The sequence below is a fragment of the Pipistrellus hanaki genome, assembly GCF_964339955.1.
Source record: "Pipistrellus hanaki genome assembly, chromosome: 16".
Taxonomy (NCBI): Eukaryota; Metazoa; Chordata; class Mammalia; order Chiroptera; family Vespertilionidae; genus Pipistrellus; species Pipistrellus hanaki.
The window spans coordinates 11,134,293-11,242,510 of NC_140518.1; the positions used below are offsets into that span (position 1 = coordinate 11,134,293).

General features: G+C 39.3%; 1 protein-coding gene and 1 pseudogene across 6 annotated transcripts; one reads left to right on the forward strand and one right to left on the reverse strand.

Moving 5' to 3' along the window:
* Positions 1-3,760: 3,760 nt before the first annotated feature.
* On the reverse strand, positions 3,761-98,959 carry SPAG9 (sperm associated antigen 9). 5 transcript variants are annotated; one of them, XM_084863389.1, is made up of 30 exons: positions 98,468-98,958; positions 76,470-76,590; positions 62,510-62,580; positions 55,298-55,392; positions 49,452-49,602; positions 42,416-42,617; positions 41,388-41,487; positions 39,706-39,827; positions 33,808-33,865; positions 32,854-33,006; positions 32,075-32,126; positions 30,906-31,036; positions 30,094-30,150; positions 28,877-29,050; positions 27,022-27,151; positions 26,314-26,403; positions 25,905-26,072; positions 25,309-25,480; positions 23,459-23,677; positions 22,990-23,185; positions 21,249-21,374; positions 20,013-20,093; positions 19,274-19,341; positions 16,826-16,974; positions 15,475-15,646; positions 13,576-13,689; positions 11,364-11,402; positions 10,282-10,458; positions 7,413-7,562; positions 3,761-6,767 (listed from the first exon to the last, which is right to left on the reverse strand). In XM_084863389.1, the coding sequence occupies exons 1-30, from the start codon at positions 98,768-98,770 to the stop codon at positions 6,652-6,654; spliced, it is 3,957 nt and encodes a 1,318-aa protein (XP_084719515.1). In that variant the 5' UTR covers positions 98,771-98,958; the 3' UTR covers positions 3,761-6,651. The 5 variants fall into 5 exon arrangements, with proteins under 5 accessions (XP_084719515.1, XP_084719514.1, XP_084719518.1 ...); XM_084863388.1 differs by lacking the exon at positions 11,364-11,402 and having other exon boundaries at positions 98,468-98,959; XM_084863392.1 differs by lacking the exons at positions 76,470-76,590; positions 98,468-98,958 and adding an exon at positions 69,147-69,222.
* On the forward strand, positions 94,937-95,599 carry LOC311611422 (large ribosomal subunit protein uL13-like; annotated as a pseudogene). Its single transcript has one exon. The product of its transcript is annotated as a large ribosomal subunit protein uL13-like (transcript).
* Positions 98,960-108,218: the final 9,259 nt, after the last annotated feature.

The window sequence follows — 108,218 nt, forward strand, 5'->3', positions numbered from 1 at the left end:
TTTGAAATGCTGACTTCGGGCTCATCACAGGGTCCTTGGAAGAAAGGACAGTCCCGCGGAGGCCCCGGAAACAGCCTTACCGTGGGCTCAGGAGGGCGTGACAAACACCAGCTGGTAGAGCCCAGGGAGCCTAAGACATGGCCCGAGGTCTGCTCCTCCCAGCCAGGCTCCTCCAGGAAGGACAAGGCTTGAGATGCCTCCCAGGGTCAACACTGGAATCTTTCTGGGGAAGAACAAGCCCTACATTTGCACCTCGTTTCTAACTTGCGGCTCCAGGTAAGCTCTCCAAGACAGGCTGCCTGCAAAGGCCTGTTCCCACAGCAGCCCAACAGGCTAGAATGCCAGCAGCTGAAACTCACTCCAGGAGCTGTCACTTGGCTGGGCTGGCTGAAGGCAAGGGAAAGCAAGCTGGATGAAAAAGGGCAATAAGAGAAGAAATTGAGGCCCTAGCTGGTGTGGCTCAGTGGATAGAGTGAAGCCTGGGGACTGACGGGTCCTGGGTTCGATTCTGATCAAAGGACACATACCGGGTTGCAGGCTTGGTCTCCAGTAGGGGCGTTCAGGAGGCAGCCGATCAGTGATTCTCATCATTGATGTTTCTCTCTCTCTTCTGCTCCCTTCCTCTCTGAAATCAATAAAAAAAAAAAAAAAAAAAAAAAAAAAGAAAAGAAAAAAGAAAAGAAAGAAGAGAGAGGCCTCACTGGGGGAGGAAACAAACCTGTTACTGTGAATAAGATGCCGTTATCACAAGTCTCCCCTCAGGGTGTCGGCACCTGGGCGGCCCTGCCTCGATCTAACAGGGGGGCGTGCACTCCTGCGTGGGCAGAGCAATGCCGAGTTTCTTAATCTTGTAGGAAGCCCATAACCTCCTTGCTACCATGCCACACCTTGCTGTGCATCTATGTTAATATTTTACTTAGTTCTGCATGTCTGTTCTGTTTGTAAGCAGTGACTAGGAGGGTATTTGTCATACATTTAGTATTATGAGCCACAGATACTGAATGAATATGTTTTGATGGCACCTAAACATGCTGACCTCATATTTTCATGCTTCGGTTCATCCCTCTGTGCCTGCACAGGAATAAAGTGAATGCGGTCCCCTTCTATGTGTAATTTCCACGGGACACTTCTTGTTCTTAAGTTAGGCTGTGGGGCAACAGAGAAAGGTATTACCTGAGAGGTCTGAGGGGCGCGACACCCCTGCTTCCTACGCAGGCTTTTTCTGCTTTCACCCCGTTACAAAACAGCCAAAACAGACGCCGTCCCACTCTCAGGGGTTCGGCTGCTGCTTCCGTGCACAGCCGTGCACCTGACTGCAGCTCACATTCCTGGGTCGCCTTCCCTGTCCCACTGAGGGTCTTACTCATCCTCACACCGGGCTCCTGGGAGCCTCTGCTGCTGCGGAGGGCCTATGAGGGGCAGGCGGCGTGCTCAGCCACCACAGGAACCAGGCCAGGGGCTCACTCCTGTCACAGCGAGGAAACAACAGTCTGAGGGACCAGTGAAGGGCCACAAAATCAGACACAGCAGACCCAGGATTGAAACCAGGTCTCCTGACGTGAGATCTAGTAGTAACTGGTTCTTCTCCCCAGTGAGGACCTTGGGCCTTGACTCATCTCAGCTGGACCTGTTTGCCCATGGGCGGGGCCCTCCTGTGCCCAGGCCTCCGGATCCCTGAGGATGGGCACACACTCCAAAGGGCAGCTCTGCAAATCACCTTTGAGTTTATGGAGTAAATACTTTGAGAAAAAGCATTAGATGTTATGTAAATGCAAGCTAGTCATGGTAACAACTAAAGGGTTATGGCTTTCTTATATGAATGGGAGAGGGAATATTCTCTTTTAAGCTTTTAACGCAGCAATAAGTTCAAAGTACCAGAAGCTTCAATTATCCATGAATCAAAAAGGACACTGGCTGAGCGTGGGGAGAGCCTGCTGGCAGGTCACCATGGGCTGGCCATGGCAGCTAAGAATGAATGAGGACCGTCTCCTGCAGAAACAGATGTTTGTGAATCCATTTGGGCTGCTCTTCAGTCCCCAGTGCAAGAATCAGAATTACCTGGGTAATTTATTCCAAACACACATCTGACAGTCCTCCGAGGAGAGAAAGGAGGAAATAATTTCATTCTGGAACTAGCTCTGGGTGCTGCAGGCCATACCCCCCTCTCCTGGCCAGGCTGAGAACTGAGGCAGCCTCTCCCCTCCCCCTCTGCCTGGGACCTGGGGCTGGTTGGTCCACCTCTCCTTTGAAGCCTCAAATAAAATCATAATTCCTTCCCCCCTCCCCCCTGTGGGTGGGAGCCAATGTTCCGCTTGGCCATAAAAGAAAGGAGCTAAACCACCTGGCTCCTTTGCACAGTCATCCTGATAAATTGGAAATTCTAAGTAATCAAATCCCACCCACCCGATACCTGGGCCTCCTAGGGGACTGGGCAACCTGAATCTGCAAGCAGGTGTGGGTGGCAACTGAGTACACAACACCCGAGGCAAATCAGAGCCAGAAAGGACTAGAGCTAGGATGAATTTAGAACATCTGGATGAGCCACCTACCTTAACTAATGGGAAGCTAAGGTCCAAAGATGTTCAACAGTATCCTCCACCTTAGCACACTTCCCTCTGACTCTCCCGAGAGAATCCCATCAGTAAGCAGGTCTGGGTGGGGTCTGATGACTTTCTGGGTGACTCTGGGGTGCTGTTAGTGACTTGTCTAGGGTCACTGCAGGGGCAGAGCCGGGACAGGCTTACTGCCTTCTTTGCCTCCATTCCACTGTGTCTGCACAGGAACTGACTTTAACACTGAACAGCAGTCATTACCAAATATGACTAAAAGTTCCGTAACTGCAAAGCCTTTTCTAACTAGCTGGCCACTGCAGAAAGTTATGGTCCATGCCTTCTGTGACGGTCAGGGCTCTCAAGCCTTCACGGACCAGGAGGCCTGGGTGGACCGGGAGAGCTTGGGGGCCTGGGCAGAATCTGCGTGAAAGACAACTGCGCCCCCAGGTGGGCCTGCAGGCAGCCGTTCCGGGGGTGAGGACAGCACTGGTCCTGTTACACCAAACCAGAATGAGCATTTCCTGTCCTGCGATGCCCCCCTAGCTGCCCCCGGACACTGGCTGGATCAGGGCGATGACTGAACGAGGCTGAGAAGAATTCCCGTCTCCAAACAACTCAGCAGGCCCCAGAGGACTGACGGGCAGGTAGGTAAGGTCAGGAACGAGCCAGGCTATTAATTATATCAGCATCCAACCTCACTGGACAGATGGCTGTGATTTGTCTAGAGAGTGTCCTCTTCACATGCCCATCAGGGCTACTTCTACTGTCACGTCAGAAACTCCCATTTCTCATACACAAGTGCACTGATCACTCCCAACACCACTGCACCGAACAGGGAGTCACGGTGCGCTGCCACGCGATTCGTTTTATAATCATCCTCCTTCCAGAATAAGCACACCGCTCACTGCACCTGCTCATTACTACTGAGTGATCCGGCAAATGGCAGGCCATAGCATCACGTGTGGGTGTTACTCAGCACACCCACATTTCTAGAAAGCCCTAGTGTCTATTACTCACGTCTCATGTGAGCACGTGAGCCAGCAGGCGTGTCCTTCATGTATTCCCCATGGCTCACTCCACCTAGTGCCAAATGGCGGCAGTCCCCCAGAAAGGACACGTTTAGGGAAGATTATCAGACTTTCAAATAAAAACCGAGTTCAGTCTCCTATGAAAGGCAAAAACCAACAAAATACACTGGACCGCATACATGTTTCATATACATATTTATATATTTTTCATGTACAAAGTTACATTCCGAACCCCAGGGATTCCATAATAGAAATAAATACTGAAATAACTACATTGCTAAGCGAGCTTTTTGCTCATAGAAATGAAGCCTCAGCCTCCAGAGACAGAAAGCAGGACAATCTAGAACCCAATTTTCAGATGATAGAGGCAAGTAAAATTGTGGATAAAATATCTAGGACAAAAAACAAATTGAGAACATAAAATGGTTAAAATATATCTTCAAATATTGAGAAATGTATGACATTGATAATAACAACTTAATTTTTTAAAGAGAAAAAAAAGACATTTTGTGTTATAAAACAGCATAACCCTGTTAGAAAAGCATTTATGATTTCCACATTTCATTCTCTCTGCTCTTCCCATGTTACAAACATGATCAGTGACGAAGAGCCCTAAATCTGGTTGAGTCCTTTGGTAACGGTCATAATACTCACAAGGAAATAAATATTCAATTCCACAGCATTTGCAAGACACGCGCTCTTTAGTAGAGTCAATATCCTATGACAACTGTTTTGCTTTGTTGTGTTTCTAAGGCAGCCATTGCACAGGGCCTGTTCTCGATGCAGGAAGCCCTTTACAAGAAAGGAACCGAGCAACCGAGAGAGACGTTAGCCTCTTCTATGCAAACGCACATCACTGGAACAGTGATGTGCTGCATGTGTTGTGCTCAAAACCTTGTACACTCTCAGTAAGCCGCAGCTATTCAGATATTCATTCCTATTTTAAATTTTTAGATCCACAGGAATTCGAGGAAAATGCTCTCAAAACTAAGTTCCTAGAGAATGTCCTCCCTCAGCCTCAGGGAGTTGGGCCTGCCTTTGCAGTAATGAAGTGCCAGGCTGGTGGGTGTGATACGGCCATTCTTGCAGATCAGCAAGGGGCGATGACCTCACATGTAACCGAAGTTCATGAAGTTCAGCCTCATATATAACTGAAGCGTAATAGCATGAGGAAATTCTCGGAATCCCTTATTTCTTCCAACGGGTAATTTCTCTTTTTTTACACAGAGACTAACCCCAGGTGCTCAAGCTTTTCTGCCCTTGACATGCAAGCTACAGGCAGTTCACACCAACTGCTTTGCTGCTTGTAAGAAGCTTACTTGTTAGCATTTTCTCCCCCAGTTACCACCTTGACCAAAGTGAACGCTACAAGAATATAAACCTGTTATTAGGGAGAGGGGGAGTCTTGGGAAAGTGGCCTAAGTCTCGGGGCCCTGAAGAGAAGTATGTAACTTAAGCAAGAACATGATCCTTTTAATACTGTTTTTACCAAGTTTTTCCTAGTCACATACAGTAGCCACAACCTTACTGTGTACACCAAGTGCTCACAGACACATGTGGCCAATGGGCCCAAAGGCCTCCTCCAGATCACTAGATGTCTGTATTTTACACTCCACCCTAATCATGTAGCAGACACTGGCATCCTTTTACAACCGCCTTTACATGTCAGTTCAGAAAACAGTCCCTGGTGACGAGACGGGCCTGTGTCCGCTTTCTTCTCTTCGATAGTCCTGGTCAGAGGTCGTTACCCAACAGGTTTATGTTTTAGAAATAGCACTTACATTCATATTTAGCTTTGCTTAAAATAATGAGTAAAAAATAGTAAATCACACATTTTCAAGAAGCTTGAGAGGAAAAAAACTGCAGCATAATCGTTCTTAAAAAAACGTATTTAACAGGGTAGACTCTGCTTTTTAAGTGGGCATCAAGGGCGAAAAGATGTGTCAACGTTCACTCCACAGGATCTTGGTTTGTCGTCTTGCCTTTTATCGTTTTCCTCTTTGACGATGGCCTTCTAATCTTGCAAGGGCATACAAGCTCAGGTGTGTCATTTACACACAAATATCAAGTGCAAGCGGTTCTGTAGTTTTATACAGAACAGAGAAACGATGTTTCTAATCAAGTGCCTCTCTCAGTCCGTTAGGCCATGTTCCATCACAACACAGCTTTACTCCTAGTAACTGTCAGGGCAGCCGAGAACAATCAGTAAACAGGTTCATTTTTTACATGAAAAAAAACTCAACCAGCTACCACCATCCTCTGATATAAGGAATCCAAAACAATTTCCTTTTTAAAAAATCCTCTCACTGCTGATGCCTATCTTCTAAGCTTTCTTTCTAAATACAAACTTTCAGACATATTATTAGTATGAAATGAGTGAAACTAGCCTCAAAAAAATTAGCATATTCAGAGAAGCAGGCCTCATAAACTTTAGAGCTCTAGTAAGTCAGAAATAGGAAACATTTATTTAAATAGTGTAGTCTTAATTTCTTTAATATAAAACCCCCCCATCTGATGAAAACAAAGTTTTTATATATCATATAAACAAGATTTTTCAGACTTGAAAGTGAAAGTTAAGTAATGTACAGTTAGCTTTTAGCCCTCGTGGGACTTTTAGATAAATCCTGATAATCCACCCGATATTAATTTGTGTCAGTTTTATAATACATTGGGGGAAAACTTTACCACTGTACTCAATGGTACAGTTTCACTTATCAAGTGTTTCCATTAATTCCATTATTAGTGACAGCTAAAAAGTGACCCCATCAATTAAAGTGAGTGACATTCGCTGTGGCAGAATAAGCCACATCTGGATTGCTTTCTAGAATTCACCAGTTTGTAGAAAGTAAACACTCTTTGATTTGTTCATAACATACTGACACTGCCTATAACACTGGCGCAGTAACACAGCTAGTTCCTGTGTTCTTACAGGAAGAGGTTTATAATGCGAAGTAACGGGGAGATGCTCACACGTCGTGTGGCGAACCTTTCTCACAAAGAGCGCAGGAAGGAAGAGGAGGGAAGAACCATGCAGAGGAGACGGCGTGTCCGTCTCCCCGTGGCCCACGGGCTCACTCGCTGCCATACATCACTTGCCATACTATCAAGTGACTCCTTTCTGCTCTGGCGACAGAAGGTTCAAGTGGAAGATCCTCTCCCAGAAGCTCTGATTCTCCACCTTCATCACCTGGTGGGTGGAGGATACAGAGACTCGAGTTAGGTGAGCATGGCGTGTGCAGGCCGCTGTCCATCAGACATGCTGCTGTGTCAGGTGACCAGATTTTAACATTGGTAAAGCGGACACCATTGACCGGGGGGAGGGGAGGTTCTTGATTAAAAATTTGGTCTATATGGAGCTGTTCCCTAGCTTGTCGCGCATGCTTTCAAAAAATCGGGACTTCTTTAAAACGCCGCAGGACATGGGACAAATAATTAAAAATTGGGACTGTCCCGCCAAAAGCGGGACGTCTGGTCACCTTATACTAAGTGGCCAGATTATTATGAGTTCAGAGATCATAATAATCTGATCATTTAGTGTATATATATATATATATATATATATATATATATATATATATATATAAAAAAAAGACACAATCCAATTTCTGAATATAATTAGGTTGTTCAAAGCAAATATACTTTAGTATTAAAAAAAAAAGTACAAAAAGGAAGGAAGGAAGAGTGAATGGAAGGAAAGATATAAGGAAGTGCTTTTCCAAGTAAAAAATTCAAAGAAAAGCTCTTAGAAACAATTTAAAGTGGTTTCTGGTTTACCATGAAAAGCCAAGTCCCAGGGCCCAGTGGGATGTGAGCACCCAGAACACGGACTTACCCATTCGAAAGTCGATGTAGCCCTCTCCGCCACTGATGACAAGCATGGACTTCAAGGGCGTCTGGCTGCCAGGCTCCTGTGCAGAGGGCCCTGCTTTGTCACCTGCCAGATCTGTGCCACTACCGCCACTCTGTGGGCCGACAACCTGACCTGTGTGTATATATATATATATATATATATATGAAACAGTGAATATTACCACAGGGTGGAGTGGGGAACATTTTTTCTGAATATTTTCAGAAACTTGAACCAAAAAAGCAAGTATATCGTAATACAACCAAAGTACTGCGGATGCTAGAAGCCTCTGCATGATCAGAAAACATCTGGAGAGGTCTTAAGAGCCCAATTTGAAAATCTAAATGAAGCCATCATGCACCAAACCAGACATAGGCCCAAAATTCAGCATTAAGTCTGTATATAGCCAGGCTGGTCTTATGTTTCAGACTTTTACAATCTACATCTCTTGATCTGAGAGACAGTGGGAAGGCCTCTCTCCTGAGAGGGCACATGTGTGCTTGTGTAAAAGACTAAAGAAAGTCTTCACCTTAAGCCTTGTGAGTTTGGGTATTCCTAATTAATATTTACATCTATTTCAAATCCTCAGTTTTCCTTTCATGCTTAAGAAAGTATCTCTTATATTTTAGATTATGCAAATAAAATTATTGGTAAATGTGTCATTTGCTGTAAAGTTTAAGTTCTAAGGAAGAATCCTGGAGCATGCAATGTATAGAGAGAAACCTTAAAAAATTATTCACACTATAATCTCTCTGACATCCTCTTAGAAAGCTCTGACTTCGGGGCATGTTGTTTTCTTGGAGAATCAGCTGTCCTTTGTTCCAAACTGCACAGACCATGCCTCTAGAACACAGCAGGACACAATCCTATGGAGCAACACACTTTTAAAAAGAAATATATGGTGAAGGTGGAGAGGATAGTTTGCTTTATTCCAACAGTGTCTCATTCATGCATTACTCCATGATGCTCTGGAAGAAATCAGGCCTGCTAGAGAAAACTACCACAGACTGGTTAGTTCTGACACAGAAGCAAGAGCACAGAGGTATGATACCAGGGCCAACCTGAAGGTTTAATCATTAGGGCCAACTAGTCAACAATGTTGCCAATTCTATAATACTTCCAGATTTATACCCAGCAGGAATAGGGGGGGAGAGGCAGAAAAGATCTAGAGGCCCATCAATAGAAGAATGGAGCACATTTATTCAGATATCAGAACCATAGTTAATTGAATAAACTAGATTTTTATGTATAAACATAACAAATCTCAAAATGAGAAGTTGCGAAAAGCATATATTAACATAATATTTAAGTTAATTTCAAAACCACAAAAATACTATATATTGTTTATAGATATGTCAAATACAGTAAAAGTCTAAAAACATGGGCGGGATAATGGTTACAGATGAAGAAAAAAGGGAAAGGGAATGGGGCTAGAGGAATATAAAAGAGACTCGAAGGGGACTCTAAGGCATATTTTTCTTTCTTTTAGAAAGCAAGAAAACACTATTTCCAGCAGTTCCATTTCTAGGAACTTATCCTAAGGAAATAACTATACAAATACGAGATGCTGCAGGAAGCTCATTACTATGTTGCTAAGGACACTGAGTAACCAGAGTCCCATGTGCCAGCCCTGCACTATGTACGCTAATCACCTAATCGTTGGAACACCTTGGGGGGGAAAGTGTGATGGTTAATTTTATGTGCCAACCTGGCTATGCTATGGTGCCAAGATATTTGGTCAAACTCCGGTCTAGATAATGCTGTGAAGGTATAGTTAACATTTAAGACAGTGACCTCTGAGTAAAGAGATTACTCTCCACAAGGTTGGTGAGCTTCCTCTTTAAATTGTTGATCTTAAGAGAAAAAGATAGTACCCCAAGGAAGAGGGAATTCTGTCTCCAGAATGCTTTGTACTCAAGCTGTAACATTAACGCTTTTCTGGGTCTCCAATATGCCAGCTGCCCTGCAGATTTCAAATATATCCGCCTTCATAATCACGAGCCAATTTCTTAAAATAAATAAAAATATCTACACTTCTCCTCTCTCCCCCCCTTCCTCTTCTTTCTCTCACACCCCCTGTTGGTTCTGTTTCTCTGAAGAACCCTAGTTAATACACTAAAGCATTATGTCCAACGTGACTCAGTGAGTTGGTGTGGTCAAGTCATATTTAAAATCTGTCTAACTCTTAAACTAGCCTCTGAAGGGGGGAAATTCAAAACATGGACCCTGGTTACAGGTGGCAGAACGCTTTCCACTGGGCATCACACTTTCACCTTTCCTATTCAGGTGCACTTTACCATTCCCAAGCACTTTCATTGGTTTTCACAGTAAATGAGGCCAGCAAGGAGCAGATACTAAAATCATGTCTGTGTAAGATGAGGAAGCGAGTCTCAGAGGGTAAGCAACTTGCTCAAAGTGACAGGCGAGTGGCGAGGCGGAGGGCCCAGACTCCAAGCTCCTAGTCCACTGCTCTTGGCCGCAGCACTGATAAAGGTGCCGGAGGCCCTCCTCCCCGTCTTCCTGCACCACGCCTGGTGACAGGGGCCTCTTTCCAGCCATCTCCTTTATTAGGCCAAGGCCACTTTTGGTATTCTGTGCTGATAAAATAATACAACTGCTTTAAAGAGTAAGCAGGTTCATTGCTTAAATAAAAACCAAGTAGTCTTTTTTGGGGGGGTGGAGGAAATTCCAAAACAATTTCATTAAATAGCCCTGCAGTGCTTTCTTCTTACCTCCACTGTAGAACATTAGTGAAATGATCTGTGATTCTGATACTTAGCGTTTGGTCAGGTAGTGGGACGAAGGGACAAAGGGGACACTGACACACACCCTCTCAGCAGGATGCCGGCCTCACCTGGGACTGCCACGAAGAATTTCACGGCGTCCCGATGCCCGTGGAAGCACAGCTGAGCGTGCGCCATGGAGCAGTACGGGATGAACGTCCCTGGGGTCACTTTATCGCTGTTCTCATCACCGTACACGCGGATCACACTTCCAGGGCGATTTCCTGGTGCTCCTGAGGTTTTATTTGCTGCAACAGAAAAGCCAAATACCAACTATTTTCCCTAGAAAACCGTAATGGTGCAAAAGGTTACTGGTTAATCCTTGTGACAGATATTATCTAAAAGCTACAGCCAGCTGAGGTAAAACAAAGGCAGCAATGCCAAATCAAGAGAAGCTGGAAGAGGAGAGAGAGCATGCCAGTTATTTTTAAGAACCTCAGTAAATGGAGCAGGGGATTTTGCCAGTCTAGCAATAACTAAGCTCACTTTTTCAACACATCTAGTAATTTTTAAAAAATCATTTTAGTTAACAAAAGAAAACATATTTGAATCTTAGGGATATGTTTTGTTTTGTTTTTATCCTCATTTTAGAAAACTAACCAGTACATAGTTAAAAGTAAATGGGCATATTTTAAAATAAAATTTTCATAGTTTATCTTCTAATTTTTCTCCTCTGTGGTAAGAACATCTCCCTTGAGGGAGTGGTAAAAAGCTGTGCTTAGAGGACCCACCCACTACCACAGTCACTTTTGCTGACACCAGACCAGATCTGCTGGATTGCTTTAGAATGACCAGACTCACAAAACATCCCCATTCCATGGCCAGTCAGTGAATGAAAGAAACGTAACTGGTAACAAGAGTAAACAATGTAGATTAATGACAGATTTAAGAGATGTTTTGTGTTTTTATTGGAAAGGAAAAAGTCTAAAAAGAAAGTTCAGCTGCAACAAAAGATGGTAACAGACTAAGCTGCTGAGCAGTTTGGTGGCCATGTGACAGACGTCAAAAACAAAAACAAAACCTGCCGCGATGCAGTGACTGCAGTGGGTGACATTGAGAACATTCAGGAGGCATCTAGAGGGTGAGAGGCCTCACAGTGGCTATGGGGAGCCAGGAGGGAGAGTGGGGGGAGGGGGTCAGGATCCGCACTTACCCCTCAGCCCCAGTAAACGTCCCTGGTGGAGGATTACAGCTACAGCGAGAGGAGGAACGGGGACATGGAGAGGTGCATGACAGGGGAGAAGAGTTACTATAAGCCACCACTCTCGGCATCTCCTATCTGGTAACTTGGTGCCCGAAGCGCCAACCAAATCCAACTTGGTATTATACCAAGTAACACTCAAAAGTTCTTAACCAAAGCTTCGCTCTACAATTTCTCTGCCCAAAAAATACAATTTGATTCACTGTGATTTTGTTTTTCTAAATCATAAAGCAATTGCAGTGATTCATAAGAACTTAATTAATGGGGAACATTTCCTAAATGCTATTATTTCCCCTTTCTCATCAAGAAAGCCTATTCAAAATAACAGTGCTAAAATGGAACTCTCTTTTATAAGAGCTGAAATGAAGAAATATCCTAGGATCTCTTAGGATATAAGTGGTCTAAGCATGTAGATTTTATAAGTAACTGATTAAGAACTTAGGTTCTGCCGAAACCGGTTTGGCTCAGTGGTAGAGTGTCGGTCTGGGGACTGAAGGGTCCCGGGTTCGATTCCAGTCAAGGGCATGTACCTTGGTTGCGGGCACATCCCCAGTAGGGGGTGTGCAAGAGGCAGCTGGTCGATGTTTCTCTCTCATCGACATTTCTAGCTCTCTATCTCTCTCCCTTCCTCTCTGTAAAAAAAAAAAAAAAAAAAAAATCAATAAAAAAAAAAAAAGAACTTAGGTTCTGCTGAAACTGGTTTGGCTCGGTCTGCGGAGTGAAAGGTCCCGGGTTCGATTCGGGTCAAGGCATGTACGTTGGTTGCGGGCACATCCCCGGTAGGGGGTGTGCAAGAGGCAGCTGGTCGATGTTTCTCTCTCATCGACGTTTCTAACTCTCTCTCTCCCTTCCTCCCTGTAAAAAAATCAATAAAATATGTTATATATATATATTATTGATTTATTGATTTCAAAAAAATCAATAAAATATATTTGATATATATATTTTTTTTAATTGATTCTTTTATTGATTTTTTAGAGGGAGGAAGGGAGAGAGATAGAGAGTTAGAAATGTCGATGAGAGAGAAACATCGACCAGCTGCCTCTTGCACACTCCCTACCGGGGATGTGCCCGCAACCAACGTACAAGCCCTTGACCGGAATCGAACCCGGGACCTTTCAGTCCACAGACCGATGCTCTACCGCTGAGCCAAACCGGTTTCGGCTCAATAAAATATATTAAAAAAAAAAGAAAAAAAGAAAAGAACTTAGGTTCTTTAAGGCTACAGATATACCACCTTCCAGCCCTCCTTTCTTTCCCTGAAAAAAGATAGGACCATTCTGAAGTGTTTCCTTATTAATTTATCTTATGGACTTATGGCACGTGTTTCCAAACCATTCCCTGCCTGTGAATTTTGCAACAAAAAAACACTTATTTAATGAATGATCAATGTAATGGGACATAATGAGAGAAACACACAAGGTACATTTTGTTCACAAAAATAATGGAACATAATATAAGAAAAACATACAATGTACATTTTGTTCACATTCTTTTCAAATACAGGACAGATGACTGTCTCCAACATAAGGAAGGGCTTGCTGACCTCCTGAGAAACTTCCCCCATTACTTTTTCTAAATCAAACAGAATCTCCTAAAGCAACTGCCAGGGAGACATGAAAAACTAGAATGAATACTAGTAGTGTTTCTGGATACTAGTATAAAAAGCAGAAAGAAAAATGGACCCTGTCCTTTATTTAAGAGGAAACAAGCGCTGGCTAGTGTGGTTCAGTGGTTGGAGCGTCAGCTCACACACCAAAGGGTCGCGGGTTCGATTCCCAGTCAAGGGCATTTACCTGGATTGCAGGTTTGATGCCTGTCCCCAGTCAGCGCTCGTGAAGGAGGCAGCTAATTAATGTGTCTCACATCTATGTTTCTGTCTCTCCCCCTTTCTCTGTCTCTCTCTCTAAAGAAGAAACAGGACTGTTTTTCCTGAATTGAGAAAAAGTGCCTCTCAGAATGAATTGTCACTTGCTACAGTTCATAAGTTTCCATGGATAGAGTGAAGGAACAATAGTTAGATCTTTGCCACCAGCCGATTTTCTGAATTACCCCCGAGCTGCCAATACCAGAGCAATTCCTTCTGCCTGAATTCTGGACAGGACCATTCCCTGCAGCTCTCCGATCTGCCCTGTGACAGTGTGGGGAGTGACAATATACTTACTTTCTGTCAGCGGGATGGAGATAATGACACCGTTCCCTGTGCCCACCCACAAGCGATTGCAGGACACCATGAGAGCTGTGATCCTCACGAAGGAGAAGCCCAGTTTTCCGGTACCTGCACAGAGCGGGGACACTTCATTAAGAAGCTGGAGCAGATGATGTCTGAGATGCTGGACCCTCAGCATGGTGGGTGAATAGGAGAGAAAACTCTCTTTTGGCTTTACCACCTCTCTCACAGCTCATGCCTAACAGGACAGAAAACTCTAAACGTGGCTGCCATCACGTTGTCGTTTAGAAGGAAGATACCGTGGGGCAGGAAATATGACACAGGATTTAATGAGGGAGCTGCAAAACCAAACCAAAACAAAAACCCTCAATAAAAACAGTGTTTACTAAATTGGGAAATTAAATGTCCTTCAAATTTATAAGCCGAAAGAGTTCTGGTTTATAAGCCTTACATTTCTTTGTGTAAATGAAAACAATTTTTGCGAACAAAACCTACACTCTTCTCATTCAATGGCAGTTTAGAAACTTTAGGAAACCACAGCATATAATTTAGGGAGAATCAATGCACTTTGTTATTTCAAGAGAGTTTTTACAACTGACTTTATTTTCTGGGACTTGAGGGGCAAAATTATTAAACAGATAATGCATTTAAAACAAACAGCATTTAGTCACTCATATTCTACTTGTCAGAACTGAAGAGTATGATCACAGAATCATGTTGGGAATCTTAACTTTACTCAGAAATAGTCTTAGAATCTTCACAGTCTAACGCTATTGTCAAAGTCCACCCCTGAAATTAGTCTGTGTCTCTGTGGACATGGGCCTGGTAGCATCAGGCTTTCTGAGGGCAAAGGCCCTAAAAAGGTTAAAAACCACTGGTGCAGCTCAGCCTCTCTTCACAAAGGAATCCTTATGAACGACATCTCTAACAGTCACCCTGCTCTGCATTAGGAGCTGAGGGTGCAGCAGGGAGCCCGCCAGAGTGGTCCCTGCCCTTCATGGCAGTTAGGGTCTGTGGGAGAGAGAGAGGCAGGGGACAGGAATTACCTAATACCAGTGCATCCACAATAATGAGGAGCCCACGAAGAAAAAGTATAAGATGACCTAAACCCATGGTGGGCAAACTGCGGCTCGAGAGCCACATGCGGCTCTTTGGCCCCTTGATTGTGGCTCTTCCACAAAATACCACGACCTGGGCGAGTCTATTTGAAGAAGTGGCGTTAGAAGAAGTTTAAGTTTAAAAAATGTGCTCTCAAAAGGAATTTCAATCGTTGTGCTGTTGATATTTGGCTCCGTTGACTAATGAGTTTGCCGACCACTGGCTTAAGCCAAAGTGGGAGACAAGAAAAGGTCTCTTCTGAGTGTGATACCTAAGCTATGGTCTGAAGACCAATAAAAAGGGACCAAGAAGGACTTCTCAGTCAGACAATACAGTGCATGTGAGGCCTTGTTGAGTTTGAGTCATTGTGGTAGAACAGAGTGAGTGAGGAGAGTGGTCCAGGCCACTTAAATTCCTCTGCTCATGCACTTCACCTAAAGGCAGTAATATTCTAAAAGCACGTGGGAGTGGGGATAATGCGTCCTGGTTGCTATGCAGGGCACAGACTGGAGTGGGAAGAGGGAGCCCAGTGAGGAGGCTCAGGTGATCCAGGCAGGGAAGGATGGCCCTGGCCCACAGGGACAGGAGTAGAGATTCGAAGTAATTGCTTGAAGATATTTTGGGGGCAGACTTGACAGCTCCCACAGGGTAGATGGAGTGTCTGCCTGACACCTTCAGTAATAAGAGCTCACTAACCTCAGGCAACTTATTCACTGGTTCTACCCAGCATAGGAGAACATTTAAAAATAAAACACTTTATTTAACTGACAGAAATAAAACACTTTGGAGGCTTACCTAACATTTTGCTGACATAAGGCTCAATGTCCACATCCTGTAGATGTTGGTAAGTGTGTGCATGGTAGAGACGGAGTGTGGAATCCAAACGGATGGAGACCCACACACCGTCACCTACCCACGCGAGCTGCCGCACCTGGCTCTCCTTCCTGGGGTGAGCATCAAATGATTTCTAGGAAAGATTGTGCAATCACATGTTACTTTTAATATGTAGGAGTGTGTGTTTAAAAACTGTGCTAATTTGCACAAAATTTGGAAGAATATATATTAAAAGAGGAGCCTAAATAATGTTCATGAAACATGATCTGAGCTTTTATCCCAGACTTCAAAAGAAAAAGAAAAACCAAGAACTAAAGGACGCTGGATTTTAACACTGTACAGGTCATCGGCTTAGGGAAGTGATACTGGCACATCCACGTTATGTGTCAGTGTTCAACAATAAGACTGAATTTGATCTCAAGATTTTGTTGGATTGCAGAGAAATTACATGAAGATCCTATTTATATAACTAAACAAAAAGGAGCCTGCATTGCTGTGTGTGTATATATACGCACACATATACACATATCTGCATGTAAGAAACAGATCTGAAAAATCAAACCAAATAGTTAACTTTAGGACTTTTAGGTAAAGGACAAAGGGAGAAGGACACCTTCCACCTTAAAATTTTCCAGCTTTAAGTTGTCTTAAAAAAAAAAAAAAAAAAAAAAAAAAAAAAAAAGTTTAGCCAGCACCGGTTTGGCTCAGTGGATAGAGCGTCAGCCTGCGGACTGAAAGGTCCCGGGTTTGATTCCGGTCAAGGGCATGTACCTTGGTTGCGGGCACATCCCCACTAGGGGGTGTGCCAAGAGGCAGCTGGTCGATGATTCTCTCTCATCGACGTTTCTAACTCTCTATCTCTCTCCCTTCCTCTCTGTGAAAAATCAATAAAATATATTAAAAATAAAAATAAAAAAATAAAATCTATAAAAATCTTAAAAAAAAAAAAGTTTATATCTAGTTACAAAACTTTTTTTTTTTTTTTTGGTTGCAAAACTTTTTTAAAGAAAGCAATGCTACAGATCCTCCTTCCCCTCTACCTGTACATAATTAAACAAATCCAGAACCATATATTCAAACACATATGCACTTATGGATACTCAGACACATTATTTCAACATTTGTGTTAATCTTCTTCCTTCAAAAAGAACTCAATACTTCCCATTCTCAGTCAAAAGTGGCAAGATGTCATCAATATATCATCAAAACACACAGATTGAGAAAATAGTTTCTAAAGAAGCTGAAAACAATTAATCTTAGACTCTTTAGGAAATAGAAATTCAGTAAGCAGAGACAACATAGGTTAACTTGCCTCGATTTTCATGGCCTTTGGCTGAACCACATAGATTTTGTTCCGATAGCCACACCAGACTTTGTCATGTACCACAGTCATGCATCGGATGGAATGGTGAGGCCGCCCAAGATCTAACAAGTGATAGTTTGACAAATCCCACTGCCCATCTTTAAAATAAGAAATAGAGTACTAGTTAATATATACCACCTTTTACTAAATTTTAACACAAGAAACATTCTATCAGGGAGTATAATTAATTTTATTCATGAAGCACCCACAAATACCATGTATTCAGTATATCCTTTATTTGCAGAAGCTGGATTCTTTTATTTTATAAACTACAAAGTTGGAAGAGACCTTAAAGCTCATCTGGTTCAACCTGCCACTCAATACCTGGTCCTCCCTCCATGCTCTCAACAATAGTGATATGATAAATCAGTTATAAGTTACCTGTTTATAATAATACCAGAGGCTTGGTGCATGAATTCATGCACGGGTAGGTTTCCTTGGCCTGGCTGGCAATCAGGACCAATCAGGCCAGTCAGCCGGGGAGGACTGCGGAAGGTAGGCTGGCCACAGGAGGTTGGCTGTGGGAATACATTGACCACCAGGGGGCAACTCCTGCGTTGAGCGTCTGCCCCCTGGTGCTCAGTACATGCCATAGCAACCAGTTGACTGGTCATAAGGATCACTTAGGTTTTTATATACAGTATATAGATTTTAAGAATGAGAAAAGATTAAAATTATTAGGGGGACAACATATCTCACTCACTTGCATTCTGATATATTTTCTTGTGTAGAAGTCAAGGGCAACTTTAGGAATCATGTGTCCTATAATTTTAGTGATGACAGAATACAAATGAGAGCCAATGCTGGAAGCTTGCTCTGCTTGAACAGTTTCAGTGAAAGAAAACACTGCCTCACAAAGCAGCTGTTCCATTTTCAGAAAGCTGTAACTGTCAGCAAAATACTTCCCATACCTGGCTAAAGTCTGCCTCCTCATATGTAATCTCCCATTAGTCTAGTTTTGCCCAATGGAAACAGAATAAATCCAGTGCAGCTTCTGTTACTGATCCATGTCTTCTCCTTTCAAAACCAAGCCTTCTTGGCATATGTCTTTGGACCCTTCAGCCTAATTCCTCTTTGTCCATCCATGTCCATTTCATACTGTCTAACTACCAGAGTGGAACCCTATTCTAATGTATATGAGATTTATGACGTTAACTCATATTGAATTTGTAGTCAACCTTTAAGGAATTCCCACTCTACAGACAGGCCTCCTCCATCTTACTCTTACAAATACAGAACTTGTCATTTCTTTCTTTCTTTTTTTTTTTTTTTTTTTTTCATTTATTAAATGTACTTTGCTTGTGATGCTCTGTCAATATAATTTTGTATTCAGTACACTAAAGCATTTAGGTTTTTTCCATAGGCTCTTCCACTTACTGAGTGACAAACACTCTGCCTCAGTTTCCTCATCTATAAAATGAGGATGACAACAGAATCTTCCTCATAAGCTCTGGTGACGATTGCACTCAAAATCTGTAAAGAGCCCGAACAAGGTAAAATAGAGGCCTTTCCTTCTTTTTGTTATGGAGTCATTAACCAGCTATCTCTAGGTGCCACCTAAGTACTCCCATAGACCTCACATTTCTCCAAGAGATAGTGGAAGCACTGTTCTAAAGGGGAAGAATATAAGTAACGTAACATGAAAATCACTAAACCTTATACAATTGAAAATTATTTTAAACTAGACACCGGTACACAAAATTTGTGCACTGGAGGGGGGGCGGCGGTAGGAGGAGACTCTCCTCAGCCTGGCCTGCGCCCTCTCACAGTCCAGGACCCCTCGCTCCTTACTGCCCGCCTGCTCACTGCTCCTTCCTTAGCACTGCCACAGAGGTGGAGAGGCTCCCGCCATTGCCACTATGACTACGCTCACCAGCTGTGAGCCTGGCTTCCCCTATGGGAGCACACTGACCACCAGGAGGCAGCTCCTGCATTGAGTGTCTGCCCCCTGGTGGTCAGTGCGCATCACAGTGACTGGTCGTTCCGTGTAATGGTCACTTAGACTTTTACTATATAGATACTTACCAACTGTAAGTAGATGCAAGTTATTTTTTAAATACTGGACAAAGGAAAATTATCCTCTCACTAAATTTCTCCCAATTGATTAAGTACATGAATGAAAAACCAGCACCTCTGTATCACACTGTATAAGAGGACCATAAAATGTTAAACTGCTTGCTCAGTATAGTAAATATATTTCCACTGAGGTATACTATAAATGTATACCTCCAACAAGGCACTACATATTTACTGCTGTCACACATTGTTAGTATTTGGTTTAAACCTTTATTCTTTCTCCTATTAAGCAACACTTCTTTAAAGCATAAAAAACCAATCTGTTCAAAAATGCTCTTGCAATGCAATGAGTGCACTTATTATCTATTCATAACAACTCACCAACTCCTCTGTGAAAGATAGCAAGGGTGCCATCAGCCAGGGCCACTAACACAATTCCTTTCACGTGTCTGCAAACAGGAAAGAGGATTTCAGAGCTCTCCATGAGGGATACAGAAGGGACCACACAATACTGAACTAGTTCAGAGGCTCTCAGAGGGCCAGTACATGATAAATGAGGAGCTCACATCAGAAGCTAAATGAACACCCCCTCTTCTTCATTGAAAGAACTGTGCTCTAAAAATGTCACTGAACTAGATACACAGCATATGTGGTGACCCAGATGTTCACGGGGGCACAAACGCCTCTTCTCATCACAGACTGTGGACAAAATGTCCAGACCAGAAACACACCTCGAGTAGAACAAACAGAGGCAGCTCTGTCACTAGAGACAAACTGATTTTTTATAGTCAACACATAGAAAGGACTAGTAAAAGCCTTATTCAACATATTCACAGAGTATAAACAATATTCTAAAACAAATATATAATTCACAGGTATTAACTGGTTTCTCCCACAGAGCACCAGAGAACTCATAGCATGGTGAGGTATCAACCTGGCATGTTTTTCTATTTTACTTTCTAGTTTCATCTCACTCAACTTCTCTAATTCTATAAAGAAGGTAAAAATAATCTGGATATTGATTAGTCATGAAATACATGTTAGCTTTAATAGCCTTATAATCTAGTTTAAACCAAGATACAATATTTTTTAAAGAAAGAATTTCTAAAATAAAACTTACACAATACTGAGAATCGAATCTTTAAGTTTAATAGAATGGAGACATTTCCTCCACTGGGCTACAGATGAATGGACATACAAACTGCAAGAACAAAATCAAGACTGGTAAGGCATAGAGAACATCAAGTCATTGCTTACGTCTAATAATGACCACAGAGTTGCTTCAGGAGGAAAGAGGAGTAACATACACATTTTAGGAAAAAAATGAGAGAACGGGTAAGTCTAAGGCAGAGAAATAAGTTGCCTAAGCAAACAGAAACATATGAAGAATAAAAGCCAGAACTAGAATGCAGTGTCAGTTTCAGGCTACCCCACACTTCAGAATCCTTGGCAAAATCTTTTTTAAAAAAACGATCATCCTTTTCTACGAGACTGAACTACAACTTGGTGACGACAGTGGTTTACATCCGGCAGAGGCACTCCAGAGCCTGCAGGACACACCAGCCCTCCATTTTACAAGGTTGGGAAAAATCAAAGAGTATTTCATAAGATTTATATATGTGCAACTCACACTCTGTGTCCATAAGTTTTATTGGATCACAGTCCCACTAACCCACTTACATGTTGTCAAAGTAATGGCTGCTTTTGCACCACAAAGCAGAGCTGTGAAGTTGCAACAGAGATCATATGGCTACAAAGCCTAACATATTTTTTATCTAACCCGTCCTTCATCTTATAGTATCAGACCACTATGGAAAAGATGCACTAGTGACCTTGCTTAACCTTAGGAAAGTATAATTTTGTAAGACCCCCCACACCACTAGAAAGTGAACAGACCATGTAATAATATTTGTTATCACCCGCTAAGCTCTTAGACTGATCTGTCTGGTTTTCCTAGTAACTCTATCGAAAAGTTATGTTTGTATTTGGGTCTTCCTGCAGCCAAATTCATTAGTTTAATCCTAAATAAATCGCCTATATATGCATCAATAATTCTCTATCTCTGTGCTATTCAGGATCTTCTATTTCTGGATCACTCAGATTTTAAAATTTTATTAACCTCTTCTTCCAAGAATATTATATAAAGGGGACACCATGACAGAGAAACATGTGATTTACCAATGCAAGTCCAGTTTATGAGAGTGTTGCAATATAACCTTACAATTTATGTGTATGTAAAATTCTTTAACGTGTACTTTTTGTTTATACTCATGTGTACCACATTTTACATATCTTTAGTTTCTAAAGCAAAGGTAAAAGACTGAAGATACCTGATATTGAAAGAGTTGGCACTTACCAGCCATTCTGAGCGCCTAGCCACATAGTTGGTAAAAGGCTACTCATTTTCTGGGCTTCTTCTCTCGCCAGGTCTTGTTCATTTGGCAACACTGATATTTGATCTTTATATGCATCTGAGTCATTACTGGGAAAGGTGGGGCAAAAGGAAAAAAAGCTGAGTGTGCTCAGTTAGTTTTCAGGGATTGGTCATTTCTATACTTTAGTGTACAGTTAAAAATAAAAATCAAACACTAAAATTCCAGAAAAGCCAAAGTTAAATGCTTACGTTAAATATTTCAACAATTGTACCAGAAGAAAATTAACATATTAGGCCAAGACCGGTTTGGCTCAATGGATAGAGCATCGGCTTGGGGACTGAAAGGTCCCGGGTTCGATTCCGGTCAAGGGCATGTACCTTGGTTGCGAGCATATCCCCAGTAGGGGGTGTGCAAGAAGCAACTGATCGATGTCTATCTCTCATCGATGTTTCTAACTCTCTATCTCTCTCCCTTCCTTGCTGTACAAAATCAATAAAATATTTTTTTTTAAATTAACATATTAGGAGGACCAAGTTGCAAACATGGAGTTAAGAAATGGTAATGAAATATAGCAGTTAATACCCAGACTATAATTATGCCTATTCCTTATAGTTACTTTGAACTTTATCAGTTTCTTCTTAAAGGAGAAAAGAGGAAGGGATGATTTGTTTTAAAAACCACACACATACACAGAAAGGAGGGTAAAATATAAAGAATTTTCTAAAATAAATTAATAAGCTTGCATTTACTCCCAAGCCTTCTTTCTTTTAGATTGCCACATATATAATAAAGAGATATAACTGGATTATAAAATTCAACACAAATAAATGTACTAATTCTAAAAAGATGACTATTCTCTTCTTAAATTGACTTTTAGAGAGGGGGAAGGAGAGAGAGAGAGAGAAAGAAACATTGATGTAAGCATCGATCTGCTGCCTCCCGCATACCCACTACCATGGATCAAGCCCACATCCCAGCATGTGTCCTGCCTGGAAGTCAAACTGGCAACCTTTCAGTGCACAGGTTGATGCCCAACTGAGTCACCAGCCAGGGCATGACTTTATTCTTAAACTGACAATTAAATGTTAAGGTATTTAATTGTTCTATATACTAAGAGGAAAAATATTAAATTGCAAAAAAAACATCCAGTTTAGATAAAACCGTATCTGCAAGACCTAGAGTAGGCAAGAAAGAAAATTAAAGAATTCACGAAATCGACCTAGATTAACCAACCTTTTACAGAAAGAGCCTAAAACAAATTGTCTTTTAATAAAATGTTTGCCAGAGAACTAAATTCAGAAAGGTCATCCAAGCCCACTTGGGAAATTGAAACAATGGCCAATTTCACTGCTGACTAGAGTGGGAGTGAGAATAGGGGTGGGGATGAAAATAGCAAGAATTATTAATAGAATGGAAGACAGTGAATACAATTTTTTAAAAATCATTCTGGAGGAGAAAATGACCAGAAAAAATCTGACTAATATATTTTACAGATAAGATTTTTTTTCATAAACTGGAAGGAAAAGAAAGCAAATGGGGGTTGGGTGAGGTATCCAGAGACAATGAAGAGGAAGGAATAAATGACAGAGTGGGAATAAGTTATAGCACCTAAGTCTGCCACAACAATACCAATTAGTGGGAATATTTTGGCTGTTTGAGTTTCTTTTGGTTCCTTTTGTGTATGCACTGATGTGGTTTCCTGAGTTATTGACGTTGGAATACCTTGACTGACACACTGGTGAGAGGTCTTCCGGGATCTGCACTCCCAGAGGGTCTGTGAAGACGTGCTCTGTGTACACGCCCGTCTGGGAGACGTCCGTGCTGTCTTCAGCGGACCCTGCGTTGCCTTCTGTGGCTTCAGTTGCTTCTTCTGCCGTTGGAACATTTTCATCAGTCTCACTACTTTCCGCTTCCTTTTCTAAAAAATAAATAAAACAGCTAACCATTCTGAGGTAGAACTTTTCTACCAATAACTTCCTTGTACAAACCCTTGCTACAGAATTCCACTCCACCTACCCACTCTGCAAAATATCCTGACATTGAGAATTAATAATTTCATTTAACAATCACTACAGCATCTTCTTCTATGTTCTTTCATTCTTGTTACTTTAAGATCTCCATTAAGTCCCTTGTGAGGCCTCGGGAGCAGGCTCCGGTGCTGTACAGATGGCAGGTGAGGGGGATGCTTTACCTGGCGCTTTTTCTGTCACTGGAGAAGCACTGTTGGTACTGGGGGGAGTGGCACCTGTTGTCACACCTTCTGCAGAACAACCGACCACCGTGATGCCTCCCAGCAGGCTGTCTGTCTCTGCTGAGCTATTGCTTGTCATGCTGCCAGATAAAGACGCTTTGTCTACCTGGCCAGATTCTGAAAGCTCTTCTCCTGCTGGGTAGTCTGTTTCTCGTGCTCCTAAAACACAGGATAAACCTTCTTTTAATGCTAAGTAAACTCATAACTAGCTTTTTCTCCATAAAAGCAACTATGGGTTTTAAATAAGAGTGTATAGGTAAAGACAAATAGGTACTGCCAAGATAGTTTTAACATGTTTTTAAACTAACCTTTAAAAACATGTTAAAACAAAATGGAAAGCAACTTAAAATTTTAAGATAATACTTCTAGTAACGCTAGCAAAAGAAAACATGAACATGTCAGAAATTATGCTTCTGCTCTTAATATGAGCTCCTAGGCAGCCAACTAATGAGGTTAAAACCAATGAAATCTAAATGTATGTAAATTATACTCATTATTTGAAATATGGACTTCTGCCTACCACTATTAAAAATTAATCAACCTAGCCGGGACCGGCTTGGCTCAATGGATAGAGCGTCGGCTTGGGGACTGAAGGGTCCCGGGTTCGATTCCGGTCAAGGGCATGTACCTTGGTTGCAGGCATATCCCCAGTGGGGGGTGTGCAGGAGGCAGCTGATTGATGACTCTCTCTCATCAATGTTTCTAACTCTCTATCTCTCTCCCTTCCTCTCTGTACAAAATCAATAAAATATATTTTAAAAAAAAAAAATTAATCAACCTAAATGTACACAGTGCCTTAAGTATTAGTAACACATTTAAAAACTAAGCATTTGCAATATAAAGATAAACCTCTTTTTTTTAATTTAGAAAGCTGTTTTTATTTGTCTCATTAACATTTTTTATTGTAGTCAAATACACACATATGAATAAAATTTGCCACCTTAAACTTTTAAAAATATTTTTATTGATTTCAGAAAGGAAGGGAAAGAGATAGAAACATCAATGATGAGAGGGAATCATTGGCTGTCTCCTGCACGCCCACCACTGGGGACCGAGCTTGCAACCCAGACATGTGCCCTTGACCGGAATTGAACTGGGGACCCTGGAGTCTGCAGGGCAATGCTCTATCCACTGAGCTAAACCACCTTCAGCATTTTTAAATGTACAATGCAAATGGCATTTATAATACTGTACAGTCATCAAAACTATCCATGTCTAAAACTCTCCCATCACCCCAAACAGAAAATCTGTACTAATTAAATAATAATTTGGTTCCCCAACACCACCCCTGCCTGCCCTTGGTAATCAACTTTGTTTTCTTGAATTTGCCTTGTCCAGATAGCTCACATAAGTGGGATCATATAATATTTCTCCTCTGTGTCCTATTTATTTTACTTAGCTTAATGTTTCTAAGGTTAATCCATGTTGCAGCATGTATGAAAATTTCATTCCTTTTTATGTAATATTCCACTGGGTAGATAGATCACAAACCTATTTCATTTTTAAACCAATGTATTTAACATCATATAAGATTTAATCTAAAACTTTAGAAAGCTTTCCCTTACGAGTAAATCTAAACAATCCCTTGGGTTCTGCCTTCCAGTCATCATCTAATATTAGCACTATTTTATTTTCTTCACACCGTCTGAAAATATCAGGTTTAGTCATTTGTTCCCAGCTTATTTTTGGTCTTCCTAAGTAGAACACAACTCCTTGAAGGGGTGAATGACTATGTCTCCAGTCAAATCAGGGCCTGCAAAGGAGGCAGACGGGGCACAGCTCACTCTTACCTGGCACACTTGCTATACACAGGACGTGCGAGTTGCAAACAGTGAAACTGTCTAAGATGTTGCCTGGTTGAACAGCATCAATAATAATCACTTTTGTAGCTGCATGAGTACTAGTACAGATCCAGACTAGACTAGATAATTCTTCTTGATTTTTTAACTCCTTCTGCTGTTCCTGCAGAAGCAAAGTAAAGAAATTAATATTTAACATTATATATGTGCAGTCAGAAAGCTATGCCCTTGCAAACAGTCAAAAGCAACACTATTTCAAGTTTATTTCCCGATTATTTGGAAGGCTGAAAATACAGCTGTCTTTCCACATTAATCAGCACATAAGAACTAAGAGGTAAAGCAGATTAGTGATAAAATCTCAACTGTCACAGTTATTACATACTTGCGCACATCTGTCCAATCTCTGGACTATAAACATTTCAAGTATATACTTTATTGAGTGTAACATATACCTCAAACTGACTGTGAAGAAGAAGCAAGGGCATGGTAATCCCAACTAGAAGTTAAACCCAGAAGTAAGTTTTGGACCAAAAAGCTAAACTATTAGTCTCAGGCACCAGGAGACAGGTGTTTGTGCACACACTTACCTTCAGTTCCTGATCGAGCTTGTCTAAACTACTCTGAGACGCACTCCGCTGCTGACTGCCTTCTGCATCCAAACCAGCAACATCCTTGTAAAATACACTCGCTCCAACAACAGAACCGCCATCTCTGGTCTTCCCACCAGATAAATTGACTCCAACAGCACACCACAGCTTTTGGAGTTCAAAAATAAAAGGTATTAACTCACTTTTTCTCTAAAAATGTTTAGTATTTTTCACATTTTCTTTAAAATTCTAATGATTATAAATATAGGTCTTTAATATTCAAAGTATCCCAGTCTAAAATTACAAAATAAAAAATCTGATCACCAAAAGTAGGATTTAACAATTTTGTTTAGAAAAAAAAAATCCACCCAGATTTTAAGTAGCTCCTTTAAATTCAAAATTTATTTACCTTCATTGATGTGTCTTTTTCATCTAGAGGCCTGAGGCAGACAGGCACAGGTAAATTTTTCATCTTATTTTCCCCTTGACCATTGGTTACCTAATAATTTGGGAGGGAAGAGAAAGACACGTGAATTAGCCTTATAATTCTTATTTGAAAGACAAAAAAAAAATTAAGTGGCAATTAGGCAAAATAAATAAGATGCTATGAAATATCAGAAGACAGACTGATTCACGTATGTGGGGGATGGAGGGAGAGTGTGTGTGTGTGTGTGTGTGTGTGTGTGTGTGTGTGTGTATGAGCATGTGCTGAGTTTTTGGGGGAATAGGCAATATGGAGTAGACAGGTAAAGTTCCTGAACACCTGAACTGAGTTTTAAGTCAAGTGTTTGAAAGGCTCCATGCCAATGGCTTCTTAAAACGTTTAAACAATAGATGCTATTTTTCAAAAAATAAAATCTTCAAATATTAAAACACAGCTGGGTACGTAAGTTCATGCACTTGGCCACCTCTGTTGACCTGTCTCCCTCCTTAGACTCAGAAACATTTCTTTTGAGCTCTAGGGTGGAAAACAGCCTGGAAACCACTACCTCCAACACTTCTCTCAATGGATGCCAAGTGCACACAGTTTGAAATGAGCGGGTTCGGGGTGTGGTTTTCGGTTCTTTCGTGTCCCCGGCATTTCCCACTAGATGCCCTTACGCCGCTCCCACGTTACCTGTTTGTACTTCTGAGGCAGGCTCCAGCCGAAAGCCTGCACTCTTCCATCCTCCTTCTGAACGTGTGCCTTCACCTGACGATACTGCTCTCTCTTTTGTTCTCTGCGTGAGGCTAAACTAGCTTCAGTTCTAAAAGGAAAGGACATTCCTTTTAAAGTTAAGTGATTATATACAGCTCTCTTGCTAAAAAGAGTAAAAATAACAATACAAAATTTACATGATTTCAGATTGGTTTACTTCAGACTAAGATTTCTCCTTAAAAAGTGTTATACCATAGCTGGTTTTTTCAAGTTATGCAGTGAAAAAATTGTCCAAGTTTAACAGGTTAGTAAGCAGCCTACCGTGTTTCCCCGAAAATAAGACATCCTCCTAAAATAAGACCTAGTGCATGGAAAAATAAGACATCCCCTGAAAATAAGATCTAGCACATCTTTGGGAGAAAAAAATAATATAAGATACTGTCTTATTTTTGGAGAAACGGGGTATTATATTGAACTAGTGGCCCGGTGTACAAAATTCATGCATGGGGGGAGGGGGTTCTCCCTCAGCCCAGCCTGCACCTTCTCCCATCAGGGACCTGTCGGGGGATGTCTGACTGCCAGGTTAGTCCTGATCTCGGGGATTGGGCCTAAATCAGCAGTTGGACATCCCTCTCACAACCTGGGACCACTGGCTCCTAACTGCTCATTTGTCTGCCTGCCTGATTACTGCTAAATGCCCCCCCGCCAGCCTGATCACCCCTAACCACCTCTGCCTGCAGGCCTAATTACCCCTAACTGCCCCCCCCCCCCCCATGCTGGCCTGGTGGTTCCCCAACTGATTTCCCACACCCACGGACTTGATCACCCCCAATTGCACCCCCCTGCTGGCCTGGTCTCCCTTCACTGCCCTCCTCTGCTGGCCTGGTCACCCTTCACTGCCCCTCTCTGCTGGCCTGGCTGCCGCCAACTGCCCCCCTGCTGGCCTAGTTGCCCCATGCAGCCTTTTGTTCAGTGGTTACTGTGAGGGTGTCCTGACCAATTTGCATATTACCCTTTTATTAGTATAGATCATTATTTCTGTCAGGTTTCAGATTTTAGCTATATGAAAGGAAAGATTCTTAAATATTTTTGCTTCCTCATTTTTTTGGTTCATTCAACAAATATATACTGAGAATTTTCTAATGCAGGAAATGTGCTAGATAGGAGTGACTCAAGACCAATAAATCAATATCTTCTTAGGAAGATAACAGGTTAACTTCTGGATTCCATTTACTTGTTCCAGAGGACAAATATGCAAACTGACTTGGTAAGCTTAGAGCTGTGCAGTAAAATACCATGAAAATAATTTATCTTTCTCTGGGCCACTTTAATTTTTGTGAGGAGACTTGCTTGGTTTCTTATAATTAACAAATCTCCCTGTGTATCAGACACTTTACAGATACTACAACCTATATAATTTAATCCTAACATGTCTGAGATAGGTTACCATAGTCATTTCACTGGCAGCGAAACTGGGGCACTAAGAGGTTCGTGTACCAAGTTCACGTACACCTAATGAGAAGCAGAGTCAGGCTGAAAAACCAAGTCCTTCTGACACTAAAGGAAAGTAATATAAGCCTTTAGCATTTCAGTTAGTATTTATCAATGCTGTCATACCAGAAAAAGGAGACATTAAAAATTTCCTTCTCTTTATGAAAACAGACGTAATATTCCTAAAGTGTATTGACTATAAATAACTTACTTACAATAGCCAAGTTTCAGACAAAGTTTATATATAGATTTATCTAAAACTTTACAGCTGAGTGTTAAGTGGTGAGAATATCAGAACTGTTGACTTATTGAGGGCATAACCACTAGTCTGGAAAATACTTACTCTTCACTAAGGAAGTCAAAGGCTTTGGACTTATCCCCAGGGAGCTGAGATAAGGTGCTGCTTCTTTTCTTGACAGAAGGAGTAACGTGAGAGGTGGGTGCGTTATACTTCAGATTAACAGGTGGTTCGGGTTTCTTAGTAGTGTTACTTGAGGAGCTAAAAAGTCGGCTAAAACTAAAAAGAAAAAAGTGAGTATGTGTATGTCTATATATGTATTACATGTATTGTAAAAAAACGATCCATCATTTCCACAAATTCCAGAGTGCCTTTACAAGGCAATGAGTTAAAAACTAGCAAAAAAAAAATGTGGTCACACAGTGCAGCCTTAGCAGTAACTCACAGCCAAATGCAGACATTCAGGAAAGAGAAACTATGCTGAGCCTGGCAGATCCCTGCTCTTTAATTAGCAATTCCCATAATGAAAGGAAGCCGCTCTGAAATACCAGGAACTGCTCATAATAAAGACATAAAAGAAGATGGCCCCTTTAGCCAGCTCCGGCTTGGTGCCACGTGAGAGTGGCTGTTAAAGAGGAAGGTTGTGGCATCATAGCTTAAACAGAAGCCAGTAACCAGTTCTAAAAACAGTCGCAATAAAGACTAGAACATACATTACCATTTTAAACACACATTTTCTTATCACACAACTTAAATAACTATTTTGACACCCACTCAGAAAGACCAATAGTTCTATTAAATAGGAGATTCACCAAAAAGGGTTAAGTATTAAGCTCACTAAACACACAGTACTTCTAGCATGAACATAATTCAAGTCCAAAACCAACATACACTACTCAAACCCCACAAACTCTTAATTTCTAATCTTCGCTTTGCAAAGTTTTGTACAATCACACAACCAGTGAAGCACCAGTGAAGCAGCCATTTATTAATGGAGATCCAGGTAATTATCCACTCTGAATAGTTCTGTTATTGAATTTAACTTAGCAGAGGATTCCATCAAATGCATAACCAAAATGATGTGGCTTACGACAGCAATATTTTTGTCCTCAAGAACAGCCTTACCGAGGTGGCACACTACATATCAAAAAGAAAAAGTCCAGTTTAGCTACATATCCCAAATTTAAGAAATGTAGGCAGAAAGGAAGGGAAGGAGGAACGGAGGAAGGGAGGAGATACCAAATCATTCTTGAAAATAAATTTTGACTGTAATCTTGTCTCAAAGTGCTATCTAATATATTTATGTGTTTTTAGATACTTACAACTGCCAGATGCTTGACCTTTTTTTTTCCTGCATGGCTGGATTTTCTCTTGATGCTCTACATTAAAAAAAAGAGAAAAGAATGTGTTATCAGTAAAGTGTTCTAGCTGTCTAAGAACAAGGACCAAAGAACTACTAAATGCATGATATAATCATAGGACAATAAAAGTTGGAGACAAGAAAATATGTTCATAGACTTTAAAAGAACGTGTATGTGTGTACTATTACTGGTAAATCTGATGTAATAGTCCAAACTCTAAAATGTGGGCAAATTAGGGGATGACTACAACTTTTCATGAGCTCCTCCTAAATTAAAGGAATACTGTAACTGCTAATCTGACCATTAGATGGCAGCATTAGAGGTGAGATTTAAGATCCAACTGACAAAGACATCAATAGAAGTCGAAAAGGGAAATAAAATTCAACAAGACCATTTTACAGGGAGACACTGAGTAAAAATGACCGTTTCTTATTGGCATAAGAAATGCTTGTATTTCCTGACATTACTGCAAAAGTAGTGTCAATTTCTATATTCTCCCGAGAAATGAACCATTCCTAAGAAATAACAATTGTGTGTAAGAGGTTAGGAACATTCTCCAAGAGCCCTTTACTGGCCCAAGAGACGCCCATTTTAATCACATGCTGTTGCCAATTCCAAGTGTTACTTTTGAAAGTTTCTCCTAGTAAAGAGAGCAAGGGGCTTGGATCCCCAAAGGAAGAGTTCTTAATTCTGAATGAAGGAATTTCTAGGAAAAGCTAAAAACAAACAAAAAACAAAACTAGAAAAACACCAGAGATACTTCTCATACAAACCGAATCATCTCTGTCCATCGAACGGCTTCCTGGAGCTCCATCAGCCTCTCTTTATACTGGTTTCTCTCCATGAGAACTCGGGCCATCTCTACTCTAGTAAACCGCTTCCTCTGGGCGGTGGGAATGTCACTCTGGAACGAAAGAAAGACTACGGGTCACTCAGAGCCTGTACCTGTTTTGGTATTACCTCAGACATAAGGAAATCTTCAAGCTTTTAAACATTCCTTAATTTCTAATCTAATGGATCACTTAAAATGACCTTATAAAAATAAAACCAATAAAGAGATATAAATAATTACTTATTAACAAAAAAAAGTAGACAATTTCCAAATATAAATACGGATGTTTGAACATAAAAGAAACAAAAAATAGTGTATTTTAAATTCTAACCAAAAAAGTTAATTGTTGGCCCTGGCTGGGTAGCTCAGTTGGTTAGCATTGGTTGGGTTCATAATGTTAATTATAATGTTAAGTTACTATCCATAACTTATTTATGTTACACATATATTTTATGTATCAAATATTGTATTAAAAAAAACAAATAAGAGATTGAAGGGGCACCAACTAATTATTCTGCCCAGGACACCCATATAGCTCAAGTCTGAAGCTCAAGTAGCAAGCACCTGTTACAGGAATGATAAAATAGCTACCAACAGATAGCCTAGTATGCTAATATTGGGAAGAAGCTCATATTTATATTTTCGTATTGAGATATGTTGATGACATTTTGGGCTAGGGACCTAGTATTAAATGCTAGATTTCATTTTGTCCCCTCATCATTTACCACCCCCATCTCCACCCACTCTCTTCCCTTCATCTTTTTAATGTTTAATGCTATTAAACAATATTTATTATTAATTTTTCATATTTCTAAGTGAAAATTTGTAGCCAAACAAAACCAAAGACTCAAAATGTCCCTGTGGGTCCATGAGCCTCAACATGCAGGTCAGAGCAGAGAGCTGCAGGGGGAGGAGAAGCACGTCACATGCAGCTCTAGGACTGTATATGGACACCGCGTGGGAGCAGAAGCTACCCAACTCCTGACCACAGACATGCCTTCTGGCTTTTTTTAAAACTCTTTATAATACTCTATCCAAAGTTTAATTAGTAAGACTTCCCGCCAATACAAAACTGTGATAAGAAAAAAAGCCCCCAAAATGTAAACCTACATCATCGTCATCTTTTGCTTTTTGCCTTGCATCTTCAGCTTCTGCACGAGCTCTGGCAGGAAAACACAAAACATGTTATGTGAGTTGAGTTCACCTTTTTAAAGATGAAAGAGTAGGCAACAAATTTTAACCACCACTAAATGATTATTTTTTGTTTCCAAACAGCGTCTTTATTTAGCTGCCTTTATTTAGGACAACATGACTAGAGCACTGTGGGGGGGGGGGGGGGGGGGGTGTTGTGGAGAGGGAAATTACGTATTAAAAAAGGTGGGGTGAGCCGAAACCGGTTTGGCTCAATGGATAGAGCGTCGGCTTGGGGACTGAAAGGTCCCGGGTTCGATTCCGGTCAAGGGCATGTACCTTGGTTGCGGGCACATCCCCAGTAGGGGGTGTGCAAGAGGCAGCTGATCGATGACTCTCTCTCATCGATGTTTCTAACTCTCTATCTCTCTCCCTTCCTCTCTGTACAAAATCAATAAAATATATTTAAAAAAAAAGGTGGGGTGAAAGCAAAGGATGTTTCTAATTTCCTTATTAGCAATGTTTGAATAGTTGTTTTAACTTTTTTTCACATCGTGACAAATACAAAAACGCTAATATTCAGTAAGTGGGGGGCCTGCCCACAGCAGAGGCACTCAGTTGGCGCCTGAGCCTCCCAGGCAGCGCCTGGTCCTTCCTGGTTTGAGAAGGTGATGGCATCGGACTCAGGCTATCCTTACAACGGGTGGAGGCTCACTGGCTAAGACTGTTAGGTTTAGAGTAACACAGAGAAAACTTACTTCCTCAGCTCTTCCTCCAGTTCTTTGTTCTTTTCCTCCAGCTTCAATTTGGCTTGTTTCACAGCCTCCAACTCCCCTTGCAGCACATCTTTCTCACAGGTCAGCTCATCCACTTTTGCTATCAAATCATTCTTCACCACATTCAAAGCATTTCTGAGAAACACATTTCAAGTGCATCGTTACAAATAAATATTCTTCCCATCCTTCAGCTTATTCTTTTGCAGACTGAAGTATACACAATTGTAGAGCTGAATAACTGAGTACTTCAAAGGCATTCTACCTGATGTCGTTTGTGGATAAATGTAGCATCCATAAGAGTATTGTTGTTAATAAGTTCTGAAGATATTACCTAGTCAATAAAGTAAAATTAATTCTTATATCTACCTTTAATAATTAATGAGAAAAAAGTATGCACTAGAAAAAAAAAATCTGCGATCTATTTTCCTTTTGGCTTCAGTGGGCGTAGGAGTTCGTTATATATTCCGTCTGTTTTGGATATACACAAATGTTCCAACGTTGCTGACACAACAAATTAACAATGTAGCCCGATGTTTTTCACATGACTCAGGACCCACCCCACTAAACAAGACGCCAATGTGCTTGAGGGCCTAAGACCCACAGACTGTACCTGAGAACCTACAACTATAGTGGAAACTCAAAATAGGTGAGCTGGGTATAGAGCAAAACATTTCTGCAGAAATATTAACAGGAAGCCTGGATAAACTGCATAGTGGAAAAATAAAAATCTCTGCAAACAAACTGAGCTACGAAAACTACCTATCCGTGAAATTAGGTTCCATGACGTGTGTGTATACACACAAACCCATACACAGAGGAGAATAAGATGGGGTAGTAAGACTGCATTAGTGCTATGTTAAAATGGAGAAATGTCATTGCCTTAGACAAGAACAAAATTCAACATCTTTCCCTTATTAAAATTCTATATATACTTACTTGGTTTCCAACAGTTGTGTATTTTCTAATATAAGATTCTCAACTTCACGACCCATTCCTAGGCAAAAAAAAAAAAAAAAAAAAAAAAAAAAAAAAAAAAAAAAAAAAAAAGGATAAAAACTTTGAAAATAAATTTATCAAAAATTATGTAACTATAAGCTATCGTTCCAAATTTTGTAAATTTTATCTTTAGTAATCTCATTTTGCCTATAATTTATATTGATATATCTACTTGAGTGTATTATAAAATTATAATTTTCCATTACAAAATAATGCTAAAGACTTTGCTAGTTAATTCTTTATAAACATTAGTCTGTATTTTCTCAAAATATTTCAAAAGGATCAAGACTCTTCTGCCAAACATTACAAAATGTAGCAGCATTTGGGGGGAGAAAAAGGAATAGCATTAACATGGATCAGAAGTCTTTTCCAAATCATAGGCTGGTATTTTAGGCTTTTGCTGAAAAATTAGACCTTATTCATAGAGAACAGGAAGAAACAAGGCCAAAGAAAGACGAAACCCCAATGCAGATGAAACCTTACCAAAGAAATTATGTTCTTAAAGCCCATGCATTCCATGTAAAGCAAAAACAAAGAACAAGAAACGTTTTGTATAAGAAACAACATGAAAATAGACGGTTATATGTAAAGTTTTATGCATGATATGAAAACCATCTGGAATCACAATGCCATGATTTAATGCATAATGATGTGCAAAAGAACAGAAATTACAATGACTTCCTTCATTCATAAGGATGCTCAGATAGTAGGTTAGAACTAAAAATAAATGCTTTACCAATTCTGTTACATAATAAAATTGAGTATAATTAGATTGAAAACCTCAGATCAATAATATACGTTTGCTTCAAAGTGTTAATGTTAATGAGAACGTTCAGTTGTCACTTTACAGAACCGTGTTTAGTAATTTGGTGAGTCCTCTAAGTAGGCAGGTAGAGAGCACTCAATGCAAGATCCAATGTAGTTATCTTTAAGAAGAAGAAAACTAATTTATTACTCATAAGAAACAGAAGAAATAAAAGAACACAGTAGGGAATGTATCTCAAAGTCACAAAAACAAACAAATTAAAAAAGCAAAGAAAAACCCAAACTCAGTGCTTACTTACCCTAAGCTAACGTTAGAAAATTATATACAATGGGAGAAGCAATACTCATAACACAGCCAAAGAGGAAGAAAATATATCTAAAGAAAACTATGTAAAAGAGTTAACATGTCCCTTTTTTTTTTTTTAAGGTAATACTTCAAATGACTTAAAGATAATTTAATATAAAACCAACCTCGCAATGCTAAAAATTCAATGTTTATATATGGACTCATATTTTGTCCATATTATAATTATCTCAAATATTCTCAAAGACCAAAATACTACCACCATGAAGAATTAAATATCAAAAATAGTGTTTAATTATCTATGTATTTTCCAAAAACTGAAAATAAAGAAAACCTAAAAAAGTTTCTACATTCCAATCCAAAATGAATTTTGGCAAGATATGTGAAAATATTTAAACACTAATATTAACTTTTCAATAAATCTATAGAGTCAGGAGAAATAAAGTTTAGACTTATTTTAAGAAGTTTATATAATGACCTTGTTTGCTATAAACTCTCAAGCCTACAGGGAGATAAGCATAAAAGCTGAAATTATGTGTAGGGCACAAAAAATAGCTGAGCAGAAAAAAAATGATGAGAAAGCATTAAATGAGAACAGCAGCCAAGAACACCTTGCTTAAAAAGCAGTACATTAAAGTATTTAAAAGCATACACACCAGAATATTCTCCTGGGTAAGCAGCCCAAGAGAAAAATGAAAGAGAACTTCAATTAGATTGTTTTTCAGAAAGCAAGATCTCCACTCATTTACTTCAAAATGAGAGGAGACAATAAAATTGAAAAGATGTGTAGAAACCATTGACAAAACACAATAAAGTATAAATATTATAAATATGAAAAATCAAATTATGTATTATATGGGAATCAAGTCCTATAAGGTAGGCCCTAAAGTTTACACATTCCTAATGAAGAATTCTCTTAAAATCTAGTGTATAAATTTAATATAACATCAAAAAAATTGTTCAAGATTTTTATTTTGAAATATATAAATAAACAGTAACTCATAACCAAAAGAAAAATTTAACTCGAAGTGGTTCCATTTCTATTCAAGACTTCAACCAAGCATAAACTTAGGTCTAGGCATATTTGGAAACCTTACCTACTAAAACAAGCAAAAAAACTCCCTGGTAGTTTTCAAAATCACAGACACCTCATTTGATTTTACCTTTGAGTCTCAGGTTGAGTCCATAAATGGGTTTCCAGTTTATCTATTAACCTCTTGAGAAAGTGCACACAATTTTATCCAGTTCTGTACAGGCATTTCCCCAAAAGTACACTGATTTCTTCAGGAAAAGAGTTTTAACTCCAAAAGATGAAGACTCACAGAGTCAGACATGAAACTAAACTGTTAAACATTTAGGAATGCATTCACTTAGCTGCTGTGCAATGTAGGGAAGACTCGACAATGAGCAAAAGACACAGCTGTCTTGGCCACATTGAGCTCATTGTCTACTCAAGAAGAAAGGTACCAGGTACATAAAAAAATTCACAGTAAAATATGAAGAGTGGCATAAAAAATAAAACGCAGTGCTATGAAAATATATTTCAAATTAAATTAAGTATTTAGTTTAAAACATTAAACAACTCTCTCTATATATATATATATAGTTGTTTAATATATATTATATATATATAATTTCAGTGAGGACTAAGATTTAACATAGGATCAAGGTAGAATTCCTAGGGAGGATGTTCCATTTAAGCAGAGCCCAAATAGAGGCAGATAACAGTTGTGTGTTTTTTAAAGAAAGGAAACAATTATTTGCGATTGGTTGTAAGATAGGGAGAGATCTAGAATGGAGACCTGAGTGGATGGTGAGGTGGCTCATTCACTGAGTTAGTACAAGTTGGTACAAGAAGAGCCTTGGGGACAGGACAATAAAGATGATGATGAACTGGGCTGTAGGCATATCAAGTGTAAAGCTCTACAAATCACCTCTGAACAGTCTATGGGCGGTTTGAAAGTAACAGTCTGGGCTCTACAGAAAGATCTTAGATGGAGATGAAAACTTTGGAACAATCAGCCATGAAAGTCAAGAAACAACAGCAATGGGACTTCCCAAACAAAGCAGTAGCCTGGGGCAGGCATACTGGCGGCTGAAAGATGGGCAGAGAAGGAGGGCCTGCAGAGAAGATTGAAGAGAGCGCAGGGCAGCCTGCTATTCCAGAAAGCCAGCAAAGACAGTTTTAAAGACAAATGCTGTATGAGAAGTCATGTGAAATAACGGAGAAGGAACCATTGGACACAGCAAACAAGAGGCTGTCTAGGGCAAGGCAAGGCAAGGGTGGGGAGAAAACCATTCAGACTGCAGCTGACTGAGATGCAAGTGGGACTTCTGCTAAAAGCAGCCACACTTCTAAGAAGCCTTTTTTGTTCACTGATGTAGCATGGCATCCAGAGCTGTCCCAAGCACATAGCAGACACTTCACTGATATCGCTGTATAAAAGTGTGACTAGAAATGGGAGAAGAGTCAGTGGCAGTGGTGGTAGCAACTAAAGCTAGAGAGTCAGAGGAGGGCAGTGTTTTTATCTTTAATAGTCAAGAACTGAACATGTTTCAATAATAGCATAAAGAAGTTAGTAAAGACGGAGAAGTAGAAAATACAGAAAATCCCAAAAGAAGGATGTATGAATGTGTAATTTCCAAGTTCTAGAGGGTGGCTATGGGAAATACGTGACTACAGTGAATGGAGAAACAGGTCAATAAAAATAAAGTCAGGGGATGAGATACCAATCAAGATAAAGGACAAAACGTGAGGGATGGTTCTCTCTTTTAAATTATTAAAATCAGAAAAAAAGTAAATTAAGCACATATATGATTACAAAAAACTTTATAGCTTAAAACTAGAGAGTTTTATAATAATAGGGTAACTAGACAAATGAATAATGAGTTATATAAATGGGCCATGTACTCACTTAACCCTGGGCCATTAACGAACCTTGGGAAACCATTTTTGTTAGTTTAGCTTTATTCCATTTAGCGAGTACTAGGCCTCAGTAGCTGTCACTGAACTGCACAGAAGAGAAGCCATGAACAAATATGTGCCTTGGAAATTTTATTTATCATTATTGATCAAAAAGTGTTCGTGTAGGCACAAGTTGCTACACTTATGATAATATTTTTATTTTTTATTTTATTTTATTAATATATTTTATTGAGTTTTTACAGAGAGGAAGAGAAGGATAGAGAGTTAGAAACATCAATGAGAGAGAAACATAAATCAGCTGCCTCTTGCACACCCCCTACTGGGGATGTGCCCGCAACCAAGGTACATGCCCTTGACCGGAATAGAACCTGGGACCTTTCAATCCACAGGCCGATGCTCTATCCAATGAGCCAAACCAGTTTCGGCTTATGATAATATTTTTAAATCTCCTAATCTGAAGCTTTCTAGAAATATACCAATATCTGCAAAAGAGAGAAGATAGTTTATGGACTATTTCTCCTTTTTGAAGTGGAAAGGAAGCCCCAGTGTCAGGATTTTGCTTTTAATCTATTTATTATGTTTTAATTATCTGACTTAAAGATGAAAGCTTTCAGAAAATATTTGATTTAAAAGACCACAATTATTTCTAAGTATTACGCAGCTTCTTAACTCTTAAAACAATTTTTAAAAAAAGTTCTCATTCTAGTTAAATTCAATGGGGCAGCAGAAGGACATTTTTGGTATGATTTTTATGATTCTGGTAGTCATTACATAAATCTATGCATTTGTCAAAACTAAAAATATTCACCAAAAAGAATGAAATTTACTCTATATAAATTTGAATATAAATTTAAACATTCCAAAATTCTTTCTAGCATTTTTTACACCTTGAATTTTGCCAAGGAATCAGTTTCTTAAACCAATCAAATCTTAAAGAACTTTTCATGCATAATTCAATGTTAACTAAAATTAAACCATAAATTTAAATGTAAAAATGGAGTATTCTTTATGAATTAATCCTTTAGTCCTCCCTTGAGAAATGCAAACTCGTTCAATTACTCCCGTTATTTTCCTTGGATTTTAACAGTGGGAGTCTATGTCTAACACAGAACACTTTTATTTTTATACTTTCAATCTCTCTTACTAGATAGACTGAGAGCTCTGTTTATACAGAACTTATGTTTCCTTCAGAAAATACTTCCAACTCTCAAGGATATAACTGGTAATCAATAATTTAACACAGAGGCATAGATGTTTAATACTATGAGATTTTCAATTTCTGTCAGGTTTGAAGATATACACCAAAACTACTTCACATGGGTTATAATCATGTAATTATTACTGGAAGGGACTTTAAAGATCACCTAGAGCAGGAGTTGGCAAACTTTTCTGTACACGGCCAGATGGTGAATGTTTTAGGCGTTTAAGCCATATGATCTTGGTTGCAGACTACTTAGGTCCCCTATTGTAATGCAAAGGCAACTACAGACAATGAATAAACAAATGAGTGTGAAGGTGTTCCAAGAAAACTTTCTTCATACACATAGGTGAGCTGGATTTGGCCAACCCCTGAAACGGAATCCAACCTTCTCCTTTAATACCCAAAGAAACTAAGCCCCAGAGTGGCTGATCTATTTGGCAAAGGTCACCAATAAATAGTGAAAGAGCCAAAATGCATTATATTCTTTTTCAAACCAGGTGTTCTTCAATGACAAATTCTAAAATGATTACATTTCCCATAGAGCTGAAACAGAAATCTCAGAAAAATCAAGTGTTAAAATTTCTTACTATAAAAAATATATTTTAAAAACAATATGCTACTTCTTCAGATAAGCCATCATACCTAGTAAATCTGCTCCTTCGTCCACATCTCCGATTAGGCCTGAGCCAGCTGAAGACAGTTCTTCAAAGAGCGATTCCGTGTTGCGATCAAAAGCTTTGTTCTCTATGCCTTTGGTGGGAGTGCTATGCAATAAAAACAACAAAACCAAATCAACAAACACCAGAAGGACTTTAATAGTCTAAATGAATACAATAGGCTAAGTTACATAGGATTTTTTTTTTTTTACATCTATAATTTATAAATAATACAAAATGTGATTTTTAAAAAACATTTCTTGCCTGGCTGGTATGGCCCAGTGGTTGAGCATCGACCCATGTACCAAGAGGTTGTTGGATTGTTACCTGGTCATGGCACATGCCCAGGTTTCAGGCTACATCCCCAGTAGGGGGTGTGAAGGAAGCAGCTGATTGATGATTCTCATCAATGTTTTCCTCTCTCCCTTACTCTCTGAAGTCAAAAAAAAAAAAAAATATTTTAAAAGCAAACAGCATAACATTATGTATAATGTAACTCTTTTTTGCAGGAGTGGAGGGAAGAGGGGATATACATGTATGTTTATACATTGATGTTATAGTAATAGGAAAACAAATTTTTGCAGAATTTCCAATTAAATATGATGAACTGAAAATAGTCATTTATCACCTGAACATAGTCATTTAATTCAAAAATCAATTAAAATGACAAGAAAGGAACTAAAAGACCCCACAAGGACATAAGGAATAAAAAAAGTAATTAGGGCAGATGAAATGTGAACAAAATTCTGTAAGATGGAAAACAGACTGGCAAAGAGTAGAAAATGACTTAACTGATAAGAGAAAGCTAACACCTAAGCCAATGGGGTTAGGGAGGGAGTCAGTATGCTGCCAGAACCCTGAAAGGCCCGGGAATGGAAGGAACCAGCAATCTTCGGAGAGGAGCATCCATGGGGGACATATAACAGAAATTGGGCTGAAAAATGCTACAAAAACAGCAAGAGGCCTAGGCCAATCCTCAGACTTCCCTCTTGCAACACAGCTCCCTGAATAATGGAAACCAAGTTTAAATGTTACAGGCAGGACTCCGGAGAATAAGTCATTTACTTCAGTCTGAGCAAAACAGCCACAAAGCAGACATTTCAAGGCCTCTCTACATGAAAGAACCAAAATAAATGGGTTATGACAGAGGCACTCAGAGCAAAAGAAGACAATGCAGGCAGCAGCAGGCACTTGAAAACAAAAAAATTGTTTTTCCAGAATAAATATATTTTTAAAATACTTATTGTTGAAAGTATTACAGATGTCCTCTCTCTTCTTTTCCCCCTGCCACTCCTATTTTAGCCCTGTTAGCCAGCACCTGCACCGAGCCCAAAATAAATATTGAAAACAAAAAACCTTTAGGGGGAAAAATATCAATGAAGGTTAAAAGGTAAGGTTGGAATAAATCATCCAGAAATCAGAACATTAATAGGAGAGAACAGAAAAATGAGGGTCAGTCCCAGATGTTCAGTGTCCACTAACAGGTGTTCCAGAAAGAAAGAGGAAGAGAAAACCGTAAGAAGAAATAGAAAATTTCTCAGAACCAGGAGATATGATTTTTAAAAATATACATATTTTATTGATTTTTTTACAGAGAGGAAGGGAGAGTGATAGAGAATTAGAAGCATTAATGACAGAGCATTAATGTAAATCTGACATTTACAGCACCTTGAGCCTTTATATCCACTAAGATCTTTGTCCATATCCAACTCAGGAGTGGATTCGATGATCGCTTGAACCTCTGACTTCTCTTCATTTTCTGCAGAGCCTTACGGAAGGACAAAATGACTTAATGAATATATTCCTTATATAAAAATCTTGTCGTTTCTATGGTTGTACATACATAATTTGATTATTAAAAAAAAACTTTTAAAGAATGTATTCTAGGAAACATGGGGTTAGACAATATGTCATATATTCAATTAAGAGTTAATATCAGAAACTAATAAATAATAGAAGGAAGTTTTCATCTGTATTTCTTGGGACACAGTGCAATGTCTCCCAGGCCAGAACTCAGACTAACAATTTGACCCTTCAGGCTCTCCAACCCTCCAGTTCCCAACATTTTTCTCTTCAGAACTTTAATCATCACTCTTTAAGTGTACGTATTATTGATTACTATGCATTATCTATCTATTTCAGCGTTGCCTCGTGGACCACCGGTTGATAACCGCTGTTCTATTTTATAAATGCAAAGCATCAACACAATGATGAATTTTCTCATACCCACATCATCTGGATTATTGAAAATGTTGCCAGTAAGTAATGAACTAGGATGGCTCAGTTGATTAGAGCATCGTGTCATACACGAAAAGGTCAGGGCACATACCCAGGTTGCGGATTTGATCCCTAGTCTGGGCGTGTGTGAGAAGAAACCCATTGATGTTTCTCATATCAATGTTTCTTCTCTTTCTCTTTCTTCTACTTTTCCCCTCTTAAAAAAAAAAAAAATGCCGAAACCGGTTTGGCTCAGTGGATAGAGCGTCGGTCTGCGGACTGAAAGGTCCCAAGTTCGATTCTGGTCAAGGGCATGTACCTTGGTTGCGGGCACATCCCCGGTAGGGGGTGTGCAGGAGGCAGCTGGTCGATGTTTCTCTCTCATCAACGTTTCTAGCTCTCTATCTTTCTCCCTTCCTCTCTGTAAAAAATCAATAAAATATATTTTTTTAAAAAAAAGAACAACTAGGGTCACATACCTGTTGATACATTTCTAGTTTCTTGGGCTACTTGAATTTCAATATGCTTGCTTATGTCTGCCTTATCTGGTGCATCTTTCACAAGTCCTTCAGCGTCTTCCTTTAAGGGCGTGTCAGTAGGAAGTACCGCCACATCTGAAGCTGCTGTTGATGCTGGAGTGGTAGCTTTAGATCCTCCTTGGCTAACATCAGAAAGTTCATCCTACAAACAAAAGTAATTGCCAAAAAAATTTTAAATAAGTAATTTAAACCATTGTTTAAGTAGGTTAAGAAATAAACTTCCTGGGAGAAATTCATTCTAATCATCTTTTTTAACGTACTAAATATTCCCGTTTAGCATATATGGAAATGTTTACTGCACCTACCTTTCTCCCCCACATTGTTGCTGGGGGAGAAAGTATTATATTTTTTAAAAATAAAATAAAATCTTTGTCTACTATTGTGGGAAAACAATAATAAAACTTAAAAAAAAAACAAAAAAAAACTCAGCCATTGAGCCACATTGGCTGGGCTCATCAAAGACTTTTTGATAATTCTATCAAAAAGCCATAGATTAAGACATGATTCACTTTACAGAGACCAGATTGCCTCTCCCTTAATGTTTGTTCATGTGATCTTTGATTTTAGATTCTCATCATCCTTAACCCTCTCAATTATTCATATAATGAAAAGCTAGATTGGCTCTCTCTATATAAAAATGAAAAGATTATGAACATTCATTTTTAAATGAAAAAAATGAAATGTAATCTGCAGAAAAATACATAGAAGATAAACTCACCATCTTCCAAAGACATTGTTAATATCATTTTGTGGAGGATACACCAATGACTAGGGAGAAAGGGTAACTTAGGGTTGAAGAAACTTACCATTTTACTTTAGATTCTTCAGTACTATTTAAAATTGTGAAACTGTTAATATAATTTTAAAAATCATTAAACCTGTTTTTATAAACTATTTGAACTCTGGTTACCTTAGCAGCATGTCTAGTATTTGGCATTGTGTCTGACTCAGTGGGTATTAGCAAATATTTTTAAATGCAAAAAGCAAGGTAATTTTTCTTCAACAGGAAATATATAAAGCTATTTTTCCCTATTCTAAAAGCTTGTTTAAACATTAAATGTCAATAAGTATGTAATAAAATTATGTTCCTATTATTTCAAAAGAAGCCACATTCAATATAGACGCTTTAAACTATCATATTTGAATATATTGTTTAGTTTTACCAATTTTCATTCTCAATAAGCAATAGCATCTTTATCAACATATACAACCCAATAAATTCTTGCAAAAAGGCAATACTTACTTATAGACACCCACTAAGAAAGAACTAATTCTATTTCCCCTTCTCTAAGCATGAGCTTAAAGGGAGAAAAAGTATATATCTTACAGTTTTATTTGTCAATTATACTTAAATAAAACTGAATGAATGAGTGAATGGGTGGGTGAGTGAGTGAGTGAGTGAATGAATAGGGAAAAGTACAAAAAAATTAAAAGGAGTAAATCTTCACCTTTTTTTCCTTTCAAAACCTAACAGTCATCTGTGTTTGGTTTCTAAAGTTACCAAATAAAGATATATATGAGGAAAGAAGTTAATATATAAGAATTGGTGTTATAGAAGAAATTTTTATAACAAGCAAAAGCAACATGAGATATTACAGCATATAATCCATTTTTCTTAAAATTGTTATTTCTATTTTACCCTACCTTAAACACTAATGCAAAACTCCAAAAGGAGGTAATGTGTAATATACAAACAAATGAAAAACCAAACGTAGGCATTTTTAAAAAGTGCCTATAAGTAACCACTTTCCAACCAACAAGCACACTTAGTGCCTAGATCTTGATTCCTAAATACCATTCTCCAATAGAAGGAACAAGGGCTCCTTGGAGAAGTGGTTCTTGTGGGGCTGGGACAGAGAAAATATAAGAGCTTAGAGCATCTTATGGTGGAGGTGCAAGGAAGGGGGGACTAACTGGAAAAAAAAAGGGGGGGGGGCATGTCAAAAAGGTACAGGAGTCAATCTGAAAGAGCTCCTGATGCCCAAAGTTGGAACAATTTAGGCAACAAAATAAATGACAGTATTAGCTAACCTACATAATAAAATAAATGCCCATGAGTACAAACAAGAAGGAAGGAACGAACAAAACAAGGAAGGGAGTGTGGGAGGGGGTAGGGAAGGAGCACAGGTCTCCCTTACAGAAGAATTTTGGTTAATAAATGTAGAGGATGGAGAAAATAGAAAAATTGTTGTTGGAACACCACAGTAATGATTGTAGATAAGAGCCACTAATGGATACTAAAATCAGTGGATGCAAAGTTTGACAAACAGGATATTTGCACAGTCCTCGAGTATAGCCACCATGAATATTAATTATAAAAGGAAAAATAGTAACTTTACAATGGAGAGATACAACACACCCCAGATGAAATAAGTGATCAAGGTTAACATCACCCCTAAGGCACAGTGCCTTTGCAGCATTCTTGCCAAAAATGTATAACCTCGATCTAATCATGAAAAAAAAAAAAAAGAAAGAAAGAAAGAAAGAAAGCCCAAATTGAGAGACATTCTGCAATATAATTAACCAGTGCCCTGCAAGCCTTAAGGGCATGAAAGACTGTGGAAATGTCACACAGTGGAAGAGACTGAGGAAACATTAATCCAATGTGGAAGACTGGAATAGGAAAAGGAAAGCCGTGGGAAAACCAACGAACTCCAAATGAAGTGTGTACTTTAGCTAGTGGTATTGTACCAATGTTAATTTCTTAGTGTTGATAACTGTACCATGGTCAGTAAATACGGGTGGGTGCTGGGTGGTGGACAGATGAGAACTCCAGACTATTTCTGCCATTTTGCTCTAAGTCTAAAATATTTCAAAACCTGGAAGCTTTAACTGTTTGACAATTTAAAATTACTGATGCATTTTATAAGAGGAATATTTAATTACAAAATATATAGGAATAAGGTTCAATTGCTATAGAGATTCAAGTTTGGGCAGACTAAAGAAACAGGAACAATTTAAGAACTTAACCTCAAGTGGAGGAGGATGGAAAATTCTTCCCAACAAGAATGCTGGCTCTGCTCAGACATTCCTGTTCTGCATGCCAAGCACATCCCCTGAAGAAGGCAGCGCCCACTGACGACTGGCTTTCCATACCAAACCCTGAGAGCCGAGCTCCTCACAACAGTCCCACTAAAGAACTTCACATCATGTGGTTTAAAAGAATTCTTTAAAATTTTCACAAGTAGGTACCAAATACAATTATTTTTTAGTTAAAATTGCTTTTCTCAGTTCTAAAAGTCACATTCTAGTCTGGCCAGTGTAACTCACTCAGTGTTTGAACACTAACCCCTGCACCAAAAAGTTACTGGTTAGATTTCTGGTCAGAGATAGTCTAGTCTAGTTTCCGTCATGCACAGGAACCAAGACTAGTGGGCACATGCAACACAGTCCACAGGTGAACTCTGAACTGACTCCCAGCCTTTCCCAAAGTGAGAGAAGAAGACATCTGGTTAATAACAGGGTTGGGTAAATAATATAATATGTCCTAATAGACATACTTGTCAAACTAGACTTTATATATATATATATATATATGTATGTATGTATGTATTTTCTGGAGTATAAGACGACTTTTGAAACGAAAAAAAGTCAACCGCAAATCGGGGGCAAAAGACCAAAACTGCACAAAAATTACCTGCAGATCTTGACGGCAAAGTAAGTCTTTTCTTTGAAGTGGGGGGTAGTCTTATACAGCGAATATAGGCCTAAACCTATGTTTTAACTGTAAAATTAGGGGGTCGTCTTATATGCTGGAAAATACAGTATGTATGTACATATACATATATAAATGTTTTTATTAATTATTAGAGAGAGAGGAAGGGAGAGGGAGAGAGATATAAACATCAATAAGAGAGAATCATCACCAACTGCTTCCTGCAAGCCCCTTACTGAGGACTGATCCCACAACTCAGGCATGTGCCCTGACCAGGAATCAAACCAGTGACCTCCTGGTTCAGGGGTTGACATTCAACCACTGAGCCACACCACTCCGGTCCTGGAAATCCCTATCTGTTGAGGCTTTATCTCATTTAGTGGCTCAGAGTACAGTGAGACAGGACTTTAATTTAAAAACTCTCTGAGGAATACTTGCCTTAGTATCTCTGGGAGGACACACAAAGCACATATGCTTAAGTCCATATTAATAATCTGTTAATCAGTTTATAACTTGCCAGTAAAGTTCTGTTATGGCTTGTCACTGGATTAAAACCAGAGAATTATAACAATCCTCTCTTAAGGTGCCATTTTGATAGTAATTAGAAAAATGCTACCATGTGACATACATTTTTTATGTACTAAAAGTATCCCTCCTACTTAATTTTGTTTTAGGAAAGGGACACAGCAAGTAGGCGATGGAGGGATGAGTGTTTGGAAAGATCTATTAATCCTACGCAGGCTAAAAAGCCGGTATGGCCATCGGAGTAAGAATGAGAGTTTCCTGCTGGCATCACTGTGGTCTGGTATCAAACAAGTGGGCTGATAATGAGCAGCTGCCTGATCAGATGCTAATAATATGAACAACAAGCAAAAGAAAAGGGGAAAGATGTGGTCAGTCAATGTTAAAAATAGTTTTCAGGGGAAGAAAAGCTATCAAATATTGATTGGCTGCTTAAGTGTTTTGAGCACATTTCAAAGGTCAATGGTATGATTCTATTGTAAATGCCTTCACCTTCTAGAACTGAGAAACAGGCCATTTGCATTATCCTACAAGTCTTTCTAGCAACTAAAAGAAATAATTCATTCAACAAATGTGCTCTAATTGGTCACTATGGGCCCGGCACTTTTCTAAGTGGTAGGAAGATAGCAATAAATAAAACTGCATGGATTTTATGTTCTTAGTGGAGAGAAACAAAGTCAATAACTAAATGCCAACTTTAAGTACTTAAGAGTATGATATGTAATTTGAAAGAAAAAAAAAGAGAGAAAGCAGGAAAAAGAGATAAGATGTAAATAACTCATATATGTTCGTTGTACGTGGCCTGTTTGCATTATGACAGAATAGATTTTATAATGTAACAATATTCTTTTATAACTAACATTCCATATATATATATATATATATATATATATATATATATAATATAGTCCACGTTATAAGATATAGATTATAGCTTTGATATTTTTAAAAACTAATTATTAGTATATCTCCACTCCTAGTGTACATTATTTGTATATTACACTATATAATATATACCATATATATATGTGTGTGTGTGTGTGTGTGTGTGTGTGTGTGTAACTTATTGATGACAAGTTCTTGGTCAAGAATATAACCTATACCAGGAATGCTCAGGGCCTACTCAAGAAGGAAAATAATCCTTTCCACTAATATTTACACAGTAAAGTAAGATTGTTTTAGAGTAATAAATTTGACAGTAAAATAGTAGACAAGCTTTCAGGCTAATTTAAATTGGCTAATTGAAATAAGCGAATATTCTAGAAAAATTAATTACGCTGGACAAAAAGCTGTTCCTAAAGTGTTAACTAAAATTTTTATTGATAAGTTCATCTCATGATAAAATCTCACCAACAGGAAATGAACCTAAAGCAGTCATATTATAGTGCAAAAAATTAAAATTTAAAGCTATCAAGACTACATTATAAAATTTTCAAAAGCCTCCTAATATTTAAATAAAAAAGGGGGAAAGTAGAAAAATATCCTGTAAGGAAAAATATCCTGTAAGTAAATTACATCTAGAAAATTTGTACTTTAGAAAATTAATTGTAATGCTAACAGCAAGACACCCATGAAAAACACACATGGTGTCAAAACAAGCCAGAGGAAAATCATTTGGGCAAAAAATGAAAAACCATCCCAAGTCAAATTTATAGAAAATATTCCTTTATTAACTTTTGGTTATATTTTCAGAAAACAACTCTGAGACCATATGGATTCTGGCAACAGAGAAGAACTGACCGGACTACTCCAATCATGAAGAGAAGCAGTTCAGAGATGGAAGACGCTGATGACGCCTTGCCATACTAGCAGTCAGCAGCTGTGTATCACTGCAGGTTGCCCAGGACCAAACCAGAGATGGTCGGACCTGCATTACCACCAATTGCCCACCATCCAGAACTGAAATATCATTGCTGACATATACACATAAGGAACTGTTTGACATTGAAATTGGGTCTCAAAAGAACTGTTGGCCCAGAAAGAAACTTACTACAGACTGATTCATATGACTTTTAGCATAACCATTATTGCTTGTCTCATTTTTTATTCTTATATTTCCAGTAGGACATGATCTCACTCATCTAGGGGAAATGGTGAACAATACAGACTGATGAACAAGAACAGACCCAGAGTTAAGGAGCCATGGGTCAGACTGTTGGACTTCAAAGGGAGGGTGGGGATAAAAGAGAAAGATCAACCAAAGGACTTGTGTGCATACATATGAGCCTAACCAATGGTCAAGAACAATAGGGGGGTGGGGGCATGAGTGAGGAGGGATGGGGGATTGAAATGGGGAGTTGACGACAAATATGTGATATCTTAATTAAAAAAAAAAGTTTTTTTTTTTAAAAGTTTTTAAAAAATATAACCTATAATAAATTAACACCAGGCTTTTTAAGTGAAACACAATGTACTTTCGGATATTTCTTTATGAAGGGTTTTGAGGAAGGAGCCGGTTTTAAAAAGTGAAACCACAAGGATTTCAGGTGGCAATGAATTTCAATTCTAAAAAAAACAAAATAAAGTTCACTAGTCCCCCCACCCTAAATTCATATAATGTAGCCTAAATCAAATAGAAATGTTGGTCATTAGTATCATTAACAACTTGAAAAAGAATAATAAAAACTAAAACTCTTTGGGGGAAGAGCTCATTTCAAAAAAGAAAAAAGAAAAGAAAAGACATTAGTTTTACAACTAAAATGTATAAACTATTTAATTTTTTTATGTTTTGCTTGTCTAGTACTTCAATTTTTACTCTCATAGAATATAAACTGAAGTTTTCATCAGAACAAAGCTTACCTTCAGGCTGGTATGAGAACGTGGCTGACTTAATTCCTGGAATTTCCATTGCTCCGATCCAGGGGTCTCTCCACCTTTCTGGGTGTCAGGTGTAAGCAACCCGTCTCCCGCAGGTAGAGGGAAAAGCCCTAGTGATATAGGGCGTTCTTTTCTATATGGAGAGGGGAGAAAAAATTAAGCATTCATTCATTTTTAAAAATTCCTTATTCATCGTGACTATAAGTATTACTTCTGAGCAATTATTTCTTTAGAATCATTACTTTTAAATAGTCTGCCTACCTGAACAAGCAAACTTACTGAGAAATAATATAGGTCCACAGAAGTTTAAATTAGCCCGAAGAAATCAATTAAGAAAAGCAGTAAGAAATGGTTCGGGAAATTTTATAAAGTACTGATGAGTTCCTGGCCCGGAAAGCAGCTTTCACAGAGAGAGCAGCTCATGCTCAGGTTCGCCCGAGAGAAACTTGTAACGTCCTCCTTTGGAAGAGATCCCAACCTCTGCTTCTAGACTTCCCAAGTCCTCACACTAACCCCAAGATGTTTACCCAACCTTCTTCAGGGTGTCCCTTTCCTGCCCAAAGGAAAATCAACATAGGATCTAAAGGAGGGCTACTGATTAAACAGTAAGAAGAGCTCAAGAGTTTTATCCCATAAAGCGAGAACAGAACGAATGTATGAGTTTCTTTCAATCACAGTACATATGAAAAAAACCATTGTCAGTTTTTCCAAACAAGGAGGCCAAAAAATTCTATGAAAGACTGTAGAGTTTCCATTGCTTTGTGGGAAATTTCAATGAACAAGGGTTACAATTTCAATAATAAAAGAATTGCAACAAGAAACCTGTCCTTTGCTGATGCATAGAAGATATGAAATCAAAGGGATTTGGAAAGAACCTTACCACAAGGCTATCCTAGGTCACTAACTCAAAAGTGTGGAAACTGGCAAGAAACGAGACACTAAAAGTTTGGAGCTCTCCCTCTACTACTGAGACTGAATATAACTTAGGATAGAAACACTGAGGTTATAAATAAAAGTGGCAAAATATTTGGTTTTGCTAAATAAGTATTTTATTCTGTAAATACATTTTTATACAACTTAAGCCACTTTTGAAATGTGCCCTCACTTAACACAAAGGGTTTTGTTAATGACAATCAGAAAAAGAGTTATAAAACTGTCAGGAAACTTTAAGAAAGTTTAAAATTTTTTAAGAAAGATTAAGTAAAGCAAAGGGGTCCAGAGACTGCATTTTTAAAATATAAATATATATTTTATTGATTTTTTATAGAGAGGAAGGGAGAGAAATAGAGATCATTGATCAGCTGCCTCCTGCACACCCTCTTACGGGGGATGTACCTGAAACTAAGGTACATGCCCTTGACAGGAATCGAACCTGGGACCCTTCAGTTCGCAGGCTGATGCTCTGCCACTGAACCAAACCGGTTAGGGTCAGATACTGCATTTTATTAAGGTTGTATGCACAAGAAAATAAATTAGAACTTTATCAGTTAGAGTTAATTATTCATCACTTCTTCACACAAGGGCTACTTTTCCTATTTAATTTGGGAGGAAAATTCAAATGCAGGTAGTACACAATGAAGTACTAGATAATAATTAATGCCAAACCCAAGTTTGTGACAATGAGCCACCAAATTAACCAAATGACAAAAATTAAAGTAACTCGCCGAAACCGGTTTGGCTCAGGTTCGATTCCGGCCAAGGGCATGTATGTTGGTTGCGGGCACATCCCCAATAGGGAGTGTGCAAGAGGCAGCTGGTCGATGTTTCTCTCTCATCGGACGTTTCTAGCTCTCTATCTTTCTCCCTTCCTTTCTGTAAAAAATCAATAAAATATGTATTTTTTAAAAATTAAAGTAACTCGTCTACTATTCTGTTTATACCAGTTATTCCCAAATGCTGGTTCAGCAATAAAGTTTTCATAATTTCACTGCAAAAATAGGCATTATTTATATCCTTAATGGATAACATAGTACATCCTTTACACATATCCATTTCCATATATCATAGAATTGGTTCTTTTTTGAGAATGACCTTTTAATACATCTCTGCTTTGATTTTAAAATGCTCTTTCATCAAATGATAATGACAGTAATTGGAAAGTGATTTTTTTTTTTAATGTCCATATTTGGCAAAACAAAAAGTTGTTGGCTTGATGTTTATCCCTCAACATCAAGTTGAGGGATAACTTAAAGTTTTAACAGCTACTAGATGATTTCTTCTTCTTCTTCTTTTTTTTTTTTTAAACATATCTTAATGACATAAACAAAAACCTGACTGGGAATTTAATAGGTGGAATTTAATAGAAAGCTCTCTAACCCAAAATGCAAAGAAAACCAGGAAGATATTACAGACATCTTATAAACCCATCAAACTACTAAAAGAAATCAAAATTATCTTCTATATGAATGACAGCATACTCATTTTCACACACATCAAATGCTACTGAAAAGGTATAAAACTACTGGGGGACGGAGTCTGCTGTGCATACAAATGTTACTTTTCTACTCCTGTTAATTATAACTATTCACACCTCTTTATCTTGATTTTATTAATCATTCAGATACTCTTCTATAGGGAGGGAACTTTCTTCAGAGATCGGTAGCTATCTGTCACTATCTGTCAAAAGGGTCAATGATGCTCTGGGTTACATTGTGCCAACTCTTGAAAAATAATCTTACTACATACATCTTCCCTCCTCCTTTTACTGATACTTTACGTCAGAGTTAGGGGGAGGGAGAAGGCATGTAATTAATTATGCAAGCCAGTTGGAATCCTACTTTAGAGAAGAATCCCCAAAAGGTGAACATTAGTTCTGTACTACATTGGTATGCATGTTTAGTACTCTACGTATTAAATGCTTCAGTAAAATTCACAGAAGAAACTATAGAATGGAACACAGGTGGGAAAGTATCAAAGAGGCAGATTTAAACCTAAGATGTCTCAATGCCATTACTGTCTAAAAACAAAGTTATCATCAACTATCATAAATCCTTGTTACATTCTTTTTAAACTGACTTAGATCAATATATCCATTTTTAGTTGTTTATTGAAATGTTACCCTACATGAATAAATCACAAATATCCATTTATATTAACATTCAAAATAAATAATCATTAATAAAATCTACTATATATATAAAGGGCAGTAAAAAAAAAGATTACATTTGTTCAGTACCATGTGGCAAGCACTGAAATGGATGATTTATTTACGTTATCGATTAATCCTCACAAAGAAATAGGGATTATATTCCCAGTTTCCAGATCAGGGAAAGTGATGCTCAGAACCTTTAGACACTAGTCTTTGGCAGAGATAGGATTCAGAGTTAGACCTGTTTGACTCCAAGGCCCATGTACTTTTCTTGAACTAACTGCTTCTTGACCATTTAGTCTTCATATTGAAGACTGATATTTTTGTTCAGATTAATAGCAGCTTTTGTGTCAAGGAACTTTTCAATTTAATCATGCTATTTGATCATCAAGATGGCTGCAGCTAAAAAAGTTCTGCTAGTAAGGGGGAACATATAAGTATAAATATTATTTACTTGTTTATTATATCTTGCAACTTATGAAGTATAAAATAATTATTTCACCTGATTTTTAAAACCACCCTAATGGGGTAAAAACCTCCAAGGAGGAAACTCTGGAACAAAGAAATTAAGCAATTTGCCAAAGGTCTACCAGCTAACAACACATGACAGAACATGTGTATCCAACTCCAAAGCCTCTTACCCTCCGAACAGCACAGCACTGACTGCTCAGACAGAATGGAAACCAGAGACAGCCTTTAAAATCAATCTCATTTTAATATTCTAATATTCTTGAGTTGAGGTATATTTAAGTTCCTAAAAGCCTATATATACATACACACACATCAAATCTTTTATATACTAAAGCATACACAAGTAATGAGATTGCTTCTGATTTTTATAAAATCAGGAAAGGAAATAAATGACCAACCATAAAATTCAAATTCTGGGTCTTAAACTAATGTTGAATATGAATTGACCTGTGAATTTAAAAAAAAACACATAGAAATAATTTACTACTTTAATTCTTCTTTATTTAAATCTACAATTAGCAGTTAAATGTTTAAACATTTAAATAACAAAAGCTATGCACTATGAACCTTCATTTAAAACCATAGGCAAAGTAGAAAGCTGAATAAGTCAGATAGTTTTAGTTTGATGAGTTAGAAACAAAAGAAATCAAAACCTTACACTTCTAAAACGTAGAAGATGGTTCTTATAAGGTGCAAGTAGAGTGAACAGCAGAAAAGCAAGAGATTAATGACCACCCCCACAAGCAGGCATGAATATTTGTCACCCAAGTCTACAAAGAAAGGGCAACATCTGACTAAACAATAGTGAATAGGCTTTGTAAAGCTTTCACAACTTTGATGTGTAGATAATGGAGGAAAATGCATTTCTTGCCCTAGAAGCTTTATATCCTTTCATTTTAATATACAATTTAGAAGGAAAATTAAATTGTCAGTTCTCACTAGCTGCTATCAAAATTTACAAAAATAATGACTGAACCTCTATCAGTTAAAGGAAAAATTGAAACAAAATAAACAACTACGGCCTGTGTCTAATACACTGCAAGTCCCAGCATGAAAGCTATTTGCCCCTAAATGCTCAGGTGCTAAACCAGAGGTTGTATGAACTTGGACCAGAACTCGACTTCTTATCTCCCCTGGCTCTTTCAACACTGCTTAAAGCAAAACCACATTGACCTTGCACTTGCAGGTTAAGTACAATATGAAAACCTTTTTCCTCTAAGTCCAACGTTTCCAAACACAAAGCAGCATCCTTCAGTGATGGCCTCCCAATGAACACAAATAAAAATAGAAATTCTCGCTTCAGGCCATTTTCCATTGTTTCAATCTGCAGCAGAAATGGTTACAAAGCAGACCCATGAAGCAAAAAAACGGAGAAAAACCAACCCAACAGGGGCTGCTAAGAGAGACTGGAGTACCTGAGTATCCTTGGTAGGTTCTGCGTCAGAGCTGGCACGCCGGTAGAAATAGAAAAGTGCACAAGCAGCAAAACAGAGAGCGATACTAAGATAGCAGAATTAATGACCACCGCCCCGCCAACAAAGCCAAACACAAACAGCAGCATGCATCCAGGACTCATGGCGCTGCGCTGGCATGGTGAAACGCCCGGACCAGGAGGCCTACACGGGGGCCAGAGGAGTATCTCTGTAGTGAGGATCTGTCATTCAGCTGCTGCCACGAAAACAATGCCATCAGCAGCAGCTTTCCACTCCATCCTGCAGCAGCTCCGGAGCGATGACGTCACCGTCCTCCCCGCAAACCCGGAGAGCGGCTGCTCCCGGCGTCTCCGCAGCTCTCCTGGGCGACCGGCCGCCGATTAACGACTCCTCTCCGCCAGTCCTGGCCCAGCTCATTGGCCACAATGCTTGGCGATCTCCATAATTTATTCACACTCCCACATCAAACAGAAGTCGCACTAGCTAACCCTTTCAAACGTGCCTCTCTCTAACAAAAAGGACCTTAATCCCGGAGGATTGGAAATTTTTCAGGGTCCCCACAAATCAGAAAAATTTAAACCTTCTGTAATATACATTATTAGAAAGCAATCAAAATATCTCGACATGCTGCTTATATGGAATGGCTCACAATTTACCTCTGAAATCATGAAAGCTGTTTCTGTTTTTCGATGCTATTCTTTCCTATAGCATTCCAACCACGGTAGAGAGCTTTTGAAACAGCCTAACTATTGTTCCAGGATTAAAGAACAGGGAGAAACAGTCACAGACAGGTTATTTCGCTTTTTTCTCAAGGCAAAACGTATAACACAGCTTACCTAATTCTACTATGAACTGCAGATTCTAGTTGTTCACTCCCTGAGAGCTGATGGAGTTTTGTCCTTTCTAAGTGTTCCATATAATTATGGATCATCTGTTTTGAAGAAAAAAAATGCACAAAAATTTAAAATACCTGGAATAAAACAAAAAGAACACTTTTTTATACATTCCTTATTTATCAGATATCCATAATTCCCTATAAAAGAATATTCGGATGAAAAATTGGGGAGGGGGGCTCATGAAGGAGGTGGAAGAGGGAGGCGGGGAATAAATGGGAGGAAAGAGACTTCACTTTGGCGATGGGCGCACGACGCAGTATGCAGATGTCTGTGCACTTGAAGCCTGTAGGGTGCGGTTAACCAATGTCACCTCTATAAAAATTTTTGAATGGCAAAGGAATATGCAAATTTAAGGTTACTGGCATAAAAGTAGCCAACATATTGCTTAGCAAAAAGCTATTTTTTAAACTGTGGTGTTATTAAATGACATAATTTTGATATAAATAGCAGAAATTAGGATATAGACACTGGGGAGAAGATGATATAAGAGGTAAAATAAATAATAGAGGGCATCTGAGAAGTCCATTCAGCAAAATGGGAAACAACAAAGAAATTAACATAACACTTGAGAAGAAATTGACAAGGAGAAAATGTTAGATGTCCTCAGAAGAGCTTTTTGCTGTGAAAGTTTTTTGTTTAACAAAATCATACCCTTATGTGGTGATTCTCTTTTACACAGGACTCAGAGTATGGATCACTCCATTGAATTAGGTAATTAAATTAAATGCCAATGTTTTTATTTTTTATTTCTACATATTTAGTTGAAAGAATGCTAGTATATTTTCTCCTTTGATTGCTAATTTACTGGTATAATTATCTATAACAGCAGCACATTAAAACAAAAAATCAGAGCACTGATTTTGTGTCTTGGATACATAGGCTGAATATGGAAGTGAAAGCTTCAAGAATATCAAGTATATAAGCTAACAAGAAATGCTATAGTCCTATTTAATTCTTGATAATCTATAGTTCCATCTTTAAGAAATCTAAATTGGAATATGTAAAATGCAACAATTTCAATAAAAAAAATCAAAAAGGCTATTGTAGATACTATCATGACATAAATAAGAAAAATTATTTTTTAAAATAACAAAAGGTATGTCATCAATTTAAAGAAATGTAAATATTAAGAGTAGAGCATTAAAAAAATTGCTATCTTTCTTGGGAATATTCCCCGAATTCTTAAAACTGTAGCATAAAATATCTTTGGAAATCTCTAAACTTTAGTGGTATGAAAGTGGTTTTCAGCCGAAACCGGTTTGGCTCAATGGATAGAGCGTCGGCTTGGGGACTGAAGGGTCCCGGGTTCGATTCCGGTCAAGGGCATGTACCTTGGTTGCGGGCATATCCCCAGTAGGGGGTGTGCAAGAGGCAGCTGATCGATGACTCTCTCTCATCGATGTTTCTAACTCTCTCTCTCCCTTTCTCTCTGTACAAAATCAATAAAATATATTTAAAAAAAAAAAAAAAGAAAGTGGTTTTCAACCTTAGTAATTTAAGTATTCATTGTAATGTATTATAAAGAAAACTATTGAAAAAAAAGTTTTAACAAAATTTGTTTTTTAATTTTAAAACCTGCTTTTTGTTGTAAAAATTTTACTTTGTGTTCATGTACCTTCATTATATATAAATCAATTTGAAAACAGTAAACTCTGATGCATGAATTAAGATGAGTAATTCTATTGAATCAAACATAAAATAATTAATCAAGTTTTCCCCACCAACACTAACCCAAACAAAAAATCAGTCAGGCAAAGAAAATTAATATAAAATTGCATGACTATGGCATGTGAAAGTATTTTTCAACTTTTAAATTTATATATTTATTTAAATTCAGATTTTCTCTTTACCACCACGTAAAGAACAGTTTTACAAAAATACAGTTTTTGTCTTTGTGTCAGCAAGCCAGAAATAATAAGCTGTTTTCTTCTTGTATCTGAAAGAACTTTAAGAAAAAAAATTTAAGTGAGACTAATATAACAAAGTGATGTTTGAAACAAATAGATAACAATTTACATCTTCAAATGATTTTTAAAAGCCTAAGTTGAATTCTTTTATAACTGGATAGTAATCACATAAAATTGATTAGTTCAAATGGAAGAATCTAAGTTTCATTAAGCAATTCAGATGCATTGCTAGCTATGATCAACTATGTTCTAACTGCCATTAGCTGGTTGGCTTTGGGGCCAGAATTCAGGTCCCTCTGACTCAGTCAACTGAGCAGGTAAGCATCATAGGACTCACGCTGTGTCTGGCCTTTTAGTCTACTCTGTAAGCGGGCAATACGCTCATTGTCCTTTTTTCCTCACACCCACAACAACCCCAACCCTTAAGCACTTCCTGACGTCTGAAACAAAATATGCACTAATTCTATAAATGCAGAAGAGTAGAAAAAACAAATTATATAATAAAAAATAAATTTTAATTATAGGGCTTTACAATGTAGCTCTGGTCTTTAAAAATCATGGTGGGAGGGCTAGATCAGTGGTGCTAGATAGAAGAGGTAAGAGGAAAATGGGATATGCGTAGGCAAGCTACTGCTGGGTCCACCAGCCCCATTCCTCCTGATCTCAGGTATGCTCATTTCAATTCCAAAACCCAAAACTAGTCATGAAGAAAGAATCCAAACACACTGTCTGGAAAATTTCAATCCTCCCACCTGGAAAAATCTTCACAGCAGAGGTGAACTATCAGCTTTAAACTAAAATGGAAAAGCAAGGCAACAGTGAGGTTCTGGAAACAGTAGCATGGATCTCTTTCGTCATGTTGACCTTGAATCTTTCCATATGCAGCCTAAGAATTATATATCTATATCTGCAGAGTCACTCTTCTTAAAGTTGTTGAGGTATCATAAAGCAAAGAGTCACAGAAAAATTTCTAGTGCATTTAACATCCATACATTCCACAACCTAAAAATTACTAAAAATTCAGGCAATGGATTCAGACAGCCTAGGTTCAAATCCAGTCACATCCCAGCATGGGGTTTGGGACAAATCATATTCTCTTTCTAAACTTCAACGTGTAAATGGGTTTGGTCAGAGGATAAAATAAGAATGCATTTAAACACTCCCTGATATGCCGAAACCGGTTTGGCTCAGTGGATAGAGCGTCGGTCTGCGGACTGAAAGGTCCCAGGTTTGATTCCGGTCAAGGGCATGTACATTGGTTGCGGGCACATCCCCGGTAGGGGGTGTGCAAAAGGCAGCTGGTCGATGTTTCTAGCTTTCTATCCCTCTCCCTTTCACTCTGTGAAAAATCAATAAAATATATTTTTTAAAATAATAAATAAATAAACAAATAAACAAACAAACACTCCCTGATGTAAGACCAGGGTTCAAGTTTTTGGTGAATAATACTAAGAGTACTAGGTGTACCGGTTAATAATGTGGATTTTATAATCAAAGAAAACATGATGATTTCAAGAGAAACATCAAAAGTGCTTTATTCAAAGTTAATGTCCATTGCTAGCTACACTTTCCCCCCATCTTTCAGGTATTCTTGTTTTGAGGCAAACCATTCAGAGACCCAATTTTCCACTTCTTCATATTTTTGAAGTGCTGCTCAGAAAGTGTGTATGGCATTGATCGGACCAAGTGGTAATCTGAAGGAGCAAGGTCTGGTGAATTCAGTGCGTGGGTTAGTACTTCCCAGGCAAGATCTTTTAACATGTCTTTAACTGGTTTTGAAGTGTGTGATGGTGCGTCATCATGAAGCAAAATTACTTTGCCATGTCTTTTGGTTCATTCTGGTTGTTTCACGATCAAAGCGTTGTTCAAATTGATTATTTGTTGTCGGTAGCGATCAGTATTAACGATTTCACCTGGTTTTAGAAGCTCATAATACACCACACTTTCCTGATTCCACCAAATGCAGAACACTGTCTTCTTCCTGAAGCAATTTGGCCTTGCAGTCGTTGTTGATGGTTGACCTGGATCAACCCATGATTTTGTGCGTTTGGAATTCTCAAAATAAATCATTTTTTATCGCCAGTCACAATTTGATGCAAAAAAGACTTTCTTTTGTGCAGTTGAAGCAACATTTTACTGATTGACTTAGTATTAGTTTTCCATTTGTCTTTCGATTAGTTGATGTGGCATCCATTTTCTTTCAAAATCTTTCCCATTGCTTGTAAACGATCAAAAATTATTTGCTGAGCAATATTTAATCTTTCTGCAAGTTGTTTTTGAGTTTGACATGCATCTTCATCCAACAATGCTTGTAATTGTTGGTCTTCAAACTTTTTCGGTTGACCTGGATGTTCTTTTTCTTTCACATCAAAATTATCACTTTTAAAGTGTTTAAACCAGTTTTCACAAGTATCCTGAGATAAAGCATGTTCACCATAAGCTTCCCAAAATATACGATAACTTTTTCTTCAAAATAAAGTAATGAATTAAAACTTCCCACAAATGCTCTTTTTGGGGCATGAAATCTGACATTTTCAAGCGTAAAAATATGTATGATGTTAACACCTTCATAAAATTTGACAAATGAAGTTTTGAAGCTTGCTGTCGATACAACAAAATAGCATAAATCAAAAATCACATATATATCAACAGATGTGTAACTTCATCTATTGAAAAAAATCCACATTATTACCGGTACAGCTGGTATGTACACATGTGGTCAAGTGCCTCACAATTACCTGATGTTTATATTTCCTACACTGCCCTCTTCATTAAGCATGTGTTCTTTTAAACAAATTCATTAATGTGTACAAAATTTTGGATTTAACTAGAGAACAAGTTATTCACTCACCAAAAAAGCCATACATTTCCCCTAAGCAGCAAAAAAGTGATACTTAAACATTTTTGTGCCTGTTTTGAAAGCTTACCTCAGTTGGTAATAATCATGAAAAAAGGAGGCTAAGTCCTTTCTCTAAAGGTTTCCAGAATGGAAAAGGACACCTGGTTCGATAATATTGGGTAGCTATTTATAATTTTTAATTGGATATTTCTCCTTCAGATGTATCAACACAGAAAAATGGGGACTAGAGTGGAACAAGTCCACATTTCAAAGCAGCTACCTCTGTGTTACATAAAGCTTCCTAGAGGCAGAGTAGAATAAAGAGAGCTACTACAGGGTTTCCCCGAAAATAAGACATCCTCCGAAAATAAGACCTAGCGCATGGACAGATAAGACATCCCCTGAAAATAAGACCTAGCGCAACTTTGGAAGAAAAAATTAATATAAGACTATCTTATTTTCGGGGAAACAGGGTAGTATCAAGGCAGAGGACAGAAGCTTGTGCCAGAGGGAGGGCCAGGGAAAAGAGTTGTCCTGCTTCATGAGAAATCAGCCTTGCTTACTGCCCAGGCCCAGCTCTCTGAATTGGTATTTAAGATTTCTCCTAGACCTTTTTTCTTCCTGGACTGTCCTTCCCTGAAGGAACAGGACAGAAAAATTATTATAGCTTTTTTTTTTTTTTTTTTTTAGCTTTTTATTTCAAGGTGTCAGGTTTTTCTATAGCAACATCACTTTTATTAAATAAATATGTGAGAAAAAATATGAAATTTCACTTTTCAGTGATTTTTCAAGAATGCATGTATTTTAAGCATGCTTCAATTTAACACATCTAATTTAATAATCATCCATTATTACAAAGGTTAGAACTTCAATGAAAAATACCAAAAGGATTATTCATCACTATCAATTACGTCTGGTACATAAACATATCCCTGCTTATAATTATGGCATTGATAAGCACTATGTACAGGCGTTGTTCAGTCACTGAAATGAATGATGTAAAAAGCACCAACAGCCCTAGCCGGTTTGGCTCAGTGATAGAGTGCCAGCCCATGGACTGAGGGGCCCCAGGTTCAATTCAGGTCAAGGGCACATACCTCATGTGTAGGTTCCATCCAGGCCCTAGATGGGGCATGTGGGAAGCAACCAATCCATGTGTGTCTCTCACATCGATGTTTCTCTCTCTCTGTCTCTCCCCTTCCCTTCCACTCTCTCTAAAAATCAATGAAAAAATATTGTCAGGTCATGTTTAACAACATAAAATTTAAAAAGAACCAACAATAGGCCTTTACCAATCATTTATTTAACAGTCTTGATATCCATCAAGTGCCACCTCATGAAAATGTAGACATTTTTTTCAAACTGGGAAGCTGTTCTTGTCTTCCAGGAGCTCTAAGGTTCCAGCCTCCTGTGGCCAGTCTTTTCCCTCTGCCACTGAATTCCAATTCCGTGACACTTCATGCTTTGTGTGTGGCTATATAAGCTAAGGTAGTAATAATCCAACCTTATGTGCCAGGAAGAAATTCAAACTCCAAAGTACATGAAACTGAGTGCAGTGGATTTTATCTTCCTAAACAACAATCTATAGTCTCCACCAGAGGCAGGATTAGAGATTACACAAACTGGTGAAAGAAAAATAGAAGCGGAAGACTGGAACCATCTGTATCATGGGAGAGGTTGGATCAGAAAGGGAAAAAGAGAAATTCTTATTTTTTCCTTAAACAAATATGAAAATTCTATTTGTTTAGATATGTGACCTTCAGAATGATCATGATACACCAGAAATGATTTTCACATTAAGGAGATACAAACAAAAGCAACAAATAAAAGGCTGGCAATCATAAAAAGGTTATTAAAAAAAACAACCTCAAGTACATTTCCTAATTTGCTTTGGAGAGATTATGTGCTGGGGTTGTTACTTTAAAATACTACAAGTTATTAAAATTGTAACTTTAAATATATAAGTGCTATATTTCATGCAGAGTTATTTCCATTTAATGCATTTTAATTTGTGTTTGTTATTTGTTATAAGTTTAATGCAAATAAGTCCTTTGTACTGGATTATAACTGTAAAGACTCCTATACATAATTTACCAATCCATCATTTCTCAACTGTTAACAGAATAAATTAAATCAATTCTCTCATATTAGTAGCGTGTATACTTTTGTTATGCACACAGAAGCTTTTACTTGGTCAGCCAAAGTAAATGAAAAGGTAATTTCAAACTTAAAAAAACGAAAAGTCAACATTTGGTAATTAGGTAAATGTTACATGAAATTTAATGTGTTCTTAAAGTAAATCTCCAAGAAATATACTAATTGATTTTCAAAGAAAAATTCAGACCTAATTTCTAAGGTTATTTTTTTATCCCAATATTAGCATATAAGAAAAACCCAGAAACCCACCTCAGTGTGTCTTTGATGTAATGCATTATATTCCTTCTTCAGTTCTGCTTCTCTTTCTTCAAGTCTGCTAACTGAAATTAAGATACATACACTTAATCAAAACAAAATAGAAGAAATTTACTTGAAAATTCCATCTGAAAATCTTCGTATGGGTTATCTATAACCTTAGCAACTTTAGGGCTCAGTGTTCCATATGAAATTCTTCACAAAGCTAATAACCTCATTTTATCATCCCTAACAAATAAAACTTTCAGAGTGGGATAAATTGGGTTTTAAAAAATTAAACACCAGATTGCTTTTCCTAATATCCATGTTTATCAGGTCATCCCCCTAAATAGGTTTTCAACAACACTTTACAAATCCCTCAAAAAAGTTGTAACCTGGGATCAGGGCCCAAATTGTTAATTTCTAACATTTTTCAAGCTCTTTTCCCTACTGAGCCATATGTGAAAAAGTAATTATTTGTAAGTACTTTTTCTCCTTCAGGTCTTAATTTCCGGGACTTATCTTCTTTTATTTAGCTCCCTCTGCTGATGGAGTTTGTGAGTGGCACTGATTTGTAGTAGTATTCAGAGTACAACTTTTTGATATACATACATACATATGTACAAATGTACATTTTTTACTAGAAAAAGGGTCTTTTTAAAAAGTTTTAGAATATTGGGACAGGATTTAACAGGAAAGAGTGGCAATAGAAAGGACTGATTCTGATAGGAGGTGGAGTTCAAGCAGGACCACAAAGAAACTACAGCACTAAAGACAGATGGTGATGAGAGAATGGGCACTGTCACCACAGACACAGGAACATGAAATCACGCTGGTGGTAAGACAGAGGGGAGACTGGCCAGCCTGGTGGAGCCCATACTGACTAAGAAGCAGGGAGAAACAAAACTGGGGCTAGTGGAGCTTTTAAAGATAGATACTCAGCCCTAGCTGGTTTGGTCAGTAGACAGAACGTCGGCCTGGGGACTGAAGAGTTTAGGATTCGACTCTAGTCAAGGGCACATGCTGGGTTGTGGGCTAGATCCTAAGAAGGGGGCGTGCAGCAGGCAGCCGATCAATGATTCTCTCTCATCACTGATGTTTCTAACTCTCTCTCCCCCTTCCTCTCTGAAAGCAAAAAAAAAAAAAAGTATTTAAAAAAAAATACGATACTCATGTAAGTCTGTTTGAAGGCCTAATATTAATTGGACATGCTCTCTTGGTGTAAGGGTCAGCCACCTGCAAACAGGCAAGACTGGAAGCAGCAGCCTGTGAGCGCATCAGAAGGCTGTAGAATTAACTGCTATGAACCATCACAGCACACACATTTTCATATGCCTAATGCTAACACATCAGAGACCAAACAACACATAGCGTGTGCTGTCACTAAACTTGTGTTGGTTTGTGTAGCTTTACTTGCCACCTTTGTTTGAATATTTTGAAAATATGTCACTAATTTGGAAAAGTGTAGTTCTAACTTTTGTTTCTAACGAAGCCTCTACGTTGGCTCATTAAATTCACACCTGAGAATAAACACACTATAGTTCCCATGGTGCACACTTTATTGTGCCAGGCAAGAGCTGTGAGCAATAAAAAGCAAGCTTGTAATGCAGATGTGCTGTGATAGCACAATATGTACTGAAACCATTATTTTTAGTGCAACTTCTCTGCTTTTTATTTAAAAACAGGAAATCCAACAAATTGAAATATTCAGTAACAATTTCAAAATTAAACATTTTCTACTAACTGTCAATTAAATTGATCTGAAAGCTTAATCCGAAAACTACTGGGGAAATCTATCTATTTTTAATTGAGCATATTTAAGATTTTCTTGGTATTATGCAGAAACCAACAAACAAAAAAGTAACCCTGAAGGCTGAGGCTAAAATAAAACCACAACTATCACCTAAAACCCTCAATTTCAAATTTGTGTCCTACAGTAAACCTTAATTGTTCTTGTCAGTTAACTTCGTATCAAAATAAATTTGTCATCACTAACAGCTAACATTAGTACTCATTATATTATGTACCATGCACTGTTCTATGTATTTTATATAAACTAACTTATTTGAGCCTGACATTAACCTTATGATGAAAGTATTATTACATTCGTTTTAGAAATGAGGTAACTGAAGCAAATAGGAGTTAAGTAACTTGCCTAAAGTCACACAGCTAATAAGTGGAAAAACTCAATTTCCTAATGGAGGAGTCTGGGTCCAGACTATGTTTTTATTTACCAGGCTATATACTGCCTCTCAAGAAATACTCTTTTTCATCTGTTTTATATACTGGAGTATACCTTAAATTTTTACTTGTGAAACAACAAACATGTGTATAGAGTACTTATGAAAAGAACCAGTTACTAGTACTTCAACTCAAACGTATCAAAATGCCAAGTAAAATACGGGCCCAACTTTATTCATAGTGGAAATGCATTTTAAAACCAAGTGCAACACTATTACATACCCATAAGAATAGTTCAAAGGAAAAACACATACATCAGATAGGGTGTGGGGCAATTGGAATGTGAATATACTGCTGGTGTGAGCAAAAAATTGATACACCCAATTTGAAAACTGGCAAGATTTCAAAAAGTTAAATATATGCAAGCCTCTGGCAAAACAAGTTCATTTGCTAAGAAATGCATACATGTGTCCACCAAAGGACATTTAAAACAATGCTCAAAGTAGTACTATTTGTAATAATCCAAACCTGTATTATTCAATAGCAGAATGGATAAATATTCAAGTACCAGAATACACAACAAAGATGAATAAATTATTGCTAAACACAACATCATGAACTAATCTCACAAACAGGACATTAAGGGAAAGAAACAAGCAAACAAAATGTAAATCTAAAACGAATGTATTAGAAGTCAGGATACTGGTTACCTTTGGGGAGGAGTCAGTGACCTGAATGTACTGTGTGCACAATCCCACTCCACCCCAGTCCAAACACAGTGTGTTCCCATTCGCACTTTCCTGGGCTTGAAAACTCATTCTTTATGTCCTCCGGCAACTGCTATAAGTTCAACATATAGCACAGGATTTAATCAGACTACTTAGAACTATTACAAACAACGTGTACGGATTCATTATTAAAATGTATAGGGAAATGAGGGAAAATGTTACTAGATTAGAGATTTAAAATAAGAAAAAAAAGATAAGCATCATGGGAGGATAAATTGATACTCGTTTGAGGGTTATGTTTGTGATATGTTAAAATAATCAATGTATATATCCTTTGACACAATACTACCATTCTTATTTATCCTACAGAAACACACCAATGCCCAAAGATAGGAAAAGGGTGTTCTTATATAGTAACTCCCAAATTGGAACTAGCCCTAAATTTTGTCAATAGTTGGTTGGTGAAGTGAATTATGATAGTCATACAATGGACCACAATACATTGAGTTTGCTACTTCCAAATTATATTACCTCAGGTATATTAACCTCTCTGGGCCTCAGTTATTTATAACTGACAAATAATGGCAGCATATCAGAGATGATGTTAGGATTAAGTGAGTTATTACTTGTGAGGAGTATAAAATAGTGCCTGAACACAGGAATGCTAAAAGGAAATGTATTATATCTATATGTACTGACATGGGATAGTGCCTAGAACTCAATGGAAGAGTGCAGAATATTGCTGTATCTGAAAATACAAAATACAAAACCATTTACAATGTGATGCCACTAACATGTCAACAAAGCCAAAACTGAACTAATTGTCTCTCCCAAACCTGTACTTTCCCATAATCTTCTTATTCAGGCAAAATCTTCAGCTATACTTTAGCTCCTCTCTTTCTCCCACATAACATATCCAGTCTATGAGCAAATTGTGTTTTACCTTCAAAATAAACCTAAAGTCTAACCACTCTTTTCCACCCCCATCACATCCATCTCTTGCCTGAATTATTCCACTTATATCCTGAGCAGTGTCTCTGCTATAGTCTTTGCTCCTTTATATTCTCAAAATAGTAACTGGGTAAAGTCAGATAGTGATTGCACAAAACCTTGTCACATTAAAAAAAAAACAAAAAAAACTATATATATAGAGAGAGAGATCGATCAATTGATCGATCTATAGGCACCATTCCTGGCCTAGCCCAGTAAAACCATCCACACATAATCCTTCCTCCATTTCCTTTGCCCTTTCTTCCAACGTTGCTGTAAGCTGAAAAGAACCTGTGCCTCCAAAAGAACCACTCATCCACGGGAAACATCCATTCTAACCGTCTGAATAAAAAATAACATATAACATTTGAGTCATTATATATGTTTTTGTAGTTTGTGTCTGTTATTCTAGATGACTTTCTGACGATAATTTTTCTCTCCAATCTAACACCTCCAGCAAGTACCTTGTCAAAAAACTGTCTATGTTGTTACATATCTCATGTGTTTTGTTTTTTTGATCTGTACTGTGGCTCTAAATACTAGTATTTAGTCTTTTAAACTGTGATTTACCCATCTAGATCAATTGTGATCTTGTATTTCTGACAATATTTGCATTACTCAGCACAACGACGTTGTCAAAGGACTCCATTTTTTCAAGGCCTAACTCACATGAGATGCTATCCTATCTAATAAAAGTAATATGCAAATTAACCACCACTCTGCTATACCCACACGCCACACCCACTAGCCAATCAGGAGCGAGTATACAAACTAACCCAACCAAGATGGCTGCAGCCACAGAGCGAGCAGGAGGCTTGGGTTTCCCCGGCAATGGAGGAAGCCAAGCTTTCCGCACACTCTGGCCAGCCCAGGCCTCCACTCAAGGCTAGAAAGTTTCAATTATAGATGATAAATAAATTCCAACAAAAATGGCTACAGACACAGAGCTGGAGAGAGCAGGAGGCTTGAGTTGCCCCCCAGCGATGGAGGAAGCCAAGCTTTCTGCACACCCTGGCCTGCACTGGCTGCTCAAGGCTACAAAGTTTCAATTATAGAAGATAAGTAAATCCAGATACCAGGGCCTCTGCTTGGGACTCCAGGGAGTGTGGCCAACCTGCAAACCACCACAGGCCCCTTGCCCAGGCTGCCCCATGCCCCAAGGGAACCTCCACCTGATCCGGTACACCCTTCAGGGCAATCCAACTGGCCCACACCTGCGCAGCAGACCTCTATCCTATCCTAGCTAATAAAAGATTAATATGCAAATTGACCTCCACTCCAACATACAAGATGGTTTCCCCCATGTGGTCAAAGATGGCTGCCCCCATGTGGACACAAGATGGCCGCCACAAGATGGCCAACAGGGGAGAGCAGTTGGGAGGGACCAGGCCTGCAAAGGAGGGCAGTTGGGAGGGACCAGGCCTGCATGGGAGCACAGTTGGGAGCAATTAAGGCTGCAGGGGAGGGCAGTTAGGGGTGATGAGGCTGGCAGAAGAGGGAAGTTGGGGGCAACTGGGCCTGCAGGGAAGGGCAGTTGTAGGGGGATCCAGGCCTGCAGGGGAGAGCAGTTGTGGGGGACCAGGCCTACCCAGGAGTGCAGTTAGGGACAAGCAGGCTGGCAGGGGAGCAGTTAGGCATCAATCTGGCTGGCAGGTGAGAGCCACTAGGGGGTGATCAGGCTGGCAGACAGAAGTGGTTAAGGGCATGCCAAAACCGGTTTGGCTCAGTGGATAGAGCATCGGTCTGCAGACTGAAGGGTCCCAGGTTCGATTCCTGTCGGGGGTATGTACAATACATTGGTTGTGGGCACATCCCCAGTGGGGGGGTGTGCAGGAGGCAGCTGGTCAATGTTTCTCTCTCATCGATGTTTCTAGCTCTCTATCCCCCTCTCCCTTCCTCTCTGTAAAAAATCAATAAAACATATTAAAAAAAAAAAAAAAAAAAAAAAAAAAGAAGTGGTTAGGGGCAATCAGGAAGGCAGGCAGGCGAGCAGTTGGGAGCCAGCAATCCTAGATTGTGAGAGGGATGTCCAATTGCCCATGTAGGCCCAATCCCAGTAGAACCGGACTGGAGAGTGTACAGACTGGGCTGAGGGAATTTCGTGCACTGGGCCTTTAGTAGTGTTATAACGCTATGAGAAGTACTTTTAAATGCTGGAAAGAGCGGTCTCTTTAAAGTCCTGCATGCCACTAAGTAAATGGAAAAGCGAAGGAAAGAAGAAAAGAGGAAAAAACATCCCATCTGAGCAAGAATGGTACACATCCCTAAAAACCTCAAGTACTATAAAATTCACCTATGCCTCGGGTGCATTACATCTGAAGTGCAGTAAAAGACAAGTTTCTTGTTTAATAGTTCCCATGTGAACCCAAACTTCAAAATGATCTCAGGACAAAGCCAAAAAAAAACCTTTATCATTTTACTCATCAAAATAGCTACAACATGAGATTAACTAAAAATAAACAAAATTCTCTTCATCCTTCCTATCCCAAAACAACAGATAACTAATCGGCCATATTTTTAAACTGCAAATATTCTGTGGAGAAAATTTTTAAAAAATCAAGGAATCTTAAAAAGGGGGGAGGGACTAAGAAAAAATAAGAATCAAAAGACTAATAAAAATGTCCCCCTATAATAGCTAATGAAGATACTTCAGCCTCCTTTTAAATGCTCTTTCTCTCTCTTTCCAAAGAGCAAGAGGATATGATTAAGGCAGGTAGAGCTGCCTGCTCTACCTGCTCAAAATCAAAGCTTACCTCCTTAGAATGATGGCCTTTGCCAAGTTTGGAACACCTTCCATCTCTGATGTCTTCTGCCCCATCAGACTGCTGATAGGCCTACGGGGGGAAGAAAGAGAAACAGACCTGCTAGATCGCCATATCCAACTCATTATTTGCCTTCTCAAAAGGAATCTTCAGTTCTTACTAGTCATGGAAGGCAGACAATCCAACTGTTACTTGGCCTCAGGAGACTGACATTGGTCTTTCCTTGAAGCTTTTCCTTGAAGAATTTAGCATCAGAAGTCTCAACAGGTAAGCAAGAATCAAGTGCTGACTTACAAGCAAACATCTCAGACAACCACATCAAAACAGTCATAAAACCCTCTCTTCTGCCAACTAAGTTCTTCCGGTATCTCTAAACTTCAAGAGATTTTCACAGATATTATGTTATTAACCAATGGCACAATGTGAAATTCTATAGTATCCTCATGAATCAAAACAGAGTAGGATATCTTCACAGAATCCCAGTGGTAGGGGTTTCTAGCAATCTGATCTAGTCACTGTCTTGAAGATGCTACCTTGCCATACATGACAAAAAGGTGATTTCTCTCCTCCCAAGCCTCTGTGTAAGGGGAGCACGCAGATTCCTCTGTATCACTTCCATGGTCAAGAAATACTTCCTCGTGATCAACCAAACCAACCATTTTCTCTAAATTAATCTGCCAAGATTACAGAAAAACAACTTGGTATCTTCCTTTATGTATTTGAAGGGGTAGTCAAATCATACTTATTTTATTCTCTAAGTTAAATCAGCATAAATTCTTTAACCTTTACTTATAAAATCACTTTTTATGAAATCTTTTGTTCTAGATAGTATAAATTACAACCTTAAGGTTCTCCATAGATAACACAAGACTACAGAAAAGAGTCTAAATACAGATTATAAAACATAAAGCACATCTGAAGACCACATGGAATATTACCTAATGAAATAGTAATAAAATATTAGGATTTGTATAAATTATCTTATGCCTAATTTTCTTTTTCTCTCATATATAGGCTCTAAAAAAAATTTAAAAAAAGAAAAACACTTAAATGAAGTGTTTTAAATATACAGATATTCTTTATAGTATATTGCAAAGAACTAGATTAAAGTTAAATGGACTAAAGTAATTTTCTATATAATGAATTTTATTTTTATCATTTTTTAAATCAGAAGATATAAATCTAAAACTCCTAAAGCTGCCTTTCAATGAGAATATAATCAGTTATCTACTTTAATCATCCAAAAATAATATAGATTACCTATGAGCAATATAAAATTTTAAATTCTCAAATTCTAAGAATATTAACATGAATTGTCAACTGCAAAGAATAGTAAAAAGGCTGATAAAGCCTTTTACTGGTCTGGAGGTTTCAGGGGTTTTTTTTGTTTTTGTTTTTGTTTTTTAGTGATTTGAAATTAGTGACAAATATTTAGGCCCTTTCAACTATTAACTTTGATATAAAGCAGGGGTCCTCAAACTTTTTAAAGTGGGGGCCAGATCACGGTCCCTCAGAGAGCTGGAGGGCCGGACTATATGAACTACTAATTCCTACTGTAACACCTCGGCTGCGCTCACTGCCCAAAAAACCTGGCGGGCCGGATCAGACTCCTCTGCGGGCCGCATGTGGCCCGCGGGCCGTAGTTTGAAGACCCCGGATATAAAGTATACCTAAAGATGGATTTTCTTCTGTGTTGTGAAAGATCTCAGTGTATCAGTCAGATAGAACTTTGCTTGTAAATAATCCCCAAATGTACGGTCTATTTTAAGCCATTTACTCCTTTAAAATAAAAAACATGTTGATTATATGACTTCCCTATATTTTCCATCTAGTAGTGTTTACGTTCTTATAACCAAGAAATAGTAAGTGTCTCTCTTACAATAATAAGTGTTTCAAGCTAAAGGCTTGAAGTTATCTTATTAGACTGAGATCTAACACCAAATTTAAAAAGCAAATTGATGTTGCATGGGAAAAGTAAAGGGTAGAAAGATCAAAATACAAGGCTCTGCCCCAAATGTCTTCAGCTGTCAAAAACATTCTTCCATTTAATTTTTTTAAGTGGGATTTTTTATTCAAAGGAAGGACAGAATTAGAGAAGAATTTATAAATAGTCCAAAATCACTGCCATCTAAATGTTATCATCTTCTCCCACGATTCAAGGGGAAAGACATCTAGTAGAAACTTAAGAAGCTTGAGGGAAAAATATTTTTAACCAAAGAATCAATAAGTGGTTTTATATCAGCTCTGGGTGCTAATGTTATAAATAATGATTCAAATTCATGTTACAATAAAGAAATAAAATATGCTACTAAATCTTACTTCTCCACTTCTGTTCACGTTAAAAAATGACCATACACTACTAAATACTAAGAATCACTAAACTATTCCATAATTCCTTGACCTACTTCCTTAAATGTATTCTACGAAAATTTTATTGAGAGAGGGAAATCTATGTGTAAAAAATATGATTCATTACACTGGAAAAATGTCCAACCACCAACGGAAGTTTTTTGTATGTTTGTAATTTACCAATATTTATTTTTACTCTGACTCCACAAAGAATTTGAGATAGCTTACAAGAACATATATGAATTCATCATATATATATATATATATATATATATATATATATATATATATATATATAAAATGTGGATCAAGGAAAAAACAATTAAATACACTAATTGGATAAGATCCAAAAAAGGCATTATGATTGCACTTCTAAGTTTGTTCTGAATTGAGTAGCCAAGAACAAAACAAAACAAAGTGGCCATTAAATAATTCTCATTAGAGGAAAGACATAGTCCCTCAGGAAAACAGAATTGTTAATAGATGGCACAGCTTCTGAATGATAGGTATAATCAGACATTTTAAAAGATTAATTATTGACTACATAGTCAATACTGTAATAACTATAAATGGTGTCAGATGGGTACAAGATTTATTGGTGCGATCACTTAAGTTATATAAATGTCTACTATGTTAAACACCTTTAACTAATATAATATTGTAAGTCAACTGTAATTGAAAAATAAATTTAAAAAATAATAGTAATAAAGATTATACAACAAAGAAAATAGGATAATGTTAAGGAAAAGATACAAAATTATATGTACACTCACTCCAACTGCATGGTGATATAAAGCATGGTACATTTGGAAAAAAGACTAGAAGGTCATAAACATCACCCCAGAACCCCCTGCCAAAAACATACACACAAACTATACTTCTTTGACTGCAATGATCATATCCTGTTTCTTCTATACCACAACCATACCTAGGCTGTCAGGCACACAGTAATAGTTTAATATTTTTAACTGTATCAAAATGTCTATATTTATATATTTACTTGATTCATTTTAAAAAGTTGGCTTATAAGAGAGAAATACTCAATATACAACAACAGAACTAATGAACATAAAGTAGTTTCTGATAAAGAACTCATTACTGCCACACTATGAATGGCAAGGCTGAATGTAGACTCCTTACAGAGTTGAAAAGCACCAACAGGTCTTTCTCAATCCACAACTTCCTTCTTCGATTCCATATATAGTTCAGATTCTTCCTCTAGGCTCACAAGATATTAACTACCAAGAAATGTTATTGCTACTTCCAGATAAGAAATAATACAAGCTTTTTTTGTGTGTGCAAAAAACAAAAGTATTTCTTACGTAGTTCAAATTTTGAAAAGACAGAAACCAGAAATCTCCAAAATCAAATGTGACCACAAAAACATCAACTTCTCAACACTGTGAAATCATGACAACCGGATATGACAGATTCCATATTATCAAATGCTATAAAGTGTGTCCTTTAATTCAGTTCCTATTTCTTGACAGTCCCTTGCTTCTCAAATAGCACGAAACTACAAGCAAAATTTCCCCTTTTAACATAGAAGTGGTCTTCAAAGCAGAACTTGGACTTTTACTGTGGCTATTTTCTAAAAGGGATATGTGCCCTACACACATAAGCCAGACTTGATAGTTTCTAAAATTCAAGACTTTTAAATGTTTCTATTATATAAATACTAGAGGCCGTACATGGATTCATGCACCATTGGTGTCTCTCGGCCTAGCCTGCAGGAATCAGCCAAAACTGGCTCTCTGACATCCCCCGAGGGGTCCCGGATTGCGAGAAGGTGGACCCCAGAAGCAAGCTAACTACTGGCTGGAGCATCTGTTCCCTGGTGGTCAATGCGCGTCATAAGCAGCTAGTCGAATGGTCTAACGGTTGGACACTTAACATGGAAAATGGGTAAGATACCATTATATGGTACTAAAAATAAGGCACTAATCAGAAAATCTACCCCTCCTTTACTACAGTTATCATCATCAGTTATTTCTGTGGCCTTAAATAAGTGCTTATTTATTTTTATTTATTTCTTTTTTAAAGAATAATTTTAATTGATTTTTAACAGAGAGGGGGGAGGAGGAGGGAGATACCATGTTGTGAGAGTACACTATGGATCAGCTGCCTCGTGCACGCCCCCTACAAAGGATCGAGCCCAAAACCTGGACACATGCCCTTGACCAGAATTGAACTGACAACCTTAGAGTGCATTGGACAAAGCCTAAGCAACTGAGCCACACAGGCCAGGGCTTATTTAATTAGGGAGGTAATCAACCAAGACCTTGTGAGGGGGGAGGGGTGTTGGCGGGCAGGCTGGAGGAGGTCAATGGGAGGGAAATGGGCTGATGTATAATACTTTCAACAATAAAGAATTTAAAAAATATATGAAAAATAAAAAATAAAACCACGTTAGGCACACTAAAAAAATATTGTACATTTAGCCCTTGCCAGTTTGGCTCAGTGAGTAGTGTTGGCCTCCAGACCAAAAAGTCTTGGGTTCGATTCCGGTCAAGGGTACATACCTTGGTTGCAGGCTCGAACCAGACCCTACCAGGTCAGGATGTGTGCAGACTCCAAGGTATCAATGGAGAAGGGAATAAATCCCAAAGCAGTCATACAAGAAGGCTCCTCATAGCTTCAGCTCATGAACCAAAACATTTAGTGTTGTCAGTTTTGGACAGCTGAAGGGTCTGTTTTTATTAACCACAGTTGTAAGTTCTTTAACTGTTATTTAGACACCAAGATTTACTTCAAAATGAGATATCAGACTCCCAGAGGGATATATTAATAACAAAAATGTTTTCAGAAAAATTTTAGTTCGAGACCATATCCAATACTTGATGAAGAATTTCCTCACCCCTTCCCTAGAAAACTATCAATTAATTTTAAAAGATATCTTACTTTTTAAAATTATTTTGAATTAAAATAGGAAACAGAAATCTGTATTTTAGAGAGAAATGAGAGATTGGATACCATGGAATATGGCAGTTCAAAAAAGGCAGCTGGATTCACTGCAATGGGTAACCAATCTTAATTGAGACTACTACATTTTATTTACATTGACTAAAAAGGAACAGAAAGTAGGTTTTTAAATGTTTAGTAATAAAAAAGATAAAAGTATATGTGAAAAAAATTACTAGCCATTCCATTTGGTTACTTTTGTGAAAAAAGCAGCAGTTCCTTTGAACAGAAGAGAGAGATTTTAACATATTGAATACTTTCACCAAAATCAGAATTTCAAATGCAAAATAATTCTTCCTTTAGTAACTCCCTAATCACAGAACCTGATTAATTAAAGTATAAAAGAATTCTAGATAAGGGGTGCCTTCCTTTCTAATTAAACAGTTCCCTATCCAAAACTTGGTAAACTTCAGAAACCAAGAGGAAAATGTAATAGGTCAAATGAGAGGTTGGTTCTGTTGACTGTGCCAGAAGTGTTTGGTTCTAAAATACATAATTCCTGCTATGAAAATACAATCAAGGTAGGATTAAAATATCTCCAATAGCTAATTATTTTTCTTCTTTGAATTGAAAATGCTCAATTCTTAAAATATCCCAAAAGCTTATAATTGCCACTAGATGAGTGGTACTCACAGTAATGTGACTCCAGGAGTGTATTAGTTAGTGTGTGCACTGTGCAATCCATCATACAGCTCTCTACCACCTCAAATTTCTATAGTAAAACCATAGAAGTCATTCCATGTACTCAGTGTTAACAAAGGAAGGGTACAGCAGTTTAGGTATCTATAAGCCTAAAAATACAAAGACATGGCACATGGCTTATTCTCTGTCACTCTAGTTGGCTTCTGTTACCAAATATCCTTTGGCTCCCTCCTATGACATCTGCTTGACAGCCATGGAGTTCTCCTTCAATTCTAAATGCCTGAACGCCAGATTCTCAGCGATTCTCGGAGTTCCTATTGGGCTCTTCCAGAGTCCTGGAGGGAGCCGTCAGTTATCACACGTTATCCAAGCCTGGTAGCGAGGATTACCATCCTGAATGCCAGTCCCCTAACAGCAGGTGTCACTATGCATCTTTAACGTGAAGTGGGAAGGTAACTGCTGGCCATCTCTTGTTGAGAAGGAAAACTGGAGAGCACTCTGCCTGCCTGAATCAACCTGAAAACAGGCCGTGAAGCCTCTCCCATTTCTTTCTAATTTTGTTTCTATAAGGACCACTTTGATTAGCCAAAAAGGGGAAATCATCCTTGGGATTTGAAACAGTAATTATTTTAAAATCAAGAATAATATATAGCCCTAACTAGTTTGGCTCAGTGGATAGAGCATCGAACTGCGAATTGAACCAGGGTTCGATTCTGGTCAAGGGCACATGCCCAGACTGTAGTCTGGATCCCCAGTAGCAGGTATGCATGAGGCAGCATGAATCATTGATGTTTCTATCTCTCTTTCCCTCTACCTTTCTCTCTGAAAGTCAATAAAAATATATTTTAAAAAATAATAAAATATAAAATTACATTAAAAATAAAGTGATTGTGAGAAATGACAATCTGTTCCTCTAAATGCCCTCAATTTTCCACTACAAAGGAACAAAAAAACAAAAGAATTCAGTAATTTTTTATACATATTCCAAAGCTAGAATTTGTCTTACATTTTTAAATTCTAAAACAATACAGAAAACAATGCAACTTTGTGTAGTTGATCATTAGAAGATCTGCATGCACACGCCACAGAATCCTGGTTAGTGGATCTAGCATAATATTAACTACAACAAAGGCTGAGAGCTAAATTGAAGAAAAGAGTAATATAGGTATTTTTAACTTAGTCATTTCTGCAGATATGGGTGCCACATGAAAATGTGAACAAAAGAAACTAAAATCTAGCTCCCAGCTCTCACTCTTAAGTCTGGGATAACAATCTCAAGCATGTATTTGGAACCTTAATCAAATGTCAGGATGAGTCATTCTCTATTACAATCCACTTATGAAGAGAGGTATTTTTACTTACTCTGGTCAGCATAGTTTTTTGCTTTGAGTTCAAGTTGTCTTGTTTGAGATTCTAAAGATTCCACTCGGGTCTGTAAATCCTTTTTTTCCTGTTCTTGAGAGTCTTCAAATTCAATGAATTTCTAATAAAAGAAATATTTTCATTAGAGAAATGAAAATTTTTTAACATTATCAACTCCTGTGTTTCTTGATATCAAGTAGCACAGTTAGGCATTAACTACTCAAAAAGATACCAGAATCATGAACTTAGGTTGATTTTTTTTTTTTTTTTTTTTAGATTCTCTATTAAAAAAAAAAAAAAAAAGTTTTAAAACCTCCAAATATAGAAAAGCTAACAAAATAATCTGAGTGTTTTCACATCATATAATAGACATTCAAGAGGAAATACATAAATCTTACCCCCCACATATGTAAATGACTTTACTAGTATATTTGCATATTCATCTGAATTCAAGATACAATTTTTACATAATTTTGCACGTAACGTGTACAACAAGTAGAGAACCAAAGGATGATGAAATAGCAATAAATACTTGTTAAATGCTAATTTGATTAATGGACAGTCTTCTAGATTCTTGAACCATAGAATTTATATTTTTTAAATAGAGAAAGAGAGGGAGAGGCAGTTTGTTTCTTGTTTTTATGCTAGGTGTTTTTGTTTTGTTTTAATATATTTTTATTGATTTCAGAGAGGAAGGGAGAGGGAGATAGAAACATCAATGATAAGTGAGAGTTGCTGACTGGCTGCCTCCTGCATGCCCCACATGGGGCATGTGCCCTGACCGGAATCGAAGTGTGAACGCTCAACCACTGAGCCATGCCAGCAGGGTAAGAGAGAGTTTTTTATTGACTTTAGAGAAAGATGAAGGAAGAGGGAGTGGCAGAGAGTAACACTGATTGGCTGTCTCCTACACGCCCCATACTGTGGATGGAGCTGGCAACTCTGGCAGGGAATTGAACTGGAGACCTCTTGGAGCATGGGACAATGTTCAAACAACTGAGCCACACTGGCCAGGGCTGAACCATGGAATTTAAATTTCTAAGAAAAAGAGCATGTTCTAGAAATATCTCTACCAAATTTAATTTACTAAAACTGTTCTCACCAAGGAGATTATCATTCAATATAAGAATCAAATCTCAATCCTCATCTTAAAAACAGCATCATTTGACAGCTCATCACTGATTACTCTTTAAAATACTTTTTTAAAATTTGACTTCCAGGACTTTCCTTTCTTCTCTTCTACTTTACTGGCTGTCATTCTTTTCTTTCTTTTTTTTTTTTTTTTTAATAATTTATTGATTTTTTACAGAGAGGAAGGGAGAGAGATAGAGAGTTAGAAACATCGATGAGAGAGAGTCATCAATCAGCTGCCTCTTGCACACTCCCTACTGGGGATGTGCCCGCAACCAAGGTACATGCCCTTGCCTGGAATCGAACCCGGGACCTTTCAGTCCCCAAGCCGACGCTCTATCCATTGAGCCAAACCGGTTTCGGCTTGACCAACTTTTTCTACGTGCTGTTTACTCTTTGTAGTCAGCTTGACTTTTCTCTTTCTCTAATACCTTATATCCAATCCATCAGCAAATCTACCTTTAGATCCAACCAGTTTCTCTCTCTCACTCCCTCTCCTTTCCTTTCTCTTTAAAGTACACCAGATGGCCCAGCTGTTGTTGCTCAGAGGCTAAGTGTCCATCTATGAACCAGGAGGTCATGGTTCAATTCCCAGCATGCTCAGGTTGCAGATGTGATTCCCAGCAGGGAGCACACAGGAAGCAGCCAATCAATGATTCTCTCTCATCATTAATGATTCATTCTCTCTCTCTCTCTTTCTCACCTTTCCTCCCTCCTTCCCTCCCTCCTCCCTCTTTGAAATCAATAAAAGAAAAAAGGTTATATGAACAGAAAAGTTATTTCAACATTTTTACCTGGGAATATAAGCAAAGATAAAATATTAATAAGAAAATGTAACTATTTCTGGCATGCTTTGAATGAATGCTCCCTTAACTAAACTGCTTCATCTGGGTAACTATAAATTCTTATTTTATGTTTCTTTTGTGCTATTAATAAAATGTTGTTTGAAAGAACATAGAGATATTTACAAGTAACACTTAAAATGCTATGCTATTAAACTCCTGATAAAAAAAAAACTTTACCACTAATAGGGTTAGAAAGTGAGGGTGGGAGAAATGGGTAAATGTGGTCAAAGGGTACAAATTTCCAGTTAGAATATGAGTAGGTCTGGGGATATAGTGTATAGCAGCACCAAGACTATAATTAACAATCCTATATAATAAAAGCCTAATATGCAAATTAACCGAACAGTGGAATGACTGGTTGCTATCATGTGCACTGACCACCAGGGGGCATATGCTCAATGCAAGAGCTGCCCCAGCCCGCAGGCCGCAGGCCCAAGGCCAGCCAAAGCAGGTACCAGCAGGGCCTCCCCCCAGCTCCACCCAATTATCCCACTGGTCACTCTGCAGAGGGAGGCAACTGGCAGTGGGGGGAAGAGCGGGTCTCCCCCGATCGCCCAGCTGGTCACCCCACAGATCGGCCCTGATCGCCAGCCAGGCCTAGCTGTGCATGAATTTCATGCACTGGGCCTCTAGTACTACTATATTGCATATGTTAAAGTTGCTAAGAAAGTAGACATAAAAGATCTCACCACACAAAAAAGTCTGTAACTATGGGAAGTGATGAATGTGTTAACTAACCTTATTGTGGTAACCATTTTACTATATATGTAATCAAATTATTACATTGTACACTGTATACCCTGGCCTAAAGTTATACAATGTTATATGACAATTATTTCTCAAAAAAGCTGGGGGGGAAACAATTTTACCACTCTTCTGCCTAGTCAGACCTTTCTGACAGAGAGAAGAAACATCACTTGGACACAGCTTTGTATCTGCTTTGTTTCTTGGCGACCCAGTTTGGCTACAGAAGGTCATGAATAATCCATAACTGTGAAACAGTCACTACTATACGTTTACTCTACAAGAATTACTTAGACCTATCTAGATGATTCAAGCTTCAAAAATTTTTGCATTTTATTACAACTATTATATATAATATAGATATGTCTCATATCTATATTGACTACCTTAAGTAAATATGGCAAAAGGAAGAGAGATTTTTTTTTTTCCTTCAAAATTGTGAGACAATTCTTGGACAGCAGAGCTATCTATCACCAAATGGAAATCTTTGCTTCTGCGGTTTCCCTTCACAGGAAAGGACTATCAATAACGAAAATACTCCATGGCAAATGCATAATACCAGGACTTTCCTTCCAGCAAATTAAAACAAACTTAGAGACTATAAAACAAATTGCTATTTCTCATAAGGATATGTTTTTCCTTTCTTATTCTAAATAGTGGATTTTCAGTTTTTTGGCATCATAACCTCCTTTGAGAATCATTCTTTTTCCAGGCATGTAAATATATAAAACCCAAATGGAAAACAAAGCATTTCATTTCAATGCATCTTCAAGTTCTACAAGAAATAAAGAATGATTCCCCACATTTATAAAAACTGTAAATTTTGTTTTTTTCCAATATATTCTTAAAATTCTCCCTGCTCTTAAAAAAAATCCCAATTTTAAATGTACACTACATCTTGGTTTAAAATGTACAGCTGAGAGCTAATCACTATTACACAACAAAAATAAATATTCCTCAATTCTGATAAGGTATGTTAATAGATATACAGGGCAATGAAAGCCTAGTTAAACGAACACTCCTTATAGCCTTCAAAGAATAATCAAGAAAAAGTAATGAATATCTGACATTTTCTAAATTGTTATTCAAGAAAAATACCCACCAAAAAGACTACTTTGGGGGCATTGTTTTGAGAAATATCCCTGATAATATAATCACCTTGGGAACAGAAGTTGCTATAGGATGGACCAGCTCAGGAAACAGAAGACTGATAAGTACAAAAAACTTCAGAAAATGGCCTAGCTCTATCTGGTACTTAACAATAATGTGAAAGTTAAAAATGTGATATAAGAATTTAGGAAAAAAATAAAAATAGAAAAGGTGCCATGAAATTCAATCAGACACCAAAATAAGGTTCTCGGCAGGAAAAAGGTTTGGATCCATGGCCCTAACAGGAGAGACCCTTTTCCTGGGTGGGGGACAGACTATAAGGGAGGTAATAAGAACTGTGTTTTGTTTTCTTTCTTTTTTTTTAAATGATCTATTATTTTATTATTGTTCTGAGTCCTGTGCTGTTTCCAATAGTTTGGAATATTTATATTATTATTTTGAGAAGATTTATAGCAGAAGTATCTGTTCATAGGAAATGTAATTAGGCCTTCAGAGTAAATAAATTCATAGTACTATGCTGGTCTTTGTCAAATGATCTTTTATGATAGTACATATGAACCTTGCTTAAGTAAGAATGCAGGTTTATACGTAAGACAGATTAATAGGTTATTTACTTTCTAAATATAATTATTTTTAAAGGAAAGGTTCCTATAAGGTCGATTTGAATGAAAAATTCTTGTGGTGCCTTTAAAGTATGATTAGTATACAAAAATAAGTTTATATGAAACTTTTCAGAGATATATTTATTATACAAATGAAAAAGTTCATTTGCCTCGCTCTTTTTTGTTGTTGGAATGATTTAAAAATGATTTTTTGTTGTTGAATGTTTTAAATTATTATTGATGTTTTTTAGAGAGTGGAAGGGAGAGAGAAACATCGATGTGAAAGAGAAACATAAACATTGATCAGCTGCCTCTCACACGCACCCTGACAAAGGCTTGAACCCCAAACTTAGGTAGTGCCCTGACCAGAAGTCAAACCCACCACCTTTTGGTGTACAGGGCACTCCAACCAACCGTGCCACACCAGACAGGGCTGCTTCTTTTTTCTATGCCTAACTCTCTCATAACTCCAAATAAAATAATTAGACAATAGGTGTCAACAGTTACATAAAAATTTCTCCAACAAGGCTTTCCACTTCTATTGCAGGTGGGTTAGTAGGACATGTGAGTACTGCTGAACCTCATTACTAGCTTTGTAGACTACAAATATGAGTGGCTCTTGTTTGAAAGTCTTCTTAATTTACCTCAAAGAAACGCATCTGCTCCTGCTCTTATAATTTCACCTTAACATACAAACTAACATGACATAAAAATAGAACCATATCCCATTCTGTCACTTTCTAGTCAAAGAAAAAATTGTTGTCACACTTAAATAAAGCCACATACCTATTTACAATGACTGTTCTCCAGATGTCAGCAGAAGTACAGAATAGGCAGTTAGGCAATGTAAAAACATTTATTACAAACTACTAAGGAATATCATTCATAAATTTACTGTTAAGTTAAATAACATATTAAATATAAAACTGAGACTCTTCATCCACCATCTACCTAATCCAAGCACTTATTTCATGATAGCCATTAAAAAAACACAGTAAACAGTCAACAATATACCAGGCTAAAAGTACTACAATGGAAGTATAAGGGGCAATAGAAATAGAATAAGTGACTAAATCTACTTTTAAGAACAGAAGCCAGGCCCTAACCAGTCTGGTTCAGTGGATAGCGTGTTGGCCTGCAGACTGAAAGGTCCCGGGTTTGATTCCCATCAAGGGCACATGCTTCAGTTGCAGGCTCCTCCCTGGCCTAGGCCCAAGTCAGAGTATGTGCAATATTTCTGTCTTTCCCTCTTGCTAAAAATCAATGGAAAAATATCCTCAAATGAGGATTTTTTTAAAAAAAGAAGCCATTTCAGGAAGAAGTAACAGTATAAGCAAAGAGACAGGCATAAAAGTCATGGCATGCAGGGGTACATATAATTCAAGATTAAAATTTTCATAGTTGATGCAAAGGGTAAATTACTAGCTCAAGAATAAGTTGGGAATCTCTCCTCTGATTCACAAAGGGAGTTAAGTGGGGAAATAAGATTCCATTCATCCATCCTTTCTGCACACAATTTAAGTCCCTACTGTTCTAAGTACCCTAAGGTGGTGGGAACGTAGTAAGCTACAAAGATAGCTTTGGTCCTATGCTTCATTGCTTGAAATTTAGCAGAAGAAAACAGACATTAAATACGGGTGATAGATAAAAGATGGATTGCAAAGATCTCAATCAAGTCACCTAATTTGAGATGAATACTAATACAGGATGGCTAGTATTTCTATTATTACCTAAATGACTCCAACCTGGGACAACAGCACAATCTTGGTTTATAACTCAGTCTCAGGCTTGTATATGACACGATTCTTGCAAGGCATTATGAAATAAAGACTTAGCATTTTAAACTCTGAATACAAAATATGATTTTTAAAAACCATGTAGTTGCCTAGCTGGTTTGGCTCAGTGGATAGCGTCAGCCAGCAGACTAAAGGGTCCCAGGTTTGATTCCCACCAAGCGCACATGCCTAGATTGCGGGCTCAATCCGCAGTAGGGAGCATGCAGTAAGCAGCTGATCAATGATTCTCATGATTGATGTTTCCATCTCTCTTTCCCTCTACCTTCCTCTCTGAAATCAATAAAAATATTTTTAATAGGTTCATTTTATAATATATTTTAAAGGTACTTATAAAAGAGTTTCCAATACAAATGAGGTTTCCTTTGGTTACTATAATTTGCATATAACAGTATTTTTGGGCAAAGGCAATAGGATTTTGGAGGCTTTGCCCTAGCCAGAGACATTTTGAAGAAAAAAAAGTAAATGAATACCTATAAGCAGCCTATTCATAATTGATTTAATGTGTTTTAACTTCTTGCTAGTAGCTTAACTTTATTAAGTTGGACACCCTCTATTACACTTGGCAAATGATGAGATTAGTGTACTATAAAAATTGAGGCTGGAAAGGGACAGTTTTTCAAACTTTAAAGCCATCCTTCCCCTGGAAATTTCTGGTTACTGCCCCCAGCATGGGAGTTTGTCAGATCCCTCTGGTGTGTGGGTGTAAGGTGCACATCTCCTCCCAGCCTCCAGCCCTCCGTCTCTCTCTCACACGCACACTTTTAAAAACAGTATTGGGCTGGGAGTGAGCCCATCAATGGACTTATTAGCATGTATGACAAACAGATCTTAACTCGATACCCCTTTTTCCTCTCAATAACTAATCAGCCAGCAACAACAGTGACGTAACTTCAGAGAGAACTCTCCTGGGAGCAACCAGACACTATTTAAAGAAGAAGAAAAAAAAGCAGTAGACAATACAGACTTATGTCAGGATCTAAAAAGAATAAGCTTTGTGATGAAGCAAAATGGTTTCAAGTCCAGATGGCTTATAGGGCCTGCTTTGCCCCACTGTTCTGGAGAAAAACAAACAAATACTTTGAAAAGTCAAGCTCCCAAAGTTTAACAAAAAGATCCCTAGAGGTTGTTGCTTATTGGAGTAAAGATGCAAGAGACAAAAAAAGAAGAAAAGCCCTTTAAAGTAGAAACTTTGACTATAATAGCTGTCTAAAAACTAATACCACCAAATAAAAGGCTGATTTATTGCAGTATCCTCCTCTCATTTCCTCTGCAGAGTTGGGGAAGGAAAATATTTAATAATTATTGTTCAATTTAGTTAAGTTCAGTTCAATTTAATTATTTATCAGTATAGCATCTTTTAAGAAACTAAAGGACAGCCGAAACCGGTTTGGCTCAGTGGTAGAGCGTCGGTCTGCGGACTGAAGGGTCCCAGGTTCGATTCCGGTCAAGGGCATGTACGTTGGTTGCGGGCACATCCCCGGTAGGAGGTGTGCAAGAGGCAGCTGGTCGATGTTTCTCTCTCATCGACGTTTCTAGCTCTCTATCGCTCTCTCCTCCTCTCTGTGAAAAATCAATAAAATATATATATAAAAAAAAATTAAAAAAAAAAAAGAAAGAAACTAAAGGACAGACCATATTAATCATGCCCAAGGGATGTAGTTTCCCCATCACTCCAAATCCAAAATGTGGAAAATTTCCTAATACAAATGATTGTTTCTTCAAAACTAAAGAGCAAGGGAGGGGAAAAAGGAGAACTGCTACAGATTAAGAGACACATTTGACCATGTTTAAATCCTGATTAAAACAACAAACTATAAAACTATATTTATAAGGCTCGGTCAGAGCATTGTCCTGCTATGCCAAGATTGTGGGTTTGATTCCCGGTCAGGGCACATATAAGAATCAAACAATGAGTGCATAAACAACAAATCAATACTCTTCTCTCTCTCTCTCTCTCTCTCTCTCTCTCTCTCTCTCTCTCTCTCTCTCTCATCTCCCATTTTCTTTCTAAAATAAATAAATAAAAATTTAAAACAAGCTATATTTATGAGACAATTGGGGAAATGTGAATACTGATTAAATGTTATTAAGGAATAATCATTTATAACTTTTAGGTGTGATTTTTTTTAACCATCCTTTGGATATCCACTGGTAGTCTTTGATCTACTTTAAAATTATGGTGTAAATGCTGAAAGTAGCAGAGACAGATAAAATAATATTGGCTTGATGGTGTTAACTGTTGAAGTTGAGTGATGGATACATGGGAATTCATTATACTATTCTCTCTACTTTAATACTTGGATATTTCCATCATAAAAAGATAATGTATGAGTTGGAATAGATTTATTAGTGGCATCTATATGTATAAAAGGCTAATATGCTAAGTGTCTTGACTGTCTGGTGGCTATGATGTGCATTGATCACCAACGGGCAGACGCGGTTCTCAGGTGATGCACCTAGAAACCAGAGACGAGGGAGCCCAATTCCTCACGGGGTCATGTGATTCTACCTTCGGTCATGGGTTATCTTGTTACTGGGGCTCTGTCGGCCCAAATCTGGTTTACTGCACACTTGTGTTTGCGTTCCACACCCTGTATGACAGCAACTTTGCAGCGTCTTCTTGTACTCCAGGACACCTTGGGGGATGTCAGAGAGCTGGTTTTCGCCCAATCCCCACAGGCCGGGCTGAGGAACTCCGCCTACCAGAAGGACCCCGCTCACTTTATAGAAGCCCTCCGAGCCCCAGTGCCATGCAGCCAGACAGGATGGACTGTGGGAGGTTGGCTCCAGGGCATGTCTAGCCATCTTGCCCAGTCCCACCCCACCAGCTACCTTCTAATTAATTTCCTTTCAATGTGTACAAATCTGTGCAGTGGGTCACTAGTTTAAAAATAAATGTTGAGCTCTAACTGGTTTGGCTCAGCTGGTTTGGCTCAGTGGATAGTGATGGCTTGTGAACTAAAAGGTCCCAGGTTCTATTCTAGTTAAGGGTTCATACCTGGGTTGCGGACTTGAGCCCCAGTGGGGGTTCTACAGAAGGCAGCCAATCAATGATTCTCTCTCATCCCTTTTCCCTTCCTCTCTGAAATTACTAAAAAATATATTTAAAAGAGAAAAAGCTTTGTCTTTGAAAAAATATATATATATGATAAAAAGTTACCTTTAAAAAATAAAAAAAAATAATAAATGTTGAGTTGTGCATACACAATACATCTAAAGCTCTCGCTGGCGCCCATCACATGCCATTGTCATTGTCAATCATGAATTTGGTTGTTTTTGTTGACATTCTGAAGCTGAAAGAAAGTGGCATCATTGACAGAATATCTGAAGAACAGTCATCAACAAGTACTACCAATACTGCTAGGAACTGCCTTCATAGCGAAAATAAGAATGCAATTATCAAATGTGGTTGTGGTGGAAAGACTGTTTTATGTCAATTTTGCCTATCACTAAATTTATCTGATGAAAAACCATCTGATGGAAATTTTACTCAATGTTGAAGCAAAGGCAAATTCTGTCCAAACGATACAAATTTTCCAGAATACCCAGCATATTTTAAAAAATTAATGATTAGCCGAAACCGGTTTGGCTCATTGGTAGAGCGTCGGTCTGCGGACTGAAAGGTCCCAGGTTCGATTCCGGTCAAGGGCATGTACCTTGGTTGCGGGCACATCCCCAGTAGGGGGTGTGCAAGAGGCAGCTGGTCGATGTTTCTCTATCATCGACGTTTCTAGCTCTCTCTCTCTCTCCCTTCTTCTCTGTAAAAAGTCAATAAAATATATTTTTAAAAAATTATTGATTAAAGATTCTGACAGTAAGAATTTCATGGAAAATATTCATTCGATAAATAATTCTTTTGCTTTTGCTTCAATTAGTGCAAATATCACATCACCACCAGGATATGGGCCATACTGTTTCAGAATACACGGTCAAGTTTATCACTGTACTGAACCTTTACATCCTTCGGATAGTCTTTCTTGGAGGTTTGCTCAACTCTGTATTTTAGATATGGCTGAAGCCACGAGTTAAAGCCAGGAAACCAAGCTTACTCAGAAAGACTCATGATCAATATCAACAACCTCATGAATGAAATAAACGAGTTAACAAAATCATACAAGATGCACATAAGGTAGAAAAGGAAGCCCAATCTGAAGCAGCAGTGAAAGGTATTGCTCCCACAGAAGTAACAATGGCGATTAAATATGATCTTAATAGTGATCTGGTAGATATCACGTGTAACCGAAGTTGCTGTCATATTGAGAAATATGTCATATTGAGAACGTCCTTTTTAAAGGGGTTTGCTCATTCATCGTAAACCAGATCCCAATAATCTGAATACCACTAAAATAAAACAAATCAGTATCCTGTTTCCTACATTAGATGCAATGACATATCCTATTCTTTTTTCACATGGTGAAAAAGGCTAGGGAACGGAGATTGCATTAAAACTCAGACCTGACAGTGTAATTGACAATAATACTAGATGAAATGTAAAGACGTCAGTCACACAAATGCGGTATTATGGATTTCATTTGTCCATCTGGGACATGTTCAATCCTACTTTAAGTACAGGAAAATTAGCTCAACAGTATATTGTCAATTCATATTAAAAAATGGAAGCCAATTGGGTAGATTTCATTAAAGCAAACCAATCTAAGTTGAGAGTTGAAAAATATAGTGGTTTGGTGGATTATCTCACATCTAGATCTGAAAGTGACAATGTGCCAATTGGTAAAATGATAATACTTCCATCGTCTTTTGAGAGTAGGCCCAGAAATATGCAGCAGCAATATAAGAAGGCTACGGCAATTGTAATAAAGTATGGCAAGCCCGATTTATTTGTAACCATAATGTACAACCCAAAATGGGCAGATAATGTAAATAATTTAAAGCGCTGGCAAAAAAGTTAAAAACAGACCTGATTTGGTAGCCAGGGCTTTTAATATTAAGATGAATGCTCTTTTAAATAATATATGTAAATTCGATTTGGCAAAGTAATAGCTAAAATTCATGTCATCAAATTTCAGAAATGCGAACTGCCTCATACTCACATTGATATTAGACAGTGAATCCTAATTACAAATGGAAGATGACATTGACCAGTTTCCCGTGATGCTAGCATTTGCAATGACTATTAATAAATCACAAGGACAAAATCTAGACAGAGTAGGCCTATTCCTACCTGAACCCGTTTTCGGACATGGTCAGTTATATGTTGCTTTCTCTCCAGTTCGAAGAGCATGTGACATTAAAGTTAAAGTTGTAAATAGTTCATCACAAGGGAAATTTGTCAAGCACTCTGAAAGTGTTTTCACTCTTAATGTGGTATACAGGGAGATATTAGAATACAGTAAGTTTAATCAATTTATCGTTGTTTTTTATCAATATTGTTTTTATATCATGTTTTTTGTTTGTCTTTATATCATGTCTTTGTTGTTATATCATGCAGTTATTGTTTATTAATCAATTTATATATTATTTTCATATACATTTTAATAATTTTCTTTCATTTCTGACACTTCTATTATAGAGAAAGGGCGAATAGCAATACTAAAATATATCTTCTAATTAATTTCCTTTCAATGTGCATGAATCCATGCACCAGGCCACTAGTCTACTAGTATATATATAAAAGGTAAAGTGACTGACCGTACATACGTCTGACCTACCGGCCGGTACATATGACACGCACTGGCAATTTAAAAATAAATGTTGACTCGCACATGTGCAATATATATAAAGCACTCGCTGGCACCAATCGCATGCGTGTTTTGATCTGAGATTGCCAATCGTGAATTTGGTTGACACTTCTATTACAGAGAAAAGGTGAATAGCAATATTAAAATATTTCTTCTAATTAATTTCCTTTCAATGTGCAGGAATCTGTGCACCAGGCCACTAGTTGAAAATAAAATGACAAATCCCATGCACCATAAAGTCACTGATTAGATTCCTGGTCAGGGCTCTAAACATGATTGGGTTTCTGGCTCAATCCCCTGTCAGGAGTGGGGGGGTGTACAGGAGGCAGCCAATAGATGTTTCTCTCCCATGTCAATATTTTTATCTCTCCCTTTCCCTTCCTCTCTCTCTCTTAAAAAAATCAATAAAAACATATTTAAAAAATGACAAAATATTGTAATACAAATTTCCTAACATTACAAGTCAAATATACATGCACAAAGTGGCATGTACAGGGATATTCACTGAAGGGCTATTTATAACAGTTTATACTGTAAGATAACTTTGGCCGGGACCGGTTTGGCTCAATGGATAGAGCGTCGGCTTGGGGACTGAAAGGTCCCGGGTTCGATTCCGGTCAAGGGCATGTACCTTGGTTGCGGGCATATCCCCAGTAGGGGGTGTGCAAGAGGCAGCTGATCAATGACTCTCTCTCATCGATGTTTCTGACTCTCTATCTCTCTCCCTTCCTCTCTGTACAAAATCAATAAAATATACTTAAAAAATAAAAATATACTGTAAGATAACTTAAATGTCCATCAATAGACATTGAATAAGTAAATACGATTGATCCATATCTTGAAAACTATTTAATTAATTAGGGAATTGGGGTGAGGGCAGGCTGAAAACAGGGGGGATGAATGCAAGTCTAAATGCACTAGTTAGTAATATCCCTGGTAGGTCCCCAGAGCAGCCAGGTAGCCCTCTTTGCCTACCCCCACAAAAGATAGGAAATTTGTTTCCTGGAGAAACGCAAAAAGAGAGACTCTAACGCAGAGGTTCCCAAACTTGTTTGTGCCGTAGACCCCTTGCCATGTTTTTCGGTTTTAGGTAGACCCCCTACTTACCTGATATTGATTTTTTTGTAAATTTCTAACTGTAGTGAAGTTTAGTGTTAAAATTTAATAAAAAATAATGTACCTACTTTCTCCGGCATTCTCAAACAAAATAACACTGATTCACTATAATTTGTATGATAAACTACCAGTTTATATTTTTTTAAATATTTTCTCAGCACTTTCCTATTCAAGATTCAGGAAACGAATGAACGTATTTTTCTCACATTCATATTTATAGAGTGACGAATTGAACAAGTCGGTGCAAGTTCGCGAAGCTTTGAGACAAAAATTGGCAAGAATGTTTACTGCGCGTATGCTTGTAACAAGATGATACTGGTATATCATTATGTGCAAGTTTTTATCCTACAACTTACACAATTTTATAAACATATATAATAAATTTTTTACTTCATAGGTACTTTTATAAATAATTTATATGTTTTTATATTATAAGATAATATGATGTAAGTAAATAGGTACTATCAGTGTATGTTGAGATCCACTATCGTGGACCCCCATTTTCATTTCATGGACCCCCAAATTTTTTTTTCGCTGACGTAGACCCCTTGCAGGTTGTCATAGACCCCTGGGGGTCGATATAGACCACTTTGGGAATCACTGCTCTAACGGATACCAGGCACGGCCAAACACCTACATACCAAACATAATACTGACAGTCCCCTTCCGTCCCTTACCCAGATTCCTCTGATAACTAGGCTTACCTACCACTCCCTCCCCCATCTCCAAAGAAGCTATCTTTATTTGGAAAAACTCAAATGTCTGGGGTACAACATCTGGGTTCCCAATAGGCAATAAGCTGCATCCAGCCTCACAAAGCTTAAGCCTTCTTTTTTTAGTACCTCACTCTTAAAAAACATGAAGGGATAATTAAGGGTGATCTGGTATTTGAAGCTCCAACCTGGAAGAGAGAGACCAGAAAAAAAAAGGGGAAGGGACTCTGAGGAAACAGATAAAACAGGAAACAAATGAAAGCTATAATTAATATACTCAGAGGCCAAAGAAAAGTCATTTCATCCATGAAACCAGAATGGTATGCTGTTTTTTAAGACTGGGGATGTGGAGGGAGAGTAAAAACAAGGAAGAGCTCTTGGAACATAAAAGTATGGAAATTAAAGAATCCAGCACATACTGTTTTTCTTGTACAAACTATACTTTGGGGGTAAACCAGTTTATAAAGGAAGCTCTCCTTTATAAGAAAATTTAGCTAATAAACGCTGAAGGATTGAGTTAGACTACAGCCATTTCCCAATCCTTAATGAAATAACAGGGAATATCCAGTCACTGCTCAGGTTTTCCTGGCTGTCTCATAAACACTTTCATAGTCAGGTTCCAAAGTCCATATGTTGCATTTGGATGATACATCTCTCAGGTCTCTTTTAAACTACAGATTCCAAGTCCTGTTCACAGAGAGGCTGTAGCAGCCATTGATAATCATTAGGGAATACTATAAAGCCATTGTACAAGTATAATTTAGATCTAGCCAGGCATAGGTTGTTGCCAGTTATGAGTAAATGAAACTCAACAGGCAATTCACACAAAAAAGAAAAGGAGAATCATCAAGAAAATATGCTCAATCATACCAGTGATTTGAGAAAGGAAATTAAAATGAGAGGTAGCCAGGCCTGTGGGTTCCATCCCCAGTAGGGGGCATGCAGGAGGCAGCCAATCTATGATTCTCTCTCATCATTGATGTCTGTCTGTCTCTGTCTCTCTCTCACTCTGTCTCTCTTTCTCTCTCCCCCCTTCTTACTTCCTCAAAAAGAAAAGTTACCCTTCGGATCCTGACCGGTTTGGCTCAGTGGATAGAGTGTCGGCCTGCGGACTGAAAGGTCCCGGGTTCGATTCCGGTCAAGGGCATGTACCTTGGTTGCGGGAGGCAGCTGATCAATGTTTCTCTCTCATCCATGTTTTTAGCTCTCTATCCCTCTCCCTTCCTCTCTATAAAAAAATCAATAAAATATATATTTTAAAAAAAAAAAAAAGAAAGAAAGAAAAGTTACCCTTCGGGTATTACAAAAGTCTGTTTATTTGATTCCACACTTCTGAGTAAAATGCTTAATTTTTACAAATGTATTTGTTTTTTAATAGGCAGCAGTAACCAGATGATGATGATGATGATGATGATGATAGAACAGGTAACTAAAATTAAATTTAAATTGAGAATTGATTATTAAAATTAGAAATTTTAGCCCTAGCTGGGTATCTCAGTTGATTATAGCATAATCTATACATACATCAAGGTTGGGGCTTCAATCCCTGGTGAGGGCATAGATAAGAATTATCCAATGAATGCATAGATAAATGGAACAACAAATCAATATTTCTCTCTCTCCTTTTCTGTCTCTCTATTAATCAATCAATCAATAAAATTATACCATAATAGTCTAGTAGAGACTTTTTAAAAAATACATATTTTATTGATTTTTTACAGAGAGGAAGGGAGAGGGAGAGTTAGAAACATCGATCGGAGAGAAACATTAATCAGCTGCCTTCTGCACACCTCCTACTGGGGATGGGCCAGCAACCAAGATACATGTCCTTAACCCAAATCGAACCTAGGACCTTTCAGTCCACTCTATCCACTGAGCCAAACCAGTTAGGGCCTAGAAGAAGCTTTTAACCAATATAGATTTCAGTGCCCAAGAAATAAATGTTTATTATTCTTCAGAGTAAATTTTTCTTCAAATATAAATGCTGTTTTAATAACCATTTTATTTATTACTTTGGTTCTACTTTTGTATCCAATTAGAAATGCCTGTCAAAAGATTCTAAATAGCCCTGGCTGGTGTGGCTCAGTTAGTTGAGCGTCATCCCATGCACCAAAAGGTAGCCAGTTTGATTCTGTCAGGGTACATGCCCAGGTTTCAGGTTTGGTCCCAGTTGTGGTGCATGGGGGGGGGGGGGGGGGGGGGGCGGGGTTGTTAACCGATCAATGTTTCTCTCTTCCTCTCCCTTCCTCTCTCTACAATCAATAAAAATATATATTAAAAAACATTATAAGGCCTTAGCTCGTTTGGCTCAATGGATAGAGCACTGGCCTGGAGACTGAAGGGTCCTGGGTTCAATTCCGGTCAAGAGCACATGGCCAGGCTCGATCCCCAGTGGGAGGCGTGCAGCAGGCAGCCAATCAATGATTCTCTCTCATCATTGATGTTTCAATCTCTCTCTCCCTCTCCCTTCGTCTCTGAAATCAATAAAAATATATATTTTTTAAAAGATTATAAGCAAATAGTTAAAATTAAGTTTTGGCACTTAATCTTCATTTCTATGAAAAATTTATTCAGACAGACGAACTTATTTCTCAACCAGTAACTTAGAAGCAAATATCTGTGACTAAAATGAATAAGAATACAACAGAAAGCCACAATTAAGTTTAAAATATTACAAGAATCATGGTGTTAGATCACCTAGCCCAGTGGTCGGCAAACTCATTTAGTCAACAGAGCCAAATGTCGACAGTACAATGATTGAAATCTCTTTTGAGAGCCAAATTTTTTAAACTTAAACTTCTTCTAATGCCACTTCTTCAAAACAGACTCGCCCAGGCCATGTTGTTTTGTGGAAGAGCCACACTTAGCCCAACCTTTACAAATGAGAAGTAGCTGAAACCGGTTTGGCTTAGTGGTAGAGCATCGGTCTGCGGACTGAAAGGTCCCAGGTTCGATTCCGGTCAAGGGCATGTACATTGATTGCGGGCACATTCCTGGTAGAGGGTGTGCAAGAGGCAGCTGGTCGATGTTTCTCTCTCATCGACGTTTCTAGCTCTTTATCTCTCTCCCTTCCTCTCTGTAATAAAATCAATAAAATATATTTTTTTAAAAATAAGTAATCCCTACAATATTTACGACAGTAGTTTCAATGATCTTCATATTTCAATTTTTATTTTAGTTTTATATGTATATATTTAAACAAATTTGTATGGATTTCAGAGAGGAAGAGAGAGAGAAACATCAATGATGAGAATCATTGATCAGCTGCCTCCTGCATGCCCACACCAGGGATCAAGCCCGAAACATGGACATATGCCCTGATCAGGAATCAAACAATTGTGTGAATTGCCTGTTGAGTTTCATTTACTCCTGGTTCATAGGTCAACACTCAACTACTGAGCCACACCAGTGTGGGCCATATTTCAGTTTTTAAAAAGCGTAAATATTTATAGAATATCTACTATGCATAGGACAATGTAGGTGAAGTGTCTGCAGTAACTACATTCAGAAGTCATGGTTTTTCTGTATATGTGAAAGTCAAAGGACTTATTGATTGAAGAACTTTTTGGAAGTTTTTGCATAACTTGGCACCAACAGTAAGGACAACATCTTGAGTGCACAAAAGAGAACTTTAAATAGTTAGGCTTAGCAATTTGACCTTTAGTATAATTATCCATTCAGCCAACAAACCAAAAAATAGTATCTACTGGATCCCAGTAGTTTAGTAAGGGATTAAAGCAATAGGTTAGTTTGATGTAACACTGGAAGTTCTGAGAGGGAAAGAACATATGCTGTGGGAAAATAGGAGATGGGCACAATCCGCACCTGGTGTTCATAAAAAGCACCCAGAATAAAATCTGAAAGATGAATGATGTTAGCAAGGAAACAGAAGAGAAAGAGCGCCAAGCATACAGGCAGCTTGTAAGAAGACCTGGAAAGAACACATTCCCAAAACAAACGCAGTGTTCAGTATGGCTCCAAAGGAAAAGATGAGGCTTGTAAGAAAAGGAGCAGCCGATCACAGGCCTTGTGTGTTAGGTACTTCAGTCATTTTAGGAACTTTAGATAGAGTTCTTAAAGGCTATAAGTAGGGAAATGATCTGATCAGATTTCCATTTTGGAGAGATGTGGGTACTGTGTGATGGCCAATTTATAGGTTGGCAATACTGAAAGCAGATAGATCAGTTATGGGACAGTTTAGTTGTCCATTCATTTATTCAGAAATATTCATTGGGCCGAAACCGGTTTGGCTCAGTGGATAGAGCATCGGTCTGCAGACTAAAAGATTCCAGGTTCGATTCCGGTCAAGGGCATGTACATTGGTTGCCGGCACATCCCCAGTAGGGGCTGTGCAGGAGGCAGCTGGTCGATGTTTCTCTCTCATCGATGTTTCTAGCTCTCTATCCCTCTCCCTTCCTCTCTGTAAAAAAATCAATAAAATATATATTTTTTTAAATATTCATTGGGGCCGGGACCGGTTTGGCTCAGTGGATAGAGTGTCGGCCTGCGGACTGAAAGGTCCCGGGTTCGATTCCGGTCAAGGGCATGTAACTTGGTTGCGGGCACATCCCCAGTAGGGGGTGTGCAAGAGGCAGCTGATCCATGATTCTCTCTCATCGATGTTTCTAACTCTCTATCCTTCTCTCTTCCTCTCTGTAAAAAATCAATAAAATATATATTTAAAAAAATATATATATATTCATTGGGCTTTCCCAGGCGGCTGCCGAAGATGGCGGAGGGGCAGGTCCTGGTGCTAGATGGCCGAAGCCATCTCCTGGGCCGCCTGGCGGCCATCATGGCCAAGCAGGTGCTGCTGGGCAGCAAGGTGGTGGTTGTGCGCTGTGATGGCATCAACATTTCTGGCAATTTCTACAGAAACAAGTACCTGGCCTTCCTCCGCAAACGGATGAACACCAACCCGTCCCGCGGTCCCTACCACTTCCAAGCCCCAGCCGCATCTTCTGGCGCACGGTGCGAGGCATGCTGCCCCCCAAGACCAAGCGCGGCAGGCCGCCCTGGACCGCCTCAAGGTGTTTGATGGGATCCCTCCGCCCTGTGACAAGAAAAATGGACGGTGGTTCCCGCCGCCCTCAAGGTTGTGCGTCTGAAGCCTACCCGTAAGTTTGCCTACCTCGGGCGCCTGGCCCATGCGGTTGGCTGGAAGTACCAGGCCGTCACAGCCACCCTGGAGGAGAAGAGGAAGGAGAAGGCCAAGATCCACTACCGCAAGAAAGAGCAGCTCATGAGGCTACGGAAACAGGCCGAAAAGAACGTGGAGAAGAAAATTGACCAATTCACAGAGGTCCTCAAGACCCATGGACTCCTGGTGTGAGCCCAATAAAATTGACTGTTATTCCTCAAAAACAATAAATAAGTATTCATTGGGTACTTCCTATGTATCAGACATTGATACACAGTCAGAATGACACAAACTTCCAACTCTATGGAGTTTGGATTCAGGGTAAGAGATGTGGATGGCCTGAAACAGAGTAGAAGAAATGGATTAGGAAAGATGAAGAGATTCCAGAGATATTTAAAAGATGGAAACAAAAGAAAGTACAATAGGAATGAAGGAGAAAAAGGAGTTAAGGATGGTGACCAGGTATCTAGCCAGGGGGATAGTGGTACCCCTCAGGAAGATAGAGAACAGAGGAGGAGCAGGCTTGGGAGGTAAGTTTCTTATCAGACTTTCATGTCCAATAAACAATATGGATCAGAAACTCAAGAAAGAGATCTAATCTTAAAGTTCTTAAGCTGTCAATCAGCTGCATGAAGAAAGAATCTTATGTGTTGACTCACCACTATATCCCCAACATACACAGGACATAGTTGACAATAAATACCACCCAGCCTGTGCTGTTAAGTGGCTGAGCCTTGACCTATGAACCAGGAGGTCACAGTTCAATTCCCAGCCAGGGCACAAGCCCAGGTTGTCTCTCTCCCCCTCTCCCTCACCCTCTGAAGTCAATAAAAAATATACATATATATTTTTAAAATAAATAACTGTTGAATGAATGAGATATAAATTTGGAACAGTCAACAAATGGTAACTGAACTTACTAGAATGGATAATATAAGCTAGGCAGTGTGCAGAATGAGAACTAAAGTGACTCTTAGAAAGAATGCCAAGTAACACCAAAAGTAATGTAAGAGGAATCCAGAGAAGTCAGAAAAGAGGAAAATCAAGAGATGCCAAAGTCACAGAACCAGAATATAATGTTTCTTAAAGAAGCAGTTACTGAAAGAGTCAAATGTTGCTGAGGATTCAAGTATGAGAAGGAATATAACAGAAAATAGAAGAAATGCATTTATGAGGGCACTCACAGAAATTAAACACACAATTCTCTTCTACATACGGACCAAAAAGAGACTGAATTTCTGAATACCCAGTAATACTTGGTTTGTGATCTTACAGAGACTGATAACAAGGTGGTTTTATGTTTGTGGTCTGGGAGTTGGCTCATCTAGCATTTCATCAATGTTCTCTATTCTCAGGTCATGGCCCTTTGCCCAAAGGTTTCATAGAGAATTTACACATGTGTTTGAAAAAGTATAAATTACAAAAGAAACATCGGATAAGGAAATTTTAAAAAGCCATTTACTTTAAAAAAAAATACACAATCTAGAGCCTAGCAGTTAGTTTTATTTTCTGATTCTGCAACCTGTGGCAGATGGTTTTCTTGGCTCGTGTGACCCTGGCATTTCGTCCATGTTTGCATGGACTGACAAGAGTTGAAGGCTGAAGAAAGCATTTCTTTCATCCAAGGTTATAGGTCATGCTGAGCTTGCTCCTCACCTGTGTCTATGTAGTTAACTTCCCAGTCTCGTCCAAGTACATCCACACACAGGCAATAGCCTGTCTGAGCATGAAGACATGGCATGCATTTCAGAAGTAGTATATGACCTCTGTTGCATAAACAGTGCTAATGAACTAGTGGAAGTTGTGATCCCATCCTCAGATTTTTTGCAACCCTCCTTCCCTATAAGATTGGAAATGCTCCTGAAATAAAGTCAATTTTGTATGGCAAATTCAATGGCCTCCCTTTGAGGCAAATGGAGCACAACATCAGAACTAAAAATCATCACTACAGTCAAGCTTAAAAAAGAAAAAGAACTATTTGATCTGGCACCAAGGTATCCATGACAAAACAAAAGTTTAAATCATGGTACTACTTTAAGCAAGTCTCATATCCTAAAAACTTTTCAAGTAGTTTTTGAAAGATAACATGTAATTCCTTCAATAATGAGTTACTTAGTAGCTTCCTTCCATCACCATGTATTCAGCCAGGTGTTGCTAAACCCCCCCAGGGAACAAAGATGACTAGGACACTTGGCCTGCATGAGACAGTTCCACAGAAATAATGCCAACACAGCCTGAAAGCTAAAATCCTTGCCTGTCTCATAAAGCCAAAGACCTGTCCCTGCCCTCCAAAGCGCCACAGGGTTCGCAGCCCTTGCTGCGGCTGCTGAGGTCACTGCTGAGGTGTGAGCGCCAGTTAACAATCGACCCGGGACACCTGGAAACTGCAGTCTGAAAAGGTTGTCAACAGTCACACCGCCTCAGCCCCGCCCCCACAAGTCCTCGGTATAAACTGAGGTTTTTAAAGGGAACTGTCCAAGGTTACCACCTGATAGGGAGGATCGCTTCGGTGTGGGATGCCCATAAAACAAAGCTGCACTCTCTACACTCACAGAGCAGTGCCGTACAACATCCAAGTGTTGACCGAGTGTCAGCCAAAGCACGTAAAATATAAAGTGAAACCTCTTCCTCAGCAGGGTTAAAGCGTCAAGAAGAAACTGACCGAAAGAGGGAGATCTCTAGCTTCCCAAAGCTGGAACCCCCTGGGAAGGTGCCGGACCAGCCGAAGTTCCACATCCAGGAGAGAAGTGTGCAAACGTCTGCACCGCCACCTGACTCTCCCGCGGTGGTCGGAAACTTCCCCAAAGTACAGCCGGCAGCCAGACATCCTAAAATCTCCGCCTCCCGGAGCCCAGGTGCCCTCCAGCCAGGCTGCTTCCTCCCCGCCCCACTCCCTCCCTCCTCCCGGACACTCCCTGGCCTGCCTCGGTTTCCCCGCCCGCCGGGGGTCCCGGGCACCGCGCGCCGCCGGGCCGGGTCCCGGGGCCGCGGCCTCAGAGCCGCCCCAGAGGCCGGACGCGGCGCCCCCACTCCCGGGCCGGGCGGGCGGGCGGCGACCCCCGGGGCCCGGCCCCGCCCTCGCCGCGCCGGCGGCGGCCTCACCTCCTCGGCGTGCTTGCGCAGCGCCTTCTCCCGCTCGTACTGGGTGATGAGCTGCTCGTTGTCGTCCCGCAGCAGCTCCAGCTCCACCTGGTGCTCCTGGTCCTGCGCGAACACCGAGTCCAGGTTCTCCAGCACCGCCACCACCAGCGGCATCAGCTCCTTCACCACCTCCTCGTCGTAGCGCCCGATCAGCCGCTCGAACTCGCGGTAGATGGAGCCGGCCAGGCCGGACACCCGCTCCGACATGACGGCGCCGGAGCCGCCGGGCTCCTCCTGGTACACCACCCCGTCCTCCAGCTCCATGGTGGCGGGCGGGCGGGCGGCCCGGCGTGGCCGACTGAGGGCCGGCAGGGCCCGCACACCGCCGGGCGCGGACGAGGGCCGGGGCCGGGGCCGGGGCTGGGGCTGGGCCCGGCGCGGCGGGGGCCCGGGCCGGAGGGGTGGGGTGAGCGCACTCAGTCCAACCGCCGCTGCACCAACTGCCGGGGCGGCGGGGCCGCGCGCACCTCACGTCACCCGGGGGCGGGACCGCGCCGCGTCGGCCTGAGGGGGCGGGGCCCCGCGGGAGGCCGGGCGCGGCCGGGGGCGGGGCCTATGCGTCTCCGTGCGGGGGCGGGGCCGGCGTCGCCAGTGGGTGGTCCGGGCGGCCCCGCACGGGACCTGCCGGACTGGAACAGGGTCTGGGACTGGGTCTGGCGGGCCGGGGGCTCAGGCCGGAGCAGGGGGTGCGGGCAGTGGGCACCCTCATCCCAGCCGCCGCTGCACCAACAGCCTGAGCGGCGGGACCCGCGCCGTGGCGGCCCGGAGGGCGGGGCCCCGTGGAAGGCCGAGCGAGGCCTGGGCGGGGCTCTGCGTCCTCGTGCGCCGGCGGGGGCGGGGCCAGGCGTCAGCACCCGGCGCCGCGGCCCTTGCGCTCGCCAATGGGACGGGCTGCGCGGGGAGGAGGGGAGGTCTGCCCGCGCCGGGCGGGCGGGGTTTGCTGGGCGGGTCCCGGAGGAAAGGGAGGGGTCCTGGCGGCGTAGCTGGCTGTGCAGGATTCACATAGCTAACATTCCTGTTGCTTTTCAGCTCCTGAAGGGCGTTCTCGTGTGTTCCTCACCTCCGGCGTGGCGAGGTACACGTCTCGCCTCCGTTTTAGACCAGGAAAACAAGCCCAGAAAAGTTGGGGTTCACTCAAGGTCACGCAGTTAGAACGGGAAGGAGGCTGATCGGAGACTCAAATCCAGTTAGTTCTGATTGAGAATCCCAGGCTCAGAGAACAGTGGGTAACGGAGGGAGAGGGAAAGCAACCTTAAGTAGGACGAGGTCTAAGTGATAAGGGGGTCTCGAATAGGATAGATCAATAATAGATCCCGTATGGGGTAGTGAGAGTAAGGACAGCCTAAAACTGAGGAAGTGCAAAGCATTCTGGACAAGGGTAATATTATAACGTCACATCTTGGCACTTTCCCAGACACTGAGTTTCTTGGCTTCTCCTGGCATTTCCTGGCTCCACTACCCTCCTTTCCTCTAGTCTGAAGAGGGGGCGGGGCGGGGAAGTGAGAGGGTTGAGGGATAAAGAAAAGGGGGGGAGTCACTGGGGTGAAAAAGTCCCAGCATACGCGAATCTCCATCGCCTGGGAGAGCATCACGTGTGGGGAGTGACACAACACTTAAGCCTTAGGCGGGCTGAGTCAAGGGTCGCTTCCTGGTGTTCTTTAGTTTCTGCAAATGGAACGGAAGGCACTCCCAAAAACCCCTTCTTTCCAAGCAGGTGACTCAGGAGTTCTGCGGTCCGGTCTGACTGTAATTAGACCGGGGGCTGGGAGAGGCAGGACTTGGATAAACAAGGATTTAGTGGGGGAAGCAGCCATCTCCCAGGGTCATAAATATCCTCAACTTGCTATTTACAAGTTCAAGTTTTTCCTACCAAGCACGCACTAGTCCCCCAAAGTCTCTCAATCTGGACTTTTCTAACATATGGAGGTTATACGAGGGTCAATCTATAAACACAGAAGGACAAAAACAAACATACTAAACCTTGTGAGGTCAGACTGGACTGAACTTGTGGTCTGTACCTTTCTCACCTTCACCCACATCATCCATATGTTATTTCTATGTCTGTATCTTAGTAAGGCTGATCAGATTGCTGGGTATGAGCCCCAAATGCCCTTTTTCTTCTAAATCTCACATTTGAAGCCAGAAACAAAGAGTCTTGCTCTGGATCTTTTGTCTATTTTTCTCTTCCAGAGGGTTATCACCTCTGCCATCTACATAGCCTCTATTTTCCTGGGAGTCAGAGGAGCAGGCAAACAGGGCAAGACTTTACTTAATGTTATCATACACATCAGAAAAATTAGAGAAAAGCAATGGAAAGATATGTACACATATAATACTTTAATTAAAAAAAAAGAAAATTTAGAGAAAAGAAAATGTTGGTTTTCAGATATGCAGTTATAGTAAAACTAGAAGCCCAATGCACGAAATTTGTGCAAGGGGTTCGCCCTGCCCGGCCGCCTCTGCCTCGCCCCCACCACAGCAGCTTGGTCCAGAAGGATGTCAGGTCTAATTATCATATTACTCTTTTATTATTAGAGATCTTCATACTAAATATGCTTTTTTTAGTATAAATTAAATATAGAAAGATATGAGATATATACTTATTTCTAGATTTTAAGCTCCTGCTGGCTATCAGAGTTCACATTGTTTCTTCTTTTTATGTTTTTGTTTTTTATTTCAGAGAGAGGAAAGGAGAGAGAGATAAAAATATCAATGATGAGAGAGAATCATCAATGGGCTGCCTCCTGCACGCCCCTCCCGGGGATGGAACTGGCAACCCAGGCATGTGCCCTAGTGGAAATTGAACTGTGATCTCTTGGTTCATGGGTTGATGCTCAACCACTAAGCAACACCAGCCACACAGATCACATTTGTTTTAAAATAAAATTCAGCTCTGGCTGGTGTGGCTCAGTTGTTTGGAGTGTCGTCCTGTGCACAGAAGTTTGTGGCTACTATTCCCAGTCAGGGCACATACCTAAGTTGCAGTCTGATCCTGGTCGGGTGATATAGGAGGCAGCTGGTCAGCTTCTCACACCAATGTTTCTGTCTCTCTCCCATCCCTTCTCCCTCTCTAAAATCATTACAAAAATAAAAGTTTAGCCCTAACTGGTTTGGTTCAGTGGATAGAGTGAGCCTGCAAAATGAAGGGTCCCAGGTTCAATTCTGGTTACTGGCACATGCCCAGTAGGGGATGTGCAGGAGGCAGCTGATTGATGTTTCTCTCTCATCTATGTTTCTAACTCTCTATCCCTCTTCCTTCCTCTCTGTAAAAAATCAATGAAATATATTTGAAAAAATAAAAAATAAAAGTTTAGCTAAATACCCATTAACTGTTGAATAGATAAAATACGGTTTATGCATGTAATGGAATATTCATTATTCAACAATAAGAAATGACATACATGCTACCAACATGTATGAACCTTGAAAATATTATGCTAAGTAACAAACTAGTCACATAGGACCACATATGAAAGAGTAGTGGTTGCCTAGGACCAGGGGAATGAGAGAAAATAAGAGTGGCTGTTAATGGGTATGGTATTTCTTTTGTGGGTAATGAAAATGTTCAAAATTGATTGTGTGATGGATTCATGGCTCTGAATAAACTAAAAGCCATTGAATTGTATACTTTAAATAGGTGAACTGTATGGTATGTAAATTATATCTCAATAAAGATTTTACAATTAAATTTATGTCTCTAATGACTTTATAGTAAACTAAATAGAAGTATATAACTCAGTGTGATAGAGTGGAAAGAAAACAGTTTTTAAATTGGTAACCCCATATTCTAATGTACTGATTTTTTAAACAACTTAGGTCAGAAAAATAAAGCAATAGTGACTGAGCACTGTACCTCCTGGGTGCCAGCCTCAACTTCCTCTGTATAATGGTGAGGTGGGTTGCAGAATCCTTAAAGACTTCTTGTCCCTCTATAATCCTATGATTCTCCTTTGTAGGTGGGAGTAAAAGGCGGGAGACAAGGCCTTGGGATTGAGTCCCGTTAGTCAACTCCTGATTATGTAGGCGGTAATATTACCTCCTTTACTCGCAGCTTGGATAAATTCCCAGCACCCACCTCTAGCTGCAAGGGCTGAGATTATTGTTTGAGACCGGGAGTTATTCAGGAAAAAAAGGTCATGTTATGGACTTCAGAGTAAATGTTTACACTTGATTCCTAAAAGGAAGGAAACTCCATTTTAAGATATTCTTTGGCCTTGCAGAAATTGAGGACAGTAATGGAGCAGCAGAGGGGAGGAGTTGTGGAGGGCAGGAAGGGAGGGGTTTCTGCCTAAACACAATAACTATAATCACTGGAAGACTGAAATTACTAGTCCTGTTTGTCTAGCCTTCTGGAGCTTTTACAGTTATTTCAATGCGAATCAGCTTCTCTGGCTTCACAGACTACATTTTCCCACATGAGAAGAGAGGGTCTCACTGCTGAGAGGAACAGGAAGACTCCTGTGTACAAAGCTCTCCACCTAAGTGTGAAATGGTCATTGATTCACCCTTTGCAAACTAGAATGTGTTTGGTATTAAGGAGAAGCAGTAACCCACCCCAAAATATGCCTCTTTGAGATAATTATTATTTTAAGCTGGTTATTTTTTAAATCTTCACCTGAGGATATGTTTTTCATTGATTTTAGAGAGGACATCGATGTGAGAGAGAAACAGATTGGTTGCCTTCCGAATGTGCCCTGACTGAAGAATGAACCAAACCTGGATATGTGTCCTGACAGGAACTGAACCCCAAGACCTTTAGGTACAGGAAACAATGCTCCAACCGAGCCACACCAGCCAGGGCTTACACTGATTATTTTTAAGAAACAAAAGACTCAATCTTTGACCTTACCCCTTCCTGCCTAAAAGATTTAGATAATGGACCTGCTCTAGGAAGGGAGTTATCATCATAGATAACTATAGTTTAATCTTTAGGACCTAACTAGCCCTCCCCGCCCCCATCCTTTTTTTTTTCTTTTTTCTTTTCTTTCTTTTTTTTTTTTTTTTTGAGAGAGAGAGAGAGAGAGAGAGAGAGAGAGAGAGACAGACATCCTTATTCATTTGCCTCTCAGCATAACCATTATGGCTTGTCTCAGTTTCCGTTCTTACAAGGGTATTTCTTGGATCACATGATCTCACACATCGAGAGGAAATAATGAACAACATAAACTGATGAACAAAAACAGACCCAGAGAAAGAGAAGCAGCAATCAGACTTTCAATCCTCAGAGGGAAAGTAGGGAAGGGTGGGGGTAAGGGGAAGAGATCAACCAAAGGACTTGTGTGCATGCATATGGGCCTAGCCAGTGGCCATGGACAACAGGGGTGTGAGGACATATGTGGGGAGGGGTTTGGGTTGGAAATGGGGGGGATGAGGATAATTATGTGATACCATAATCAATAAAATTAAAAATTAAAAAAAAAAAGAAACATCATTGATTGGTTGTCTTCTGCACATGCCCCGACCAGAGATCGAATCCAAACCTGGGTATATATCCTGACTAGAATTCGACTATTCGGTGCAAAGGACTATGATGCTCAACCAACGGAGCCACACTGGCCAGGCTCTTTTGATCAAAGTCTTGTCTGTGCCCCATTATTAAAAATGGCCCAGCAAGCATTTATTTACCAAACATTTGCTTTTCCGTTTCCATGTAAATTGCTTTCCTGCCCTTTGCAGTCCCAAATCACAACTCCCCCTTTTTAAGTTCAAGATGGCATGAAAGCCTTCACTTCCCACGCTGTCCTCAGATCCCACCTCCTTTAGACTGGCATTGAGTGGAAGAGGAGGATGCCCATCACCCACCTCGGTATCCTCGTTACACATAAAGCTGAAGTTCAAGCCTGAGTTGTGGGCTCCATCCCTCCGTAGGGGGCGTGCAGGATGCAGCTGATTGAGAAACATCAATGTTTCTCTACTATTCTCTCTTTTTAAAAAATTTGGTAAATACAGAAAATAATTAAAATCACTGACATAATCCTATCTCCCAGGTAGCACCTGGTTAACATTTAACAACCTGTAAGGTGATCCAGGAAGTCGTCATTGTCCTGTGGGAGAAGCTTCAAGCGCAAGGGGGTTTGCTTTCTCTGGAGCGTAAGCATCCAAAAAACTGAACTTGTCCCTCCACTTGAGTCTTCTACGTGAATAGATAAGAAAGATGTAGGTTTGAATGTTAGGAAACATCAGACAACCTTGAGCCCATTTCTAAAAAAGTCTTTAAATAGATTTCATCGTGGATGACATTGCAAATTCATTCTAGTTTAGAAATTAATTTGACACACTTAACAGTCATTCTGGGAAAGGAATAGAGATAAGAAGAAACTGATTTTCCTAAATGCCAATTAATTTGTATACACAATTTTGGGAGATGGTCTCCATGACCCAAAGCATCACTTCTGAAATCCACCACCTTTAAGAACTCTGATTCAGCCAACACTTGTCACTCCCCTCCCCCCCCCAGTTTAAAAAATACATTTTTATTGATTTTAGAGAAAGGAAGGAAGAGTGAGAGAGAAACGTCAGTGTGAGAGAGAAACAACGATTGGTTGTCTCCTATATGCACCCCCACTGGGGATTGAGCCTATGTGTCCTGACTAGGAATCAAACTCGAGACCTTCCAGTGCATAGGATGACTTTCCAACCAACAGAGCCATAACGGCCAGGGCCACTTGTTACTTATTAAGTGCTATGCCCTGTGCTAGGTTCAAGATGAAGGTGCTAGCCCAAGATCAAATGAATCACGCATCATATTTGCCCTTAAGATGAGCAGTCTAATAAGGGAGGCAGACCTGGGAAGTATAAATTGTGTGAAAGTGCATCTAAATATGTACAAGGATGCCCAGCCTATGTGGCTCAGGAGTTGAGTGTCAACCTATGAACCAGGAGATCACAGTTAGATTCTCGGTCAGGGCACATGCCCAGATTGTGGGGTACACAGGAGGCAGCCAATCGATGATTCTCTCTCATCATTGATGTTGCTCTTCCTTCCTCTTTCTGAAATCAATAAAAACATTTAAAAATAATAATAAATAAGTATGTACAAGCCGAAACCGATTTGGCTCAGTGGCTAGAGCGTCGGCCTGTGGACTGAAGGGTCCCAGGTTGGATTCCAGTCAAGGGCATGTCCCTTGGTTGCAGGCACATTCCCAGTGGGGAGTGTGCAGGAGGCAGCTAATAGATGTTTCTAGCTCTTTCCCTCTCTCTTCCTCTCTATAAAAAAAATCAATAAAATATATTAAAAAAAATAAATATGTACAAGGTGAAACAATGATAAAGAGGAAAGAATGATTGATTCTGTTTGGAGGTCATTTAGGTGAGCGCCTCCTGAAGGATTTTGCCAAGGGGAAAGTAATCTAGGCAGAGGCTTGACTTAGAAGTTAACTGACAGATTCAGAAAAGCAGATAATTTTTTTTACAAACCTTCACCCATGGATATTTTTCCATTGATTTTCAAACAGAGTGGAAGGGAAGGAGGAGGAAAGGGGGGTGAGGGGAGAAAAATAGGTGAGAGACACATCAATTGGTTGCCTCCCACACCTGCAACCAAGGTGCATGCCCTTGATCAGGAATCAAACCCAAGACCCTTAGGTCCACATGGCAACACTCTAACCACAGAGCCAAACTGGCAAGGGCAAAACAGAGAATTTTTATTTAATTTGTCTAAACCTATTCTGGCCTACTTTTAGAGACCTCGGTCACAGAGCAGACCTAATTGAAAGGAAAGCTTGGACTAAAGGGGATATTGAAACAGTCCCTTGGGCCACAGGAGCGGTCTCTAGAATGCTGTTTGAGCTTACTCCTCCCCCTCCTGCTGCTCCCTCAAGAGTATTCAGCATATGGGAGAGAAATGTGTCTCTGCCATTTGATTGAGGTGGATACGGTGAATGGGGTCTTTGGAAACATGCAGTGATCTTTGCTCAATGTCTTCTGGTCTCTCTCTATGCAGTGTTCCTTGCTTTCCTGGTCTCTGTATATCTAGCTGGCGTTGAAATTTTGAGCTACTGGAACTCAGGGTCCATTCTTTTGGTATCACTCCATGTCAACTTGTCCTCCGTTGACTCTAATGTTATATGAGACATCTCGGAAGCCTGGCAGGCTGTGATGGTAGCCTTCCCTGCAGTTCTCACTTCAGAGTTACCAGCTGCCTACCATCCACCCCTGTTAGCAAAGGCAGGCAGGAGTTAACAAGAGAAGGGAGCTAGACTGACTGGGCTTGATTGAGTGTGGAAGTTACACTTAATTAGACTTAAATCTGGCACTTACAGCTTCAGATAACCCGGGGATCACCATCCTTCATTCTCCACAAGGAGACTTAATCCCCGAAGTGAGTTCCCAGGAGGACAACCAGGCCATTAACCAGGATTACTGAGGAAGGGATAAAAACAATAAAGGGGAAATTCCTTTGCTGGGGGCACGTGTAGTAGGAGCCAACATGGCAACCATAAAGGGACGGTGCCTAGCCTGGGAAAAGGATTGGATTGGATAAAGAACACAGAACTGCCGAACCAGTGTGGCTCAGTGGATAGAGCGTTGGCCTGCAGACTCAAGGGTCCCGGGCTTGATTCCGGTCAAGGGCATGTACCTTGGTTGCAGGCACATCCCCAGTGGGGGGTGTGCAGGAGGCAGCTGATCAATGTTTCTCTCTCATCGATGTTTCTAGCTCTCTATCACTCTCCCTTCCTCTCTGTAAAAAATCAAGAAAATATATTTAAAAAAAACAAAAACAAAAAAAAACACAGAACCCTGGAAGATCTAGATAGGGGATTGGTTAGGAGGAGGACCTAACCCAAACCCACAAAGAATGAAGAAAGAGATTTTTTTTAAAAATATATTTTATTGATTTTTTTTTTACAGAGAGGAAGGGAGAGAGAGAGCTAGAAACGTCGATGAGAGAGACACATCGACCAGCTGCCTCTTGCACACCCCCCTACCGGAGATGTGCCCACAACCAATGTACATGCCCTTGACCAGAATCGAACCTGGGATCTTTCAGTCCGCAGACCGATGCTCTACCACTGAGCCAAACTGGTTTCGGCGAGATTGTTTCATTTGAAAGAGAGCGGGCTCTTTCCCAAGCCCAAGGTGATATAATCAAAGCTTAATCAAGGCCTCTCTGAGCAGCATGCCTTTGCCCCTTTTCTTCCTCTATTCACTTGCCTTCAATCTCGGTAGCACCCTGTGGTCCCAGCTGCTGAGGGGCTGGCAGACATGGGCCCAGGTGTGGGCTTGGCAATGCAGCACTGGCTGGAGGGCAGCCAGGAACGGAGACTAAGCTCACCAGGTGTGGACAGAGAGCTGGACTAAGCTTTGGCATGGATTGAACTGAATTATACCCCACAGATGCTGAGCCAATGGCACAGGATTTTTGGACCCTGCCCCTTCTTTTGGGCTTGGTGAAGACAAGGCTGAACTTCTTCCACAGCAGGACAGAGCTGAGCCACCTGTCGAGGATGAAACACCAGGAACCTGGGGCAGTCTTTTATTTCTACTCCAACAAATCTTACACTACACCTCATCCTCCTTTGCTGGGTCACTCAAATGCTTTTCTCATGATTCTATGGAAGAGCCCTATTTCCTCTAGCAACGCCCCCACTCTAAATTCCCAGGCTAGCCCAGCCAAGGTGGCTGAGTGGTTGAGTATCGACTTATGAACCAGGAGGTCACAGTTTGATTCCTGGTCAGGGCACATGCCTGGGTTTCAGGCTCGATCTCCAGT

Coding starts and splice junctions, on each gene's coding strand:
- SPAG9 (XM_084863389.1), bottom strand. CDS start 98,770: ATGGAGCTGGAGGACGGGGTGGTGTACCAGGAGGAGCCCGGCGGCTCC. Junction 76,591..98,467: donor TGCGCAAGCACGCCGAGGAG/GTGAGGCCGCCG, acceptor TTCTTTTATTAG/AAATTCATTGAATTTGAAGA. Junction 7,563..10,281: donor ATTCTTCGTGGCAGTCCCAG/GTGAGGCCGGCA, acceptor ATATACACACAG/GTCAGGTTGTCGGCCCACAG.